The sequence below is a fragment of the Pelobates fuscus genome, chromosome 9 (assembly GCF_036172605.1).
Source record: "Pelobates fuscus isolate aPelFus1 chromosome 9, aPelFus1.pri, whole genome shotgun sequence".
NCBI lineage: Eukaryota > Metazoa > Chordata > Amphibia > Anura > Pelobatidae > Pelobates > Pelobates fuscus.
The window spans coordinates 132,972,101-133,116,279 of NC_086325.1; the positions used below are offsets into that span (position 1 = coordinate 132,972,101).

Here is a 144,179-nt window from a genome sequence, read left to right on the forward strand (position 1 = left end):
TAGCGTGTGCATAATATGTCCAGCTTAGAAAAAGTAATTCAAAACAAATTAATTTATTATTATGTTATTATGTTAATATTTATATAGAGCTAACAAATTCTTCATTGCGTTACAGTAAGTGGACGAACAAACATGTAGTCGTAACCAGACAAGTTGAACCCACATGAACAGAGGGGTTGAGGGCCCTCAATGAGCTTACATGCTAGAGGGAGTGGGGTAAAGTGACACAAAAGGTAAGGATAGTATTAGACTAATGACAGTTGCAAGAGAGGAATCAGTCGGGAGCTATTAACAGTTTAATTGATACGCTTTTATGAAGAAGTGGGTTTTTAATGATTTTTTGAAGGAGTGGAGACTGGGTGAGCATCTAACGGAGGAGGGAAGTGAGTTCCACAGGAACGGTGCAGCCCTCGAGAAGTCTTGAAGGCATGCATCAGAGGTGGGAGTATGGACAGAAGATAGACGTAAGTCGTCTGCAGAGCGTAAGGGCCTAGACGGGACATACTTGTGTATTAGGGAGGATGGATAGGTGGGAGCAGCATTATGTAGAGATTTGAAAGCAAGAAACAGAATTTTAAATTGAGCCCTATATCTTACAGCCAATGTAGGAACTGACAGAAGGGTGAGGCGTGGGAGGTGCGGGCGTACAGGAACGTGTCCGCCCTAATTTCTAATTCCTACCCTAATTTAATCTGTACATCTAGGCAATATCTACATACAGTGTTTTGGACCAAGTCTGAAGAATAAGGAAAAAAAAAAAAAAAATCTTAAAGACTCAACATTGATCCGGAAGATCTACCACTGTATATTTGCTTTGTTATTAGTCCAGGGGAACCATAGAGGTTTGAATTCCGGCACTGGAGATAAAATTGTGTTCCATTTTTTATATTGGAATTCCATTTGGGCCATAATCTCCTGCCATGAAATAGGAGATGGACTTTTCCAAGCCCTTGCTATACAGATTTTGATTGCAAAAAATATATGCGTGAGAAAATATATTTTAGACTCCTATCTTGGAATGGAAAATCTATATTAAAAAAACAAAAACAATTGGGGGCAAATTTCTTTTATTTCCAGAAATAAAGAACTTATAAAAATATGCATTTGAGTTTTGATATTCTTTAGCCCTGTACAATCACACCAAACGTAGTACATAGATCCATCCTCCATCCCACATCTCCAGCATATGTTGTATTCAGATGAGATTTTATGGAGTCTTGCTGGGACCATGTAACACCTATAAATAATTTTCAAATGTAGTTCTTACAGTGATACGCTATGGATAAAACGCTTCACTAGTAGTGTAGCTTTGGTCCAATCTGAAAGAAGGAAAGTCTTCCCAGAGATCACGTTCCCATTTCATAAATGGGGCTATTTGGGACTCTTGTTCCATAGATTCTAATAGTTTAGTGGATCTAGAGATACCTCCCTTCTTTCTAAGTAAAGTTATAAATAGACATGTGCAATTCGTTTCGGTCCGAATATGAATTTTGACGAATTTCGGGCAATTCGGACATTCGGGTACTTCCGAATGTCCAAATTGCCGAAGTGCCAAATTGCCGAGGTCCCGAAGTTCCGAAATTACTGAATTTCCGAAGTGTTGAAGTGCCAAAGTTCCGAAGTGCTGAAGTGCCGAAGTTCCGAAGCACATTATTGCCTAAGTACTAATATACTTACCCAGTGAAAGAAGACAAATGTTACATTGTATACAAATCAGTCTGCACGGAGCCCTCCATGGGTGAAGATGGATTTATTTATTTTGCGCTTGTTTTGTTTTTTTTTGCGTTGGTTATTATGGTTTTTTATTTGGCCTTTTTTGGGGCTGAAAAAAGATTTTGGAAGAAAGAAAACATCGAATGGTAAGTTTTTTTTTTGTTTTTTTTACAGGTTCTTAGTTAAAGGTCCCCCCACATTATTTTTAGGGTGAGGGGGGTAGGTAGGCGGTATAGCGAGTAGGAGCAAAATTTACTAATACTAAGTAATTTTTACTTAGTATTAGTAAATTTGTCTGAAAGACCAATTTAGGTCTTTCAGCCTTTTGGTAGCTAACTCTCTAATACCGCGGGAATTAGGGAGTTATCTACTAAGCGGCTGCAATAGAAGTCCCGAAATGCAGAAGTTCCGAAATTCCAAAGTTCCAAAGTTCCAAAGTTCCGAAGTGTCGAAGTGCCAAAGTTGCAGAAGTTGCAGAAGTTGCCGAATTTCCGAAGTGCTGAAATGCCGAAGTTCCCGAAGTTCCGAAGTTGCCGAAGACCCGAATTGTGAAAATCCTGAATTTCGGAATGCCGAATCAAACCGAAAATTTTCCCCATGCACATGCCTAGTTATAAAAGAGTCTAAAGTATGATTATACGATATTGTTGTAGACATAAAGCTTTTAATCCCTAGATTATGAAAATGATCTTTAGATGCAAGCATATACTTTATTTGCATTTGGGCAAATGGAGTGAGATTAGCCCTGTTACATAGGTCTGAGATCTTCGACTGAGCATTAATTTTTTCTATTACATATTGTAGAAATTCTAAGGGTACACTATACATTAATCTATCCTGTAGCCTAAATTTTTTGCTAAAGATTTTAGAAGTATTAATCATATCGATAAGAATTTTATTCGAAATTAAGCCGTTATCAATTGTCCCCAATTTTAAAATACCAATCCAAAATAAAATGTACAATTTATATCTAGGGCTATCCACCTGTTCTAGAATGGACCACGTGTATTTCCCATTTCCCATATTTACCATAAAGATAAATGTGATAGCATACTGGCTTCATGGAGTTTAAAGATACATGGGAAAGATATGCCCCCTGTTAGGTAGTTTTTCCAAAGGATCTCATAAGAAATCCTAGGCTGTTTATCACGCCAGATAAATTTAGAAAATAAATTCTGGAACTGACCTAAGAATCCTGTTCCCACTCTATAGGGATAACGCCCTAAAATAATATAGTAGCTTTGGTATAAGAAAGGCTTTAATCATATTTACTCTACCTATCCAAGAGGCCTCTAGCTTTTTCCAGTTATCTACATATAATTGGAATTGTTTTAATAAATATCATAATTGGTTTGTATCAAATTTTCAATATAAAAAGAGATTTTAATTCTCAAGTAATCAATATTATTTTCCTTCCCAAAAAAGTGGAATCGTGACATTAAACGTTCTTCTTGAGCCATTGATAAAAAAAGCTTTTTAATGCTTTTTAAAAAAAAAAACTTTTTTTAACGTTAACCCCTAGCTAGTCTAACACCAAATTCCCCACTAACTTCCACCCACCCCAGCTAGATGAATATATAATTTAAAAATATTTAAATTAATTAATAAAAAAAACTTAACCCTCAGGGGGTTAAAAAAAAATATCAGATCACAGTAAAATGCAGTCCCTGACAATTGATCACTGTAGTCAGTGATCATTTGGCAGGGAAGGGGTTAATTTAATTAAAGTAGGTGAAAGAAGGGGTGGGATTTAACTTTAATTTATTTTATTTTTTTACAGAGGATCATCACTGATCCGTCTCCCTGCACTTCACACTGATGCAGAAGAGCAGGTAGGCGGATCATAAGTCCCTGTAGCACATCTGCTCGCTCTGACAGCCTGTTAGAGCGATCACAGCTGCAGGGACAGCGCGATCGGGTGCTCCCGGTCTGCCTCGAATTGCGAGGCAGACCAGAGGAGAGTTAACCCTGTGATCGCTGCGATTGCGGCGATCTGGGGTTAATTTTAGAGCATGACGGACCCAGTCTGTCATGCGTTGTTAAGGGACCACTATAGTGCCAGGATAAAAAACTCGTTTTCCTGGCATTAAAGGGTCTTTAGGCCCACCCTCAGGGTCCCCCTCCCACTGGGCTGAAGGGGGCTAAGTGGGGTTTAACACTTACCTTTCTCCAGTGCCGGGCTCCCTCTGCTGACATTAGCGCCAAATGCGCATGCACGGCAAGAGCCTCGTGCGCATTCAAACAGTCCATAGGAAAGCATTTCTCATTGCTTTCCTATGGACAAATACAAAAAGAGAAGTCCTGCGCTTAGTCCCATTACTGCTGGGCCAGCAGAAAGGACTACAATACACATCAGCCCCAATATATAGTAAAAACCAAAGAAAAGAAAATGTTACCTGCGCTTTCTCCTTAATCCCTATGTATATTTAGACAAATGGAGGTCATTTAGTTGCTCCAATGGCCATTGGAGGGAATGCCCGCCTGCCAACGTCGAGGCAGACCCCCCTAAGCGGGTCCTAACACTGACCCTTCAGCCTGCTTCCTTGAGCTTCTGGCAAAGATATCTCTAATGAGACAGAAAGGGGTATTTTTTTATATACACCCCTATACTTATTAACCCTTAATAGGGAACACATGGGATGGGCAGCAGCATTGTAAGGGGGGCTGATGTGTATTGTAGTCCTTGCTGCTGGCCCAGCAGTAATGGGACTAAGCGCAGGACTTCTCTTTTTGTATTTGTATTTACTTTGTATCACACAGCCTGGTTACAATGCTGCTGCCCATCCCATGTGTTCCCTATTAAGGGTTAATAAGTATAGGGGTGTATATAAAAAAAATACCCCTTTCTGTCTCATTAGAGATATCTTTGCCAGAAGCTCAAGGAAGCAGGCTGAAGGGTCAGTGTTAGGGCCCGCTTAGGGGGGTCTGCCTTGACGTTGGCAGGCGGGCATTCCCTCCAATGGCCATTGGAGCAACTAAATGACCTCCATTTGTCTAAATATACATAGGGATTAAGGAGAAAGCGCAGGTAACATTTTCTTTTCTTTGGCTTTCCTATGGACGTCCAGCGTCTTCTCACTGTGATTTTCACAGTGAGAAGTGCGGAAGCGCCTCTAGAGGCTGTCACTAGAGGCTGGATTAACCCTAGTGTAAACATAGCAGTTTCTCTAAAACTGCTATGTTTACAGCTGCAGGGTTAACACTAGGTCCCTCATGCATCCTTAAGGGGTTAAAGGGACACTAAAGTCACCAAAACAACTTCAGCTTAATGAAGAAGTTTTGGTGTATAGATTATGCCCCTGCAGTCTCACTGCTCAAGTCTCTGCTATTTAGGAGTTAAATCACTTTGTTTATGCAGCCCTTGTCACACCTGTTTAACATGCACAGCCTTCTTAAACACTTCCTATAAAGTAAGCGCTAATCTTTACACTTCCTTTACTGCTAAAGCTGTTTAATTTAGAATTCCTTATCTCCTGCACGGTTAATAGCTTGCTCGACCTTGCAGAAGCCTTCTGTGTGTGATTAATTTACAGAGCCAGATATAAAAAAAAACTCTAAAGCAAGTTAACCCATTGTACGGTGCTACGGAATTTGATGGGTCTAGATAAATAATAATAAAAAATAATAAAATTTGATTGAAAATAAAACCACTTTATTTATACACGCTGTGTCAGTCACAGCCAGGGGAGGTGTGGCTAGGTTGCATAAACTGAAACAACAGCAATTTAACTGCTAAATGGCAGGGAATTTAGTAGTATGACTGCAGGGGCATGATCTATACACTAAAACTGCTGTATTAAGCTAAAGTTGTTTCGGTGCATATAGTGTCCCTTTAAGGTTGCCATATTTACCATGGTTTTAAAGACAACAAATGATGAACAACAAATGAAAAATGCTGTCCTGTTATGTGCAATGCTTTCCAAGTGCTGCCAGGCAATATACATAAATGTTGTGTGACCAGAAAAGTATGGCGGATTTGGCACTATATTTGTTCAGGAGTCAGAGATGAAAACTTTATTGCAAGTAAAACGTAATACCAAACAACAGCCCAAATTTGAATGTACTTACTTAACAACATACGATGTACACTATGTAGGACCAACATCAGCATTGTGGTGAATGGTAAATCTGTAAGCAGGGCTGGATTTCCCATTATGCAGAGGAGGTACCTGTCTACTGGTACATGCCTGATAGGGGGCTTTTTAACGGGCAGAATAGGCCCTCCAACCTACCTCCTGCCCGGCATCTGATGTTTGCTGACTGAAACAGAGCCTGCTGTTCTATGGGATCACTGTATTCAGTCTAATGGAACCTGATCTGTGCATGGCCCCGCCACCAGACTGAACACAATGATCTGTGCATGGTCCGCCCCCTCAGTCTACACACAGCTATCTTTGGCATGGCCCCACTCCCTCAGTCTATAAACAGGCATGTGACGAAAGCACCTTTTTTAGTAACCACTTAGTCACAAACACTGGCCAAAATTAGCGTTCAATTTAGTTTTTTACTTTTTTCACACACAAACAAATATGAACGCTAACTTTGGCCAGTGTTTGCGACTAACTGGCTACTAAAAAAGTCTGGACATACCCCATATTGAATACCCTGGGTTGTCTACTTTAAAAAAAATATGTACATGTGGGGTGTTATTCAGCGATTTATGACAGATAATAGTGTTACAATGTCACTATTGATACATTTTAAAAATGTATGTTTTGAAACCGCAATATCCTACTTGTACTTATAGCCCTATAACATGCAAAAAATAGCAAAAAGCATGTAAACACTGGGTATTTTTAAACTCAGGACAAAATTTAGAATCTATTTAGCAGTTTTTGTCATTCGCTTTTGTAGATGAGTAAAAGATTTTTCACATAAAAGTAAAAAAACATTTTTTTAAATTTTTCATCATATTTTTTCATTTTTGAAAAATTAAATTACATGAGATTATATAAATAATGGTATGTAAAGAAAGCCCCTTTTGTCCTGAAAAAAACAATATATAATTTGTATGGGAAAAGTAAATGAGAGAGCGGAAAATTACAGCTAAACACAAACACCACAAAAGTGTAAAAAGATGCCTGGTCGCAAATGTACAACATTGCAAAAACAGTCCGGTCCTTAAGGGGTTAAAAACACTATTTGGGCATATTGGGATTTGAGGCAATGCCCCTTTAAACTTTCAAAGTGGTCGAAGGGGAATTTCAAACCACCGAACAGCCGGACCACACACAAGTGGAGTGTGCAGCTCATTTACCTCCCAGGTTGGGAGTTAACCGCAGCCAAATTGACGAACTGTTGGGTGGCCGTTTGTATAGTTGAACACATGGCGGCGGCCATCTTGTTTAGTCAAACACATTCAGCGGTGAACTTAGCTTCTCTGGAACTTCGACTCTTCGACGGGAGTCGAATGGTGTTCGACAATACGAACGACACTTTAACTTTGACTAGGTGCACGAACGGTTGCTGTTGGCTATTTGAATTGAACTTAGACATTGAAAATAGACCGACCCTGAGAGCTAAAAGCCATGGAACTAATTATGGACAGATTTCTGCCGAACGGTCGGTGAAAACTCTTTAACTCCATGGCGATTCAACTATGCTCGTGGGATCTGAGCGCTGTTCGGATATATTGAGCGCTCAGATCCACGCTTTCTGGGGATATGTCAAATGTATGTGAAATGTAAGTTATGTATTTTTTTTTTCCATATATAATCTTTATTCCGCCAACAGCATGAAAAATCGTACATTACATTCAGTTGTTTATGTCAGGTATACATGTCATTGCAATAAGGGTACAGCTGCCATTATTTTGTTTCATTGTATTCAGTATTTCCAATTTTCAACATTTATTGTATCTTGTTACATACAAATATGGGCTAGCTATTCGCACCTGGGCTATGTTGGCTTCGCACCGTGGTGTGACCTGTGTGCATTAGATAATGTGTTGGCATTTTGTGGGTGCAACAGGAACACGCGGGGGGGGGACTATAACTTGGGAGTGGAGACTTAGAGTCCCCAGCCTTGCTACCCAGCGTCTTTACGTTCAGGCTAGAGTTCTTGTGATTGTCAATTTTCTTCCCTTAGTTGCTATTTCTACAGTCAGACAGGTCTACTCTGTGGTCGGTAGTGTCTGAATCATGGGGTACTCTACTAGGTGCGGGAGCTCATGGCCTAAGGTTCCAGCTTGTCCATTCTTTGTCGTGCTTATTCCCCTGACCCTGGACCCTGCTAGCCATTCGCTCATAGGAGCTTATGACATCCATCCTGTCTGTGATTGTCGCTATGGCGGGTACTGTTTTGCTTTTCCAGTTTTGGGCTAGTAGGATCTTTGCTACTATGTTTATTAGTACTTTCTTGTGGGGGTGCAGTGAGAGCCCAGGTATCATGTGTAGCAGGTAATATTCTGGTCGCAACTGAATAAGGAGGCCGGTGTCAGGGCTCCGCGGGCAGCGGTGAGGGGAGGCTGCAAGCCGCTCGCAGCACTCACCCTCGGTCCATCGCTGCCCGCGGTCCCCCCTCCTCTTACTGTTCGGCGAGCGGCGTCCTCTCCTCTTGACACGCCGCTTGCGTCCTCTCCTCCTCCTTCCCCCAGCGGCAGCATGTCTAACGCTGCACGCTGGGAGCCGGCACCCATATCAGTACGCCGGGGTCACTCACGTGACCCGGCGTTAAAGCGACAGTACAAAAATCACAGTGGGGGGTATAGATACCCCCCACGTGTGTTTGTTAATTCTGATTGGAAGCTATCCAATCAGAATTAAGGCTAGGATATTTATACTTACCTTTCCTGCCTCTCAGTGCCCTGTTGTGGTCTTTGCTTTATAGTATTGATACTGAACGTGTGCTTTCTGGTTACGTACTCTCTGGCTTGTTATACTGACTTTGTGACTTTCTCCTACCCTTTGACCTCGGCTTGTTTATCGTTATTCTGTTTTCTGGTTCCCCTTACTCAGCTTATCTCCTGACTATTCTGTGTGTGCTTAGCCCGGCCACTCTAAGGTCCGGTACTGCACACTTTCTGTGTGTGTGTCTGGGTGTGTTAGCGTGTTGGGTTTCCCGGAATCGTGACAGCCGGTAGTTCTCGAAATGAGGCCTTGTACCTGTGTCCAGAACGCTCCCAATAACTGACAGTCCCAAAACATGTGTAGCATGGTACCCGCTCCACCCTCACAGCGCCAGCAGAGCTCAGATGAACCCTTGTAAATTTTTGCCAGTCTATGTGGGACCAGGTACCACCTCATGGCTATTTTGCAGTATGCTTCCCATAGCGAGAGGCTCTTGGATGCGCTCTTTGTATTTGCCATTGCCTCGTACCATTGCGCCAAAGTCAGTTGGTGGCCTAGCTCTCCCTCCCATTGTTTCATATAGGATCTTTCCTCACACGATTGGCCCTCCAGGAGGGCATTGTAGCACATGGACAGAGGTTTCCCAAGTTTAGTAGTGAGGACCTGATTGAGTAGCAGAGGTGGGTCTTTGGGCACTTCTCTTGTTCTGCGTGTGTGAGGTAGTAATATATTTTTTGTTCTGAGATAAAGGTACATATCCCTTTGGGGTAGAGAAATTGTTTGCTGGAGGTCAGGGAACGTTTGGATCTTGTTTCCCTCCAGTAGGTCCTTTACTTTATGTATGCCCCTGGCTATCCAACCCGCTAAGGGCAGGTCTGGAGAGAATATGGTCAGGGTCTCTAGTGGTGCTTCTCTGAAGAGCAAGTTCGGGTCCATAATCAGGTGGCTCCATGTCCACCATGAGCTCAGCAGGAACCGGGAGCAGTGTAGTAGGTACGCCCCTTCAGGTTTGGCGGGGGCACTCGCCCACAGTGTGTGGGACGTGTTTTGTAGATGCAGGTAGGCATCTTCAAATGTCAGCCACAGTGGCTTTTGGGAACTGTCCTTAAGTCTCAGTATATGTACTCCCTGTGCTAGAGTTGAGGCCCTGTAGTATGTTTTGATGTCAGGTAGGCCCAGGCCCCCTTTGGTGAAGGTAAAGCCTAGGTTGCGCTGGGTCACTCTTGGAGGCTTTCGCTTCCAGACATGCGCATTTATGACCAATTGCATTAATTTGATCAGTTTGTTAGGTAGCGATATTGGTATCATGCGGAAGAGGTATAGGATGTGGGGCAGAGTCATCATTTTAATCGTATTCACCCGGCGCAACCAGGAGATCTCTAGGTTCTCCCATTGTTCTAGGGTTGTTTTTAGTTTGTGCACTACGGGGTAATGGTTCTCTTTAAGAATGGTTTGGTAGGTTTTCGTCAGTTTGATCCCCAGGTATGTAAGGGATGATTTTCACCAGTCAAAAGTGTATTCGGAGGTTAGCTGTGTTTGCGTTTGGTGTGGTAAATTGGTCGGTAGTGCTTGTGTCTTGGCAAATAAAGCCAACTTCTGTATGCCGAATCAGTGTGTTATCATTTATGAGTCGCGTCAGGGCGTCAGGGGTTCAAGGCATAGGATAAAGATGAGTGACGACAGTGGGCAGCCCTGGCGTGTGCCATTGTGTATAGTAAAGGGTGCTGACAGGAAGCCGGTACTGAAGACCTTTGCCGATGGGCGATGATAAAGGGCCATGATACTTTTTAGGAAGGCCTGTGGAAGACCCATTTTAGCCAGGGTTTGATCCATGTATCCCCAGTGCAAGCGGTCGAACGCCTTTTCGGAGTCCAACGCCAGTACCAGGCCCTGTTGAGAGGAGTGGTTTGCCCAGTCAATGAGGTCTAAGAAGTGGCGAGTGTTTTCCCCCACCTGCCTACCCGGTATGAACCCCGCCTGTTCAGCGGAGATGAGCGTGGGAAAGAGCGCTTTGACCCTTGTAGCTAATATTTTGGCGTACAGTTTAGTATCCGAGTTGAGGAGTGATATTGGTCTCAGGTTGGCGCAATGAGTAGGAGGTTTGTTAGGTTTTGGTAATGTGACAATAAAAGCTTCCAGCATTTCTTGAGGCATTTTTCCAGTCTGCTTAATGTCATTGAACAGTCGTAGGAGGTGGGGGGCTAACTGGTCTGTAAATTTGATGTAGTAGTAATTAGAGAGGCCATCAGGGCCCGGGGATTTGCGCTTAGAGAGTGATTTGATGGCTTCCCTGAGTTCTTTGTCAGTAAAGGGACTGGTTAGGTATGTGCTAAGGTCCCGGGATATGCAGGGAAGGGGGGCTCTTTCCAGGAAAGAGTCTATTTCAGCCTTGGAATGTTGGTGTGTTTCTGGGTCTGTGTGTAGTTGGTAAAGTGATGCATAGTATTCCGCTAGTGTGCTCACTATGTCCTGGGGGTTGTAAAGCTTGTCTCCTCGTTTGGAAACTATGTAGGGAATCTTGGACTGGAGGTATTTTTGTTTCAAGCGGCCAGCTAAAAGCTTGCCAGCTTTGTTCCCTAGCGTGTAGTGAGTTTGTTTCAGGTATCGCATATGTTTCTCTGTTGCTTGTAGTTGCAGATCGCGTAGTTTGGTCTTGAGTGTAGTCGTTTATGGTTTTGCTTGGATGGTTTTGATTTGTGGCTAGATTCAGTTTCAGCTATTTCCTGAGTGAGTTTGGTTTGTTCTGTGCACGCTGCTCTTTTGGTGTTGGCTCCCAGCTTGATAAATTCTCCCCTCATAACTACCTTGTGGGCAGCCCATTGTGTAGCTAATGTGGTTTCGCAGTGTGCGTGAGCTTCAAAGTATGCGCATCACGCATTCGCGCAAAATGGTGCGGGTTCTCTAGTAGGGCCTCGTTTAGGCGCCAAGAGCCTCTCCCTCTCGCTGGGTGCGGTATTTTCATTGTTATTACCAGAGCGGCATGGTCCGACCATGTGATAGGACCAATGTGCATGCCTATGGCATGTGGTAACGTGCTTTTGTCAAGGAGGCATAGATCTATCCTGGAGTATGTCATGTGGACTGGGGAGTAAAATGTATAGTCTTTCACGCCCAGGTATAAATGACGCCATACATCGTAATGTTCAGAAGAGTTTAGTAAGTTTGCCAAGTGTCGGCTCAGAGAGAGTGAGGATTGCTTAGGTGGTCGGTTTTGAACCCTCTGTATGTTCATGTATGACGCCTTAGTCTGAAAATCCTTCTGTGTGTCATTTGGGGCGTACAGGGAGGCAACCGTCAGTTGGAGGCCATTTAGTGAGCCCACTAATATAAGCAGCCTGCCATCTTTGCTGATGTATTGTTTGGTGGGCGTGAAAACCCAGTCTCTGTGAAAATAAATTAAAACCCCTTTGGATTTAGTGTTCGACATGGCATGATAGACCTGTGCAAATTGTTTGACCCTGAAGGTTTGCGTATGTTAAAGTGAGTCTCCTGTAGACACACTATTGCCGCCTTGGATTTGGCCATTTCCTGGGCTGTCAACCTGCGTTTATGTGGGCTGTTGAGACCCTTGACATTCATGGAAAGAATTTTTAAGGTGTTATCCATACTGTGTGGGTAGTGGCGTGCTAAATTGTGAGAAGCGTGTTTGTTCTGATGGTGATATAGCGCGGCTTGGGGGGGGGGGTATGACAGGGGAACATAGGAGCAATAATGGGGATAACATAAGTAACCTTTCCTTAACATAACTGAAGTATAGAACAGCATTCCGTGCCAGTGTCTACACTCATCCTTGGGGTGCGCTCGGTGTTAGGAGCGGGGTGTGGATGACTTACATGCTAATTGGAATTACACAGCCCTTGCATAGTTAACATCGCTTTGCCCACATATACATTATAACATTATAACACTCCCAGGATCTCCCCCTCCTCCTGCCATTGCTTCACTTATTCAGTTACAACACATGGCCCAGTATTACGTGATCCATGTACATTTCCCCCATATCGTGTGTGTCGGATTGCGTATCTCATAGTTACGTGAGGTTGGTTGGCATAGCATTTATCAGGTAAAGGAAAGAGTCCCAAGAGCATAGTCTTTTATGCTTTAGTCGGCGATCCTGCCATCTGCCATTCTCCTTGCAGTCTTTGTTGTGGTGCAGTAGCGACAGCTACCGTCGTTTGAGTTGGGAACAATCCCCATTCTCATATTAGGCGCATGCCTACCTCCGGTTCATTCACCGTGTGGTTCTTGCCGTTTCTCCATACGAGTACTTTCGTCTGGTATCCCCATCTGTATTGAATGTTGTGGTTCCTCAGCATTTTCGTCACTGTAATGAACTCCCTTCTCCGGGCCAATGTCAGAGCCGATAGGTCAGCGTAAATATTGATGGTAGTGTATGGTTCGGGTAGTTTGTCAAGTTTGCGTGACGCTGTTAACAGAGTGTTTTTGGAGGTGAAATAATGAAATCTAACAACCACGCCGCGAGGTGTATCTTGTGCCAACCTCGGTGGTCGTGGTAGTCGGTGAGCACGGTCTAGTAGCCATGCTCCGTCAACTATGTCAGGCTGTAAGGTTGTGCAAAGCCCTTTGATAAATGAGGTGAGTTCCTCTATGCCCACGTTTTCAGGTATCCCGCGGAATCTGACATTGTTCCTTCGGGACCGATCCTCCAAATCAGCCAGCTTGCGTTTGAGCTGTTGTTGTTCCTCCGCTAAGTGCTGTACTGTGTTTGCCAGCGCATTCTGCTCAGTGCAGATGTCTTCTGTGCGGGCTTCTAGCTGATTTGTGCGTTCACCCAGGTCAGAGATCTCTCTCTTGATTTCAATAGTTGCTCTTTTGAGGTCAGCTTGAAGAGTGACCCTAAAGTCCTGTAGCATAAGGTACAGCCGTTTCTCCGTTACTGGAGCGTCAGTGTATGGGCAGGAGTCCCCTTCTGGCTCGAGCGTGCCTTCAGCGAGCTGCGAGCAGGTTTGTCCGTCGTCGCCATCTTGTGTAGGCCGCACGCGGTCTTTTCTCACGGGTCGGATTTGATCCGTCAATTTAGTTTGCTTGGCGGGTGCCATCGTGGGAGCTGAGTTCCTAAGCTTGGTAGTCGCTGGTGGGGCTGTGTGTGATGAGAGTGGTGAGCTTTCAAGTCATCCAAAGCACGGAGCTCTCACTCCATGCGACCGCTCACTTCGTCAGTTGGCCACGCCCCCAAGTTATGTATTTTAATGTGTTTTGTTGCAAGAGATCATCTTGTACCTTCATGAGGTTTCGGCTCATGTTTGGGGAATTGGAGAACTACATACACTCTGGGGATAGCTATAATCACTATACTCCCCAGGGTATAATCACTAAGCTCTGGTAAGAGCTTGTTCCTGTTCCTGCTCTCTGGATTTAAGAGAGGCTACCTACTGAAAGTGGGACCCTGGTCTTGGGTCCAGAGTGGGTGGAAGACGGCGAGACCCCAACCAAGTGGCAGCGGTTTGTGGGGTCTGCGGTGGTTATGGTGTCTGGTGGAGTGCTTGGAGCCCTCGGAAAGTACTAGGAGCATCTGTAAAACGGAGGTACCCAGTCAGGGTGCCGGACGATCCGTTACAAGGGATAACCATAAATGACTTGTACACATACAACTAGAAAATATGTCTACCCATACTGTATACAGACACACTCTCTGCAAACCAAGCATTTCAAACTCAAAGGGTAACACAGGCCAAATAAACAAGGTTTAAGTTCCTCTGGGCCGCAAAAAAAAAAAAAAAACGTCAGTTTTCATAGAAACTTAGGTTTCTTTACAAAAGTACAGTATAAATACAGTTGCCTAACTGACACTGTACGTCCTCACTCTCGTAGGGCTTCAAAGAGTGAATTTATTTTAACCCCTTAAGGACCAAACTTCTGGAATAAAGGGGAATCATGACATGTCATGTGTCTGTGCATTTGCATGTAACCAAGGTTTCAGTCCGACTACCTTGACATATTAAGAAAAGTTTGGCAATGGGACTGAAATGGTCAATGTATGCTTTTGCACAGCTGTAACAAACAAATGACGTAGTCTTGTTGATTTTGAAGTCCTATGAGTGTTTTCCTCACTTTGGCTGAGATGATAAAACTTGATGATCTCAGCCAATCCAATTCTTTCCCATAGGAAAGCATTGGGAGGCTGTTGTCCATGTGTTGCAAAAAACTGCGCGGCCAATCAGCATCTCCATGAGGAGCTTTCAGCAGCCTCCATGCAGACCCAATCTAGTACACTGTGCACAAGTTCAGTACATTGCTCCCAAATCCAATACACTGCCCCTACTCCCGCCACTCTGATTTAATACACTGCCCTCTATCCCCCCAATTTAATACACTGCCCCCTCCCTCCCATGGGCCGCAAATATATTCATTGTGGGTCGCATGTGGCTCATGGGACGTTAGTTTTACATGCTTGCTATAAACATACACTATTACACACGCTGCTACACATATTTCTACACCCACACTACAACATATGTTGCTACCCACACTGTACACATATACTGCTACACACATACATATAGACATGCTCTCAGACTTATACACTTCATACAGCTACATGTATGCACACATTATACAAGGAGCAAGGATGGGATCCACTTGAGAATTCTATGCCTACAGGTGCTTGTGATGTATAAGACGCCCCCATGTATAAGATGACTCCTATTTTTTGAGCCCAAAACTAAGAAATCAATATTTTAAACATCAAATAGAACTACTTTTTGGGGACTCCTGAGGAGCACAACTTCTGATTCTCATGCCTCCCACGTGCTACGGTACTCTGTGAAGTTAATGACTCTATAGTGCATTCTGGGAGACTACAGCTCCCACAATACAGCAGGCGGTGTGAGGGTCAAAGTAATATTCCCTCTGCTCCTTGATCCCCATTTCCGCCCCCATAAATATAAATCAGAAAGCAAGACCTACCTGAGGTGGCGCAAACCTTAAAGGATCACTATAGGGTCAGGAACACAAACATGTATTCCTGACTTTATAGTGTTAAAGGGACACTATAGTCACCAGAACAACTACAGCTTATTGAATTTGTTCTGGTGAGTAGAATCATTAACTTCAGGCTTTTTGCTGTAAACACTGTCTTTTCAGAGAAAATGCAGTGTTTACATTACAGCTTAGTGATAACTTCACTGGCCACTCCTCAGATTGCTGTTAGAGATCCTTCCTGGGTCATGGCTGCCTAAAATGCATCCGAACATTCAGTGTCTCCTCCCTCTGCATGCAGATACTGAACTTTCCTTATAGAGATTCATTGATTCAATTCATCTCTATGAGGAGATGCTGATTGGCCAGGGCTGTGTTTGAATTGTGCTGGCTCTGCGCCTGATCTGCCTCTTTGTCAGTCTCAGACAATCCTATGGAGAAGCATTGTGATTGGATCAGGCCATCACTTCTGATTATGTCAGCAGACAGCTTGTTTTTCTGAGGCAAAAAGCATGCAGAGTTACAGCTTTAGGCTTGAATACAAGTAAGATTGTGCTATATTTATGGAGGCATGAGGGGCCCAGGGGGGCTAGATGGTGGTGTTAACACTATAGGGTCAGGAATACATGTTTGTGTTCCTTACCCTATAATGTTCCTTTAACACCACCATCTATCCCCCCTGGGCCCCTCATGCCTCCATAAATATAGCAAACTCTTACTGTATTCAAGCCTGAAGCTGTAACTCTACATGGTGTTAGACTCAGAAAACAAGCAGTCTGCTGACATAATTAGAAGTGGTGGCCTGATCCAGTCACGTGATGTATTAATCCTGAGGAAAGCCACAGATGGGGGATGAAACGTCGATCAGTTTTTAATGAACATGCAATAAAAGGAGCTTTTTTTCTACTTCAAAAACGTGAGTGCAAGCCTCTTACTATTTATATTATATGCTTTGGCATTTGGCTTCAAGAATGCTCCCGGTGACATAATTATTTAAGTTTGTGTGCAAGGACTATTGAAGTTTTATATATATACATATATATATATATATATATATATATATATATATATACATACATGGAAAAATACGGTAAATCCATCCCTGTGTGTAAGGTTCTGACACAGCAGAGTTTTAATTGGAGCCTTGGGGTTGAACACCATGTCGGGGTTGAGTGCAGTGTTTCATTGGACATTTGACTTTTCAAGTCACTTTCAACTGGAGGTTGAGATCCTGGACTAATAGTGATCTGAGGGACTTTGCTAGTAACAGACACACCAACCATGTTTGGAAAGGCATCAAAATAGTGTCTGCTATACAGTTACAGAAGGCAGTAACTGGCATGGCTGGACTGGCAAAGTCTGAGGTGGTTCAGGCAGACAGCAATCAAAGAGAAAAGTAGAATCAGGAACCATCCAGAGCAGTAACGGGACACCTGAATAGTGTACTGAGAAACATAGCGTAGCAATAACCAGGAGACTGTTTCAGAAACAGGCTAATTTGGCAAAAAAGGATACAGAAACCAAGCACACTAACACGTGTCAGCAGACAACACATACATGTTAAACATTTCCTGTCTCCCAGAGCCCTTTAATTCATCATTATCTAGTTCAAATATTGGTACAGGTTAACAGGATTTGGATCTGCCCATTTAATTGCCATTATCTCATTGGCCATTATTGACTGACACCTCCTGTGTTTCTCAAAATGCTTAAAAATGGCATAAAAAGAAAATAACTTGCAGAAGGAGTGGCATATCTCCAAATATAGAGAGTGTGATGTAATTCCAGTAAAATACAAGTTTAGCAGGCTAAGATTGCCACAAGGCATATGTATGTATATGTGTTTGTAGTATCAGTTAGTTAATTACACGTAGCTAAGATACTGTTATCACTGTACTGACCAGGTGCAGGAATGTAAGAACTGGAATTACGCGTCCCTCTCCTTTGTATCAGATGAGCCACGTGGTTAGACCGGATGGATGAGTTTAGACTCTATTTATTAAATAGGTTAAGGGTATGTGTGGGTGTAGGTAATTGTGGGAGGAGCTACAGTGCTATATAAGGAATGTACTCTATGTATTCAGTACTCAGACTTTGCTGTATTTTGGTGACGCTAGTCCCTCTGAGTCCCGATCGGTGATCCAATAAAGAATCTCTTCCTTCCTGAAGAAACCTGTGTCCATCTCTCTGTGCTTGGCTTCCGTCAGTTTCTCCGGTATCATTTGGTGCATTGGCCGGGAAGCTCATCGTTCAACGGTAGCTGAGAGGCAGAGGCGTGAGACGGTCTATCTTTGCCCACGTTCTCTACGGCTGCACCCCTGAACTTCTGCGTGGACCTCCCTTCGTCTCGGCGCCACTGGTCTGTTGTCCAGGAGATCATCGGCCTCTACGTGAGAAGTGCTGGGGTGTCCCCGTCGATGAGTGTGAACTCAGGTTCAGGAACGAGGAGGTAAGACAACTGCTGTTTTAGACGGCAGGACCCACTAGGGGTATACCGATTGTGCGGTAGGCCCAAAGGGGTTTTGAATCTGTGTATCTGCCCCCTCTGTCGGAGGGAAGGAGCGAAGGCGCACCGCTCGATCGAACGCTCTTTAGTCAGACCGTTTGATTTGGTTAGTCAGGCGGGGTCCTGGTGTAAATAGCCCTAGCCGGACACCGGTGTCTTGTCTAGACTAGCGTTCTAGGGTGTATATTACGTTCGCTAGGTCGGAGGGACCGGGAGACTAAGCGGCGCCTGTGTAAATTCGGTTCGCTAGTTCTCATCCTATCTGGGCTAAGTGGGAAGGCGTGTAAATTTGGAACCCACTAGACTTTTGATAGTGCGACTAAGAGGCGCCTGTGTAAATTCGGTTCTCTAGCTCGCTATATATGTGGTGATTGGGCAGTGTGGCTAACCAAAACGGGTGTATATAGTTTTAGGTAGTCCATTCAAGGTACTGGCCAATAGTTTAGTTGGGAATTGTAAATGTGTTAACGATTGTTTTAGTAAAGTGTATATCTTGTTAGATAGCGCGAGCTCAGCCGTCTAGCGAGAGTGTTAATAGTGTGTTGCTGTATTATAGTGCACGGTACCATAACCCTGTATATTTACTGACATTATATAATAAGTACTAATCATTGTCGTCCATTGCATGTTTAACACCATAACCACTAATAATTGTATTGTGACCTTAACTTGTGCTTTGACCTATGCTAACCGTACTGTAACCGCTATTTGTAAAAGACGATGTTACTGGGGTGTGTTATAGACGGGTAATTCGTATATAGAGAATTATAGCGTGGGTGACTGTATAGTTACGCCAAAGGGCATAATATTGATTATATAGTGACTGGTGTAACAGCTGTGTGTGTACGGGAATTCCCTGAGTGTTTATTGTTATTGTGTACGTTTCACTTGGTAACCGTACCACGTGGTGCTGTTGCCAGAGGAAACGGGTGTGACTGTTGAATAGTACGCGTGTATAGTATTCGTTGTCGACGACGTTCCATTGTTAAGTATGGGTGCGTCGCAGTCAACGATTCCGGATCCCTTAGGATGTATGGTTAAGAATTTTAAAAAGGGATTCAAAGTTTGTGATTTTGGGGTAAAGATGTCTCCTGTACGTTTGGTCACTTTGTGTACTAGGGAGTGGCCTACTTTGGTTGCGGCATGGCCGCCACGTGGCAGTTTGGATCCAACTCTGGTACAGCGCTTACACGTGGCTGTATCGGGTAGGCCTGAACTTTACGGCCAGTTTCCTTATATTGACTGTTGGAGACAGGCCGTAAATGACTCGCCAAAATGGCTCCAGACATGCCACGAGGAGCAGTGTCGCCTCATGGTAGCTAGGACTTGCTCGTCCACTAGGACTGGTGTTAGGCCCATTTTGGACACGCCCCCTGAGTCCGAGATCCCTTTGCCGCCCCCTTACTTTCCGTTAAGAAGAAGTGACGCAAACGCAGGAAGTCCTGCACCCCTCCCCTCATTACCCTCATCCACTTCCGCTTCCTCCTCCAGTACAGGATCCACCCCCCCTCGTACTAAATCTCCCCTTCCGGAACCAGAATCCACCCCCATTAGAAACGAATATCCTGATTTGGCGCCACTTCAGACTTCCGGTCAAGCTTCATCTAGCTCGGCTCGAAGTGTTTTATTTACGACCTTTTCCCAAAACCGACCTCCCACATCCCCATACCCTATCTCTCCCCGACCGGAACCCATGACTGACGCCTCTCTACGTAGCCCCATCCAAACCCGACAGTTGACTGGTGCCCAACAATTAAAGCACTATCAGATGCCTCTTCGTCTGAATCCCGGGTCAGCTTATATCGATGCCGCAGGTCAAATGGCACACGCTGACCCAGTCTTCGTATATGTCCCATTTACCACAACCGATCTTTTAAACTGGAAGACCCATAATTCCTCGTATACTGAGAAACCACAAGCTATGACTGATCTGTTCACCTCAATAGTACAGACGCATAATCCGACATGGGCTGATTGCCAGCAGTTACTAATGACTTTATTTAACAATGAGGAAAGGACAAGAATAAATCAAGCAGCCATTAAAGCATTAGAGGATAGAGCCCGTGCTTTGAACCAAGCCAATCCAGCAGCATGGGCCGCGACACACTATCCCAACACCGATCCCGATTGGAACGTAAATGGTGCTGATATGGTTCAACTCAGAGCCTATAGAGACGCTATAATTGCTGGCATGAAAGCCGGAGGAAAGAAAGCCATTAACATGTCGAAGACAGTTGAGGTGATCCAGAAAAGCGATGAAGCGCCCAGTGTCTTTTATGACCGATTATTGGAGGCATACCGCTTGTATACCCCCTTTAATCCGGAAGACGCAGACAATTCCCGAATGGTTAACTCCGCCTTTGTCAGCCAAGCATACGGAGATATTAAGCGCAAGCTACAAAAGTTAGAAGGGTTTGCAGGTATGTCCATCACCCAACTAATGGAGGTAGCAAATAAGGTCTATATGAACAGGGATACAGAAAGTAAGAAAGAGGAAGAGCGCAAGATGCGTAAAAAGGCTGATATGCTAGCGGTAGCGATCGCAGGCGTAGATAAACGGGGCCCAGATAGAGGCAATAATAGATGGAGTAGGGAGCCTTTGAGTAGGGATCAATGCGCGTATTGCAAGGAAGAAGGGCATTGGAGGAACGAATGTCCGCAAAGAGAGCAGTACGAGAGAGACCAACCCAGGGCAGGCTACGGAAACTTTAGAGGTAGAGCGAGAGGTAGAGGAGGCCCCGGAGGGAGTAATGGTTATAGAGGGAGTAATGGGAACAGAGGAAGTGTTAGGGAAGACAGGTATATTCCAGCAGCGCAAAGGTCCCGCGATAGAGAAGGTAGGGACTTTGTAGGATTGGCTGACACTGTCATGGAGGACTATTGATACCGACCGGGCTCCATCCCCCTTGGTCGAGCGGAGCCTATGGTCGATGTATCAATAGGGGGGAAAAGGAGTGCGTTCATGATCGACACTGGTGCTGAACATTCAGTGGTGACTAATCTAGTTGCTCCTCCATCTGGAAGGACTATTACTGTGATAGGAGCAACTGGAAGAAGTGCTGAAAAACCGGTTCTTAAAAGTCGACTCTGTACATTGGGAGGCCACGTAGTAAAACACCAATTCCTTTATATGCCTGAATGTCCAGTCCAATTGCTGGGACGTGATATGCTATCAAAATTACAAGCGCAGATTACGTTCCTACCAAATGAAACAACATCCTTAAAGTTTAATGGACCTTCAGGTATTATGACTTTATCCGTACCAAAGGAAGAAGAGTGGCGACTTTATACAGTGTTGACTAGCCAAAACCCTAGGAGTGATGAGACATTGTTTAACATACCAGGAGTTTGGGCAGAGAACAACCCACCAGGACTGGCCCGCAATATTCCACCAATAAAAATTGAACTGAAACATGGGGTTTATCCAGTGAGCCTAAGACAATATCACATTCCGCAGAAGGCTAAGAAGAACATCCAATCCTATCTGGATAAGTTCATACGGTATGGTATCCTAAAATTCTGTACTTCCCCCTGGAACACCCCATTGCTGCCTGTTCAAAAGCCCGGTACAGATGAGTATCGACCTGTACAGGACTTAAGAGCAGTCAATGATGCGGTTGTTAGCATACATCCAGTTGTACCCAATCCATATAACCTGCTTGCTTTAATTCCGGGCGGGGCTACTTACTTCACAGTCTTAGATCTCAAAGATGCCTTCTTTTGCCTCCGAATTGCCGCAGAAAGCCAATGTATTTTCGCTTTCCAATGGGAGAACGCTGTAACGGGCTCAAAACGCCAAATGACTTGGACAAGACTGCCCCAAGGGTTTAAAAATTCACCTACCCTATTTGGTTCAGCTCTAAGTCAAGATCTACTGGATTTCGAGTCTATCCCAGGAGAATGTGTATTGTTACAATATGTAGATGACTTGTTGATAGCAGCAGTTACAAAAGAAAAATGTCAGCAAGCAACGCACGATCTACTACATATTCTCTGGAAGGCAGGATACAAGGTGTCCAGGAAGAAGGCTCAGTTGTGTTTGCCAACTGTCAAGTATCTGGGATTCCATATCTCTGAAGGTCAAAGGATTATGGGGCCAGAGAGAAAAGAAGCTGTCTGCCAAATACCAATACCCAAGAATAGAAGACAAGTGCGAGAATTCTTGGGGGCAGCAGGCTTCTGTAGGATATGGATTCCCAGCTATGCGATACTGGCAAAACCTCTGTACGCAGCCATCAAAGGTACAGAGCACGACCCCTTCTTATGGACCCAAGAACAGCAAACGGCATTTGAAGATGTGAAGAAGGCTTTGATGAGTGCCCCAGCATTAGGTCTACCTGATCACACACGACCATTCTACTTATATGTACACGAGCAAAGAAGAATGGCTGTGGGAGTATTGACACAGTACTTGGGATCATGGCAAAGACCTGTTGCCTACATGTCTAAGCAACTGGATGCAGTGGCCAGCGGACTTCCACCTTGTCTAAGAGCCGTAGCTGCAGCCGCCCTGCTAGTAGCTGAAGCCGATAAACTCACTCTGGGTCAAGAACTTTATGTACGAGTCCCACATGCAGTACAGACGTTGTTGGATTACAAAGGAAATCATTGGTTTAGTAACAGCCGTATGACCAAGTATCAAGCAATGTTGTGTGAAAACCCAAGAGTGCATTTAGAGACTGTAAACACCTTAAATCCAGCTACCCTTTTGCCGCAACCTACTGAAAGTCAACATGATTGTTTGGAAGTAATGGATGAAGTATTTTCAAGTAGACCAGATCTTCGTGATTTTCCCATCCAGAACCCCGATGTTCAATATTACACCGACGGCAGTAGTTATGTGAAAGAAGGGATCCGCTATGCAGGATATGCAGTGACAACAATAGACAAGGTGATAGAAGCTCGGCCACTGGCGAAAGGAACATCAGCACAAAAGGCAGAATTAATAGCACTAACACGAGCGTTACAATTGGCTGAAGGTTTAAGAGTAAATATCTATACGGACTCTAAGTATGCGTTTTTAACCACTCATGCCCACGGAGCTTTGTATAAAGAAAGAGGACTACTGAATTCAGAAGGCAAAGAAATCAAGTACGCAGCTGAAATCCTACAACTATTGGAAGCAGTGTGGGAGCCGAAAGAAGTCGGTATCATACATTGTCGAGCGCATCTGAGAGGAGATGGTGATGTAACCAAGGGAAATCGGATGGCAGATAGTGCAGCTAAGCGTGCTGCTGAATCAGGAAGACAGGAGTATGTGGGGCATATAGCTGCTCTTATACCAACTCCACTGTCCCAATGGACTCCAGTTTATACAGCTCAAGAAGAGGAGTGGTTAAAGACTGAACCGGGAAAGTATTTGGAGAACAAGTGGTATCAGCTAGAAGATGGAAGAATAGTCATACCAGCATCACTAGCGGTAGAAATTGTCCAAAATTATCACAACGGGACACATTCTGGGAGAGACAGTACTGAAGAATCTCTCAGGAAACATTTCTACATACCAAGATTGTCCAACTTGACTCAGGCCATTGTACGCAGATGTGTAACGTGTGCTAAGAATAATGCAAGACAAGGACCAGTAAAGCCACCAGGAGTCCAGTTTATGGGGGGACTCCCCATGTCCGATCTACAAATAGACTTTACAGTAATGCCTAAATCGGGTGGACATCGTTACCTGTTGGTAATTGTGTGCACCTATTCAGGCTGGGTAGAAGCATGTCCTACTCGTACAGAGAAAGCAGGAGAAGTTGTAAGATTCCTGCTACGAGAAATAATACCCCGATATGGACTACCCTGTTCTATAGGATCGGACAATGGTCCAGCTTTTGTTCATCAGTGCCTACAACAACTGACTCATATGCTTGGTATAAAGTGGAGGCTTCATACTGCATATAGACCCCAGAGTTCTGGTAAGGTAGAGAGAATGAATAGAACTATAAAGAACCAGTTGGCTAAAATGTGTCAGGAAACCCAACTTAAGTGGAACGTTCTCTTACCCATAGCTTTATTGCGAATCCGCAGTACCCCTACCAGAAGGATGGGCCTCTCTCCTTTTGAAATCATGTATGGGCGACCACCTCCCGTACTTGGTAACTTAAGGGGGGACTTGAGTCAGTTGGGAGAAGGAATTACCCGGCAGCAGGTTGTAGAGTTGGGTAAGACTATGGAGGAGGTACAGAAATGGGTACAAGATAGATTACCTGTGAATATTTATCCCCCTGTTCATAGTTATCATCCAGGAGACCAAGTGTGGATTAAAGAGTGGAATAATGTACCGTTAGGGCCCAAGTGGAGAGGTCCTTATGTTGTTCTTTTGTCTACCCCTACAGCGATAAAAGTAGCCGAAGTAACTCCGTGGATACATCACTCCAGGGTTAAACCAGCAGCAGTCGATTCTTGGCAAATTACAGCAGATCCAGAGAATCCCTGCAAGATCCGGTTGAAACGCACTACTCAGTCGGAGTAACGAGGAATTATTGTGGATTACAAATTTTATTGTTACAGGTGTGAGTGAGAAGGCCATAATAAAGCCTGTCCGCTTACCAACACATAGTGTATAAGCCAGGAAAGTCTCGAAGGGACACCTGTGAAGACGAGCAGAACTCCATTCCCTGCAGCCCTCACATCCTGGAAGCTGAGGTTCCATCGCACGGACGAAGACTGAGGATGACGGCGAAAGATGTGCTTTTGATTGTGTTTATTTATATGTGTTTTTATATTCAGGAAGGTAGAGGTACCGACACTCCTAGCTGTGAGGTATGCATTAAGACTACGAGAACAGGTAACCATATTTCCCAAACCCTAATTTGGCATTCACAATACGAATGTAAAGGAGAGGTATCAAGATGTAGATACCTAAATATAGACTATAGTGTGTGCCATTTAGGAGTAGGAGAACCTAAGTGCTTCAGTCCAGAGTATCAACCTCGTACAATTTGGTTGACTCTCAGGAATGGAGATCCTCAGGGGACCCTAATTAATAAGACGGTGTTAGAATCCGTACATTCTTCGGGTGTTCTGCTATTTGATGCATGTAAGGCGATATCAAGTGGTAGAAAACCGTGGAATGTATGTGGGGATCTTAGATGGGAGAGGACGTATGGGTCTAATGATAAATATATTTGTCCCAGTAGTAAAAATAAATATGTGAGTCCTAGATGCCCAAATAAAGACTATAACTTTTGTCCATATTGGTCTTGTGTGGGGTGGGCGACTTGGGGACAGACAGTAGATAAAGACATGATAGTGACTAAGTTGCCGACTAGCCCTTATTGTAAGTCTATGGAATGCAACCCAGTCCATATACTTATTAATAACCCCGACAAGTTCCTAGATAAGTATGGAAATTTATTTGGGTTTCAGATATACGGGACGGGTTTAGATCCTGGGACATTATTGTTTATAGGAATAGAGACTGATACGGTATCCTCCCAGACTCATCAAGTATACCATTCCTTTTATGAAGAGATGAGTATAGATAATAAGATCCCCCATAACGCTAAAAACCTGTTCATTGACCTAGCTGAAAGTATTGCCGGTAGTCTTAATGTTACCAACTGCTATGTGTGTGGAGGTACTAACATGGGAGACCAATGGCCTTGGGAAGCAAAGGAGGTAATGTCCGGTTCTGAGGCAGTTGACCAACTAATATCTACACAAGCCGATTATCATTTGAGTGTTAGAGGTAAATCTGAGTGGAGATTAAAGACCTCCATCATAGGTTATGTTTGCATAGCAAGGAAAGGAATAATGTATAATACTTCTGTAGGAGAATTAACTTGTCTAGGGCAAAAAGCTTATGATGATGATACTAAAAATACAACTTGGTGGTCGGCTTCAAATGTCTCAGAACCATCTAACCCGTTTGCTTGATATGCCAGTTTAAAGGATGTGTGGTTTGATTTATCCATCACATCTACCTGGAGAGCCCCAGCAAATTTGTACTGGATCTGTGGTAAGAAAGCCTATTCGGAGTTGCCACAGGACTGGGAAGGGGCATGTGTGTTGGGTATGCTCAAACCATCCTTCTTCTTGTTACCGATTGAAACAGGTGAGACTTTAGGTGTTAAAGTGTATGATGTGAATCATAGGAAGAAAAGGGGACCCTTAGAGATAGGCACCTGGGAAGATAATGAATGGCCTCCCCAGCGTATCATAGATTATTATGGGCCAGCCACGTGGGCAGAAGATGGTACCTTTGGTTATAGAACCCCAATTTATATGCTCAACCGTATTATAAGATTACAGGCGGTGGTTGAGATTATTACTAATGAGACCTCACAAGCACTCAATCTTCTAGCGAAGCATAATACCAGGATGAGGACAGCAGTGTACCAAAATAGATTAGCCTTGGATTACCTTTTGGCAGTAGAGGGAGGTGTATGTGGGAAGTTTAACCTGAGCAATTGCTGTCTTCAAATAGATGACGAAGGGCAAGCAATAGCTGAGCTTACTAGCCATATGGTTAATCTAGTGCATGTGCCTACTCAGGTATGGAAAGGGTACAATCCAAGTAGTTGGTTTGGTAGCTGGTATGAGTGGTTTGGAGGGCTTAAGGCAGTGGTAGGTGGAGTCCTACTGATTTTACTGTTGTGTCTACTCCTACCGTGTCTTATACCCTTAGTAGTTAGGTCTGTGCAAAGCCTGATAGGAAGTATAGCAGAGAGGAAGGCTGCTGCACAGATAATGGCGATATATAAGTATAAGGCTCTAGATCAAGGAGAACCAATGCAGGAAGATGAGTGTTAAAAGATTCACATCATAAGATAAGTCTGGTCTGGTTCATGGTAACCTGAGGTATATGCAAACCAAGGTTAAGTGATGCCTCAAGTAATTGTGAAATATCAGAGGCATCAAAGGGGGGAATGTGATGTAATTCCAGTAAAATACAAGTTTAGCAGGCTAAGATTGCCACAAGGCATATGTATGTATATGTGTTTGTAGTATCAGTTAGTTAATTACACGTAGCTAAGATACTGTTATCACTGTACTGACCAGGTGCAGGAATGTAAGAACTGGAATTACGCGTCCCTCTCCTTTGTATCAGATGAGCCACGTGGTTAGACCGGATGGATGAGTTTAGACTCTATTTATTAAATAGGTTAAGGGTATGTGTGGGTGTAGTTAATTGTGGGAGGAGCTACAGTGCTATATAAGGAATGTACTCTATGTATTCAGTACTCAGACTTTGCTGTATTTTGGTGACGCTAGTCCCTCTGAGTCCCGATCGGTGATCCAATAAAGAATCTCTTCCTTCCTGAAGAAACCTGTGTCCATCTCTCTGTGCTTGGCTTCCGTCAGTTTCTCCGGTATCAAGAGGTGTGTAAATTGTGATTTGGGGGATGGGCCTAATGGGGGTTACAAAGTGACCCAATGTGCATCAAGAAAAGCATACAAAAGGGTTGGCTCACCCACGTAAGGGCATGAAAGCATGGCATAACTGTATGCCAAGTTGACTGCCAATCATTGCTGCAGGCCCACTAAAGGCGCCATTAGCATAGTGCGAGTGTGTATAATGATGCGCTCAAACTATGGCGCTTGGTGTGTCTGTTAAGCATTATGCTAATACAGAGTTATTCATGAAAATGGGGCTGTTGGGAATTAGGGAACAAATTTCACATTTTAGGCCGAAATAGCCATATTGAAAAAGCTTATTTATTTTCGTTTTATCGTAAATTCACATAGTAGTGTAGGAGTGATAACATATCAATTCCAACATATCAATGTTAACCTTATGTTTCTGCATGGCGTAACACCAAACTTATACACATATCAAACATTCTCTAGCAGGTTTTCTCAAACAGTAGTCTAGTAGCTTTCGGGTTGTGCAGAGGTTGTGAGAACCTAGGACAGATTTCGGGTCCTGAGGTTCCACTAGACTAAATTGTGCTTGTTACAGTTGATGTGCTATGTCCTTTTTGGGGCTTCACGTGTTAAGCGGCACCTTATCTAGTTACCTCGGTGGTGTTTGTCCCAGTTGCGGGCTGGCCGCCGTTAGTATGTTTTAAATATACAAAATTTTAGCTTTATTGGAAATTTTCCATGTCAGCTGTTATAGCCTAATTATTGCTATTTAGATTTCAATGCCATATGATGCAGAGTTTAGTGCGTAAACATCCATTATGGATAAAAAAAATAATTAAAAAGATAACACAACGAACAAAACAGAACAAACATCAAACCATGGCAAATATTACTGGTAGCTAAATCTCACATTACAATTTTTGGTTCATTTCACCTTCTTATTAGTTAATATTCTACCAGGAAAACAAAAGCATTGCGTTATAAAAACCCAAACTTCTACAAACAAAATAAAATTATCAGATGAGAACCTAAATATGGTGTCTGAATCCTACACAAATTTATCAACACATTTTTAGAAAGCTTGACTTATTTTTCAGTATCATTGTGTATAAAATAATAATAATGTTTTTTGTTTTTTTAAAGTGTTAGACTATAGTTAAAGGGACACAATAGTCACCTGAACAACTTTAGCTTAATGAAGCAGTTTTGGTGTATAGAACATGCCCCTGCAGCCTCACTGCTCAATCCTCTGCCATTTAGGAGTTAAATCCCTTTGTTTATGAACCCTAGTCACACCTCCCTGTATGTGACTTGCACAGCCTTCCATAAACACTTCCTGTAAAGAGAGCCCTATTTAGGCTTTCTTTATTGCAAGTTCTGTTTAATTAAAATTTTCTTATCCCCTGCTATAATAATAGCTTGCTAGACCCTGCAAGAGCCTCCTGTATGTGATTAAAGTTCAATTTAGAGATTGAGATACAGTTATTTAAGGTAAATTACATCTGTTTGAAAGTGAACCCAGTTTTTTTTTTGTTTTTTTATGCAGGCTCTGTCAATCATAGCCAGGGGAGGTGTGGCTAGGGCTGCATAAACAGAAACAAAGTGATTTAACTCCTAAATGACAGTGAATTGAGCAGTGAAATTGCAGGGGAATGATCTATACACTAAAACTGCTTTATTTAGCTAAAGTAATTTAGGTGACTATAGTGTTCCTTTAACCCACTTATGCAGACTCCTGAGGTAACACCTATGCCAGACTGGTACACGTGGCACAGATGAAGATCCGCTTATGTACAGAAACCAGTGAGAGATGGGAAGAGTAAATGGTCTGAAACCGATGATAAGGATGTTTTAGATGTTCTTTGACTTTAAACCATTGGGATATTGTGTTCCAGGCTGCCAGGTGATGAGAAACAAAGCTCGCAGACACGCTTAAAAACACTTTCCCCCTCTTTTTTCGTGCCTTGAATAGCAAAGCATTTGCCTCTCACATGTTTGCGCCGACTACTTCCGGTGCAGCTCCAGCCTCGCTCTGGCATTGCCGTGACGTCATTGCGAAAGCCGTCTATCTCCTCCCTGTATAGGCCCGAAGCGTGGGGTCTTGGGAGCCCCTTTCCGGCGGAAGTAGTTCGCGTTGAGGCACCGAGTTTCCGTTTCTGGGTCCCGGGTGCAGTGAGTGAGGTCGGTGTAGCGGCGGCCTCCTCCTGTGGGCGGCAGGTGCCATGGCGGAGTTGGTGCAGGGACAGAACGCGGTTCCCGTGGGGATAAAGCCGGAGGGATTCGCCGACGCGCTGCACCGGGTCCGGCAGGTGAGGCCGGCGGGGGTCGGGCAGGGCAGGTGGGGGAGGGAGGGTAGGCCGCAGCCCGGGTTAGAGGGTGAGTGTGTGGGATTGGGCTCGGGGAGCGGCCCGGCGGCTCTGGGGACGCGGCGAGGCGGCCGGACACGCTCTGCTCGGCCGGTGTGAGGGCCCGATGGCTCCTCCTGGTAACCAGGCCTGACTGCGCCGGGCCCTCCCAGCAACCTCCAGGCCGGGGCTAACCCTCCCAGCGGGCTCCTACACCGGCACACAGCCGCAAATAACGGCTCGGCTTCAACACTAACAGCAAGTTACCACTAATATCCACTTAATAAACCGAGTGAGACACTATAACGCCCACAATCCGGCTATAGCGCCCATTATAACCCCAATATCAAACTAACAGCAAGTTATCACTAATATCCACTTAATAAACCGAGTGAGACACTATAACACCCACAATCCGGCTATAGCGCCCATTATAACCCCAATATCAAACTAACAGCAAGTTATCACTAATATCCACTTAATAAACCGAGTGAGACACTATAGCGCCCAGAATCCGGCTATAGCGCCCATTATAACCCCAATATCAAACTAACAGCAAGTTATCACTAATATCCACTTAATAAACCGAGTGAGACACTATAACACCCACAATCCGGCTATAGCGCCCATTATAACCCCAATATCAAACTAACAGCAAGTTATCACTAATATCCACTTAATAAACCGAGTGAGACACTATAGCGCCCAGAATCCGGCTATAGCGCCCAGAATCCGGCTATAGCGCCCATTATAACCCAATATCAAACTAACAGCAAGTTATCATTAATGTCCACTTAATAAACCGAGTGTGACACTATAACACCCAGAATCAGACTATAGCGCCCACAATCCAGCTGTAACACGTATTATAACCCCAATGTCAAACTAACAGCAAGTTATCACTAATATCAACTTAATAAACAGTGTGAAACTATATCACCCAGAATCCAGCTATAACACCCCAAATCCAACTATAGCACGTATTATAACTCCAATATCAAACTAACAGCAAGTTATCACTAATATCCACTTAATAAACCGAATGTGAAATTTTAGCACCCAGGATCCCACTATAACACATGTTATTACTATAACACTAATATCAACTTAATAAACAGTGTGAAACTATAGCACGTAGTATAACCCAAACATCAAACTAAAAGCAAATTATCACTAATATCCACTTAATACCGTATGTGACCCTATAACCTCTAGAATCCAACTATAGCACCCAGGATCACAATATAACGCATGCATTAAATCATAACTCCAATTTCAAACACGATTAGCAAGTTCTCACCATTCGCTTAATAAACGAAGTGTGAAACCAAAACACCCAGAACCCAGCCATAGTACCCAGTATCATAACCCCAATATCAAACTAACAGCAAGTTATCACTAATCTGTTTAATAAACAAATGGCTCCCAGTATGACACTATAGCTCCCAGTGTCAACTATAACACATGCATTAAATTACAACTGGAATATCTAACAGGAGTAACAAGCTATCACCAATATCAGCGTAATAAACCCTGTATCAAATTATAACACAAGTTTTATAAATAATTATTCCCAATATCAAACAAACTGGAAAATGTCACGAATTTCAAATTAATAAACAAAGTATCAAACTATAACGCATGTATTAAATTATAACTCCAAAATCATACTGCAAGCTATCACTAATCCCAGTTTAAAAAAAAAAGTATTAAACTATAGCACCGAGTATAGTTTAACTATAACACATGATATAAATTATAACCTTAATTTCAAACACGAGTAACAGGTTATCACTGATCTCCGTATAATAAACAAAGTATATTATAGCACCCAGTATCAAACTATAACATGCATTCAGTTATAACCCCAACATCAAATACAAGCAGCCAGCTATTCCTAATCTCAGATTAATAAACCCAGTGTCAAAATGTAGGACGCAGTTTTCAACTATTACTTTATTTATATAGCGCCATCAGACTCCGTAGTGCTGTACAGTGGGTGGACTAACAGACATGTAATTGTAACCAGACAACTGGATGTACAGGAACAGAGGGGGGAGGGCCCTGCTCCATTAGCTTACATTCTAGACTATAACACATGCATTAAATTCTAACCCTATTATCAAACAGCAAGTTATCACTAATATCCGTTTAATAAACAAAATCTAAAACTATAGCGCCTAGTATCAAACTACCGTATTTACTTAACCCCTTCAGGACGGAGTCAATAGTGCACGTTCTGATCAAAACAAAACGTAAACAAAAACTGGAATTTGCGCTATATGTCTGTTCAACCGTAGTTCCCCTCTTTCAAATTATTTGCACCCACACTTATTATATATCATTTTGTTCAGGAGAAACAGGGCTTTAATCTATCATTAACTATTCATATATGGAACATAATTTATTATGAATAAAATAAAAAAAAAGGTGAGAAAATAAGATTTTTTTTTAAATTTGTATTTCCGTCTGCCATTTTAGCTGTGAATGTCATAATACTGTTAGGTTTTACTGCAAAAAAATGCACATATTTGTAATCAGCGATGTCTCACGAGTACAACAGTACCCCCCATTAACAGGTTTTATGGTGTTTTGGAAAGTTACAGGGTCAAATATAGAACGTTCCATTTTCAAATTGAAATTTTCCAGATTAGTAATGTTACCTTTGAGACGGTGTGGTAGCCCAGGAAAGAGAATTACCCCCATAATGGCATACCATTTGAAAAATTAGACAAGCCAAGGTATTGAAAGTGGGGTATGTTTAGTCTTTTTTAGTAGCCACTTAGTCACAAACACTTAGTCACAATTTACCAGTTTGAAACACTAATATTTGAGTTCAGTGAAGTCTCCTGAGTAAAACAGTACCCCCTATGTACAGGTTTTATGGTGTCTTGGAGAGTTACAGGGTCAAATATAGTGCTTGCGAATTAAATTCTCTGCACTTTCTCCCTGTGTTGTCAGGCATGTCAATCAAATTTTAATTAATCAAATCACATAATTACGTTAAAAGATTATTTAAATATACACGTAGAATTTTAATATATATGCATTTATAGGTATTTAAATTCTACGTGTATACTAATGTAATCTTTTATGTAATTATATGTATTTATCTATATATATATATTTGCGGTTATTTGTATTTTATACATAGATAGATATATATAGAATGTCATTCTAAGTGTATTTTGTTACCGATATATATATATATATTAATAACAAAATACAGTTAGAATGAAATTACATATGCATATATAATTTATATTAAATTTTGTTTCAATATTTTAATTTATTTTATTATTTTATTTATTTATTATTTTAATTATACGTATTTATATATAATATATATATGTACATCTATTATATATATATATAATATATATACATATTATATATATGTAACGTCATTCTAAGTGTATTTTAATATTAATTTATATACTTATATTAATATTAAAATACACTTTGCATGACGTTACATATATATAATATGTATATATATTATCTATATAATATATATACATATTATATATATATTAAAATATATTTAATTTATTTTTAAACATGTTTATTTTATTTTTTTTACACCTCCTACCAGCAGGGGGACTGTCTGATATTTCAAACAGTCCCCCTGCTGGCAGATCCACAGCCAGCTATAGAGGGCCATGTGATCGCTCTTTGAGAGCGATCACATGGCCCCCGGGGGCCTCATTTGCCGGAGGGGGGCTGCCTGGGCTCTCAGGCAGCCCCCCAGAAGAGGATCGCGGCGGAGGTGAGTAGTTGCTGGCTCCTGGGGGCTTAAACCGTTACGGCGTTCCATGCCGCCGCAACGGCTTTAAAGCCCATTTAAAGCGCGACGGCATGGAACGCCGTAACGGCGTTAAGGGGTTAAATTGAATGCACACCTTTATTGCCAAATTAAGTCTCCAAAATGTGAATGCGAGTTAGATTCAAGTGCAAACAACGAATTAGGTATGACGGGCATACAACGCAAATTTGTCGGGGCGACATTCGCAACACTGCAACATGGATGCAAGACTTTGTTTCTGTGTACGGTAAAGATTGTGTCTTTGTTGCAATGCGAATTATCGCCCCAAAATCAAACATGAGCACTAATCTCAGTTTTATAAACTAGGCATGAAAGTGCAGCAAACTAAAACACATTTACTAAATTATAACCCCAGTATCAAATATGCTACCATCCTACTGGTTATTAATTTCAGTTTAATAAGCCCATCAACTGTAGACTTCAGTATCAAATTATAACCTAGTAGATTGTAAGCTTGTTTGAGCAGGACCATCAACACCCTTTGTTCCTTTGTCCAATTTGCTGGAAATACTTGTCTGTTAGTCCACCTATGGTACCTAGCTGCAGAATTGGTTTGCGCCTTATAAATAAAAATCACCCCAATATCAAACGTGACCCTCCCACTGACAATAAGTTCAGTTTTAATAACCCAGGTATCAAGCTAAAATCTCAATTTTAAACAAACACCCATCTGTCCCTTATTTTGTTTAATACCCCCCCATATCAGGTTATAACCCTATTATCCACCTAGAGAATCCAGTGTCAACTTGACCAGCTAGCTGTGTATTGTTCTCAGGATGATAATAATAGGCTTGTGCTAAAGTTTGTTTGGAGTGGTTCATGCAAACCTAATTCCTTTTCATCCACATCCGACCAAATCTATCCCTCCTGGATATACCTGTGGAGTCTTATTCAATGAATAAGATCTTCCAAAGGTAAATCCCAAACTCCTTGATCCAATCGGGTAGGGATCCAATGGAATTTAGTTTAGAACAGCTTCAAATTTTTGCACAGGTTTTTTTTTGTTTTTGTTTTTTTATAACTCCAATATTAATCTATAAGGGAAGTATGAAAATAGGTAGCTAGAATTAAACTATGACCTCCAGGTTTAAACTAGATCAGCTAATATGATACTAATAACTATAGTACCAAATTTAAGCCTCAAACTGGACCACGCCCACCCCATCTTTTTTTTTTTTTTTTTTTTGGTCTGGGCTACAAGTAATCCTATAGGCTCTGTCCACGTGCCTTATTTGTTTACAACTCTGAGACGGTGCCTGCTGATGTCTTCCACTTTCTATTCCAATGTTATGCTTCTTGTAGAGAAGCATTGAGAAGGAGATGCACATGTGAGAAGCATTGATTGAATAATAGTCTGGCTCAGTTATTTTAGCTCAAGTGGCTATCAGGAAAACAACCACTAAAAGTGTGTTAAAAAAAGGATTACTCTAACCCCTTCTCTGTGCCTGTTTTTTTTTCTTTTTTTTTCCCTCCTTCTTCTTGTTTTATAATACCGTACTGGTACTGTACTAATTTACCATCTTATCAAGCTAAATACAAAGGGTCAAACTTAGCTGGAATCGCTGCCCTCCACACTGGGTCTAAAATCAGCGGCGTTGGATCATGGTTTAACCAAATGCTTCTCAAAGAGAGCTGGGAAGGGTAGATGGAGAGGGGATTTAAAAAAAACAAACAATGTTGGGGGTTGGATGGACTGCTCAGTCAGAGCGAGGGGAAAGCTGGAAGAACAAGCGGGTTTAACTTGCCCTGGTACAAAAGTGAAAATATCTGCTTGAAATACTGCACATGCTCTTGCCACCATGACCACTTCTAAAAGCAGAAGTGATCATGATGTTTGGAATAACCCTTTAACCCAGGAAAGAAAATATTGCAGTTTCTACAGAAGAGCAGTATTTTACAATGCATGATTACAATGACTCTGAGATGAGTTTATCTGAGTGCCTATCGTGTCACTTGTAATAACTCCAGTATGACAGTATAATCCCAGTATCAGACTAAACCAGCCAACTGCGCTAATCTATGTTTAATAATCACAATGCCAAAATATAACCTCAATATGACACTATATCTATGTTTGGCCAGCAGCTCTCACTCTGATTTATGACCCCAGTATTAAACTATAACCCCTCAATCACTCTGTATCAAACTATACCAGCCATCTGTCGCCAGTCTGCTTAATAACCCTCAGTATCAAGCTAGGTCAACTAGCTGTCACTGATCTGTTTTCAAATTCTAGTGTCAAACTAAAACCCCAATTTCAAACTTTTTGAAATGACGTCAGTGATATCCAGCTGTAAGACAAACTTCTGTTCGCCATTGACGAGTGCAAATTCAGACTTGGCAAATGTGCTCTGGACCCTCTCACAGCCTGAATTCTTGGGGTTTGTTTTGAAACCGCAACTTCTTAAGTGTCTGCGGTCGTCAAGAATGATATTTAAATATCATATAAAATAGAACAGAATTTTAAGCAATGTAGAAATAATAAAAAAAAATAGGCCCTTCAACCACAAGCTCTAACCCAGCTTGGACACCATGCAGCTAGTATTTCAAATGCTGCAACAAAAATGTTGTCCAGACACATTTATATGGGGCAGTGTTAACAAATCCGTTCCTATCTCCTCTACATATAAAGCAGACACAATTTAGTTTCTTTTGTTTTGTGTTTTGTTTCCGTAACAGGAAATATATTGTTTCCATTACTTTAATTGTAATTTAGCTTTTAAATCAGGCCAACTTGCAGATGAGCCACTACAGATGCTGCTACCCAGGCCTTTCCCAGAGATCACATGATAGGAGGAGCTTTGCAGTAGTAAGACACTTTTAGATACCATAGTTCTACCAATAGACAGCCATGATATCTAGCAGGTATATCGGTTAATTACTACAAATGTCTGTCTAGAAATTACAGTAACTTTTAACCAGCCAGGTACAACTAATCTTGCTTTAGCATTTCCAGTATCAAACCATACCAACAGAGCATCAATAGTGACATATTCTACCCTGTTATCTACTGTCAAGCAGCATTATGTGATTAACACATTTATTAACCTGGCAGTCCATTTAACAAACCATAACAGCCTAATGCTAGTCCTAGAACAAACCAAATGCTGCCTTTTTTTTGCTTGTTTTTAAATCTTCTACTAGTTGAGTACCACGAGGGGCAGAAAACTAGACCCACTAATCTCAACCTAAAAAGGTCTGATCTAAAAGTATACCAGTTAAATGCTGCTAGTACTACACTGTAGAGATTAAGGTATAGCTGTATCTTATTATGGCCTTGATTTGAATATTTTTGGATAAACTGTTAAATATAAAAAAAAATTCTATATTGGACATCACATTTTCTGATATTTATATATAAAAAAAGTAATTTTTTTCCCCAAATACCAAAAAAGTTAATGTATATTAAAATCTGACTATTAAATAATTGTAATAGTTTATTCAAAATATTAAAATTGAGGACTATGTGTTTCTTATTATACGGTCAGCATTGTAACACTATTATCAAAATGTCAGAGTACTAGTAATAACACTTTTCTGCCCTTGACATCCTACTACTACACAAGCCAAATACCACGATTGTCAAATTAGTAGATCAAAGGGAACCTATACAATCCATTGGGTTTAAGTATTTTATCATTTATGAGCAGTCCATATTAGTATCCATAATACTAGCATTTACCGATGCCCCTAAAAGCAATTTATTTTTTTCCTTTTTAAAAACTATTAACTGCATATTGATATGTGCACCATTAAAAGTCCTTCAGTTGGGATGAACTAAATATATTGAAATTAAATTAATCAGCCATCAGCATATACCACCTATAAACAAACACAGAAGAAGACATTTAAAGATGTCACAGATCTTAAACTCAAAGGGACAATAGTCACCAAAACAACTTTAGCTTAATTAAGCAGTTTTGGTGTATAGAACACGCTCCTGCAGTTTCACTGCTCAATTCTCTGCCATTTAAGAGTTAAATAATTTTGTTTATGCAGCCCTAGTCACACATACTTGCAAATAAAATGCACAACCATCCTAAGCACTTCCTGTAAAATTAGATCTAATGTTTACACTTCCTTTATTGCAATGTCCCGTTTAATTTTTAATTGCTTACATCCTGCACTGTTAACAAACTTTTCTAATGGCAACTTTGTTGGCAAAATAAGAAAATTAAGTGTGTTACAAAAAGTTATTGGACCCCCATCATCCTGCTTCACAAAAAAGTACAACTTATATTTATATATTGTCCCCAGGAAAGCAAAATGTGTTGGTTTGCACAGATGACAATGCATTTAGGTCAGGGCTCAAAATGTCTTATCTCCACTAGCCATTGGTATGTGAAAATGTAGCCCTAGTAAGTGTGCCATGGACTCTCCAGGATTGCAGTAACTTGTAATCCTGGTTAGTAACATCAGGCTAGGATTTTTGAAACCTGATTAAGTTTTATATATTTTGGGTTTGATAACTAATTAGTCGTGTAAGGGCAATCTTGCGCTCAGCATCACTGATTTTGTGTCTGCTCCCAGTATGAGTCAGAAAAAAAGTTTCTGAAAAGCCCCTGGTGAGGTCTCCTTGCATGCCCCTCTGGTCAGTGATCGGTGCTTGGCTTTGCTCTCTGCCTAGTGCTGGCCAAAGTTTAAGGAGCAGCATCTTTAGAGGGGATCTCCCTCTCATGCTGCAATCACCCAATAGGTGAGATTTAGGGGCTGTATAGGAGCAGGGTTATCCGTTGGATTACGGGAAAAAGTATACATGTTGGGGTATCATTGTACTCCAGAACAGTGGGAAAATAGAAATATGGGGTGTGGGACATGAATGGTCTGTGAATTTCCCCCAAAAACCCAACAAATTGTAACCAAGCTTTGTGATAAAATGGTTAATCGAAAAGTGTCAGAATGCTCTTAATTGAATAGCCTAGGTGGGTGTACTTTCTACAAATATATACTTGTGTATTCTTTTCTGATTCTGTGACTACTATAAAAGTTGTAATCTAAGCATCCGATTTATAACATTTATCGGTGCACTTAAACAGGGTTTAATTGTGGCAAAAGTGCCAAAAAGGTTTTAATCCCAAACCTGTTGCTTTTTAAAAAAAGCCTTGATCCTTAAGAGGCAGAGGGCATTGTAAACCTCAATTTGGCAGTTCATGTAAAAACCCTACTGGTGTCACATGGCCTAAACAAACGTTAGTCTGGATTATTATGCTTCCGAGCACAATATATAATGTATATTTCAATTTAACTCCTGAAAGTAGTACTTTTACTTGATTGCTCTCTGTATTTATCGTTCATTTTGCAAAGAGCAGCTTCATGAAACCTTCTGCATTACAAATGCTGTGGGCACATTACCCATAATGCTCTTACAGTCATAATGCTGGCAAGGCATCATGGGAGATGTATTCCACATCTGCTGGAGGGTGACGTCCTTTTCAAAGGTGGCGCACGCACAGGGAGATAAGAGATTGTAGATGCAGTTACCTAAACCTCTGTAACTAGTGGTGTTTTTAATGCATACAAGTACAAAACTGGGCTAAAGAAGTCTGAGTCTCTAAATGTACTTACTCCCTGCATATTATGGCTGTAATCAATGAATGCAAACACCCTGACGATGACAGTGTGTGGCTGGGTACATGTTTATAGACTAATACCTGAACATTTCAATGGGTCCTTTGGTTTGTAGGAAATAAAGAGCTCCTTCAATGAACTGTGGGACCTTGATCATACTTTGTCAGCATATCACGCTTGAACTGTATGTGCTGCTTTAAAGGCAGCCAGTGTTTCACAAAACAAAATTGCCCTTGTGAGTTTGTAGAGACAGAACTTGCCGAACTGTCACTAATAATGTTATGCAACTCTTTCGTTTTCTGTTATCTATTGCCTAGCTCGCCATGCTTGCACTCTGTTTAGAGGCCCTTTTTATTTTTCTTCTAGAAGATTTTGGGTTTTGTTTTTTGTCCTTCTTTTTCTATTTGACTGTAACCTGGAAGAAAAGGATGGGGGTTATGGTGCAACAAAATATGAGGTCCTACTGTTTCACTTTGTTTATTTTATGTCCGAGCTCTTCATTGAAATATTGTGAACGTTGTAGTTCTTGTCATTGCAACCCAAATCTATGCGGGGTGTTTTTGTAGTGAAACTTTTGCAATAGCTCGGCAACAGCAAATATACTGGAATTTGAGTGCTAGAAAATCTCAAAGAGTTTGGCAAAAATCATTAGGAGTGCATGCATTGACTCCTTGCACCAAATCAACTGCAGTAAGCACGCAAACTGCAAGTAGCTGGACAGTTTGAACTTTTCGAGCGGCTTTATTTATAGCTATTATAAACTAGATAAGTCAGGGATATCTCAGCTATTCCTATTCCAGGAATGACCAGCTAGCTAAACGGACTGATTTTACCCATTTTGCATTACACTGGGATCACCCAGCATACATGCATCTCCGGTATTGCCAACAAAAGCTGTGCCCGATGTTTTTAAAAGTTTTGGGTAATGCTTCAAAACTTTAATGGTCACACGTTCCTCTTTAGCATGAATATAATTTCTGTGCTGTTTATGCCGATATTGTGGAGAGCAGGGAGACTTGCCGTAAACGACTGCAAACACCATAGTGCAGTATGATCGTTGATTTGCCTTATTTAGACTCACTGAAGGGGGGGGGGGGGTTCTCTTTGAACCTTTGGCCCAGGTCTGGACTGTAGCAGCTGTTTGGTGTCTCAAACAGCTCGAACGTGAGTAGCCTTATTTAGTGCCAGTGTGTGTGAAGTTTTGTCAAACAGAATATAACCCCCCCACAGCTCACCATGGGACAGGAAGTAGCAGCACAGAACAGGGTTTGTCTGCAAAACTACAACCGAAACAGCTGTCAGAAGTGGTAAATGTGTGTGTATATTGAATAGCACGACCATTTATTACAGAAAGGGGGAGAAAAGATTACTTCCTCTTGATCTCTGCCTGTAAGGTTCTTTTTGAAGCGGCATTTGCCTCCAAAAAAAAAACTGATTCACTTCTTCGCCTTGCAGCAAGATGGGCTGGCTAAATGTGTGAAATTCCTTTCCCAAGCTTTCTTGAAGCGGATTAGTTGCTCTGTATAATGTACATTCGAACTGGATTCACAGCTACCTCTGACAGTTATGGGCGTATCACAACTTCACCATGTTTTCACACACAGCACACGCATGATATTCGTTCCTGTGTCACTCTTTAGTAATGTAGACTCCATATACATCATAAGGGAAATCTAAATGAAACTGCTTTTAGTAGTGGTTATGATGCAAGCAGGCCTCAAGTGTAGTCGATCTAGTTTTTGTCAGTTTTCCCCGGTTCCTAAAGCCCAAAGGTTCCTAAATCCCACACCAAACCTTACAACATTCTGTTCTGGGCTGTCCCGTGTCAGGGTGTTTTTTTTTTTTTTTTTTTTTAAACTTCTCATGAAGAATAGAACTTACTACCTGGGTGCCGGGAACCCCCTGTGTGTTTTTTAAATTTTGTTTGGAAGTTTTGTTTCGATAATATACTTGACTCACTATTAAGAAAGAGATATTGTAAAAAATAATCTCGCATTTTTAATACTTGTGCAAATCCATTATAGTGGCTTCTCTAACTTAATTTGGTGAATTTGGTGAATTCTTTTTTTTTTTTTTTTTTTTTTTTTAGTTTTTGTCTAGCAGTCTATGAAGACATCATTCCCAACTTGCCAGTCACTTAAAAGCTACAGGGTTGTCACTCTAAGGGGTAATGTGTTTTCCTGTAAATCGTGGGAGCAATGCCTCTCTCTCTGATAGCCAGTAACTCTGCCCTAAGGAAGGAGAGCTATTGGAGCTTCTGACTTTACATGAAGGCAATGATGGCGCAAGTGGACCTTTTTTAAGTTGAATTGTTGGCAAATTACTTGCATGAGGAGGGGGACGAAGACGACTCTCTAGTAGTTATGGAAGTTGAAGTGTTCCTTTATTTAATCATGTTAGGAGCACCCCCTATTTATTTTTTTATTTTTTGGTCTGCTGATGCTGCATATGATTTGTTTATGAAAGGAAATTTTGTATAAGTGCTGCAGCATGTTGAGTGAAACCTATGCTTTTGTTATTTTTATTGCATACTAGTTGAGGTTAAAAATAAGCTTTGGATTTTAATTGTACAAAGACATTTGTAGAGAAAAGAAGCAAGGCTGTTGATTAAAGTCAATGATTGCTTACAGTTTCTTAAACTGCTTGCATTGTTCTCATGAGCGACAGTTGCAAGTATCTCTCAAGGTCACTCAACGAGATTAACTCTGAGAGATGAGCTAGCGCAGCTAAGATCTCCTCGTGTCACGTTGACGTTTACCTACCTGTCAGTGAACATTTTGCTTGGCCCAGCTACACTCACAATTGGCAAGATACTACTTCCAGTTAAAATGCTCCATCCAAAATGTCAGTCTGTTTGTCCACTTCCTCTTTGCATCCATCCTGCCTATTCAAAGCTGTGAAATTAACAGCTGATCCTCTGAAACAATGCAAGCAGGCACGGCTCCAAGATCTGTAGTGAAAACATCATCTGGTAGTTTGCAACTACATTCATTTGATTCATGCTGGGAGATGTGCTGGAAACTGACCTTCTGCACCATAGCTATTTAGCCTGTGTCTGGTCTCTACCACCAGATATTTTCTAAATAAGAGAGCTATTTGTATCATGCAGCTCATTTTATAGTCTACATGTTCAGTGGCTTCAAACCACAGTTGCTAAATGTCTGTAGAACTGTCAGCCAGTCTCATTGAAGTTGTAACCTGGAACCTGTACCACACATTTCTAATGCCACATAACAAGTCTTGTGACCATTATTTAGGAGTTTTGGATTGTTATATTCTTCCTTTGTTACTTCCATTTTTGCATTTTAGCTCTACAGCGCTAATTTTTTCCCACATACTTTCTCTTACAGATGGCTGCTAAAATTGAAATACCACACTTGAATAATTCCGGATCTCTGGTGGACCCATCCGTGTATGGTTATGGAGTCCAAAAAAGACCCCTTGATGATGGAGGTAAGTTGACACTTCAGACCTTTATTTTTTTTTTTTTTAAGGGTTGTGGCAATTATTTAATTATTCCATACATTTTTTGTGTTTTTATTTTGTCTGTCAGAAGGATACCTAGAAAGTCCCTCCCCCTGCTAGGAATCAAAAATTATTGATTTAAAAAAAAAAAAAAAAATTATTCTTAAAGGGACTCTCCAGTGCCAGGAAAGCATACCGTTTTCTTGGCACTGCAGAATCCTGCAGTGCCCCCCTCCCTACTGCTCCATCCCATGTTGCTGAAGGGGTTAAAACTCCTTCAGTGACATACCTGAATCCAGTGCCGATGTCCCTCGGCGCTGGGTCAGGCTCTGCCCACGCTCCTCCCCCGCCGAGGTCAGCTGGCGGGGGAGATCTCATGCGCAGCAATGTCCGCGCGTGCGCATTAGACCTCGCTATAGGAAAGCATTATTCAGTGCTTTCCTATGGGGATTCTGTTGACACTGGAGGTCCTCATGCATAGCATGATGACGTCCAGCGCTGTTTAAAACACTTTTCGTGTTCGAAGAACCCGGAAGTCCCTCTAGTGGCTGTCTAATAGACAGCCACTAGAGGAGGACTTAGCCCAGCAAGGTTTATAAAAATGGCAATAATTACACTTGCAGGGTTAAGGGTGATGGGAGTTGGCACCCAGACAACTCCAATGGGCAGAAGTGGTCTGGGTGCCTGGAGTGTCCCTTTAATACATGCAGTTCCAAGAAATCATTTGGGATGCTGATTCCACCTTTAGGAAGAGGTGACTTGTGTATGTTTTCAAAATTGAACAGTACAATGTGTTTCCCTCCATTTTTGAAGAAGTGGTAGGGCGTAACTTTTCTTCACAAGGGACGGTGTGGGTATACTGCTTTAACTCTACAAAATACGCTATACATAGAGTGATAGCATTATGATATCAAGTAAAGGCAAGCTCATATGCATTCTCAGGATATGGAAGATATCCATTCAGTGGGGTACAGCTATAACACTAATAAAAAATGTATTTTCAAAGCAACAAATGATTTGAAAAATATGGGACAATACATTTCTAACTGTTGTAAGAGCTTCTTCAGGAACCAAATCTGCGTAATTATACACATATCAAGGCATATAAACAATGCCATAAACTCCCTGCATAAGTTCCCGTTTAAATAGCCCTAGGCCTCTCCTCTCATTGGTATTTACAGTGGGCGGATAATCTTTTATACGGATTAGTCCAGCAATGATATACTTTATCTCTACTTGAGCAATACATTCTTATATCTGAATAAGTTAGCTGTGTCATGTTGTCCATGATAAGATTTTTACAGGAGTTGGTGGAATGTAAAGCACACGTGTGGAACCCATCACAGGCCCTTTTATATAGTAGTTCATCTCTGTTTGTATGTAGGTATGGCTAAATATTTCCATGACCAGCATGTCCTTGGGTGTCTTGCCAGTGGCAATGGTGGGTTTGTTTGAATTTTAGTTTTAATTGAGATCTTGGCTGGCTGGACAAGGGTGGAATAGCATGAAGCTCTCTGAATATTTGCTGGCCGTATTTTCGTCAACAATAAGATTTTCTTTTAATTCTTTTTAAATTTTATTTTATAGAAATGTTTTTCACAATAATCGCTGCAAGTGGATGCAGTGCATGTGGGATGGAATGAGTTAGCAAGGCAATAATACAAACAATGAAATTTGTAATATAGTTTTTCTTTAAAAAAAAAAAAAAAAAAATACAGGACCACGAAAGCTATTTAGCTTATGTCTTCTTGTTTTATTTTTTTTCTTTACATAAAGTACCGCCTTTAAAAAATACTTCTAGAAATTGACCTTTTTACACATCCCTGGCTGGCAGACAATTGGTCTTGTTACTTCCTGGTTTGGTTAGCTGTGTGGAAACTGAAGAGGCAACAATTGCCTAGAGCTGCAGCCCTGTCAAGACTTTGTCATTTTAAAGAGAAATGGTCACTAATTTAGTTGTTTCCATTTTAACATGCCACTGCAAATTCTACTGGAGCATTTACTTTAAAGTGTGAAGCAGAGAATAGTACTGATGTCCACATGGCATTCTAGCACCCAGTATTTTATGCTTTCTCTTTTCCTGTCCTGTTTATTCACTGAACCTGACGACATCAGAGGAAGCCCTTGAAGTTTTGCTCAGAATTGTATATCCCTGGGTAGAAAATGTTATGGCTCCCACCAACCCAGTTATTTCTGTGTTGAGACAGACTTTTGTGCCCTTTATGTATATCAGAGGTGAATAAAAACAGTGATATTTATTGAATTGTTGGTAATGCTTCTCTGTCTAGCTTTAAAGAATTTATGGGCAATTTATTAAATCTATTGGATTTTTTTTTTTTTTTATCCCATCTACTTTTATTTATTTATTTTTGCATTGTATCTGCCATTTTTAAATATTAAAGATTGGTTTCTAGTACTTATAGTAATTATTGTCCAGATGTGAAAGGTGGCTTGAACAGCCCAGACCAGAGCCTGCCCTATCTGGTCGCTGATGTATAGTAGAAAGGATTTAATTAGGGTGCAGCACCTTGATGGGGTCCTCAGGTCCAAGTGGATCTAAAAAAGGATAAAACGGAGGCAGTATATTGTATTCAGTAGATCCTTCTAGTGTGGCAATAAAAGGGAGGAAACATACCTAGTGTTTTTGGAGCTAGAGCTTAGCACCAGACAGCGTTTGGGCAGTACAATCCCCACATGTGGATATAAGTCTATAGTCTTGGTCCAATAGGGTCCAATATATATATTTTACACATTTAACGGATCCTCCTAATGACTCCTTACATAGGGCTTGGAGTGGAATGATCCCACTCTAAGCATTTGTGTGCAGTCTTTTTTTTTTTTTTTTTTTTTTTTTTTAAGAAGTTTCAAATTGAAGAGAAAAAATAAGCATAAACTTTATTAAATAGTAATAAAAACCATGAATTGGCACACCAACGCGTTTCACCCAACAATTAGGCTTTCAAATGATTTTTAAATATTGGACTTTTTTTGTTGCCTGCACAACGGATTGATGAATTATCTCCACATTTCTAGCAGAAAAGTGTCGAATTTTTCCTTCACTTTGAATTTTACAATCTGCTGAAATGGAAATTTCTGTATATACGTTTGCAAGAAGCAAAACAATGACGGAATATAGGCACCACTTTTTTCAGTTTGTCAAAACACTTTTGAAAGGAATAAAGGAGTGCACCAGTTGTAGTTACATGAGCTGCAGCCTTAGAATGTTTGTGTCCAACTCAATATATGATGCATTTCTCTTGTGCAGGGAGCAGGGGTAACTCTATTTCTTAAAAACTATTATTACCAATAGTCGTATTCCTCCTCCATCTTTAAGATGGTGGCATGAAATGTACTCTTTATCCTTGTCCCCAAATGGTATACACAGCAACCTTGTCTCTTGTATAGAATGTAAAATACATAATGTTTTAGCTATGCGTAAGTTAGCTATTTGGCTTGCATAGTCCATAGATTATGTGTTAGTCTATACAAAGGGATGAAAGAAGCACGTTAACCCCTTAAAGAAAACATAAACTTTTTTGGAACATCCTTAAATACCTTACAGTGGAATGTCCTTATTTTTAAGTTTTAGCAGCTCTGTGCTGCTGTGCAATCATTTATTTAGTACATTATTCCACTTTAACTGAGGATCCTTAAATAGCACTTTTATGAATGCACCATAAATTATCATTGGTTCTTCGTGGGTATACTGAATGGCCATATTTGTTTAATAATATCTGTTTTAGGATTTATTAAACAAGATGGGGGAAACCTTTTTGTCGAATCTGTTAAGCTATCAACAGCTGTCAGGTAAGGGATGTATTCCCTTGAATGTATCCTTAGCACCATTTCTACCCTAAGGTAGGATATTTCAAACCCTTACTAAGCTGGCTCAAGGTCCTTTTTTATCTATTTTTAATTTTGTATTTGTACTCCAAAAACGAGTTGCTTTGAACTGGCACTGTACTCGGGATACCAACCAAACTTTGCTGGCAATATTAAGATTGTATCCTTAATAAATAATTGGCCAGCTATATTCTTTTTCAGTTTGCTAGGCAGTTACATGGTTTTGTCGAATGTGTTGCATATATAATATTTGTAATTTATTTATTTTTTTAATTGTAATCTTTTTTTTCCTTCCCTGATGTGTACTTTTATTCTCTTGGCCTGCCAGCCTTCTGTTTACTCACCTTTAGCCTGGAGCGACTGAGTGCTAAATGTATATGTAACAGCTGCTGTGTCATTCGATCGGATTATATTTTTGCAGAGTTTAGTTCTGCGTTTACACAGCCGTGCAATGCTGTCAAAATCTCAGGGAGTGCGAGCTTAAACATTGCACTTATAAGGGGTTGCTGAACAGCTGTTACCCACTGTAATTATAAATACAGCGTTTATCGGAAGAAATGATTGCTCTTTAAATCTAAATATTTTTTACATTTACCCTTTTGCTGAATATGGGCTACAAAACACAGGAAATATTAACAACTAAATTGCATGGGGCAAGAATTAATCTTGGCTGTAAAATAGTACGGGGGAGGGGGTCATATTAATCTTCCGTTAGCAAAGGCTGCTTGCCAGGTTCCTAAATATATGATGAACCTCCTTCTAATTGCATCATATTCATAACTGTCAAAATATTTTGAAATGCTAAGATTTATTTTATAAGGTCCTTAAACCCCTTAAGGACCAAACTTCTGGAATAAAAGGGAATCCTGACATGTCACACATGTCATGTGTCCTTAAGGGGTTAAATATATTTTTATTTCTGCAAAGCTTTAATCAATCTACTCCAATTTGTTAGTGAATTTAACACGTAATTTATTTTTTACTTTAAGACTCCTACTATTTTTATCAATAAAGTTTAGGGTCCTTTAATTCTCAGCTGTTGGGGTTGAAGCTCGTTTGAGCAGGGTCCTCTTCAACATATCGTTTCTGTAAGTTTTCTTGTAATTGTCCTATTTATAGTTAAATCCCCCCTCTTATAATATTGTAAAGCGCTACGGAATCTGTTGGCGCTATATAAATGGCAATAATAATAAAAGAGGGTGCTTTGCCTACAAACCAAACAAATATATAGATTCCTTCTCATCTGGACAAACTACTAAATAGCAGGATACAGCTATGCCGAATTGCTGCTGAGCCCTTCAGTGTTGCCCATATGAGCTTGGTTCTTCTTTTCCTCGCAATTAAACAGTTTCACCTTCATGGCAAAGATGGAGGACAGAGGCCTTTTCGGATACAGCCTCCTATTGTTGGGTTTTCCCCTCTCCAAACTGCAATACATTTTTTTGACAGAATCTGGCCAGCATTCACGGGGATACCCTAAAGAAATGTAACAAGTACTTTAGGTTCAGACCCGTAGATATCAAGGCATACTTGGTAATGGTTATGTCTGTCTATAGTTTAGAGCACGGTGTGTGGTGCGGCGCTTGAGACGATAACAATAGTTGGCCCAGGCTGTCCTTTGCTATAGGTCTCCATGGAGCAGAGCTGCTTTATTCCTGTCCTAGGGGGTCTCTAATACATAGTCACACAGATCAATATATTGATCTTAAAACGGCCTGAAATCCTTTGTGGTCCACAGCCGTGAAGTCTTGCAAATCATTTTTGAAAACATTCTTTGAAATCGTATTATAATAGTAAAATGTTTTCTAGGTCTTGTCTGAGCTCAGTAGTTTGAAAAGAAAATGCAACATAGCTGCACTTGTAAAGCATAATAGTGTCTGCATGTAAATGTAAAAAGCTGTATCTGGGTATTTTTTTCTTCCATGTAGGGATCTTTAATATCAGAGTAGTTGTGCGCTTTTTTTTTTTCCTTCCTTCAGAAATTTTTTTTTTTTACTATATATATATAATTTTTTTATTTTTTTTTTACAAGCTCTCTTTGAAAGGCTCGAAGCATAGGTTTCTTTATTTTAAAGTGTTATTTGGAAGAATCCAAAGAACTAGGGTGTGATCCGATAAAGTTTGAGTTTTTATTATTTTTTACATGTAGATCTACAATTTTGTTACATTTTAGTCTTGGCTTTTGCCATATTTACCCAGAAGTTTGTTTTTTTTTGTTTTTTTATATTTTTGTTTTCTCCCCCCCCCCCCCCTCTTTCTGTAACCTAACAGAATTCTCTCCTGTGTAGTCTTCCGCATGCCTCACTAATTCTCCTTAAATAAGAGCACTCTATGTTCCCTCTTTCCTCTTTATCTTCTCCACCTGGCAGACCAGCCGGATTGTAAAAAACTGGCACCCATGAATGATCGTAAGTAAAGCCCTTGCCCTTCCCAACCCGTGCAGGTATCTGCCATTCGACACCTCTGCATGTTGCACCTCCGTGGCCTGGTCTGTAGCTGGGAAGAGACTCTCCTGGTCCTGTCTTGCACAGCATATTGTTCCCTTTCTTGCACTTTTGCATGCTGTTAGCCGGTTTGTAAGTTCGTTGACTGGTTCATCAACCGCAAACAACATGGCTGGCGATGCAAGCTGACGCATGGGTTCTATAAGCAAGAAATGTTGGCTTGATAAACGCCTTGCACTCCTAAAGCTACTTACCCTCAGTCTCTCCTTAATTTGTGGCAATTGACAGGTGGATTGGTAATGGAAATACATTTTTTTTTTTTTTTATTTAAATGATTTCCCTTCTCATTGTGTCTATCTTAAAACTGGAGAATAAAATATAAAGTTTATTAAAAAAAAATTATACTATAACAATCTAGCATGTGTATAGCCACAAAGATGACGCGGTCTTTGCATGCCAGTGTTCACAATTAGAACATGGAAGACAATCCGGTCTAACTTTGGCTGCATACAGGTTACTAAATTGAACCTTTGTATCTCATTCCAAGTCTGATGCATGTTGTGAAATAAAAATACAATCAAAATTAACAGGAGAGAGGATATTTTTTGATGTAAATTTTCTGACATTTGGGAGTCCAATTGAAGCTATAAATAAAACAGTGGTTCAGATTTCCATGGGCGGCACGGTTTACATGCATATCCATTATATCCTTGAATATTCTGTTTATGCTAAAAGATAAGTGTCCAAACCAATACATCTCATGCAGCAACTAGTAAAGTGATTCTATAGTGTAAGGAATACAAATCTTCCCTGCACTATAGTCCCTACAACAAACATTCCTCCGGGGAAAATAAACCCTCTTATAAGACGTTGTATAGAGATGTGATTAGTGCATCTAACCTTGGCTGCAGGAAGTGTAACACTGGCTATCATTGCAAAGTTTGACACAGCCAGTGAAAGTGCATAGTTCTGGCTTTAGTGAGCTTTACACACAACAGGCTGACCTGGTAAAAGGTAATGGTTGGGAGAGAGAAACTTTTGTATCTTAATCCTTTTTAAATATATCCCTTTATTTCGCATTTCCACTATTTATTCAAAAGGAGACAATTGCAGGTGAACAGTGTAGTTAATTTGCCAGTAACCCCATTTGGGTTTGTTCACTAAACTGGAAATTGGGGAGAATTCTAAAATAGCCAGCACATGAAACTGTGCAAATTTTAGGCCTGTGTAGCTAACTGATAAAACAGGTCAAATTTAAGAATTTTTTCAGTTTTACCATATTGTTAACTTTGATTCATGGCAGTTAAACTTGTTTTGCCTTACCATTTCCAATTTCCTGATACATTTACAAATGTATCCAAGTTAGTAAATAACCCTGACAAATATAGAGTAATGGTGAACAGCACAATACAAAAGTGAATAAACAGTGTACCACAAGTGCACCACCTGCACCTGAGGAAGATGCAGTTAGCGTCAAAACACGTGCTTTACCTATGGACTTTCTTTGGAACCTCAACAAATGGAATGTAAGATTTTTATATTTATTATGTAATAAAATTTTACTTTTTATCTTACCATTGGTGCCTCTCTGATAGGTTTGTATAGTTGGTGATTTCTGTAAAAGCAAAAAAAATAAAAAACTTTGGCAATGTTTTTGCCACCTAAAACATGACCTAAATACTTAGTATTGGCAGAAATGTTGTACGTGTATATTTTTCTATATCTAAGAAATGAAAGAAACTAGAAATATTTTACCTTTATGGAATGGATACATCTTGCTTTCTCTTATTTTTGAAAATGTCCTGGGAATTGGTACACACTGAACACTGTAGTACTTGGTTTATCTTTCTCATAAAGCTGAAAACATTGTGAACCCTGATTTTTGAACAGGTACTTCAGCTGTTTCAAGCAACTAGCATTAGGTAATATAGGACCTACTTGCTGTGTAGATTTTTGTTAAATAGACTGTGAAGGCTCCCCCCCCCCCCCCCCCCTTTTCAGCTTCTTCATGATACAATAGGAGCAATGTAAGCAGTAATATATTCAAAGGCACCTTTTGATGTAAACTAATCTTTTTCTGGCTTTATACGATTACTTTATGAAGATTTAAATGGTGCCTGTTCATTGGTGGTTGTGTGGAGAGGAGTAAAATTGGCCTCCTTTATTACACAAGTACCCACCTGCTGCCTATGGGTAGAGGCACGGGTGGATAGTGACTTGTGTTCATTCTGTTATTTTTTTATCTCCCACTTGCAGCCATGTAACAGGGCCTTTAATGACTATGACGTCCCCGAACTGTTGAGCAGCGGGAAACAATAAGGTGCTTTCTGTCATATCTCCCCTTGTTGCTCACTGTTTAATAGATACTTCTAACCCATGGCCTGTCAAGGCTTTTATCCTCCTAAAAGTTATTAGCAGGTCAATGTCTGGCTTTTGCAGTCTGAATTCCTCTCAAGCTGTATTTTTCCAAATCCAGAGCAGCAATATTCAGACTTAAAAGAACAATATAGGGTCAGGAACACAAACTTGTATTCCTGACCCTATAGTGTTAAAACCACTATCTACCCCAGCCCCCCATGCCTCCCTAAATATAGTAAAATCTTATTTATATTAAAGTCTGCAGCTGCTGCCTATGCCCCTAATCTACATAAAATACAAACAAATTTGCACCAAAAGGTGTAAAATAATAAAATATATATTAAAGTCCAAATATCGCAATTCCAGCTGTTTCTGGATTCTTGGGGAATGTTGGTTCTTGGTTAAGGTGCTTGCAAATATATGTGGGGAGATACAAAGTTAGAAATAATAGTGCAGACTGTTTTTTTGCAGGAAAAAGGACTTACAACAGTGGTATATGAGGTAGCCCTCACATGTTATGGAGCTTAAGATAGCTCCAAGTAATATTACTTGCAGCGGTACAATCCCACTGGGGGTTATAACTTATTAGGCGAATATCTCGATATGCAGATAGGTATATGAAAGAAAAAGCAAATACCCAATAGTGCTCACTTTAAACATATGTGATGCAGTACAAAAATGTATTATACTCACATTTGATAGTGTTAAGTCGCTCAAATATCAGCGCATGGGTGGTATAATCCCCACCAGGGATATGTTGGTAAATAGTTGTCCAGATCTGAAGTTAGGTGTGCCAGGAACAAGTACAATTTAAAATTGCATAAAAAGTGTAATAAATGGTCTATCACAACCAAGTGAATTAAAACCAAATATACTTTAATGCTTGAAAGGAATCACATAAATGTTACAATATTGCACAACGCGTTTCACCAATAAAGGCTGATCTGCCTGCTTGGCTGACCTCATCAGAAGTGATTCTCTGAGCCAATCGCAATGCTTTCCTATTGGATTGGCTGAGATTGTCAAGGAGGCAGAGCCAGCAGAAGTCACACAGCCCTGGCCAATCCACATCTCCTCATATAGATGAATCCATGCCTCTATTAGAAAAGTTCAGTGTCTACATGCAGAGGGTGGAGACACTGAATGGCACACTAGGCAGCACTGCCTCTGAAAGCACCTCTAGCAGCCATCTGAGTGGTCAGTGGAGTTATCACTAGGCTGAATTGTAAACACTGCATTTTCTCTGAAAAGACTGTTTACTGCAAAAAGCATGAACAGACTGTTTATACTTACCAGAACAAATACAATAAGCTATAGTTGTTCTGATTACTATAGCGTCCCTTTAGAGAAACTCTAAACTTGTTATTCTTTAGTGGTTATGGTGGTAGGAGTGATTTTAGTCTGTACCAGATTCCTTTTAGTTGCTATTTCGGTAGCGCATCACAACTGGCACTTTTACACTTTAAAAGGCATCAGTTTCCACTTTTTTTTTTTTAAACTAATTTTTAAGAGGAAACTTTTATTTATTTATTTTTTTTGCTTACTTAACAGTGGCTTTGTCCCCTGAAAGTGTCATTATTATAAAATCCTACAGATTCTTACTTTCATCTTAGGCAATAATGTATTCAGCTGTTACCAATGGGCAGTAGGATCATTCTGACCGGCACTCAACCTCTTAAATCTTTCAAGTGTAGACTTTGTCTGGGAGTTGTGGCAACCAAGAAATGATACAGCAACCCCAGACGATCGTTTCAACCTTGTTAGGCATCATCAGTGAAGTATAACCAATATCCCTCTAGGCACTGTGAGTAAGGGGTCCACGTCTGGATTACCCTTTAAATTTAAGGAGAGCCCTCTCTTGCGACTTTTTTTTTTTTTTTTTTGCTCTCTGAGCTGCGCGCGCATTAAAAGCGTCCATAGGAAACCGTTTCTCAATGCTTTCCTATGGACGTTCTGCGTGCTTAATGCGATTTTCGCATTGAGCGTCGCAGAAGCGCCTCTAGCGGGTGTCAGGAAGACAGCCACTAGAGGCTGGATTAACGCTGCAATGTAAACAGTTTCTCTGAAACTATGTTTACATCTGAAGGGTTAAAACCTGGGAAACCTGGCACCCAGACCACTTCATTAAGCTGAAGTGGTCTGTGACTATAGTGGTCCTTTTAAAATATTTGCAAAGATAAATATTTAAGGTCTCCGCATTACAAGTGTGATAAAACTTGACATGCGTTGTTTGGGAGCATTGTTACACACTGCCTTGTAACTAATCATTTCTGAATATACTGCCATTCCCTTCCCCAATAGAACTATGCATGCCTAAATTTTATTCAGTTTTTAATTCACTGCGATTCAGAGTTAGGAAAAATAAACTGTTTTTGTTCTCTGTTAATTTCTTGGCACTTGTGATTATTAAAAAAACATTGCAAAGTGATTCACATGCTTCCCTGCCTTTGCAAAACAAGCATGCAAAAGAGATCTGGTCTGGAGCCGAAACACTACCTTTGTGAGTTTGTATACATGTTGTATATCAGTCTCCTGGCTGCTACAAACAGGAACACCTGTTGGTTTTTGTAATCTAGCATATGTAGTGTCAGGACTGCAAATCACTTTTTAAGTACTCTATATACTATAAATAGGGTTGGACTTCACGAACTGTGTGCCCAAGAATCCTTCAGTCAATCTCTTTCCAGACAGACACGATTTATCTTTTATTTTCTTTTAAGTTAATTTATTTTGCTTTTTAATAGACAAATTGTTTTTTTTTTTTTATACCTGCTTTGACTTATTGATTTTTGTTTTTTGGCAATCAGCGTAATCTCTGCATCATGTTAAATTTGATGGCCAGTAGGGAAAATGTTGAAATATGCCCCATCATTGTTTTATGTTCCCAAGTATCCTGTGGCTGTCTGGAGGGCTAGCAATATGTTTTGCCTTGTCCCCCCCCCCTTATGAAAGCATGCAATCAATTTCCATGTCCACCCAGCTGGTCCATACAGTTTATACAGTGTTGATCATGACGATGCCCCCTGCCCTTCCGTTCAATGACATATATCCCTTAATAATGTATTCATTTCAGAAACTAAGCCTAAATGTCTGTGATGGTACACCCTCCAGTGCCCTACATCCCCCCTCTCCCTCTCCTTACGCTCGTTAGACAGAGAATGCATTTTTCCATCAAGATTAAGTTGACTTATTCGAAATAATACTTTTTTTTTTTTTTCTTTTCCTCTTTCTCGTCCACAGTTGGTAACCAGTTAGGAGCGCTGGTACATCAAAGGTAAGCAGTGGGCTATGTTTTATTATTTATTGATCAGGATCTAATTGTTTATTGATCCGCCATCTGTAGTCTAGTATGAGACAAGCAGTGCGGTTTAAGACTCGAGTCGAGCGATTTAGTGCAGAATTTTTTTAAATTTTTTTTTATTTCTTTCAAATGCGGATAGTCGGGCATATGTTCTAGGTTTGCAGAAATGGGTAATGGGCCATAAACTTAAATTAATAGAGATGACAGATGAGCTCCCAGAAAGGAGGCTTGCTTTGCCAGATGATGTAATAGTTTTTCTGCCTGCAAGTCAAAATGGAGTCAAAACCTTGTGCACACTGCTTTTACTACAAACGGAAGATATATAGGTAGATATTATGAAGATATTTGCACTGTGATCCTAAAGGTGTATCACACTTGAAAGACTTCTAAATTAGCCATGCTTTTATTTTCCCGAGAATGTGATCCTGTCATATGGCCTAAACGAAGTGTGTAAACATAGCCTTAAAGAATCACTTTAGCGGTTTTCCTGACACTATAGTGCCCTGAGGGTCCCCCTCCCCTTCAGCAGCTTACCTTAATCCAGTGCCGGGTTCCCTCGGCGCTGGTGACCTCTCCTCCCCATCCGACGTCACTGAAGCCGAATGCGCGGCAAGGGCTTTCCTATGGAGGCGAAATTCACCTCCAGCTTCGCAGATGCGCCTCTAGTGTCTGTCCGGAAGACAGCCACTAGAGGCTGGATTAACCCAAACTGTAAACATAGCAGTTTCTCTGAAACTGTTATGTTTACATGTGAAGGGTTAAAACCTGAGGGACCTGGCACCCAGACCACTTCATTGAGCTGAAGTGGTCGGGGTGACTATAATGTCCCTTTAAAGGCAAATTGTGTCAAAAATATTTATCCAGTTCTGATTCTTGAACATGCATTCTGGAAAGAATAACTTCTTGTAGCAGACTGATTTTGAATCACTGTTATACAGATCAAAATAAATGAGGCAATCAGATGCTGGCCATTTAATGCCTACAATATCTGATCTTCTACAAGAGAGGAGGAGTGCCCTTATAATAAATGAATGTGTTGTGTCCACTATGTGTACAGAGACATTCATTTTGTTCACCTTCCCTTGTAATTTTGTCACCAGAAAACCTACACAGTAAAGTTGGTTTTTAATTAGGTGTTTGGCAGGGCTCTGGGAGGCATGCAATGAATATTCAGCACATTTGCATAAACTGCTTTAAATAAAGCACATTTTAGCGTTAGGCCAGATAGTTCTTGCATTTCTACTAAAGTCTCAAGTGAAAATCAAACCAGATCTCTCCAAAACATGAATGTAACTTTGTACCATGTCTCATCTTAAAGTGACTATATAGGGCTCATGCCAACTCAGATCTCTGAATAAAAAGTTTAGTTGTTCTCTGTAAGATCCTTGTGTGATTGATGAGAACACTTCTTTCTGTTGTTCTGTCTAAATGTTTGTATGTTTTGTATTTAAAGTGTTTTTTTTTCCTCAGAACTGTGATGACGGAAGAATTTAAAGTGCCTGACAAGATGGTGGGATTCAGTAAGTTCTTCTCTGATTCTCAGTGTGTAAATAAATGTGTCGTACAGTGGCAGATCCCCTAAGGTGTTTTTCCCTTTACTGGATTGGTAACGGAAAAGTAAATTATTAATATTTTAAATATTTACCTGCTACCTCCCCCATAAGGGATTAGCCTGGACCAATATGGTCCTTTCTTCAGTTCCGGTGTGCGGGGCAAATCAGGAAGTGAAGAACAATGCAGCTGGTGGGAGCAGGCACAAGTTGCTTTGTGGTAGGAGGAGCATAAAAGGTGACCATGCCCCAGCGTTCTGCCTTTTTTTTCACGTGTAAAATCTATGTAGCATGTTTCCTATTACCTGGTAATAGAGCTGTAAGTGGCACGTGAAGCACTGCTGTAAGTACTCGCTTTTATGTACCTGAAACTTATGATTCAAACTGATAAACTAGCTTACTGGAAGGCTATCTCTGGCAACCCAGACGTTGTGGACTACATATCCCCTGATGCTGTGCCAGCAGTGACTGCAAGAGCATTATGGGAGATGTAGTAAACATCTGGATTGCCGAAGATTGCCAACCCCTCTGGCACATTTATCATTGATTTCTTGCCTCTTCTGGCCTTTGGGAAAGTGCTGGCAAGTTAAAATGTTGGGTACTGCCGGGAAAATAAGCTGTATGTGAATGGACACATCTTATCTCTTTAAATCGAATAGGTTCGTAATCGCTGTCATCTCTTGCATCTGTTTGTTTTATTCCATTAGAAGTATGGGGGTTTTACCGCTATAATAGCTCCAGTTACATCCCCTGGGATTGGAGTTGTAAAACTGTCTAGACCCTTTTGTGGAAGTTTGACTAACCTTAAACCTTTGCAATTTCAGTAATATTTCATTATTATTATTGCAGTAATTGGACGGGGTGGAGAACAGATTTCACGGATCCAGACTGAATCTGGCTGCAAGATTCAGATCGCACCAGGTAAATCTCTTCCTAAATCTCACACCACCAGTTAAAAGGAGCCTGATCTCCTCAAAAAAGTGACTTGCGACATTCCCAGCTGTTTGTGTGCACATTACATGACTTGTACATTTGATTGTTTGAGTGCTAGATTGGTGATCTGTGTATTATATTTCAATGCAAGTAAGCAATTGCTTTAAAGGGGCATCATGATGTGTGCGTTTTATATGCAGTAAAAGAAAATCAATTAAGAAAAGATACCCAACTATTAATATCACTTCTCTACAAGTTATTTTAGTTGTAATCTACCTCCTGATCTTACTCTCCCTATAGTTTTCGACTGGGAAATTGTCACACTTGCATGCTTACTAAAGTGTCCAAGGGTTTAACACAGTGGCACTTGTGAGTGAGCATTGCTGTCGTTGAGTTGATTCTTCTGGGTTGAAAAATAATGGGAACACTTGCATAAGTTAATGGAAGCCACTGCTGCATTTGTGAATGGCGTGCCAATTGAAGCCGCTTTTCTCAAGTGCGAAATTCCCTGTTAATGCCTCTTGGAATCAGGGGTTCTTTTTTTTTTTTTTTTTTTATACAAAACCTGGACAGCTTTAAACATGCATATTAATCAAACTTTTTTTTTTTTTTTTTGTTTTTTACCATGAGTTTTAATCTGCATCAAAGTTGTGCAGGTGCCTTGTGTCCCTTTATCACTCACTGCCTTAATGTTTATACTTGCATCTTTTTTCTTTTTTTCTCTCTACATTCTTTAGTTTTTAGGACATGGCTTAAAATGTGAAGTCCTATGCTACAAGCCTGGCTTTAAAATTTAAGCCTAGTAATAAGTTGAAATTGTGAGCCCTGTCTATATCTTCAGAGTGCTTTTTATTGTGTACCGATATGCTGCATTTCTTAGAAGTCTGTTACAAATCTAGACTTATTTATATAGTCAGGATTCCCTATAAGAATATACTTGTGTGCTAGACACACTTCAGGGTGTGGACTGATAATTATCTGAGGGGAATCTGGCAAACGTTTGACAATTTCCCTGTCTTTGTATTCTCATATTCATATAATTCACACTGCCTTGTATTTCGTTTTTGTTTTTTGAAATGTTAAATTATTGTCTTGCAGACAGCGGTGGTATGCCGGAGAGATCATGCGTCCTAACTGGTGCTCCGGAAAGTATAGAGTAAGTTTTGTGCGGTGTTTCGGTCCCCTCTTCTTTGATATGTCCTCCTAGGTTTCATAAAAATTCGGAAAATAAATCTTCCTGGAAAAGGAGCACTTGGCAGCATGGGAGTTATCTCCATTAAAATCCTTTTGTGCAATATTTGCTGATCTGAAATAGCTATGTTTCAAAGTGTAATCTCAGTCAAGTACTCCCCCCAACACACACATTTCCAGCATGCCGCCTGCCCTCCCTCTTCCTTCCCGAAAGCTACAATCTTGCTTCCACAATTGCTGTGCTTTTTTTCGCTTGGTGAGCGAACACAAAAATGCTTAAAGGTATCACAGCAGGCAGAGGTAATGCAGTTTTATTTCCCCCCCCCCCCCCACGCTGCCCCTGTCACGTGTGCTTGGGAGAGAGCTGGCATTGGGCATCGTTGCTCCACCTTTTCTTTATTCTAAAGATACCAGATTTCGCTGCATCCCAGCTAGTCTCTGGAGTTTAAGGGCGTTTCAAAAGCCCCCTCATTTGTGCCAGGCTGCTGTGAGCACTGATCTGGAATGAGTGTTATTGGCAACTGCATATTACACAGCAAGCCATAGGGTTTCTGTTTTGTTTTTTTATATCTAACCATTACCCCGTCTCTCTTCCTTTTACAGTGAGTCACTGAGATTGTGTTTGAGCTACAAAAACATAGCTGTGACACACATCAATCTAATTTTTCGATTAATTTAACCCCATTGCAACCAGAAGGGAATGCATGTAAAAAAAAAAGTCCTGAAGGTGTTGCTATTTTTATTCACAGGGTTAATCACTAAACATGGTTTTTAGCCAAAAATAACCAAGTTGGAGAATGTTTCCAGTTTAACTGTTTTGATGTATAATTTTCAATTCCCTTGTAACTTACTACAATTTTTAGGTTTTGCGAATAATCCTGAATGTGCTTTTGGCTTGTAAATAAATGCGTCCTCACGATTTAATCTAACCGCTCACTGCCACAGGAGAGCAATTGTCCAAATACCATGTCTTGTATAACTAGTTTGCACTCAAGTTGTTTCAGAATGTATGTCTTATTGTTCAGAGAGCTTTAGATTAAGCCTTTGTCCTTGCCAGCCCTTACCTGTGCGTACATCCCATTACTGTTGACGGCACTCCAGAGCACTATTCACCGATGTGCACTTAGTTTGTTTCACGGTGTGGCTAGGTTGTTGGGCTGTTTCAGCTTTAGGAAAGGGCTCCTTAGTGGGTACTGGGAACTGCCTCGAAGCAGTTCAAGGGAATTATTAGTTTATCTAGTATTAAGATTTATTCATAATCTATCTAATTTCATTAGGAGTCATAGGCACAGTATATATAGACGTTCTGTTCATCTATCTTAGCGCTGCCGTATCGTTACTCCTTTTTCTAAGTATCCGTCTAATGATGCCATTACGGCTAAAGCGGGTTATGTGTATATCTTTTATACAACCGCAGCTATACTTACTCCCTGCCTACTAGCACATGAGTAAATTGATTACTTAATTTCAACCTCTCCTAAGCAAGAGCTCTTAAATAATACTTTGTAATAATCTTTTTGATATAGTGCAGCAATGTTGCCTAGACACAATGTCCTGTTTTCTGACACTCCTATGTGATCTAAATGTATTAACTAGTTCTTTACTGACCTTGTATCGAACAGTGGTTAATCCCCTTTTTTCTGTTGAATATCTGTTACAATATTTTCAGCCCACTAGCCACACTAGTTTGTTCACGTTTGTAGACACTTTTTTTCCCCCTTTTTAATCTTCGCTAATAAATTTCTATGTTTTTATCCTAATGAAGTGGCTTCTACCCATTTATAGTAATCTCATAGTGAAACTTCCACACTGCTGGGTTTCTCTATTTTTTTGCTTCTATACATCCCGTTGCTCCCTTTCTCTTCCTGTAGGCATGCAAAGCGTCTATTAGGGCAAATTGTGGATCGCTGTCGGAATGGACCTGGTTTTCATAATGATATGGACGGAAACAGCACGGTCCAGGAGATCCTAATCCCGGCTTCCAAAGTGGGTCTTGTTATCGGCAAAGGAGGAGAGACCATCAAACAGCTCCAGGTATTCCCCTTCCTACCATTTAACAGTGACTCAAAGATACCCTGTCTTTGTGGCACTAGAGCAACAATGGGGTTAACCGCACCTTCTCGAGTGTTGCATGGTGCAGTCTGTCATTTTCATTACCAGTGCCTTTTCCCCCATTAACGTGAATTTGCTAATAGTTTGTTCTTGCAGAAGGTATAAGAGAGTAATTATGCTCAGTGTGGTATTTGCTTTGTGGGATGTTAATTTTCAGACTAGTGTTAGCTGTTTCTAATTAGTACTTAATTCTCAGTGTTCTGTTACCTTTTTAAAACTGAGAGAATCTATTTATTTACCTTTTCAACCTTTCCAGTCCTGAGTGCAGGAGAGGGTTTCAATCACTTTCCTGAGACTAATCTTGCAACTAAAACTCTTGATCATTTTTTTTTTTTTTTTTTAAATCTAGCAAATTAAAGCACCTTCAACTTCCATTTTGTGTCTTTATTTTTCGTTGGTTTTCTATAAGGGTACTGAAACTGTCACAGCTGCCTTCTAGAAAGGCAAAGCATGACGTTTCATGCATTTCAAACAATTCCGTTCTCATCTTGGCCAATCTGCCAGAGAAATACTGAGAGGAGTCAAGGTGCAGCAGATGAGCAATTAAGTTTGTGCATTTGATAACATTTTCTGGAACGTAGGATTATGGGAAGATTACTTAGATTTGCAGATAATGTGAAAATCTGAGCTTTTCTGGAAATTTCTATTACCGGGTTTTAGTAAATTGCTTTTATTTACAATGTTGTTCGCTACTGGACAATATATATCTCCTAAATTTACTTGGATGAATACAGTATAAAACCTAAATGTCTTAGTACTTAGAAAGCAGGCAGTGGGATGATATTCACATATCTAGTGTCAGGTCTATTAGATTAGGTAATATACCAGGTTGTCAAGACAAATATGAGATTATAAAAATAAATCCTAAAAGTAATGCACATTCAGACATTTAGAGGGCTGAGTGGCAGTTGCTTCTATTACATTTTATGGAGTAAACAAGCCCATGTTGTGTTTTGTTGTGAACATGAAGCTTTTTGCATTTGCAGGAAAGGACTGGTGTTAAAATGATAATGATTCAAGATGGCCCTTTACCAACCGGGGCAGACAAGCCGCTTAGAATCACAGGAGATCCTTTCAAAGTACAGGTACGTGCATTCGTTCTTTATTATGAAATGTGGTTGTGATTTTCGGCTGCTGTGCGCATGCATATTTTAAAATGACTTTGTCCACCCCAACTGCAAGGTGTAAGGAAGATTCGCTCTATAGGAAACACTTTCTTATTCTTGGGGAAAAGTCATGCAAGACTAGAGACTCTTGAGTGTTTATCATGCCAGGATAAAGGCTAGCACAGAAGAGCACAATCGTGCTTTGGTGCTGTAAGCACATATTCACTTCTAGCAGATATCTATACAAAGATGAGAGGCTGGTACCCCAAGTGCACCAGTCTGTTGTACAACATGAGAAATGGCTACCCTTCTTAACGCAGCTCTTCACTCTATTTTATTCTATAGCAAGCAAGAGACTTGGTTCTGGAGATCATAAGAGAAAAGGACCAGATCGACTTCAGAGGTGTTCGCAGTGATTTCAGCTCCAGGATGGGGGGAGGCAGCATAGAGGTAAGAATAATCTACAGTCTGCCTTTTTGCACCTTTGCAGTATGCAATACTATTCTTGCTTGGATTTCTTTCCTTAGAATTTTACATATTAACAGGAGTGTCCCATTTTTGCAAAAAAAAAAAATAATTCCTTTCATTTCTATCAACAGCCTTTTAACTTTTTTTTGTTGTTGATGTTTTACATTACTGGAGTTTGTTCCCTTTAGGACATTGGAATCCAGATTGCCTTAAGCCACTTTAACCCAGCTTTGAATAATATCCCCAGTTATCATGTTAAAATCCTCAAATAGGGCATGGGGAGAGGTGGTCCCATTTTCACCCCTCCTAAATATTGGGAGTTCATAAAGACATGTTTCAATCCCCTCTTCTGTGTCTTCATATCAAAAGGTCTGCAGGAGGCACACTACATCTAAATAGACCCACATCCCTCTTCACCCCCCTTTAACCCCTTAAGGACACATGACATGTGTGACATGTCATGATTCCCTTTTATTCCAGAAGTTTGGTCCTTAAGGGGTTAAAGGAGAAATATCATACCACTTTAATTCAAGGCTACTGTCCATCACATTTGGTGACCCCTCCCACTCTCCAGCTAGTCGCTAATGCTTTATAACAAAGGCAGGCGTTTCCAGACTGTATCCCTTCCCCAAATGTTTAGGAATACTCCCATAATATTCTGACAGTCATATACAAACCGTTCTGGAAGTTATTGTCCAAAGCCACAGGAGCTAAAGGATGCACTGTTTAATCCACACATTACATAATCCAAAGGTGTAAATGGCACTTGATATGTACTAACTTGTTTGCTTATCAGTATGCAGGGCTATGTAGACCCAGGGTGAATGCTTGCTGTGTTATTCTCCATAGGCACTAAACCCATCTTGTGTTACCGGCCAGGTCTCCGTACCAAGGTTCGCTGTGGGAATTGTAATAGGAAGAAATGGGGAGATGATCAAAAAGATTCAGAATGATGCGGGAGTGAGAATTCAATTCAAACCAGGTTTGTGATAATTTCTGCCCTCTGTAGGGTCTGGTCTACAACACTCTACGCTGTACTGGCATTGTTAAAACATTGGGGGGTTTTGCATTAAGATAATGTGGATATAATTGATATGTATGTAAACGGGTTGTTGATCCAAGGAGAAATTGGATTACCAATATGGGTTTTAACCCCTTAAGGACACATGACATGTGTGACATGTCATGATTCCCTTTTATTCTAGAAGTTTGGTCCTTTAAGGGGTTAAAGTAGAAACTGATGGACCTATGAACTCTAACATGTGGACCAAGGTAACCCTCAGAAAATCTACCTCTAATTAACAGGTAGCCATGGTAATACACTTGCTTAAGTATTACAGCAGTACAACTTACCGAATGTGCACAAATCTTCGTTTACATTATACAGAAAAAATGGATTTAAAAAATAAATAAAAACATTTTGAAATAGTTTTTTTTTTTTTTTTTACATTTGGGGAAAATTCACCCCTTTTGGGAATATGCTTAAAAACTATTTGTACAAATATAAATGCATACAGGAATGAATGAACCACATAGATCACCCTACTTATACATTTGTATTGTATGTAATGCAAGAATTTCTCAGGAAATAAATTCTTGTAACAGCAGAATTATGTAGATTGGCTTTAAACTTTGAAAATGTCTCCATATTCCTGAAGGTTTGTTCCAAAAGACAAAAAGCAAAAGAAATTGTGTCCTTCAAATTTTTTTTTCCTTTGAATGCTATAAAGTGCTCCACAACCGTTAATGTATCAAAATCAGCAGAAATGTAGAGAAATTGGAAAAATAAAATTGGAGGGGGGGGGGGGGGGCTTGTTTTTAAATATTTATATACAGTTTATACACATTTTTGAAAAAAACGTAACCAAAAAAAGGTAAGATTAGCTGATATACATTTAGTTCACAAAAAGGGTGAATCACCTATACATTGATGGTTTGAGGGAAAAAATCACATAATCTTAATATCGAAAAGGGGGGAAAATATTGTGAAGAATTTGATATACATACTTAAGTTATATATAAAGCTTATCTATTTAGAGCAAACAGTCTTTTGAAAGGGTTAGATCTCACCCAAGGGCTGGGAACCAGGGCTGCTGGCTTGAAGGTGTGTGTTTGTGTGTTCTTTGTGCCTTGAGGGCCGCATGCTTTGGACTTGTTAGTTCCTTCAGTGGTTCTGGAGGAGCAGAAGAACATTTTAGCTTAATGTACCTTGTTACACCCCCCCCCCCCCACCCCCCCCCCCCGACTTCCAAGCGGACAACTTATCCTTTGACTTCCTGGTTGTTTATCAGTGGATAAATCTCAAGAGGCAGCAATTGCCCAGAGCACCTGCATTGCAAAGATATTTCTCAATGAGTTACATTGGCATGTCTGATTGGACAGCCACAAAAAGTCTGGGTGGGGTTAAGAGGGGGTTTGTATAGGCTTCAGACCAGATTTGAAGCTTTAGCAAGCTGTTATTAGTTACAACTCCTATGAAAACAAGAATGAATAATTAAAAAAAGCATACAAGTTTTCATTTGGGGTATATCTACTAAACCGTGATATTTGGGAAGTGGAAGGGGTGGAGTTTTGTAGGTGAAACAATAAGGACGTACATTATTAAGATAGAACAGTGTGTGGGGTGTGGGTTTTTTTTAGATTAATGGTTCCTAACCACTAATCCACGTGCTGTTTCCAATGGTTGGAACAGAAAAATGTATATTACATTGAATGGTGTTTTGCAGAATTAGCTTTGAGGTATGTACAATAACAGAATGAGTCACCATGTTAATTCCAAATGTCATTTGGGGCACTTAAAGCTGAAGTTGGAGCAGGAATTAAGGATTTAGTTGTAGTGTGTTTACGGTTTATTAAAGAGTACCTATAGTAAGATCAATGTTTTTTTTTTTTATTATTATTATTATTATTATATATTTTTTTAATAGAGTATAAAAAAAATCTGTCAATACACTGCTGGCAGATTTTCTAGAAAATGTATAGCTTGGTTTAAGAATAGTTTTTTCTCCCACCAGTCAGTCGATTCTTTGGTTAAGACTTTGTGTTAAGGAATTGAGTGATGGAGAGCAGAACACACTTCCCACCAATGGTCCTTATTCTCTCCGAGCACAGAAACCACAGCGCATGCTCTGTATTTGCTATGGCAACTCCCTAATTGACGCCGTTACCGCTGGTCAGGGAGTATAGGAATCGAGTGATGACACTTCGTTCAGACTCCAGCGTCACTTATTAGGTTTGCCCTGGTTGGGGCACTGATAAGGGAGTGTTAAATGGACAAGTGGGGACAAATAGACCACAGCTTTGCTAATGAAGCTTTTCTATTTTATTTTTTATTTTGTCTGTGGTTTTCAACACTTGCTACATAAGAGATTAGTAACTTACAGACTTCAATTTGCAACTATGAATGATATTCTTGTATTTGAACAAGAGCTTATTGCCCAGTCCTCTGCTAAATACTTGCTATATGTGCATTTAAAAGATGCGTGTGAAAGGACCGAAAGGGATACCCAATTATTCCTTGTTCTATCCACTTTGTTTACTTTACATAGTTACATAGCTGAAAAGAGACTTGCGTCCAAGTTTAGCCTTCCTCACATGCTTTCTACATACTATGTAGGTAAGGGGAAAAATCCTACTGGTTTGTTAGCAAAGCAGGCCGTTCCATGAAGAGTTCTGCTAAATCGCATTTGTATCTCGGCAGATAATCGGTTTATTGCAAGTGGCTAGGTTACTTTTTTTTAGTTATATCATTTGTACTTGCCTCCTGCAGATGATGGAATCAGCCCTGAGCGAGTGGCGCAGGTAATGGGCCTCCCTGAGCGATGTCAGCATGCTGCCCATATAATTAACGAGCTCATTATAACAGCACAGGTGAGTGATTATAGAGAAACCTGGTTATATGTTGGGATATCCCATGAATATTTACTCCAAAACACTTAATTTTTACCTATATTCCATTGTCGGCATGTGATAACATACAAGGCAGTCGTTCTCTCCATTTTCTTATACTGATCAACGTGGTTTGACCTTTTTGCTGTATCTATAAAGATGTCAAGGATGATCCCTGTTTTTCTTTCTGCCTTAAAAGGACTCTCCGGCTCTCTAAAGCAATTTAACCTGCTGTGTGAAGAGTATGTGTCCTGTTTTTGAAAAGTCTGTGATTGGACAGGCACAAAGTTTTGTCTGGGGACGAACGGGGCAAGGGCTTTAAAGCTTCAGACAAGGGAACTGCAGCTTTTGCAAGCTGTTTTTATATATTCCCCTAATGGGAAAAAATGCATGCTTTTTCATTTGGATTATATCTACTAAACCAGGTGTAGGCAACCTTCGACATTCCAGATGTGAACTACATCTCCCTTGATGCTTTGCTAGTATTGTTGGTGTTAAAGTAGTATGGTAGATCTGGAGTGCTGCATGTTACCTACCTCTGTAGTAAACCGTTTTTTATAAAACCAAAAGCAATATTTTGGCAGTGGAGTGTCCCTTTAAGGCCAACGTGGTTGTCTACTTTTAGGTCACCTTTAAGAGTTTGAGTTTTTTATGCTTGTTGATGTGCACGGCTTTGCCAAGGCAATCCTTTGCATGTCCCCTTATCACTCAACAGGTTCTATGTGTCATTCACACATGTTCTTAAAGCCTTATTGAATAACAGCCTAAAATACAAAAATAATTCCTTTCCTCTGCTGCAGGAGCGTGATGGTTTTGGAAGCCTTGCTATGGCCCGTGGAAGAGGGCGTAGTCGTGGCGATTGGAATATTGGTACACCTGGAGGAATGCAGGAGATCACGTACACTGTGCCAGCAGATAAATGTGGACTGGTGATTGGCAAAGGTAGGAAAAAAGATTTGGAAACCTAATGGCACAAACTATATTGAGACCTTGCTTTCTTAGAGTGAAAATAGTGGTATTGCTAGTTGTTGGTACCTTGACTCCTGTGGCTGGTTCTTCATGGCTGTCATCAAGAGTGGATATAGTTTCAGATTGAACAGGGTACAGCTAACATTTAATATCTAAGAGCTTAGTAGTTGTCTACCTTCCTTTTAGCTAATTTTATCTGATTCTGTTTTTTATAAATAGGGGCCTGTTTCACCTCACTTCAAAATCTCATTTTTTTATTTTTTTTTATAATTTTCCAAAATTGAAAGTTACTATTATTTATTAGCAGATTCTCACTGAAGCTTCCAATGCTAAATAATGCAGAAAATATTTGCTGGCGTAAGGACTTTTGCACCTTGGGTGCCAGGTTCTGTATCACTACCACAAGGTTTACTCACATTTAGAAGATGTTTAGCCATTTCATCATTGAATGCTCGGTTTCAGGCAGAGATGGAGCTACTCACCACCCACCATACAAGGGCTTGCAGGCAGTGATTGGCTGAAAGCATCAGCTGAGCTGTTTCAGACAGTAACTGCCTCAAACCATGATATGCATTGGTAAGGCGTGAGATAGAAGCATAGCTTTGTCACTTCATGGTTGGAGGCCAGGCTTTGGGCTGCCATAGAACAGCGAATATCTACTGAAGGGGGACTCCAAACACCATAACTACTTTGAGCTTTTGAAGTGGTTGCGATGCCTTCAGTTAAAGATTTAAATAAAGAATGCAATTAATTGGTTCACTGCAATTCAAAGCTATGTTTTAAAAGGCAGTATATAACCACTTCAACTGATTAAAGTGGTTATGGTGACTGGCGTCCACAGGTGCCAGATACTGCATCTTTGTTTAATGTTTTATTCAGTGTTTAGCAGAGATTCTTGGTTCCCTGCAGCCTGCTCCTCAATTATATTATAGAGGTGGTTTTATGCTGATACCATACCAATTTGTACCAGGGATTGCAAGTGATAAACTGATAGAGCTCTTAGCATATCGCTACCCGCTACCAGTGGTATAAAGAATCTCTATCTTTGCCATATTGTAATTGGAGGTTGGCAGCCAGGGCATAAGCATCTCTGCCAAACAGTGAGTAATTTATTTTGATGTGGGATCCAGTGTCTGCAAACTACAGGGCACCATGCTTACTCCAGCCAAAATTCTTATGGTGCCTAGTGTTTAAGTGTAAGGTGTTTCTGTATACAGACTTGCATTGTCGCTGGTTTTCTCTCTTGTGTCCTGGAACCTCTTCTAAATTGGTTGTAGGTATGGAGTAATCCCTTTAATTGCCATCCTGGACCCTTCAGAGGTCATGTTACTTGTTCACGGGAAGCATAGTTGCTGGCTAATTTTATTTTGGAGCAGATGGAATGTGTACTACATAATGTTTGGGGGTTGTGCTTTTTGTTTTCCTCTTTTTATGAGAAGGTTTCTATCACCTTCCATAGTTTGGAATGGTGCACAGTTGATTTCTTTTTTGATTTTTTTTCTGATTGAGTGTATAGTTAAACTTTCTGCCTTCATATTGTAGTGTGTGTGTGTGTGTGTGTGTGTGTGTGTGTGTGTGTGTGTGTGTGTGTGTGTGTGTGTGTGTGTGTGTGTGTGTGTGTGTGTGTGTGTGTGTGTGTGTGTGTGTGTGTGTGTGTGTGTGTGTGTGTGTGTGTGTGTGTGTGTGTGTGTGTGTGTGTGTGTGTGTGTGTGTGTGTGTGTGTGTGTGTGTGTGTGTGTGTGTGTGTGTGTGTGTGTGTGTGTGTGTGCGCGCGCACGCAGTGCAATCACTACTTTGCAGCACAGAGCTGAACATGAATGCATGTTCATAAAATGCATAAATCTATAAATAGAAGTGTTAAGCCAATAGAAAATAGGTGTAACGGTGTATTCAGAGGGTTAAACTGTGTTTGGTTGCAACATAAAACAAGTGTGCAAGCCAGTATAATTACTTTTGGTAGTTTTTGATTGTGTTTTATTTTTTTTGAGACCGCAGTGTGGGGTAGAAGAATTGTTAAATGCAAAATTTGAATTCAGAGCAGTAAAGTCTTGCTAAAATGTAAACTTCAGTGAATGTTTCTTCCTTATTTGGAACAAACATTTTGGATAAAGATAGTCAAAAATAAAAACGTATTTTAAAATTGTCACAGAAGATGTTTTACTTAACCCCATAGAAGCCAGTTTAAAGCATTCCTGCTGCGGGAACGGGCAAAACAGAAGTTCTTGGTGTTTGAGAGGTCTGCCCTACTTCTTTTCATGAATCAGTCAAATTTCCATGATAAACCCCGTCAATGACAGAAGGGACTGACAGCCCAAATCTGTCCACTCTGCCTTTTAGCTGCCATGATTAATTGCTTTACGATTTTCCATCCAGCTGGGAGGGGCTGGTCTTCGAGATCAAAAGTGGGGGCAATGCGTAGCTCCCAGCACCTATTCTCTATCCTCTGGCCAGTATGTATGAGTAGTTTGGAAGGAACTCCCAGACAGCACCACAATCTCAGGACAACCCTGCCTTGAGGTGTAAAGGAATAGTCAAGGTTATCCTGAACACAGCAAGATTCAGTTCAGAAAACTACATTGTAACACTGTTTCTAGTTGACAGTCAAGGTTTTTTTTCCTGTATTGTTATACTAAATTAAATAACCAAATAACATTTGCTAGATTTCAAGGTTGTAGATGTTTCCTAACTCAATGGTGCTACTCATCCTTCCCACTCCACTCCCCGCCATTCTTGTTTGTGAGTATCTGTGGATAGCGTATAACGTTTTTTGAAAGCTCTGGCAACTTCATGGAGAAGTTAACTTGTTTTATGTCTATGCTATACTGCCCCCGCTTCCAGCACAATAGTTTTTAAGGCCAGCGAGCCATTCCTATAAGTAGCGTGAAATTCCTGGCAGTGAACCAGCTTTTCTGGGATTTTACAGGACACTAATTACGAGGGCAGTTAACACACTGGTTCAACAAATGATAATCAATTTTTACTTTTCCTGTGAGTGCTGGCCGCTGCTGTTGGGAGTTAATTTATATTGTTGAGAGACGGGAAAAAATTGGTTACTATTGAGGCATTCTATATTAACGTGGGGCTGTAAAAAGACGACACTGTGTTTTCTGGTTATACTGTTGGCTCCTTCGTTGCCAGGACATTGCAATTTAAGTGGCTGAAATCTTTATCCGTATATTGTTAGGGCTGACAGTTCCAGACAAATGGATGTTTAACTTATAATTGACCTTACATTTGTTCAGAAGTTTAGTGCATGTGAATTGTCAGATTTGAAATAATGCAAACTTTAGACACTAGAGTCAGTGTTCTTGGAAGTACAGTGAATTTGCAGGAACAGTCTTTTGGTTTCCATGTTGATTGATAAATGTATTTCTTTTTTTTTTTAGAACTTTGCTCAAGAATCATACTGATGTGATGTCCTGATTTAAACACTGTTATTATTTTTAATCTGCCATTTGTTTGCCAACATTAACAATACTGTTATATATAAATGCTATCTTTGATTGTCAAACTTCTATCTATCTCTAACTTTGTGAAGTGTCATGTGCCATACAATGGTTTAAACACACTAGATTTTGAAGACAATCAATGCTTGTACATATAGATGTCAAATGTGCTGAGAATCCTACTCTAACAAGCTATCATTCCATGGATATAGAATTAATCTCACCTGCTGTTTGTAGTGATTGCTTTACCGCAGTGAGCTATCCCAGGCACATGGCCCTTTGCCTTGCTAGAAAACTAAAAGGACAATGTTAAAATGCAGTACCGGGTCCTGTGGCATGTTTGTCTCTGAGCTGCTGTTTCAGCTATTTAGAAATATGGAGTGCTCCGAACAGATGCCTTCAGTAGCAGTCTGGTCCCTGGTTCATTTTCCTGGGAATGGCATTTTTGAGTTTGGGTAACAATTTGTACTTGAACTAATGACTGGGCCATTCAGAAGTTGCTAGTCATTAAAGTAAAGGCCTGTTTGGAAGTGTAATGACTCTTTGTGTGATGCGTGTGTCTAGCCCTGTTAGTTGGGTGTGTAACAGAAACCGTGTCATAATTGATTATTCTTGGTCTGTACTTGTTTGATGGATACATTCTCCTCCATATGGCTGTGGAGACAACCTACATTGAAGTACTTTGTGTATACCACCTCCTTTTTCTTAACCCCGTCCCAGTGCCTGGAGCATTTTTTCAGCTTTGACTGCAAATCCTTACTTCACACATTCTGTGTATGTATAAATACACATGCCCCCCCGCCCAATTTTTAGTTTTCAGGCAGACTTATCAAAATAAAAAATATATATGGTTACCGTGATTTGCAGATCATTGATCAAGTGACGATTCATCTGGTTTGATTATGTCTCTACAATGGAAGAAAATTAAGTTGAAAAACCCCTTGTTTATACTTTTTTTTTCCTCTTTGCCTGCAGGTGGTGAAAATATCAAAAGCATAAACCAGCAATCAGGGGCCCATGTCGAGCTCCAGCGAAATCCTCCTCCCAATACAGACCCAAGTGTACGGATATTCACCATCCGAGGCGTCCCACAACAGATTGAGCTGGCAAGACATCTCATTGATGAGAAAGTCGGGGTAGGTTACATTTGGCATTAGAGGTGTCGGTTTTTCATCTATAATTTATTTTATTTTTATCCCAAGCATGGGCACAGTTAGGAATTTAGGGATGGGGTTGAAATAAACTTGGATAAAATGCTACCAAAATAGATTGCTCTGGATTTTGTAAAAAACAGACCTGTTCCCATTTTGCGTTGCAGTTGCACAGATTGAGCAATTTCTGGAGCAGATTATTTTCAAGCATTCTGGAACGTTTCTCCAAAAATAGTCCAGCTATTGAACAGCAACTGCTCATGGGGTGGTTGTTTTTGTTTAGTTTTTTGCAGTTCTTTATTGGTACCCTGCTCAACGTCAATGGTTCTGAACAAATCTTTCAATTCCTGGCCAATTGGAAATTGGGGGAGACCATTCGCCTTATTCCCTTATAACGGCAATATCCATAGAACTTATTTCTATTGGAGGTCATTACAAAGTAATGAACAAAGTAATGTTCTAGATGATGAACAGTACTGCTTGGCTGTTTACGTTCGTTAGATCTCATGTTGATTCTCCTTGGCATTCTTTGCAAACATCTAGCACCTTACTACATTTAATACTTTTTTTTTTTTTTTTGTAGGGTACAGCAATAGCTGCCACTAGCAGTTTCGGCCAGAGTCCTTTCAACCAGGCACATGCAACACCTCATCAAAAGTAAGTTTGTAGTGCTGTGATTCTCTGTTGAGCAAGATGTGTCCAATTGTATTTGATGAGAACAGGATACGAAGATGGTGCACATAGCTTCCACAAATCTGTTTTGTCCTTTTTCAGGTTCCACTAAAGTTCTCATAAAATTTTGAGTAGTAAAATGAACGTGTTGTGTGTTTACTTAATTTATCATGTTAGTTGGATGTATACATCCCAACTGGTGCCCAATATGTAGGGCTCTTAGTGTAAAACACGATTCTGTAGGCTTGACCGTTTATAATGGTCTAGATTTTTAGCGATAACCTCAGTTTATCATATTGACTGAGGCCTGATCATTTTATGTTCAACTCTGCTTACATCTGATTGTATTACAATCTTCATAGCAGCTTTCAATAAGAATTGATTACCTCTATGTAAATGTCGAGTTGAGATTGAATATTAATGGACTTGTGCCCTTCTTCCCCCTCCAGTGGTCCTCAGGCGTTTGTTACCCCGGGTTGGGGAAGCACTTACCAGGCATGGCAGCAGCCTGGGCAGCAACTTCCAGGTGAGTTACATACTGTAGATTTAACCTGGCAAGTCAGTGGTAATTATTTTCCATTTGGATTATGCCCTGTACTTTTAAATGAACATGACGATCTCCATGACCACTACAGTCGCAGGAGTGCCCTAGCACCCTTCTATAGTAGTAGAAGTAGTCAGTCTTGTTCAAGAACAGTTTCACTACTTACCTAGGGTTCGCCAGGTGCATGCTGCCGCCTCCTTTGATGTCGGAAGTTCATTTACTGAGCTAAACTCTGCGGTGCCCTAGTCGTTATGGTGCATTAATTGGTCCTTTATGAGCCCCCTTTACACTATACCTACTAACAAATATGCATTTCTGTCTGATTGGTTTTTGGCTGGCTGAGCATAATGGGAGCCATTCAACACTTATGTATTTAAAAAAGCAGTGATCAATTATTAGGAAGTGATGGTAGTTAATAGCGTAATTGATTAGGTACGATAGTACAGTTTTGTGCATTATACTACTTCTCTACAGAGGGATTTGGATAAATTAGGGGACTGGCTGAGCTAGTGGCAGATGATTCAAATGGAAAAATGCAAAGTAATTCATTTTGGAAAAGAAAAGCACACATTTAATGAGGGTGAGTTAGGGATCACATAAAATGAGAAGTAACTTGAGAATTATAAATTACAAGCTAGGTAACAGTAGGCAATGCCGGTCTGCCATTGCAAAGGCTTCCAAGGTGTTGTCATGTATATTAACTTGTTCAAAATAGAATTTTGCCTCTTTGTAAATGAATGGTAAAATCCCACCTTGAAGATGCGGTGCATTTTCGGGCACTAGTTTTAATAAAGGATACTGCAGAATTAGAAGTAGGTGAGCTACAACATTAAAAAGGGGGGTGGGAAACTTAAGTCATAAGGAAAGGCTAGAAAAACTGAATGTGTTTTGAAGGGCTGATCTCAATGCAATGCGTCCTATGAGAAATTTGTAAGCAAGCCTGAGCTTTCATTCACACTTGTTGTGTCCCTTTAGCCCCTTAAAGGACCACTATAGTGCTAGGGAAACAAACTCGTTTTCCTGGCACTATAGTGTTAATAGGTCCCCTCCTACCGCCGGGCTCTAGGGCAAGGAAAGGGTTAAACACTTACTTTTCTCCAGCGCCGGGCTCCCAAGCTGCGCGCGCATTCAATCAGTCAATACGAAAGCATTTCTCAATGCTTTCCTATAGACGCAAGCATCGTCTCACTGTCAATGAGCGCCACTAGAGGCTGGATTAACCCTCAGTGAAACACAGCAGTTTCTCTGAAACTGCTATGTTTACAGCTGCAGGGTTAACCCTAGATGGAACTGGCACCCAGACCACTTCAATGAGCTAAAGTGGTCTAGGTGCCTATAGTGGTCCTTTAAGGACACAGCTTCAGAAATAAAAGGGAATGATGGAATATTTCCGTAATGTGTCCTTAAGGGGTTAAAGATCACATGCTCTCTGATTCTATTTACTTTAGTCTATGCCGTTTCCAAGGTAAAATGGACTGCTGTCTCTCTTCCACCTACGCAGCCATTCTCCACCTAATGGAGAGAAGTACCATTAAGTGTAGCTGCCGTTATGTCACTCAGTTGAAAGTACTGCGCCTTGTGTTCCTAAAGGAAGAGAAATTGGTGTTAATAGGTTGAGTTACAATCCTATGCATCTTGCAGGGAGATTATCACAATAGTCACTGGTGCTTTAATGACAATTCGACAACCTTTATAATCTTAGAAATGTAAAATAGAATTGTTTTGCTGGCAGGTTTCTTCAATTGCTCTCTGAAAACATGACACATTCGTCTAGGCTTTGAAAAGTTCCAGACACATTTTATCTTTTTACTTAACATCATTCTGTTGGATGTGTACCTTCTGTTGATTAGACGCTGCTTTAGTGAAATGCTAGGGTATACTTTATAGCAAACACGGTCTGCTGTCATAGGCTGACCTATTACAGGAAATCATAGCACTTTGCATCCACACAGCACCCCCGCAGTGGATCTTCCGATGCTACTTACCAGATTTTTCTTCATTTTACATTAAATAAGCGATGTACTTGACAGTTTCTTCCATTATCTGTAATGTACGGTGATCTAACGCTGTGGTTATAAATGTCATCCAAAACAGTTATTAAATTCATCTGCCTTTGTGATATAGCTATACCTATACACACAGAGATTTATTTTATGTAAAAAAAAAAAATTTTTTTATAATTTTATTTTTAGTCTCAAATGCGGCCTTTTTTTTTCTTTTTGCCTTTACTTTGCAAGTTCATTTAACGTGTAGTGAATTAAATTACTCTCCTCTCATTCGAATTCGACTTATTTAAAACTATTAAGTTGGAGAAACCTAGAAATTAGTAATTTAAGCCATATCGGACTTGTTGACTTGACCGTCCTTGCTAAAGCGAGCACTCTGATAAATTTGTGCAGTTTTTGGGCAAGGAACATCTAGCCTCTGTGTAGGTTTCTTGCACAGTCGAATCACGCTGAACACGCCGGTGGGCTAGACAGTTTTCTACTTTGGTATCCTGTATAGAATGCTGCTGGCCTGCTCTTTGTTACATCTACCTCATTGTTTGTAGCTCATCTCTTTGCAAAACCAGAGGGGAGCGTCTGTAAACCATTCATGGCCCAACTGGTGAACTAATTGAGCGAGTCCTTTCTCCTCCCACTCTTTCCTTAATAAGTGATCTAAACATTTAGGTTTTATTGCCTTTTCAGCCCCCCTCCCCCTTTACCTTCTGTATTAAATACCCAATGAGGTGATGCATGCCGGCTTGCAGTCCATTAATTGGCGTGTCCCTCAATGACTTGCTGATGAAAGCCATTCACGGGGGTCCTTTTTGTTCAAATTAGCAGGTGGACACTTTGTATGACCCTGAGCCATGCACAATGGGGACAGGGGGCTGACTTGTGGCATTGGTCATTTCTCAAACCGCCCTTTAGGGTTGCTACTCCAGAATGCTGGCTTGGGTCTTTCTTTTTCTTCGTTAAATGAGCATTCATGCAACATGTTCCTTTTTATTTGAAATACTGCAAATCTATTATAGATTGTGTTTAATGGGGAAAATAGAGAAGAAAAATATCCTAGTTCGCTATCCTCTCCCCTGTCACAATCTGTCCTGCAAGGAGACACAGTCCAAGTTAGAAAAGGCTAATTATCTGGGATTGATTGTTATAGCCTTAAGCCGTTGAACTGACCGGTAAATGTTTTGGTCTTGTAATGGAGCACTAAGACTTGTTGTACAGGAGTTTATTTGCTATGGTGGGAATTGAGGATCACTGACATGGGAATTACACATTTTAAGGCAAAATCTCACAAATAGTAACTAAATTCTTAAATTCAGCCATTTGTCCTGTTTTAGCCTAAAATGTAATGTAATTTTTTTGGGTTTCCTCCAATTCTGTGGCAAATTTAGTGCAAGTAAAACTATTGATCCCAGTCTGTGAACATGAGCAATTTGTGAAAGTGGAAATACTATATCCTACGTCTAGGTGCAGAATTGACTGCAGTAAAAGTGTAATATCAAATGTCTGAATAACACTGCTTACCAGAGACGGTATAAATCCTATTGTTCCAGGAGGGCCTGCTCCATGCATATTATCCATTGCAATCGTGAATGTCTTTTGCTTTGCTTGCTGATCTTTTTTTTTTTTTTTTTTTCCAAAGTTGTTGCTTATGTGTGTTTGAATTCTTCCTTTGGCTATATGTGAGGGGTTACCTATGACCAGTGATCTATATGCAAAATTGATGAGACTGCCTGTTTTAAGTGGGAAGCAGGAGAGCTAAAATAAGTTCCTGCTGAGGAACTTTCAGCTCTCTCGGATGGTAGTGGAGGCAGGGAGCAGCACCCAGCAGACATCTGGTAAAAAGTCAAACTGTTTAAAAACGGTTTGTCTCCTTACAATGGGGTGGCCAGAGTATTGATGGCACCATAACCACTTCAGAAAGCTTTTGTGGTTATGGTACTTGGAGCGTTCCTATGACATTTAATACTATTTCACCCAGTGGCAGTAGTGCACTCTCCATTTCCTTCTTCACATCCTTTGCAGGGCAGCTGTGTTTTGGTATGGTGGGTCATGTGACATTTGGCTGTTGATATGTAGTCGTCACCAACAGTAGTTTGACAGCTGCTAATCTACCTCGGGACGTCAGACAGTAAACTGCATTTCCCAAGATTGCTTGGCCAGCCTTAAAACTTAGTTTGTGTCTGTGCATTGGTTGCACGGCATACCAAAGAGACATTCAAAGCTCAACATTGTCACGTGTTAATGCTGCATTTTAGAGCGGTTTTAAAGATGTTCTAAAGAAATCGTGTAATTAAGTTCATCTTCCCACCTGCTCACCTCTACCATCCTTCCTGCATACAGGTCAGCAAAGCCAGCAGCAGAATGCTCAGCCAGATTATAGCAAGGCTTGGGAGGAGTATTACAAGAAGCAGAGTAAGTACACAGCCATTGACAAGTTAAGTCCTTGGTACAGTGATGGTAGTCATACAATAATTACCAGAATAGTTTTAACCCATTAAAGGGTTGCTCCAAGCCAATTTTTTTTTTGTGGAAACTTTAATTTTTCTACGTAAAATACTCTTGGGCACTATTTATTCGATCCTCACCTACATTTTGCAGTAAAGCCTGCAAAAAGAAGGCATTTAACTTGGAAACCAGCGCCATGGACAAAGCTTCTAGCGCTGCCGTCCACTCATCCAACTAATGTCAGCAGGAGCTTTGCGTTGTCCAATCAAAGTTTTCTCACAGATAAGTTTTTGGTTGGACTGGTTCATAGCGCATGCGCGAGCACTGAGCCAACGTAGGGAGCGGATTTTCAAAAAAATAAATAAAAAAAAAGAATAGTAGCTGATGTATTGAAGCTCAATACGTCTGTTGCCAGCGTGCAAGATACAGACGTATCTTTTTGCATAGAGTTGACATTTGTCAGTCCAGTCACGTGTTCTGGGGGGAACTAAACCGTGCAGCGTGTCAAGCTGCAACAGTGCACATACAGACTCCTACCACCATGACCACTTCTAAAAACGGAAGTGGTCATGGGGGATGGAGTAACCCTTTAAGCGTCGGGTAGTCAAAATAGGATCCTTCTGTGACCGTAGATCTGTGTTTTTTGTATTTTGTTTTGTTCTGCTTTGTGTTATCAGTTTTTTATCCGAAGGATCGCATAGTCCATACTGTGATGAATTGTCATTGGTTTTTAACTTCCTAGCAGTGCACGCTGATATGCTTTGGCTTCATTTTTATTGGCTTGTGTACCGCCTTACTTTCAAGATTGATTTAGTTCCCTCTTTAGTGTGGGACACTAAATTGGAAGCTTGCATGCGTGTATTTATAATATCTCATGAGTTTTTTTGGGTTTTTTTTTCCGAGATGTTTTAATTTTCTGTTTCTTCTTTTTAGATCAAGCTGCCACCGCCACCTCTCAGCCAAGCTCACAACCAGACTACACGCTTGCTTGGGCCGAGTATTATAGACAGCAGGCTGCTTATTACGGGCAGTCATTGGGGCAGACTCAAACCCATAGCCAGGTGAGTAGCACTACAAATTAAAGCTGTCTGTCCTTTTATGTTAGCCGTACGTTGTTAGTATGCTATCCAAAAGAAACTACTGCTCATTTTAAGTGCTACCTCTGTCCTTTTGCAAGAAATAGCATCTCACATCTTCATTATAGTAAAAAAATTATAGATCTGTCTGTCTCCCTCCTCTAACACTGGGGTTCACACTGTAAATAGTTCAACAGCTGAGACCTAGCTTAATCCAAACCAGAAATTAGAGCCTTAACCAGTTTAGATAGCTGGGGTGTGACAACCTTCCTCTGTGTTCAGCTATGGAATTGTATTCTGTGAGTGGTTCAAACAGGGCAGGTTTTTTGGTTTAGATTTTTTATTTTATTTGTTTTGAGCCATAATAATGATACATTGTGACTCATCCATTTTTTGTAAAAATAATCCCTCCAATGATTTTCTTTTAGTTTGGTGCTGACCCATGTATCGCCGATTTAGGTCTGGTTTTTTTTTATATGTAAATAAATGTCAGACATCTGGTATAAAAATAATTATTAAAATCAAATCTACAAAGTTGTGTAAAAAAAATCTGCATGGACCAGGACGGCTGTAGAAATAACTCTCTAAAGTTAAGTGATTTTTAACAAATGTGCAAGCTTTTTCTGGAGGGCCGGCCATCCATCCAGAACCCTACCACATTGCTAGTGCAGGCACTTATCTGAGTTACCTTACTGGGGTTTAGTCAGGAAGTCCATTACATAACGAAAAGGTGAGTTATCTGTCGTTCTATTACATCTGAACTGGCACCATTTGGTTCAGTAATATTCAAAAGAATGTGAGGGAGTAACTATCCCTTTCCGTCATCACAACTTAGATTGTATAGGCAGGTGCTCTCATATAATTGTGTTTCAGTCTAATGTAACTCCGTCTCTAATTTGTTTTTAATGCTTGTTTTCCAGGAGCAGTGAGAACAATTGTCCAATTGATGACAACATTCATTTTTAATTTTTATCCCACTTGGAATCATTGCAGAAGACAGACCTTAATTTGTAACTGGTTTCTAGATTTTCAGAAATTTTGAAGAAGACTTTCTGTTTGTAAAACACTAGTCATATAGTTTAAATCTATACTGAACTTTGCTAAGAATCAAGATTCTATAATATACTAAAGATATAAACTTGCTGGGAATTGTTTTATTTTGTTTTTTGGGGTTTTGGTTTATTTTATTTTTTGTTTGTTTGTTTTTTGGGCGGGGGGGTTGTTTTGTTTTGTTTTTGTGTTTTTGTTTTTCTTTCACTTTTTGTGTTTCCTACCCTTGAAAAAAGTGTTAACATGAATTCTTTTTGGAACCGACAAATTTAAATATATATATATATAAATATAAATATCTATTCCTTCACTGTGTAGCCTCTGCCCCCCTGTGGTGCTGATATTGAAACATATTTGTCTCATTTTTTTTTCTTTTTTTTTTTCTTTTTTTTTTTTTAAATTAAATGCATTTTCTTGGACAATACAATTTTGAAGGTCTTATCTCAAACATTTAAAAACAAAACAAAAAAGGAGAAAAAAATGTGTACACAGGTCCTAAATTTTTTTAAATGTGTATTTAAATATTCTTAACTGTAAATTCATTAAATGTTTTACGTCTAATTTTCTGATATTATGACTGTATTTGATTTTATTGCATATTTTTTTTAAAGAGCATTAATAATCCGTGTTACCTGGTTTTGAATTGTCATTCTGAATACCGAATATTTGAATCTGTTTCTTGAGACAAGTATTGTGTGTGGGGAAATTAGGGGAGGGGGGAGCAGGGTCATATTTTGTAGGATTTGTATAATACCTAGGGTTTTGAAGGGTTAATATAAAAAGATTGTTAACCCTATTCCTGTCAGATTGAACTGTGATTCATTGCAGAGCAATGGCAAGGCTTTCTGGCAGGGCAGGGGTACATTTTATAAAGCAATGTTTATCAGTTATGTTGCCTCTGTATATTGGACATCAAGCTATAACATGAAATGACCTTTTTTTCTGCTGTCAAAAATATAAATACTATTATTTTTAATATGAATAAATCAACTGTTAGAATCTCTAATGCAAAACACTGTGGAACCTTTAACAGTATGGAAAAGTTTAAAGAATCGTAATAACTATTTTTAACTCCAGGGTTCATGAATTTTTTTTGGGGTATTGTTTTTTTTTTTTTTTTGTGTTTTCTTATCTAATTGTCGAATTTACCATAGAAAATATAAATAGTATTAACCACAGTATGTGCTAAAAAATACTTTTTGATTTAATAAAAGGGATATGATTTTGAATGTTGTAGTTTTTTTCTTGTACAGATGACTGTATTTTTGTGAGCGAAAATGGAATTCATGCTAATTTTTTGTGTGCATTTAAAATTAATCTATGGGAACATTCCTTTTTTTTTTTAGTTTTTTTTTTTTGTTTGCTTTTTTTGCTTTTTTTTTAGTTTTTTTTTGGTTGTTTGGGGGGTGGGAGGGGCTTTACTTTTCCTTTTATGCCTAAAATGTTTAACTAAAAGAAAAATCATGATTGGATGTTACAGAGAGATGTCTTATTCATCTGACAATTGCATTTTACACTCTATATAATAAAAATGCCCCAAGGCTGCTTGTGGGTGAAAATGTTATATAGTCTGGATTGTGTGTGTAATTTCTTCTTAAATCTGACTGCTTTCAGTTTGGTACATTAAAGCAATAAAAGATTGCCAAGTTTACATTAACACACTTTTCTCCCTTCCACACTTTATAGAAATGTGTGTGATGCTGCAAATTCTGTCGTCCTGCTCAGCAGGACTGTATGTTCCGTAGACTGTTCCATTAAAGTTCTTTGTCCACAACAATGTTTCCTGGTCACCCACCACCTGGCAGCAACTGGAGGTATGGCTAAGGCAGAGATTACACACTTCCTTCTAAATGTACCAATTCATACCAGTAGTTGGAACTGTGATAGGTTCAAAGCAGTCAGCTGACACCCATTGCTGCTCAGGTTAATGCTTCCTCATTAGACCAAGCAGCACAGAGTGGACGAGTTGCTGAGAACTTATTTAGCACTTAACCATTAATATTGGTTCAATTGTGAATGGAAGGATGATGCATGGGCGACTCCAGAGACTATAATCAATTCTATGAAATGAACCGGTTATGGTTTCACTTGAAACCACCCCAAACAAGGCTCAAGTCTGTGAACATTGGAAATTTTATATTGACTATCTATAATCCACATTTCCTAATAAACTTGAAAACGAGAGAAATCTCAATGTATCTTTCCTGGTAAAATATTTTATAAATAAATATAGAAGAATGTAAATGCTGAAACTACGTGCTAAGCTGAGGAAATACTTTCTTAATACTGTTCCAATGTATTACACTCGATCGGACTTATGTCCATAAAGTTCATACTTTCACACATGCCTGCTTCTGATCGCAATTTAAAATCTTCCAATTGTTTAGCAAATTTTTTTTTTCTGGGGGGTGGGGCCTGTCTGCCATGCTGATAGGTTGCATCTTCTGAGAGCTCACAGAGAAAAGGGGTTACGTCAAGCTTTTTGGAAGCTTATTTTCTGCATCAGGGATCCTACAGCTTCTGAAGCTGTCCTGGAACTTTGTGGACTCAAGCATACCACAGTTCTGACTGCATCTGGTAGATTTGGCTTGGGGAGAACCAGATGCGTATTCTGTGAGTGAGAGGGAGGCGATTGATCACTCCACCTTTTGTTTCACTGACCTCTGCAACATGTCCTCAATGTTTCTTCACCCCTGCCAGTGCAGGTTACCCTGGGACATACAGCTTTACGCAAGTGATTATCGGAACACGACTAGTGACCTGCAGTATTCCAGTCTTCTCTAAAATGGCAGAATAACAAGCTGAGTCCTGTCTGGCTAAGCTGGACATGCTGTTTGTGGACTTTTGGCCCAGGTTTCAAAACAGACCGCAGGATGAGTCAGATACTTGTCTCACAGTCTTATCTAATGGTATCCTAATCCTTATAGTTGTTGCAATAAAACCGTACCCCCGTGCGCCAGTTTTACAAATTAAAAGGTGAAGTCATAGGCAAAATATATTAGATGCCCATTTTAAAGTTGTAAATTTGACAGTGATTTTATGGTCCATCACCTTTTTGTATTTATTTTTTTCCGCACACATTCCAGTTTGACGGGACATTTCATGATCCTGGTATGAGTTGGTGTAATAAAGCATCAATATATTTACTATGCATTGTCTCGCCAACAGTTTCATCCCATGTACTGTTTTCCAGGTTTATTGGCAAGTCATAAAGTATCCAATGCCCTTGTAAATATGAGAAAATTATTTTCTAGGTCATATGCCCTATTAAACTCTATGGCAGTCCAGGAAAGAAAATTACCACCATATATAGGCATTCAGGTTATACCAAATTGTGCCATTTTGAGTTGTCTGGTCTTCTTTATCACACATGTAGGCCCCATTTACTGGTCACTTTTTTTCCCTCACACGTGAACTCTGTTTTTACAGGAAATTGTATAATTCCAATATGTGTAAGTGCAATAAAGCTTATATTTTTATTTTACCATTGCCTCACAAATATAACCGTGCCCCTATGTACGTTTTTTGGGGGGGTAAATTTACCGAAAAATATATTAGAGGCACTTTTCAACAAAGTGATTTTCAAGTATTTTAGTTGTTCGGTGTAGCCACTTTAAATATGGCTGGGCTTAGTGTAAACCGGGACAAGCCAAGTTTCTCCCCCATTTGTATTTTATTGAGTACAGAAGGCAAAAGGGGAGGCTAAGTAGAGTCGATCTTAACATACGTTTATATCAGACATACAGTTTTGGATTCCATGGATTTAGGAGGGTTGTTTTACATCAGCCATTAAGGAAATCACAATAGGTTCTAGGTGCAATTTGGTTGGTTAGATGGACAAGCACGAAATGAAGACATTGTATTGACATTTCTATGCATTTAAAGGGCATTAAAAGAAGAGTTGATCTATTGGCTTCACTGGAGTATGTAAATATATGTTCTATTGGGTAGTTACTGGGTGTTATCCTGCAGTTCCCTCTAGTCGGTAAGGCTCTTTGTTTTCAACAGCAGCTTCTCATTGGGCCCATAGGCCTTCACAAGTGGCTTTTTGTTTCAGGGTGACTATAGCCATTGTTTCATACATATAGTTTAGGTAATTCTCTCCACTAGCTCTCATAGTAGGCCATTTATCACTCTTCCAGTTCAGGGCACTAAGGTGTTTTGCTGCTAGGCATAGGTGAGCTATCAGGGCTTTACTTAAAAGGAGGTCTCCTTTGGAAATAGGAGCCATAGGGATAAATCTACAGCGCGTGTGCTCAGTCAGTTCAAGCCATTGATTTCCATAGAGGATTACCTCCACCAGATATGTGATAGCACACACACCTCTGAGAGGCATCTCCAACTATATGGATTTGTGACTGGAAAAACCTTGTGGAGATGCATAGGTGGAAAATACCATCGGTATATTGGTTTGCAATGGGCTTCTTTGTGGTTGTAAAAAGTGGTTACACCGTGTAAATCATTAATTGCTTGGAGCCATTCTTCTACTGTGTGTGACTCCCATCTCCCACCCCAACATACAATGATGTTTTTCTGCAGTAAAGCAGACCTGTAACGCCAAGTAACATTTAGAGAGGAGTTTGATGTTAGTGCTATCCTGCATGTGGATCGGACTAGTTTCAACATAAAATGAAGAAATTTGTATGGCTGCTTTATGTATAGAGGACATTGGGAATTGAAAATTGCAACCTAGCTTAAATAGACAGCGATTTTCTTGTACTAGGACAGGGATAGACAACCTTCGGCACTGCAGATGTTTTGGACTACACCTCCCATGATGCTTTGCCAGAATTGTGGGAGATGTCGTCCACAACATCTGGAGTGCAGAAGGTTGCCTAACCCTGTTCTAGTTCACCAGATAAGGCTGTATACATTGATCAGCCAAGTTTATTCACCCCAAATAACTTGCTGTAGTCTACAAGTCACTTCGGTTTTTCCAGCTGCTCAGTTCTACCTCTCATAGACACTGGCACTGTGCTTTCGTCGTGCATCGTAGACAGCATGTATACATATTTCTTACCTGTAAACCAAAGGGCCATCATCTCATTCTGACGTAGAGCTGAAGAGGAGCCTCTACTGCTTCTGTCACTTGTCAGTGTTTGGGAGAAACCTCTATTTATTTTACAGACTGTGCCACATGCTAGGGTTTTGAAATACATTTTTTAAATCAATCAATACTGGTATAAAACATTTCAACCCATAGACGATAAACCTTATTTAACAAAGGAAAGATCACACCATACACAACCATGCCATTTGTGCCTGTGCCCACAGAATCAGTGCATCTTGGTGGGGCAAGATGGCTATCCTTCCCTTGATAAATCCCTTTTATAGCCTTGATACGCCTATGTATAGCAGGATTCACATAATTTATAGAATTTGATGCCATATCGTGACAGCATCGATGGGATATATTGTTTGAAAAGCTGTCTACCTTTAAAAAAAATAAATCATAATGGATTTGTCAAAATGTTTTGGTCTGGGATTTAATTTTGGAAAAACTTGTTAACCAGGAAATTAGAATTTTGTAGAGCCTGTCAAACAATGGGTTGTTTCTAGGGGGACAGAGTGTATTATCGTTAAAATAGAGGAATTGCAGCCTCTGCTCGTAGCGATCCCTGTGATACTTGGCTTTTTCTCAGTACCCATTACTAGGGTTAGTGCCGAAAATGTTTTCATTTCTGCGACATAAGTGGGGAATGTGACCCCTGGTTCACAGACCGATACTGACTGGCACACAGAAGGGTTTTTGTAAGTTGTATGAATTGGCCCCAGCAGGACCCTTGTGATGTATTGCATGTTCTGATGAGTGCAGCCCTCTTGGTGTCATACATATATACTTATAATAGTAATTTTATATATAATGGTTATTTTATATTGTGCTTATATATTTATATTGTCATGTATAATTGAAGAGACTGCAGGGGGCGTATTGAGGAAATTGGCCTTGGGTCAGCAAAGAGGGTACATCTGACCCTGGCTGCAGGTGTACTGCCTGGGTTGCCAGACATAACCCCAGATGGCGATCCACATGCTGGCCGGATGGAGTGCTAGATCGTTGCGGTATGCTATGCCACCCTAATGGCTTTAAAGTCCTCCTACTGTATGGTGGCATAGCACGACCTAATGGGGCTCTAGAACTCTGGGAGCCTGATGCACAAGACAGTGGCAGAGCAGGTATTTGTGGGTATTTTATTTCCCAGAATACTTAGCTGGCCGTGCACAATAGGAAATGCAGCTGAGATATATGAAGATCAAAAATTAGCTAGCAGAGGCCATGGGATTTAATTTATGAAATCGTGAGAGCATTAACCCGACTCATGACCATTCAGACGCTTCATCCTCTCACAAAGCCTGGACAAAAAAGAAAAAACTGGTTTCGGTTCTGCTATTTTGGCCTAAGATCAGAATTTCACGTTCAGCTCAAGACAATTTGCATTTTAGTTGCATAGCCCCGGCTGTATTCAGCTCAGCCTTAGTGTAAACAGGTCAGTATGTTACGAAGGAATTAGAAATGGCAAAGACAAACACGGACATTAAGTAGATTCATTCACAAATTACCGAATTGTAGTGAATCGCAAAAGGAATTTCAAAATTCAGACTAAAATAGCTGATTTATATACATTCATCGCTTGTCTGTTTTAGCCTGAATTTTGGGGGCTGATTTGCAATTCACTACAATTTGGTGTTTAGTGGAAAAAAAACATTCATAAGATGGCATTTTTACAAATCATCTCTTTTTGTCTAAATGTTCTAGTTTGGTTTTCAATTTGCTGCGTTTCAGTATGGACTAAATGAACCCCAGTGGGTGCTGAATATGTTAACATCTCTGGTTTGAAACCAAACTAGCATATAAATGATGGTCCAGTGAAGCATTAAAGGAACAAGTCACTTAAATATATTGAGACCAGTGATGATGTAGTTCTGGTCTCTCTGTAAACTGACTTGTTACAAATGATAGATTACTGTGTGAACTCACCATGAAATTGCCACTATTTGCAAGGTCCCAGTTTTCCAACGCTACAGAGGGCTGCCTATCTGCTACATTTAAGGGACATTCTAGTGAATTTTTGCAACTTTTTTCACTCTCAATTTTTTTATGTATTTCCTGAATTACACAATTATAATTTTAAAAAGCATTTAAAATAAACATTTAGAAAAAAAAAAAAGTACTTTTGTATGCTGCCTTCAGCAATTCACACCTGAAATATACACATTTCAGCCAAACAAAATTTTGACTGCTAAAAATGGGAGCGATCTGTCTCCTTTTCAAATACTTTAAAAATATAAGTTTAAAAAAAAATTCTAATTTTTACATTCTTTATTTTTGAAGTGCATGGAAATATAACAAGTTAGCTCGCAACGCCCAACAGCATTTGCAATTATACGAGAAAACATAGTATAACAGTTGGTCAGCATGTGAGAATACAGCACGATTTAGTATTCATGTCTAAACGATCAATAAAAAATAAACTTGTTTAGCAGGAACTTTTCGATACATGCAGAAATTAAGTAGCAGCACACCCTAGAGACCCCCAGGTCTCCTGTACCAGGCATCACATGTTTACTATTGTCCTCCGAATTAGGCTGCAGATATTTTAAATCAAATGCAAGACAAAAAACAAAGCAAAAGTTAACTTTTTGTGGAGATATGGGGGGGGGGGGGGTAAGAGTAATGCCAGCAGGAGTCCTAGTCCAGGTCAGCCTATGCCGCTTAGGGGCATATTATAGATTAAAACTACCCAGGTAGCCATCTGGAATAAAGGCCCAGCCCAGGAATAGACCACAGGAGCTTCAGGGTAGTCGCTTGAAAGGACCGCTTCAGTAGCCAATATATCTGGGAATTGCAGTCGGCTTCCTTGATGTTGCGCTTGTTTGGGCGCATCCACCCTGTTCGTGTGTGCCATGGTCTGGGCCTTCTCTGAGGGTGCAGTGGAGATCCGCGGATTAGTTGGCTTTTAAGCCCCTAGGGACATCACTTTGTTGGTGCCTACCGGCTCTGCTCTCCAGGCGCCTACAAAAGTCATTGAATAGAATGGTGAGCCGGGCTTCAAAGTCAAGCTGTGCCACTCCAAGGTCAGCAAGACACGCGGTCCCCGCCATGTTAGGTAAGTTGGAGCAGAGTCTCTCCGCCTGGATGGCCACGTCCCTCTGACCTGCTGGGGTCAGAGCTTCCTCTCGGTTGTGGACCAGGATCACCCCCATCGGTCCGAGATGGGGGGGCTCTTGCCAGAAAGGTGCTTCTCAGCACCACTGAGTCAGGAGATTGGCTGCCTCTCCTGCATGGAATGCACTAGGCCGCAGCAGCCACAATGGGTTAAACAGGCTTTTAATACGTCGCCGGTCACTTCTTGGCTTGTCAGGTAGGTCAGGATGCCAGTCTCCCTCTCAGCTCGGGTTGCTGTGAGCCAGAGAGGCCCCCAATACAGCCGTTTTTATCAGGATGGTGGAGGAGCTCTTTGGAAAAAACGTCTCTCCACCATTACAGTCAGGTGTATAAATATTTTTTATACAGTGTAGTTAAAAAAAACAAAAGCAATTGTTTTCCAAAACCTGCTATCTGCATTGTCGACTGTATTTAGAAGCTGGCTGTGTACGCTTTGACAATCATTTTTCACTCATTGAAGCCAATGCTGTAACCAATATACATTCACTTGCATATCTCCCAAATTTAGGAGTTATGAAAGCAAAAGGAGATGAGGTGGCATGCCTGTGACACATGGCAGTAAGTGAATCCAAAAATACAGCCAATCAGACGAGCACTTAGGCAGAACTGGCCTGTAACGGTCAACTAGGACCACATTGAATGAATACATCTTAATGTAGTGGTTTTATTACATAGACCCTGTCCATTTTTGCTGGGAAAGTAAATCTCTGCTATTTCCAAGAAGCAGCAGCTGGTTAAATTTTTCCAAAAACACTCCTCTACTGGCAATTCTTCTTTAGGCCTTTGAAAGTCTTCAATTAGAGAAGTATTTGATTGACAGAGCGATTGCTTATCATATGCTCGGTGAGAAGCATTGTATTGAAATAATATGACAGGCTGCTACGAGGTTAATATCTCTGTGCCATGTTAGTTATAAACTTTTCTGTTTTTTTTTTCTTTTTCTTTAAATTAGGGTCCATGAATCTAACGATAGCAAGGAACACATTTAACTATAAAAATTATTTTTTTTAAACTTTTTTGAGGACCTTCTCTGGTGTCTCCCGAAAATGGAATTGTTCCTCCAGACCTAGGGCTGTTGGAATGTGTTTAACGAATGCACCTGTGATCGATTACAAAAAAGTACTCTAAGTGCAAATTGACTATGTCCTAATATTGCTGTCTGTACTGGGTACACCACCCCTTCTGATAAACCAAACATGTTTTAGGAGAAGCAGAGAAGTAGATGGAGTAAAAGTAAAGTAAAAAACAAAATCCTGCATAAATATTTATAATATATTTTGTCTCTATTGTCATGTGCTAGTAACAACAGTGCTTCGAATGTCTCTTTAAATCTTAACGCTCTTACGGTAACAGATTTAAATGCGTACTGTGCTGCAAGCAGACACTATGAATCAATTTGAAAAACAGTACAAATACATTTACATCGAAATATCTATTTTATTTATTCGTCAGTTAGCACAATGCACGGGTTCACGTTTTGTTCCTGTAGATCGGGACTTTGTATTCTGTAGCTGGTGAAACGTTATTGAAATAAAAATGTTGTTCAGAGTAAATCTGAATTATTGTTATCAAGCATTTATAACGTAACATTATATTCCTCAGTTTAGTACAATTGGAGGAATATAGACAGAGATATTAAGAGAATTTTAAATTACGGGCCGAAGCGGACAAACTTAAAAACAGGTGACTTCCCACTAAATTGAAATACCTGGGCATCTGGCTTCCTAAAGACATGACCCAACTGTACTACCAAAACTACCATCCGCTGCTGCAAACGATACAGGCAGATTTGAGAAAATGGGCCCCTCAATATATATCTTGGTTTGGACGCACTAATGCAGTGAAAATGAACCTACTACCCAGACTGCTTTACTTATTCCAGACGGTGCCGATCGCGGTCCCCAGAGCGTTCTTTAGCTCCCTGACGACCGCCATCCGCAGATTTGTCTGGAACTCGCGCCGTACGTGCACCAAGAGAACAACACTGGAACTACCTAAATCGCGGGGGGGAACCGGCCTGCCCTCAATAGAGACTTACTACCGAGCAGCACAGCTACACAGGCTCATAGACTGGCATGCACAACATCCCACAAAACAATGGGTCACTCTGGAATTAGAACACTCGGAGGGACATATACCCCACAAACTATGGCTACACACGGCCACGTACGCAGACCTACAAACTACAAATTCCTTAATAGACGCAACCCTGAGGGTCTGGACGGCAACCCGATACCGTCTGCAACTTACCACTTCACCCAGTCCCCTGACCCCCCTCACACATAACCCGGACTTGGCAGATACGCTGACGCGCGGGGATCTAGCCGGACTTCAGCCGACGGACTGGCCATATCTACATCTACAGTGGCTCAGTACCAACGGTCTCAAAACACTTGGAGAGCTATGCCCCGACAGAACACCCTCATTTTTAGAACAGTTCAGGTACTGCCAAATAAAATCATACTACTCATCCCTGCCGGGTAGGGGGCACATATATAGACCCTTAACCGACTTCGAAACCCTATGTGTACACCGCACACACATCACCAGGGGTATCTCAACTCTTTACACGTTACTCATGGCCCGGATGACTAGAGATGTTGAGCTTAGGTTCAAAGACCACTGGGAAAGGGATGCGGGGGAGACACTCACTACACAAGACTGGGACAAGATTTTCACCCTCACGCACAAATGCTCCATTAGCTCGAAATTTCAGGAATTAAACTATAAAGTGCTAACACGCTGGTATAGAACGCCAGACACACTGCACCGCATGCACGGTTCCACATCAGACGTTTGCTGGCGATGCGGCACACAATCTGGCACTTATATCCACATGTGGTGGTCATGCCCAGTAATTGCCCCTTACTGGGAACAAATTAGAGGAGAGATCAACAACATCACAGGCGCAGATATACCCCTGGCACCCTTACCGATGCTCTTGCACCACACCCGTAGCCCACTGAAAGCATACAAAAAAATCCCTGGAGCTGCCCCTCCTCAACGCCGCCAAATCCGTCATCCCTAGGATGTGGAAACAGTCAAGTGCGCCCACCTTGAGGCAGTGGGAAGCGGCGGTGGAGGACATACACACAATGGAGACCCTGACGGCCGACCTATACGGGAGATCGGAGCAGTGTGCATTGACCTGGTATCCATGGACCACGTACGTGGCTGACAGAACAGTAACCCCCGCACCAACTTAGCTGAAACTCACAGAACACCACAACACATACCCTGCCTCTCATGGGCACAGACACCCCCTACCAATTCCACACTGACAACCGACTGTTTCCCCCACGACCAAGACTGACAACGAGACGACTTACCAACCACTTGGTCTAACTGCCCATACCACGGAGACCTGGAGCAATCCAGGACGGACAACTTGAATTAACCGGTAGCACAGTGCAGGTTTCGAGAGACGGAATCACTCGGTTCCCGGTACATAGCTAGACCCCAAAGCTCATGTGAATTGCCCCGAATACCGCGCCTGCAGTAGGTAGAAAGCTACTAAGTGAAACAGAGGCCCTCACCCGACTTTGAGTTGCACTGATGACCTCCCATAAGACTAGCACGACACTTAACACCGTAGTCAGCTGGGGGGAAGGTACACCTTAGGACAACTGACCCCAACTGGGGGGCCGAGAACCTAGATATCCTGGTCCAAGCGTAAGCAGGGCACCCCAAACAGCACAGAGCACCGAAGGGATATCCCTCGAAGGATACTGAAGAGGCCAGGACAGTGTCCCAGTGGCAACATACCAGCCACAGTCAGCTAGAATCGCAGCCTAAATCAGTTGGGGCCGGAGCGGCTACCGCCGCACAGACCTGGGACACTGGCCTGGCTTCGTAATAGGGCTGAGAAACTGCAGGCGCTGGCCTCACAAGCTCGAGGGTCCAACGGAAAGGAACCTGTAGCCAGATCTGTGTTATGGCAGGAGTTCAACCTTATACGAGTAATGTTGTATGCTCATACTAAATGTTTTTTCCCTGACTGACGAATATTACATTACCTTTTGGAAAAAAATACAAATACAAATAAATAAAGATTGTCTCAAAAAAAACAAAAAACAGGTGACTTGAAGAATTTTTCCACTGTTGACGTTTGGTCTAAAATTCGAGGTTTACTTTGGATCTACAAAATGTAACACTTTAGTGCAGGGGTGCCCCAAAGGTAGATTATCAGGTGTTTTAAAACTACAGCTTCCATGATTGTACTTTAAAGGCATCGTGTGAGTTATAGTTCTACAGCATCTGGGGATTCACCTTTTAGGCACCCCTGTTTTCGTGAATAACCCTGACTCAATACAATAAGGAAAGAGGATCCAATCTGTAAAATAATATACTAGAATTTACAGCGCAAGATATTTGCGTTGTCATGATGCCGTATTTACGTTCTTGCTGTTATGTAAATAAGCCGTGAATATTTTCTGATCTATTCGGTTAGCCAGTGTAACTTTTACCGCAATCAGCCTATTCAATAAATTGTAGTTATATGATAAAAAATCTACAACTAAAATAACGGAGATAGCTAAATCCTTATACATCTTAATTCGTTTGGGGATAGATTAACCAGTGAATTACAGAGGGGCTTCTCATAAACGCCTTTAAAGGGTTTTTACATTGCGTGATTAAAACTTACATCATAAACCGCAAAGAGCAGAGTGTCCCTATGATGTCACCTTTTTAAATTCACACTTACATATATTTAGCTTTGTATCTCGCCTCTGCCATTAATAAGTGCACTGTAGGGAGATTATTCCATTATGGATGCAAGAGTGTTTCTTGGGGCTGGTCCAAGTAATTTATGGAATGTTACCATGTATTAGAGTCTTTAAAAAAAATTCTGTTTAATTTACAACAAAATATTTTATGGCACTATTGTGTGCACCCGCGTTTTCTGGTTTTTTTTCTTATGCTCCCGCAAAACAATCACCCAAACAATTTTCATATATATGGGCCTGTTATAATTCAAATGTATATCTATCATGTCCAAGGTCAGAGTTAATTTAAAAATGCATTTTGTTTTGTTCTGTGTTTTTTTTAACTACCATAATGTTAGATATCGGAAATCCATTTAAACTCTATACTTAGGCCTCATTTTGACTCATATCTACATCCATTATTAAGAATCGCTGACTGATATTTGAATTTGAAGTGTATACAAACTGCATAGGATATAAGGTCTACAATGGACAGGTGGGGAGGGCCTGTGGGCAGCAAGAAGAATGGACACTCAGACTGACAGAGAGTGAGTTGCTGAGACAGGATTTAATGCTGAGTATCGGGATGGGAATTCAAAGTGGAGAATTACAGAAAGCATTTGCTTCTAATTCATCTTTTAAGCTCTGTGCCAGAATCACATTTGGCATGGTTCAGTAGGAGTAATTGAGCTGTAATGAACTCTGAGGTGTCCCATAATTGAAGACTGAGTATTGTAAACTGTGCCAAAAATCATAAATGCTTAAGAATTTGCGGGCGGATGCAATCTCTTAAATATATCTGTAAGTACATCTTAGCAATGTTCCCTTGTGGTATTCCCATACTATGAATTATAGAAATCCCTCATTAGGACTCATGCTTTTATCAAGAGTGGGGCGGGAGCGAAATATTAGTAAGACTCACTATGCCTTACTTTTATACTCATACAGCTATTAGAATGGCACTTGGGCGCCTAACTGGCGCGTCCATTACCTGCTATTTGCAGCCATTGTGCTGTCTGGAAGGGGAGCAGAGTCATCATAAAGGACTGACACCAATAGATCTGCAAAGTGTGGCATGCTATATAATCGTTAGAGGCTTTTTTTTCCCCCTTAATTTTCTTCTTACCGACCGTATGTTGTTTGTAATGGAGTGGAGATAAATTATGTTCTTCCCTTTCTGAATTTCTAATCAGCGAGTGGAGAAAGGCAAACGGTCGTATTTCAACAACGCCCAACATTTTCGAGATAGAGAAGAAGGTTCATGTTCATTACTGCAAGGTCCTGAGGTCACAAATTATTTTCAAGAATGTTCTTTCTCCCCATTCATAAAAGTCATCTACTCCAATCTAGTCTTTGTGGACCTCTAATAAATGAGTTGAGTTTTGTTGACCAAGGTATAAAGGTCTGAGAACAAGTATGAATTGCTCGGCTTGTTATAACCGGTAACAGTTGTAGTATCTGTGTACGACTGCATGCTGCACTGTCACCTTATTACCTATGGGGTCCAAGCTGGGTTTAATTTGACGGGTGGAAATCCTCTTGGAATCCAATTAACGGGGCGCTTGTGATCTGTGCATAGTGAAGCTCTTCCCTTAATCCAGACCATGCTGTGTTGCAGGTGCTACTTTCCTAGGGAGATTATCTTGTCCCTTCCTTTTGTCCTCTGTGTCACTCACTTGTCAGAGACTCTGCTGGACGCACCGGGATCGGCAGGGATTCTTGTTTCCCCCTTTTACTCAGGGATATTAAGCAGCTTTGCACAAGACATGTTACAAGCAGTGGCTGGGCCCTCGTAACAGTCTTCTCATCTAGACAATAAACTCAGTGTGTAAGGAATGGTACTGGAAACAAACATTGATGTAATAGGCACATCACTAGAGACGTCCAGGTAATCTCTATTCAGTTTGACCTTATATCATTACAGAACAGATTCAGTATTCGTGATGGCTGTTTAGGTACAATAAGACTGGCATTATCTGACCCTGGCTTGAATATCCACTATATCTCCAGAAAAGGACTAACATCCCACAGGGTTCTAGGTTGGATATCGATTTAGGGCCAACCATTCATTCTTCATATAAAGATAGTGAATGAGGCCAAGTAAGTTACTTGTTCTGGGATGGCTGTCTAACCCCTGGGCCATAGGCAGCTGTGTAAGGTCATCTATGGTTAATTATGCTCTGTATACCATCAAATGCCGGGAGTTCAAAGTGAATTTCAAATATTAGGTGAAAGAGCCAAACAGAAAACATATAGCTGACTTGGAGAATTGTTCCAAATTAGTTATTTCTGACAACTCATATAAAATAGAAATGCCTATCTGGGTTTGCGAAGACATTAAAACACAACACATTAGGCATCAATTAGCTGATAGAAATGGTGAATCACTGAGAGGGTTATTAACTAAAAGTGTAATACAAAGCAAATTCGAAGCAAAGTTAAAATTTTACGCCAAAGCACCTAAATTAGAAAATATATCCAAGTCAGTTATTTGTTGAGTTTGGCTATTTTTGATTAAAACTTTAAAATTCACTTTGAACTCCTGACAACTCATTCACTTTAGTAAATAGTCACTATATTTTTTTTATTTTTTTTACACCAAACCCGAATATGTTCGGTGGATTCCCATTGGTCATGATGACCTCACAGTTCTCAAGTCAATGAACAGTAGCTTTGGCATCGTTGCTTGCAGTTGCATGAGGGCAACATTTTTGTGTGTCTAAATATTAGAAACTAGATTTAAAGGGGGCGGGGCCGGACCGCCGAGCTGGACGGTCGCAGGCAAAAGGAGCTCCTGCTACACATCACCAAATATGAGAAAAAAAACCCATATCTTTCGCCAAACAGCGGACCGACAGCAACAGTGCCCACAGCAGAAGGCCTGCTGGTGCCAGGGAGAGGCTGGCTTGATACGCTGCAGTCCCCTGGAGGAGAGGACCTTGTTGTCCCAACTGGGGCCTTCTCCGGCGGTGAGTGAGGTGGACGGCTGCCGCATCACTATCCTGCCACACGGCGCCCAGCCTGGGGCTCGTACCTGAGCGGACCCGGCCCTGTCCCCCCCCCCCCGTGGACCGGGGGGTGATCCCGGTCCTCACCCGGAGGCATGGCAGCCAGAACACAGGGGCGCCACCGTCCCTCTCGAGGGCCAGACCGCACCACATAAGATGGCGGCTGCCACGTGCGCCGGAGTCAGCAGATTGGAGCGCATAACAGCGAAGACGCAGATTTATCCCTCCACCCCTTGGACCGCAGGGGGTTATCACGGTCCACCACTGCACCCTACAAGCCTGTTATCACACAAGCGGACCCTGCTGGACAGACGCAAGTGGGAAAATGCTACAACGCTCCACACATCTAAGATGGCGGCAGTCCTCAACACGACGCCTCATACAAACGAGCCGCCCCACACATCAGAGTAGGAGGAGGCTGACAGGCTCTGTGCAGCGGAAGCCAAAGAGGCCGGTGGCTATCAACCAAAAGCAGCAAGCAGTAGAGTGCCCCACGACAGCGGTAGAGAGAAGCCTTACCCACTCCCTCCAGCACTACACGCCGGCACACAGAACGCAACGGCTGCTGCATGACAACAATGCATATTGTCCTGGCCCTCTCTAGCCTCGACCCAGGACTGCATGACCCAACCACAAGGGATAACGAAGTCTCGAGTGGCATGGACTGATCCAGGGACTATACCTACCAATAGAGCGCTGAATGCTTCTTACCCAGTCGCAACCATACTGCCACACATCCCCTCTGCTCTCACCACCGGGGGTTGCCTGCTGGGAAGCTCATCCTGATCAACGGTGCTGTGACTCATAATAACCTGACACTCCAGGTTTAAGCATCCTTTACCAAGCTGGTGTACCATCTTAGTCTTAAATTCCTCTCTTTTCCTTTTTTCTTATTTTTGTGTCTAAGTTTAAGATTAAGCATGTTTGAGCCTGTGTACCAGATAACTACTCACTAACAAACCCTAGGGCACAGTCACCCATCCAAAGTTATTTCATAAATCTCTTCACTTACAGCCAAAATTGAGGTCTGCATATTAAGCTAAGATGCCAGCGTAGCTATGTGGAATTTTTTGTACTCTTAAAATCAGTGCTCTCAGTTTATGTTTTAAACCGCTATTTTGCAAGCACTGGTCTTATTTAGCATGCATACTCTTCATAACAAGCGAGATTAAGCGAGTACATTTAACTGTAATGCGTAACCGATAGTAAACTATGCTCTGTTTATGCTTTTCAAAAAAAAAAAAACTGTGCACTGTTCAAATGCCATAAATGTAACATCAATGTGAAATATCTATGCTCACGACTGCTATTGTGGCAGAGCGAGCTGTCTTGTCTAACCATGCACTCAAAAATAAAGAATTTAATAAAAAAAGAAACTAGATTTAAAGAGATTCCATAATGAAAACATTTCTACATTGAGATTTATTCACTAAAGAGCAAATTGTAGTTAATTGAAAACCAAATTGTAAAACAGAGGATTATCTAGCCAGGCCATGTTGGAGAATTTTTTTTAAATCTATTCTTTCAGGTTACATTTTGATATTTGGTGCTCAATCCACTACAATATTTAGTGAATACTCCTGTGGCCAGCAGATGGTCATTACAGGGAAATTACTGAGTTCTTAACCTATATTTAGGGCTGTAATATTCACCATGTTTCCTACACCTAGACAGTTAATACTCATACATACTATTAAATAGCACATGGTACAAGTACTGCCCTGTAATATAGAGCAGTGTTTCCCAAACCAGTCCTCATGGCCCCGCAACTATCCAGGATTTATGTATTTCCTTTTTTTATTACAATGGAGATACGGAACAAACCTGGACTGGGTCATGAGGACTGGTTTGAGAACCACTGAGATAGAGCATTCATGCACAGGGAGGAAATGCCGTTCCATTGGTATTTCTACTTGAATGATGAATTGATTTCCTTCCAGAAGTTTCCTACAGATTCCCGTGTCGCCCAATAGAATGTGAAGATCAAATAGATCAGTGGAAACATGGTGGATCTATGGAATCTTCATGAATTGTAGTTTGTCCTGTCCGTTTTTTTGCAATTAAAGATTTATTACAGTTGTCATGAAGTCAAGAAAAATTAACAAGAAATGTAACCTCAGTGGGAAAAGAAGAAAACTAGGTACAAAATGTACCGAACGTTGGAGAAGGAACAAGTAAAAAGGTCAATCTATTTTTTTATTTTTTTTTTCAATAAGATTAGCAGTTTGTATCTACTCGTAGAAGAAGTGTCCTGCCTGTTTTAAAATCAACTGTACAACTAAAATGATGTATAAATTGCATGTTTAAACATCCTAACTTCAAATTACATATCAGTTCTAATGTGTACAAATTTGGTGGTTTAGTAAGAGCAAACTTCATAAAATTATCTCGAACAGTTCATGACGGTAAACTGATGCTTTGACACGAATGCTATATTCTAATTATAAAATATTATGAAGGTGTGTGTGAAATAAAGCAACAACGAACACAAAACCTCACCTTCAATCAGGCTATATAAAGACTCTTTACATCCGAGATTATGAAATAAAGATCACTGTCATGTTCATCCGTGAATTGTCAAATTTTCAATGTGAAATGCCAGAATAGCTAGAGCACATATGGAGTTGAGTCAAATCATGCACGATCAAAACCCATGAAAGTACGGGAAACACATCATATGCGATCGAGCCAATAAGGTTCCTAGATGTTGGATTTATCTGATCCCTTGCAGTTAGATCAATCAGACCACATGTAATCATTACCAAGTCATGTCAATTGCAAGCATATAAATACCAAATATACCAAATCCAATCTGTTTTCATAGTGTCAACTCAACTGGATTACCTATCTTCAGACCAGTAACATCACCAGTCACATCAATCAGGTCACCTGCAATATAAAGTGAGAAATTCAGATCACCCAACAAGGCAATGACAAATCATGGTGTTTCCGGTTAAATAAGGAGAAGAAGAAGACAAATTGTAATACCTACACTTCCAGATATAGCCCAATCAGATTAGTTGCAACTTCAAAACTGCTGAATTCACCTTCAGACAGACAACCCAAGGTGCTCTTAGATCTAAGATCAATCAGATCAACTAATAGGACCAGAAAGAATAACTTGTTGCCCGCAATACCAAGTTCGATAAATTGTATAGTATTAAGTTGGGTATGAAAATCAGCCAGACCCACAGGACATACTTGGAAACTGCAACAAAAAAAGGGAAAACTGGCACTCCCATCGTAACGTGTGCTTATTTAAGTTTCACCTGAAGTCTTCCTCCCTAGATTCTGTTGTCATCAACTCAACTCAAACAAGCCTATGTTGTTCTAGAGGTGGGATTGTTTGTCTAACACACTTTTGAAGGTTATTGTTATTACTATTATTTGGAATTTAAAATCTCTGACGGGGAGTAGCAGAAGCAGCACCAAATTGACATCTTATATAAAAGGGTAAAAACACATTTATAGCCGAGAAAGGAACCTCTTGTGGGTAAAGTCCTGTGTGGCAGCTGCCTATTTGGCCCAATGGCAAATTCTGCCCTAAGCAGGGGGTAAGAAGGGGTGGTGGCCTTGCACCAAATCCTGCGTCGTGGCAACACTCAGCAGCTGTGAGATCGATAATTAGTCTAAATATTTAGACCTTTAGAATTTAGTTAATGATGTGTCCTCCACCCCTCCCATTCCTATTTTTTAAATGCACAATGCCAGAAACATGAATAAAGAAATACATAATATAAATCTGAGAATTAACATCCTCATCTCTACCCCTTTTCATCGATTGCTGACGGGAAGCCCATGAGTGGGTTTCTCTCTGTTAGCACCAGGTACCATTTGGGTACATTCCCATAAGCAGATTGAGCCTTCTTGCAGCCTTCTGCTTGCGAACATCATTTTAATGGCTTATGTTTGCTTTGTAGCAACATTCGGCCTCTTCAGTCCTTTTCTCATCCAGAGCCTTTAAATAGGTAAAAAAAAAAAAAAAACTATTTGTTTCCATTATTTTCCAGCAAAGCATTGTGCCAAAAAAGCACCCTTGTTATCACGCGTGCCAGTCACCTGCAGACCCCTCCCAGAGACCCTGACTCCCTATTAAGCTTTTCCCTTTCAATCTTTTTCTCTTTTGACTTTTTGCAGAAGTCCTGTTTTAGAAATGAGCTTTAGATTGGGTACAGATTGAGACTCTTTTGTCTTTCAAGGGTTGTACTAAGCTAATTAAATTTGATCCCCCTACAAATTAACCCACATCTTTCCCATTAAATTCAGCCAAGCCTTTATTGAAGGCTTTTAGAAAATCTACTTCTCATTGAGTAAATCTGTTGAAAACATTTGCAAATCTCTTTTTGTCCAGAATGTTTCAGAGCTTCCCCCTTTATAAGAGCACCCCGCCTCTCTTTATCACTTTCTCCTTTTTTTTTGTGTGCAATTGAACCCAATATTCAGCCGCACAAACTGCCACATTTGGACACGTGAGAGATAAACATTTTGCACTTCAACACGGTTTGAAAGTGATCGGGTACGCCCACGTTGGTTGAAAACACAGATACATTATTTGCAAACAGTCTGATCACTAAATCTTTTATTCCTTTAATGGATCCACATGTTGGCAAAAATATAAATAACACACAAAAATTTTAATTGAAACGACGAGTAAAAATTTAAGATTTTTTACCCGTAGTGTGGATGTCATCAAGATTATGCAATTAATTAATGTGGAATTTTACATTTCTGAATTTTTATTTTATTTATTGCTATTTTTCTTTAAAAAAAAAAAAAAATTGATTAAAAAACACAAAAGCATAAAATGCCAATGTCATAAAGAGAATGAAAAAACATTGAAAAAAAAAATGATTTAATTTTTTTGCTTCCAAAATCGCAGCAAATGTTCAATGGCAGATCAATCATCTCTTGAACAAATAACTTTGTTTTCATGTTAATTAGCATTTTAAACTTCACTCATCCCAAATCTAAGAGTTTGTTGTTATCCTGTCTTTCCTGCTGTTTTTGTGTAATATTGATCAATATCGTGTGATGGGTATGCCCGGAGAACTAATATCTTCTTAATGACTTGCTCTCTGTGCTTATAGTTTTTACCCTGAAGCCTTGGATTTTTCTAAGCAGATGTTTAAGGGAGAAGAGAGAAGGGGGGGGGGAACCCCTCTTCTTTACATGGGGTGAGGATATAAGAGACTCTTTTTTCAAGGTTCAAAGGAAGGAAGGAGAATCCATCTCAACTAAAACTGTATTTACTGGTCTTAACAAAAGGCTCCTTTCTGGCTTAAGGGGGAAGATCAGCCCTTGGACTGTTTGTGGCAGCTTTCTACGCAGCAGGTCTGGGCTACGCAATACCATTAAAAATCATTTTAAAGTCATGCTTCTTAAATCACGCTCAATAGGTTTCATTGCCATTAATTTTGGATTGCCCTCTTTCTTCTCCCCGTCCCTCGCAATCTCTTCAAAGAAACAAAAGTTAGAAACAACTCATATATGTCCTGGAAAGAACTGGACTATGCTATCAATTGCTAAATCTTTAATAAGCCAGTCTGCCATTACAAAGGCTAATATGGTGCTGTCAGGGTATAGAAAGGGCATTGATTCACGTGATCAAAATATAATTTTGCCTCTTTAAATCAATGGTAAGCCCCCACCTTGAATATAGGGTGCAATTTTTGACAACAGTTTTAAAGAAAGATATTGTAAAACTAGAGCAAATGCAGAGGCAAACTACGACAATAAGGGGCATGGAAAACATTAGTCATGAAAGAAGAAAGGCTGAAAAAACTGCATTTGTGTTTTTAGAAAAATAAGGTGTCTCAGAGGGATACTTGATAGCACTATCCAAATTTAAACGGGATCAGTACAAACCTCTAGGTCCTAACCTGTTTGATAGCAGGAATATACAACGGAAACGAGATCACCTATTGAGAAACACAAGTTCCATGTGATTTTCAGTCTTTTATTTAATTGTATGTTTACCAGCTATTCCGATCTCTTCAATCCTGACTTTGACTTGCCTCATTGTCTTTTTGTCTTTCTGTTTTTGTTTTTTTTATCTTTGCCTTTCCTTCGACCATTCTCGTTCTTGTGTTTAATATTAAGCCCATCCATCTCGAAGGACCGGTAATACGTTCTATTCTCTTTGCTTTGTGCGTTTTGACCCAATGCTAACCCTGACATTTCTATTGTTTGTTAATTTATATAGAATATATTTTATGGTGTTTGTACAGATATAAATGCTTTTATATTTTATACACTAGCAGAGTTATTCAACCTGTTATTTGTCAAAAAGTCAAAGTGAATTCAATTGTATTTTAAATTTTAGTTCACAATAAGTGAACTGGAAAACAGTCTCTAAGTCATATTCTTAGTTTGGCTATTGTGACCTAAAATTGCATTCACAATCTGGAATTACCCTGTGTCTATGTACATAGATTTTTTTTATTTAAAAAAATGATAAAAGTAGTGTATTGTACTTTGTACATATTTAAAGGTCTACAGTGGGATTCATGGATGAAGAGAGGAGATAGAGGGGGAAAAGAAAGAAAGAGTTCAACAGACTAAAGAAGGTAGAAAAATTAAGAGAATTAAGATTCATTTGCAGAAAAGGTCCAGAGTGGTGACAAAAGTGGGGGGAAAGCACACAAATGGATGAAGAGAAAACGTATATAGAGATAAAGAGAACAGAGGTATTCATCGAGAGGTAAAGAGAGCAGGTACAGAATGAAGAAGAGAGTAGAGAGATGGAGAGATCTGCTAAAGAATGAAAAAGAGAGTAGAGGGATGAAAAGAGAAGAAGGAAGTAAAATGACTAGTAGAATAAGTATAGAGGGATGACAGGAGAAGAGACATCAGGAGATCTGATATACTAAGAAGAAGGTAAGAGACCAGAGGGATGAGAAGACAGATGAAGGGATCTGGTGTAGATGGAATAGGAAGAAAGCATTAGGAGGGATGAGAACAGCGGACGGGTAGATGAAGAGGTCGATAGAACAGAAAAATCATGAGAAAATAAAAGAGGAAGAGAGCAGAAAGACAAGTCAGGCAGCTTTACGGGTATGATGAAAGGAGGTGGTGTGATGTGAAGATCAGGTATGGAGAGTAGAGGAGAGCAGTGGGAAAAGAAGATAGAACATAGGGGAGAAGATGAAGATGGACAGATCAGGTTAAGTTAAAAGAGCTGATAGAGTGATGAGGGGAGCCAAATATAGCAGATGTATATGAGGTATAGGACGATAGACAGATAAAGAGAGCAATGGGATTAGTGGTGCAGGTATAGAGGGATGAAGAATAGTAACCGTATAGATCTATTTATGTAGAAGGATAGTAATAAAATACATATAACAATGACGGGCCTCCATTAACCAAACATGATAACATTAAGTAAAAAGCAGTAGAGAAAAAGTAGAGAAAAGCAAAATAGGTGAGACAATAAAGCCAGCAACCTTCAACGTTTAACCTTTAACCAAATGTCAAAACGAAGCACGCACAACTTCAGAAACACAACTGTCGTGAAAATGATCAAAGGAAGAACAACCAAAACTGATACCTTAACATCTCTCTATTATCAAATCTTAACGTATTTTCATAGCGGGTGCTACATGAGCAGTATGATGCCAAAAAGCATCAAGAATGCGTGGGTTTCAATGTACACAAGCAGACAAATGACATACTTCTAAGCAAAAACTGCCCAGGAACGCTAGCCCTGCTAACCTAATATCAATACAAATGATGCAACACAATTGTATATATGCCAAATGAACTTGTATGTTATCCAATGTGGAACTCTCTGAACCTCCGCACCTGCGGCACCACAGTGTATGTCATACCCGTTGATTGTCTTGATATCTTGAAAAGTATGTAACTATATATATATATACATGAACTGATCAATTAAGAATTTAAAACAAAAAAAGAATGCGTGGATCATCGTTGGTAAAGCAGCCGTCAACACATCGGGATAGCAGAGAGGTGGGATGAGTACATAAAGGGATAAGAAGAAAGATGGATTAAGGAAAATAGAGGGATGAGTGCAGCAGGTATGGAGAGCTAATGAGTTTACACAGATGATAAGAGAATGTAGAAAAAAGATGAGAGTAGATAGATGAAGAAAGGATGAAGAAAGTCAGCGGAAAGATGAGAGGAGCAGAACAGGTATTGAGAGATGAATGAGGAAAGACAGAAAAAAGATTGCAGAGAGAGAGAGTGTGAAGAGCCAAGAGAAGTTAGATAAAGAGCACGGGGAGAGAGACGTAGAGAGAAGGTAGATCAATAAAGAGCACAGGGAGAGAAGAAGAGAGCAGTTAGATCAAGAATGAGCACAGAGAGAGAGAAAGAGACAAAGAGAGAAGTTAGATAAAGAATGAGCACACAGAGAGATAGACGAGGAGAGAAGTTAGATAAAGAATGAGCACAGAGAGAGAGAGAAAGAGACAAAGAGAGAAGTTAGATAAAGAATGAGCACAGAGAGAGAGAGAAAGAGACAAAGAGAGAAGTTAGATAAAGAATGAGCACACAGAGAGAGAGACGAAGAGAGAAGTTAGATAAAGAATGAGCAGAGAGAGAGAGAGAGAGACGAAGAGAGAAGTTAGATAAAGAATGAGCACAGAGAGAGAGAGAAAGAGACAAAGAGAGAAGTTAGATAAAGAATGAGCACAGAGAGAGAGAAAGAGACAAAGAGAGAAGTTAGATAAAGAATGAGCACACAGAGAGATAGACGAGGAGAGAAGTTAGATAAAGAATGAGCCCAGACAGAGAGAGAGACAAAGAGAGAAGTTAGATCAAGAATGAGCATACAGAGAGATAGACGAGGAGAGAAGTTAGATAAAGAATGAGCACAGAGAGAGAGAGAAAGAGACAAAGAGAGAAGTTAGATAAAGAATGAGCACAGAGAGAGAGAGAAAGAGACAAAGAGAGAAGTTAGATAAAGAATGAGCACACAGAGAGAGAGACGAAGAGAGAAGTTAGATAAAGAATGAGCAGAGAGAGAGAGAGAGAGACGAAGAGAGAAGTTAGATAAAGAATGAGCACAGAGAGAGAGAGAGACAAAGAGAGAAGTTAGATAAAGAATGAGCACAGAAAGAGAGAGACGAAGAGAGAAGGTAGATCAACAAAGAGCACAGGGAGAGAAGAAGAGAGCAGTTAGATCAAGAATGAGCACAGAGAGAGAGAGAGAGAGAGAGAGAGAGAGAGAGAGAGAGACGAAGAGAGAAGTTAGATAAAGAATGAGCACAGAGAGAGAGACGAAGAGAGAAGTTAGATAAAGAATGAGCACAGAAAGAGAGAGAGAGAGAGAGAGAAAGAGAGAAGTTAGATAAAGAATGAGCACAGAAAGAGAGAGAGAGAGACAAAGAGAGAAGTTAGATAAAGAATGAGCACAGAGAGAGCGAGACGAAGAGAGAAGTTAGATAAAGAATGAGCACACAGAGAGAGAGAGAGAGAGAGAGAGAGAGAGAGAGAGAGTGAGAGAGAGAGAGAGATAAATAAATAAAGAGTACAGGAGAGAAATGAAGAGAGGCTTTAGATAAATGAAGAGTACAGAATTACAGATGGAGAGAGAAGTTAGACATAAAATGAACAAAGAGGGAGATGAAAAAAGACATTAAATAAATAAAGAGTAAATGGAGAGAGACACAGAAAGCAGTAAGATGAATAAAGAGCACAGGGTGGACAATGAAAAGAGACGTTAGATAAGTAAAGAGCACTGTGAGAGAGATGAAGAGAGGAATGAAATAAAGAGAGAAGGGTGAAAGATGAGAGAAAAGTCTGATGAATAAACTGTAGAGTGAGCAGGAGACGTAAAAGAGAGGTTAAATAAAGAGCACAGGGTTAAAGATGAGAGAATTTAAAGTGCAGGGTGAGAGATAAAGAGAGATGTTAAATAAATGCCAATGATAAATCTCAGGGTGAGAGACAAGAGAGAAGTTAGATAAATAAATAGAGAGAAACCAAGAGAGCGGTTAGATAGAGAGGGATGAAGAGAGCAGTTAGATTAATAGAGAGGGATGAAGAGAGCAGTTAGATTAATAGAGAGGGATGAAGAGAGCAGTTAGATTAATAAATAGAGAGGGATGAAGAGAGCAGTTAGATAGAGAGAGATGAAGAGAGCAGTTAGATAGAGAGGGGTGAAGAGAGCAGTTAGATTAATAGAGAGGGATGAAGAGAGCAGTTAGATTAATAAATAGAGAGGGATGAAGAGAGCAGTTAGATTAATACAGAGGACCAGGTGAGAGATGACGAGAGAAGTTATAGAAGTGAAGAAAGTCTGTAATGACATAAGGAGAGATGGGGGAAGCAGGGGAACTAAAACCCTTTGAATAGAGGTAAAGAGAGCAGCGAGGAATGAAGAATGAAAAGAGCAATGTTTAGACTGGTGTTTATCATGGACGGGGATAGAGATGGCATGGAGGGAGGGATGTACCAAACAGCATGTCAAGGAAAACACAAGGGACAATTTATTTTAGCAGATAAGGAATAGAGAGTAGAAACAGGATGGTGGTGGAAGGGATGGGAACAAAGAAACAGAGCGAGTGAGTGTGCACTAGAGAAAAAAGTGAGAGAGTAAAGAGTGTGAGTGAATAATAGAGAAGGATATCGGTAAAAGATAGAGGGAGAGAGGTGGAGAGGGATGGTGTATGAATGAATGAGGGAGAAGGATGTATGTAAAGATAGAGGGAGAGAGGTGGAGAGACATGTGTGAATGAATGAGGGAGAAAGAGGAGAGAGGTGGAGAGGGATGTTGTGTGAATGAATGAGAGAGAAGGATGTAGGTAAAGATAGATAGAGAGGTGGGTAGGGATGGTGTGTGAATGAATGAGGGAGAAGGATGTAGGTAAATATAGAGGGAGAGAGGTGGAGAGGGATAATGTGTGAATGAATGAGAGAGAAGGGTGTAGGTAAATATAGATGAAGAGAAGTGGAGAGGGATGGTGTGTGAATGCATGAAGTAGAAGGATGTAGATAAAGATAGAGGAAGACAGGTGGAGAGAGATGGTGTGTGAATCAATGAGAGAGAAGGATGTAGGTAAAGATAGAGGGAGAGAGGTGGAGAGATGTGTGTGAACGAATGAGGGAGAAAGATGTAGGTAAAGATAGAGGGAGAGAGGATGAGATGGATGGTGTGTGAATGAATGAGAGAGAAGGATGTAGGTAAAGATAGATGGAGAGGTGGGTAGGGATGGTGTGTGGATGAATGAGGGAGAAGGATGTAGGTAAATATAGAGGGAGAGAGGTGGAGAGGGATAATGTGTAAATGAATGAGAGAGAAGGGTGTAGGTAAATATAGATGAAGAGAAGTGGAGAGGGATGGTGTGTGAATGCATGAAGGAGAAGGATGTAGATAAAGATAGAGGAAGAGAGGTGGAGAAAGATGGTGTGTCAATGAATGAGAGAGAAGGATGTCGGTAGAGATAGAGGGAGAGAGGTGGAGAGAGATGGTGTGTAAATGAATGAGAGAGAAGGATGTAGGTAAAGATAGAGGGAGAGAGGTGGAGAGAGATGGTGTGTGAATGAATGAGGGAAAAGGATGTAGGTAAATAAAGAGGGAGAGAGGTGGAGAGGGATAATGTGTGAATGAATGAGAGAGAAGGATGTAGGTAAAGATAGAGGTGGAGAGGTATAATGTGTGAATGAATGAGAGAGGAATGTAGGTAAAGATAGAGGGACAGAGGGATGGTGTGTGGATGAATGAGAAAGAAGGATGTAGGTAAAAGATAGAGGGAGGGAATGGGAGAGGGATGGTGTGTGAATGAATGAGAGAGGGGGGATATAAAGTATGGAAAATTAAATGTAGTGTGAAGAAAGAGAATGAGAACGATAAAGTCGGAGTGAGATGGAGAATCTAACGAGGAAACTAGAGAGATAGAAAAGGTGAATGTGAGGAATATAGAATGAGAAAGGCAAAGAGAGAGGAATGTATGAGATAGATAAAAATGTCTGTGATGAAGAGAGAAGAGAGACAGGAGAAAGAGAATGAGACATGGGAGAGCCAGAATCATTACAGAATGATGAATAGAGAGAGATAGAGGGATATTTGGAGAGAAAAAGAGAGGATTAGAGAATGATGAGAGAGGGGAGACATAAAATGAGAGAAACTGAGAAAGTGTGAATAAATGTGTGAGAGTAAATGAATATGTGAGAGTGCATGAATGTATTAGAGTAAATGAATATGTGAGTGAATGAATGTATGAGAGTAAATGGATATGTGAGAGTGAATGAATGAGTGAGAGTATATGAATGTATAATAGTGAATGAATGTGTGAGTCTTATGATTTAGTCTTCTGTGCAACATGAAATATGCAAAGTGAAGTGGCTGCAACCTGACCTTGTCTTTCTGCATGATAGAGTAAAATAATAATAAAATATTTATATTGGTGCAATAATTTCTGGATCACCTGGTGTGACCATTGGTTGGTGCATCTACCGTATCGCTTTGAATATTGTAGGGATTGGTGGGACCCCAGTGGAGAAGCACTGGTTTCCTAAAAAATCTGCATTCACATTCAGTTAATATGAGCTGTTTTACCCTTTGGAGCTCCCAGTTGATTTCTTATTTATCAAACAGAGTGTCTAAGAGATAGAAATAGTAATCCAGGTCTAGATTCTGTTCTAATTGTATCGCTACTTATTGAATAGCAATGTTCTCATCGATTTCAATGGCAGAACTTCCCTCCAGTTACCAGAACTCATCCTATCTCTTGTAATAGATTTTAGTCCATCGTGTAAAGAGAGCGTGATGGAGAATGGGAAACTAACCGAGAACTAAAAGTAACTAAGTTTAACTTTTAACTCATCCCGATGGGAGAAGGGAAATCTAGACTCCAATCCCAAGTATCCTCGCTGCTCCTGATGATGTTACACAGAGCAGGCCCCCTCATTATAACACATTACCTGCCCCAGTCACTATTTAATTCACAAAGCAGCCCCATGAAACACTCCCTTTCACACTCTGCCTTTGACAGCAATAAATGTTTAAGTGCAATAAATATAAATCAGTCTAAGGCCCTTCAAATCCTATTCATGGCGAAAATAGGCTGAAAGACCGAGAAAGGGGGACGGAGCCCCTCCCTAGATAAAAAGCAGCTGTAGCGCAGTAATCTCCTTACTTGCACTGCCATTCACAGTCTCATAGCAGATATGACTCTTTTTGTGTTGTTCATTATTCTGTCTCTTTGCCGCACTAGAGCCCATGTCTTTCCACAGACTAGGCCAGTTCTGACCATCCCCTTGTAGGCGCAGAATGAAAGGCTGGATCCCGGGATGTCAAATTGGCCTCAAAAAGACCATAGGAGATTGATTTCCTCACAATCATTGTGGTTGACACTGTGTAGGGTGCTGAATAGGGAGAGCTGACGTCTATGGGCTGCAAATAGAGACATTTTGTACAGAGGGGGTAAAAAAAAAAAAAAAAGAAATAAGAGAGGTGCTCTTTACCCTACAGTCATTGGAGAGAGAAAATTAAACTCAGAAGAATAGAGGGGTGAGAAAGAAAAGACTCAGGCCTTTGACAAACCAAGGAAAAAATACACCTCCGAACAATGGCCAATATACTGCCTCTCTATTAATTGTCATGAATATTTAAAGTCTTCAGCAATCTGAGGAAAGAGGGAGATGTTTTGGGGAGGAGGGGGGATAGTGGAGCAGACAATTCAGCAGCCCAGCACAATGGGCCTATGGACCTTTCTGCTGAAAAGGTATTAGATAGATAGATAGATAGATAGATAGATAGATAGATAGATAGATAAATAGATAGATAGATAGATAGATAGATAGATAGATAGATAGATAGATAGATAGATGGACAGACAGACAGACAGATAGATGGACAGACAGACAGACAGACAGATATATGATAGATAGATAGATAGTAGATAGACAGATAGATTGACAGATAGATAGATAAATAGATAGACAGACAGTCAGACTGACAGATACATAGATAGATAGGTAAATAGATAGATAGATAGATAGATAGATAGATAGACAGACGGACGGACGGACGGACAGACAGACAGACAGATGATAGATAGATAGATAGACAGACAGACAGATAGATGGTAGATAGACAGACAGACAGACAGATAGATAGTAGATAGACAGATAGATTGACAGATAGATAGATAAATAGACAGACAGTCAGACTGACAGATACATAGATAGGTAGATAGATAGATAGATAGATAGATAGATAGATTGATAGATAGATAGATAGATAGATAGATAGATAGATAGATAGACAGACAGACAGACAGACAGACAGACAGACAGACAGACAGACAGACAGACAGATGGATGGACAGATGGACAGGCAGGAAGAAAGATAGATTCTACCATTAAACAAATAAACTATTTCAGGTAAATTCAAAGTGAATTTCAAATTTAAGGCCAAAGCTGACTTAGAGAATGTCTCTAGTTTGGCTATTTTGAAATTCACTTTCGAATCTCATTTTAGTGAATTACCCTGATAAATAAATAGATTAATTAGACAAATCCAGAGCAGGCTCTAGACCAGTTTGTAAATCTGGAATAAGAGGCCCTGACTGGCGCGCTCACAGTGAAAGCAAGGCTTTAGTAGGGGCATGAGATAAGGCCTTAGGGCACAGGTAAGCAACCTTGTGCACTCCAGTTGTTGTGGACTACGGTTCCCATAATGCTCTTAAGGCCATAATGCTGGCACTCCATAATGCTCCACACTCTGGCACTCCAGGTGTTGCTGAACTACAGCTCCCATGATTCTCTGGCTCTTTCATTCAAAGAATTGCTGGAGTTGTAGTTCAGCAACATCTGTAGGGCCAGAGTATGGAGACACCTGATCTATTTCAATGGAAAGGTGGTGGCTGCTGGCTATATAACTCAGTGTTTGTGCAATTAAATTAACACATGAAGTAGAGATTTGAGTTGAAATTGGGGGCGATGGTCACCAAACTCCCAAGGTTCCTCTGCTTCCACACAGAATGTGATAACACGCTGTATCACTGGTAATGGCTGGCTGTTAGTTAAATAGAATGAAGAAAGCCCCTTATAGTAAGAGGGTTACTATGACACTGGACACTCCTGCCACCTGTATGTGTGAGAGGGAATCACCAGCCAGTCTGTCCCCATAGGATAGTGAGGTCTCATCTCAGCACTCCAGATGCTCTGGGACTATACTTCAATAAGGTTTAGGTTTGAGGCTGGCTCAGTGTGATGAGATGTGCAGTCCACAAACTTCAGAAGGGCAAAGGTCAGCAATCATTACTATGGGATGTGTTCTGCTATGGACCTGTTTAGGGGAAGCAAATCTCTGTATCCCCAGTAATATCCTATTAGGTCCTGCTCAGAAATCAGGTATCCCCTCCCCCTAGCAGGTAGAGCTGACAGACAGGACTGGTACCCAGGATGGAGAGGTATTGGATCAGTAAGGAGGGAGCTGAGCCATGAGTCAGGGAATTATTACATGTTAACAGGTGATTGCTGTTCAGACATCTAAGTGATGCTGGGAAATCAGTAATAAAATGTGTAGGAAGCATACATGTCCGTCCGTCCATCCATCTATCTGTCTCTTTATCAATCTATCTATCTATCTGTCTGTCTGTCTGTCTATCTATCCGTCTCTTTATCAATCAATCTGTCTGTCTGCCTGTCTGTCTATCTGTCTGTCTGTCTGTCTGTCTATCTATCTATCTGTCTGTCTGTCTGTCAATCTATCTATCTGTCTATCTGTCTGTCTATCTATCTGTCTGTCTATCTATCTATCTATCTGTCTGTCTGTCTGTCTGTCTATCTAGCTATCTTTAATATATTTTACTTGTCTCTCTCTCTCCCCCCCTCTCTCTCTCTATAGATGTAAAAACAGATCAAATTCGTATCTTGTAATACCTTATTTATATATCACTCTCTCTCTCTCTGTCTGCCTGTCTGTCAATCTTCTTGTCTCTATCTGTCTCTGTCTCTCTCTCTCTCTCGGTGTGTCTCTTTCTCTTTGCGTCTCTCTCTCTCTCTGTCTCAAATCTGTTATCCATCCCATTTCCCTGCGGCTGTCCCTGAAGACCAGAACTCCCTCTATCTGTGTGTTCTCCAGACAATGGGTTTTATATTATTAGTAAATCGTTATATTCTCCCTCCGATTCTGTTCCTAATAATTGGCATCACTTGCTCTGCTCATATTTACTAATATTTCACCTGCAATAGAGCATCACTCCAGCCTAGGGGTAACCACATCCCCAGCTCCAAACTACAGTATCCATTAACACAATAATAATAATACCTTAATATTAAACCTCCACAATATCATACCTAACCCCTATACAAAAATAGACATCAAACACTACACTACACAAGAACAGACAGACAGACAGACAATAGATACAGAGATAGATAGATAGATAGATAGATAGATAGATAGATAGATAGATAGATAGATAGATAGATAGATGATAGATAGATAGATAGATAGATAGATAGATAGATAGATAGATAGATAGATAGATAGATAGATAGATAGATAGATAGATAGAAAATAAACATTTGCAAAGGATCTATCTGTTACAAGTTAGCTATATGTTACATATGAATTTCAATACCAATCTGAAAATATCAATACAGAAAAAATCTCCCCAAAGGAGCATTTTGTATAATGGAATAATCCTACCCTTTCGTGTTTTTTTTTTTCTGTGTTATTATCATTTAATTAACCCTATTAGCTCTAGCTAAAGAAGTTCTATTTGATTGGGGTATTTGTAGATCTATGGACAGATAGCCTGTGTGTCAGGGACCATAATACAGGGGCTGACACACAACAAACACCATCTTGCAATGGCTATTAATGCAATTCTTCAAATCAGTCAGGTTACCGGCCAAAAAAAAGGGCTTGAAGTAGGGAATCCCCCACCTCCCCACTCAATGGAGCTGTTTGGTTTATTTAGTAATTATTGTTTTGGGATAAGGAATAAAGGCAAAGTACAGGAAACTACTTAACACCATTTAAACCGAAGACAATATTGTAAGTCCTGAATACACCTCAAATAAACCCCATCAAGGCTCAAACCTGCACTTTTCGTTTTACATTTATACCTTTAAACAAAAGCTTCAGAGAAAAACGGATTATTTTTGCATTATATGAGATTAGTAATTGTTTTTTTAGGGAGCGCTTTAGAGAAGTCGATTGGATTTTTTTTTTTTTTAACACCACTTCCAAATCGTAGTTTGTTTGTTTGTTTGTTGTTGTTTTTTCCGGGAAAATATTCTGTAAAGAAACCAGATTTTAAGATATTTGTTTCCCGATGACAATAAAGAATTATTAAGATTTAGTAGACGTGAAATTAAATTATTAGATTATTAAATAAAATCTTTTTTTTTTTTTTTTTACAAATATTTTCTGTTACCTTATTCTAGAGATAAAATTAAAAAAACTCTAATATAACGTTATATATATTATTAAATATATACATTACAATATATAGTAATATTATACCTAGAAATTAAACAGGCTGCGTGCAATTTAAAAAAGACTCAAACGCAGCAACATATATCTATATACATATAAAATGTACAACAAATTCAGAATTTTACTGATTTTGAGACTATTTTTTTTTAGTTATATTAAAATTGGATTTTTGTAATTCTAGATTTGAGATTGTAGCTTTTTAGTTATAAGATAACAAAAAATAAAGCCATACACAAACTCCTTTTTATCAGACCTGGGTTTCTAGTTAAAGACGAGCAAAATTGTGTGTGTGTGTTTGTGGGGTTTATTAGCGTGTGTGTGTTTTTTTGTATGTTTGTAGCAGGTGCCCTATTTATTTCCACTGGTGGGTTAATGGTGGGATGTGAGAGGCTGCTTCTCCCCCCCTCCCATCCCCTTGCCTCTCCTTTCTCTTCATGTCTCTTTATCCCAGAGGGAGGGGACCTCTCAAGGTTTGGGTTTTTTTCTCCCGTTTTTTTTTTTCAGTGGAACAAGTCTATCTTTTCAACGTCATAGAGGTCATTAATAACCAATTAGGAGAGACATCCAGTCCCATATAAAGAGGGGAGTGCTCCTGAGAAGTGGGATTCTGTTTTTTGGAAAGAGACAGACACTGCACAGTTGGGTCTCTCCACCTAAACACATCACTTCCAGTCTGCTTTTCTCTTTGTTGATAACCCAAGGTTATTCTGGAAACCCTAAGCTCCTGAGAGCAACCAGAACAAGCTAGTTACACTGTGCCAGTTGATCTAAGACCTCTCCACATGATGGGTTCTGTGCTCCCAGCAGAAGCCTTGGTGCTGAAGAGTGGACTGAAGCAATCAAGCCTGTCCCTGGCTGAAATGATCACCTCTGACATCCTTCACAGCTTCCTCTATGGTCGCTGGAGGAATGTCCTTGGGGAACAGTTGTTTGAAGAAAAGAATAACCACAGCAGCCCCAAAACTGCCTTCACAGCAGAGGTCCTGGCACAGTCCTTCTCTGGAGGTGAGTACCAAGAGCAGGCACCTAGAAGGCTCCCAAGCCAAGGGGTCCAACTCACATGGAACTTAGTGTGGGCTGGAGGAACATAAAGATACAGTAGCAAAATCCAGAACTAGGTAGAGAATCAGGAAGGCACAAATTGTGTCATTGTTACCACTTTATGTAGCTTTTATATGCTCACCTGTTGGGATAAGAATTTTTTTAAAAAAAGATATACAGTACCATTATTTATTTAGTTTTTATATGCACATCTGATGGGATAAAAATGTATAATTTTATAAATTTTATATATATTATATTATATTTATTTATTAATGCATGCAGATTTTCACACCCATGAATTTTAATATATGGTGTATTTCTTGTTGTTTGGGTGAGTTCTTTCAAACTGTTAGATTTAACTAAACTCCCATCAAATCTCATCTCACTTTAAGCTGAGTTCTCTTTTCCCCCAGTCTCTTCACCCATCTTACCCCATGTCCCCTCCCTGCCCCCCCCCCTCCTCACCTACCTCCCCAATCTGTGGCTGCTCCCCTCTGCCTTCATCCCTCTTATTCCTGCAGTTTAGCAAGGCGTGTAATAGACCCAGACTTGGGGGAAAAAAAAGAAAGAAAAAGTTTAAATTCATTTAGTTAACTTGGGCTTGACCTGAGAAATTTCCCCACTTAAACCAACTTAAAAAGAGACTAAACAAAAAAAAGGTCTCTTTTCTTTTAAGATGTCTCAAATCCTTACTGCTCATTCATCAATCTCAGGACAATAACTCTCCTTCTCTCCTGGCATCTATGGAGAAAGCATTATCCTTCCTTTTTCAAATTTGTTCTTTTCCTAATTTACCATGAAAACTAAATCCATTTGCATTCACTTTATGTCAACCATCTAATCTCACCATTTTGTTTCCCAAATTCCTTCAGCTTTTATAGCAAGTCCTCTCTACATGCTTCAGAAATGTCTAGCACTGGTATTCATAAAGGCTAATGAATTTAGAATTAGTGATTTCACTCTTGTTGGGTTTTATGAATGCCTATCACTTTAACAGTGTGACAAATTGCTAGATGGACAGATAGGGTCCATTATTTAACCCCTGTCTTTTTCAAAACAAAACCCTTTGTGTATCTTTTTCTATAACAGGTATGCTTTTAAAAATTCCTCTAGTTAAAAAAAAAAAAAAAGATCCATTTTTAAATTTAAATAACTGTTGGTTTTATCATCAGAAAAATAATAAAAGGGAATTTTATAAAAAAAGGAAATAGGAAGAGAAAAAAAACCTAAATGTTCATGGAACGAAATCAGTTTTAAAAGCGATCTGTTTATTTGACTTTTTTGTGGTTTTGTTTTTAATTTTTTGTTTTGTATCAAGCGATGAAAAAAGTTTTTTTTTTTTTTTTTTTTTTAAGCATTCTATTGGCAAAATCTCATTTTATTTCTTTATTTCTATTTTTTTTTTTAGAGGTAGGATATTGTAAGTATGTTTTTAGAAACAGTTTAAAATGTATTAATATTTTCTGAGTCAGAGGTAACAATGTCACGTTTTAATGCTCGCATTAAGTAAAGAGATTAATTAAAAATAATAAAAAAAACGAGTTAAAAGGATAAAATAGGATGTCTTAAAATCAAAGCAATTGATCGTCAATAAAATACATGAACCGCTTTTATTGCGATACTAGCTTTAAATTCTACGTACATACCATCATTAAATGCGCACAGCCAACCGCTAAGCGAATAGCTCATTCATATTCTTTATATATCAGTACTTATATATATATATACTGTATATACATTATTACATGCCTAGATAGTAAATACATAGCATTGCTTTTCAATCTGTTTGGTGTTAACTTTAAACATCTTCCATATACGCTCTACATATTATGATATATCTATATAATATATATTTAGCGCACTTGTAGTCATTATTGGTTTATGATCTAACTATCCCGCAGCGCTGTAGAATGGAATACATTAAATATAATATAATATTCCATTTAGAATTTCTAATTAAATATAGTCTTATATTACAGTCTGGCAATACTCTGTCGGGATGACAATTTGTAAGTGTCCATTGCCACCATTGCCACCCTTGGTGATGGGTACCACTGATGAGATATCTAGATACCACACTGTATAAATGCCAGGCTATGCGATGGGGAGATATTTTTGGGTCCCTTCTCAGTTGAATAGGCAAGAATATACGCCCTGCCAACCTGCTGGCACAATATCTGGGTACTTACTATCTTAGCAATAATGGTCATAAAGGGGTATTATATTATCTGCGTTTTAGGTTAGAGGTATCAGATATGGTTCTGGTTAAGTAGGGTATAGATATGCCAATTCCATTGCCAACTTTCCATACTTTGTCCTTTTTAATAAGTTTGACCGTCAGGTAAGAGGTGCCAACTGTATATCTTCTTAGTGGCAGAATGTATGCACGTGAGGTGCCTACTGATGGTATCCCAGACCGAGCACAGACCACCAGGGCGCTATAAGCAGTTCTGCCTGTGTGCTGACCCACTTGCCCTTCTTGTTTCAGAGGTCCAAAAACTCTCCAGCCTGGTGCTGCCTTCTGAAGTTATCATAGCCCAGAGCTCCATCCCTGGAGAAGGCTTGGGCATCTTCTCCAAGACCTGGATCAAAGCTGGCACCGAGATGGGACCATTCACTGGGAGGGTCATCTCACCTGAGCATGTGGACCTGTGCAAGAACAACAACCTAATGTGGGAGGTGAGGAGTCACGCTGATTACTTTGCAAGCTAATATCATCCATGTGCAGATAAAAAGAGAATTACATAATACAGACAGTGTCATGGACTTCTGTAGAGTCTGGATATATTTCGTGATGAGGAATGGAATAGTGTGTTTTGTTACTGTATTTTCTGAGGATACTTAATCCCCATTGTGATCTGTTAGGGCTTCAATTAACCCACCCAGGTAGAACACTGGTATCACTGGATCCTGAGGCATGGGGGTCTTTTTGGCAGGGTAATTTTATCTTCAGGGTATAAGGAACATATCTCCTGATCAGCAGATATGTCAGTCAGATAGGATATAAAACATTCCTCAGTCTTATCAGAGTATGTCATTCAGAGAAAGGCATTCATCCTGAGAACCTCAGGAAAATCTAGATTGCCCTTAGGTGGTAGATGGGGGTGGGAGGTTGTAGACTCATTAAAAAGATAATGATAATTAACAAGATAATCTGAAGTGCATGCACTTGTCAGACTCTTCAAGTGTCAATTCAAATGTCAGTACCCACCCATTTTCATATAGGTGTTGAAAGACTAAAGTGAACAAATCATTGTTTCATTATGTTTAATCAAGGACACATATAGATAATGCATGTCACAGCTCTTCACAGATTCTAATTTGCAGACATTAAAGGTGCACACACAGATTCGCACACAGGCAAGGATACACCAAAAACACAATATTAACATTTGTATTAATATGATCAAGTGATAATTTAGCACAGACAATATGTGGGTCTGCATTGTAATTATGAATAGGGCTGAACAGCTTTATAAAAAAAATCTTGCCATTATTATTATTATTATCACCTTTTATTATCTGTTTGAGCTTTATTAACCTGGAATAATTTTATTCCAAGCATTTGTTTTGTGAAGTGCCAATTCTGTAGACAGATGGAAGCACATACATACTGACCTATTTAAGTAGAGAGCCAAGGATGAAAGTGATAATTAACAGCACTTAAATCATTATTTGTAATCATTATTTAGTATTAGAATGTATTGGCCTATGATTAAGTACTAGTATGTGTGTGTGTGTGTATATATATATATATATATATATATATATATATATATATATATATATACATACCATAGTGTTCAAATAGAGATTGTAGCCGTATTAGTCGTATCAGTGATGTAGATGTAAAAAACAGATAGAATTCAAATTTTATCAGTTTTTACATCTATATATATAATATATATATTATTTGGTTTTTTTAATAAAAATTTAAATATATATATTTTTTGAATTTTGGTGGGCTTAAAGAGTTTCTTCCTCTCTACACGATGCTGTTGTTCTTGCTGGTTTTCATGTTGTAATTAGTTTCATACAGTGACAAAGATACACATCATGCATTTGCCTTAGACTTGAGAAAGGGAGCTTTTTCCAAAAATGTGTAATTCCAAAATTCTCTTAGTGTAATGTTAAAGATATTGCAAGACATGGCAACAACCTGTTACATCAGCCGCTTATTTCACCTTGTGGAAGCTGATCAAATTTGAAAGGCACAGATTCTTTGATTTAAGGAGGTTTATTGATCTGAAGCTGCGACCAGTAATGAGCCAATTAGATTGATAGCTTCTATTTTCTATTTTTTTTTCAATTCTTTATTTTGGTGATGACAGTTACATTGTGACAGATATGCATTGTTTGGCTTGCGCAGAAGCCCGATGGTGTCTTGGCGATAGCTTCTATTTTTATAACACCTATAAAATTAAATAAAGAGTATCACAAGACTTGATTTGATTGAGACATAGTGATACAGTAGAATTCGAGCGCCCACCTTCAAATGTGATCTAGACTAGAATACAGATGGAGCTGACTGAATCCGAAAGTGTTTATGTCCTATTTTTCTCTAAGCAAAGCTTAGAGAATGGTAATTCTTAAATTGAAGTCTTTGGGACAATTGCTATTTAATAAGCAGAGTAAATCCTTACTTTGCTATGAGAATCAAGCCTACAGTGTATAGCAAGAATGTTGAACAGGGGCCTAAACCATGGCACGAGGCAGTCAATTAAGATAATTATATGATAGTGCCTCTGGTTGGATAGGTACCTCTTTTGGTGGCCCAATAAATGTGACTATTTTGCCACATACAGTATGTCAGATGAAGCTTACCCAAGTAATTGAACTCAACCACCTCTAGTCTCTCTTTTTATTTTACTCTCTATTGGCAAGTAACTGTTTCAACAAAGAACAAAGACATTTAATTTGAGGGTTAATTTTAATTTGAGGGTTGACAATCATATCATTATGGAAATTAGATGACAATTGTAATCTCCCTTTTACTTCAGTGATTAATTATAATAATACCCATTTACACTTTTCTTTCTTTCTTTTTATATTTATTTGTATACAAGTTCATATATATAATTTAACAATCAATTAAATGCTACCAGTTTCGGATTTTTTATTTTTTACAGTTAATTACAACAATGGACCTTTGTGTACAAAAATTATATTGCTTTGTAAATTGAATTCGTGCCCAGATAGAAAGCAAAGTTAGAATGCAGAGAATATCAGTTTGAATACAATTCTTGCAGGGATATTTTGCATGATGCAACTATTTGAGAAAATCTGACAAAAAAATATGGAAAACCAACACATTTAAATATAATGTATTATTGACAATTCGTTGTATGGCACCAACAATTTAACCCCTTAAGGACACATGACATGTGTGACATGTCATGATTCCCTTTTATTCCAGAAGTTTGGTCCTTAAGGGGTTAAACATTGGTTGATACATCACTTAAAGGGCTTCGAAATATTACGAGAATATACAAGTTTAAACAACATGTGAAATTAAAAATGACGGTGTTATTCGCTAAAATAAGAATTTAAAATAATTTTCAAATTTAAGGTCAAAATAGCCAAACCAGAAAAATTCTTACTACTCCAGCCTTACATTTGAAATTCACTGTGTTCTTACTTTAGTGAGTAAGCCTGTAAGAAAATGAATTGTATTGTTGTCAGGAATTTGTCAGTGGCTAGACTGTTTCTAGAAAGTTGGCCTTCAAATTTGGGTGATCACATTCTTTGTGGACTCAAATATCTTTCCACAAGGGGCTGGCAAAGTATTAAATGAAATGTAGTTTCTCTAAAGCCTATTTGGCATAGTGAAAATTAAAAATCTTGGAGTATGATAACCCGGGATAATTAATTTTAAGGAGCCATATCATTGTGCATTTTTGTGAAAGATGGCAGTCATCAGGGAGTAACTGTTTTATCTCTATGTGTTCTTCATGCAGGTATTTAATGAAGATAGCACTGTGCGTTACTTCATTGACGCCAGCCAGGAGGACCACCGCAGTTGGATGACATACATTAAGTGTGCGCGTAATGAACAGGAGCAGAACCTGGAGGTGGTACAGATTGGGAACAGCATCTTCTACAAAGCCATAGAGGTGAGTGGTGGAGTGTACATGCAATGTGTTATATGGATGTGGCTCACCACTTCCATATATGTGGCCAGTGCAACAACCATGAAAACCAAGAAACCCCTACAAATAGCTTATTTAACAATGTTTAATTTATATTTGATTTACCATTAGAGATGTCCCGAACAGTTCGCCGGGAACTGTTCGCCGGCAAACATAGCTTGTTCGCGGTCGCCGCGGCGGGCGAACATATGCGATGTTCGGTCCGCCCCCTATTCGTACTGGAGGTGGGAGGGTCTGGGAGGGTGGGTCTGCTGCTGATTGTCTGGAATGTGTCTGCTGACTGTGAGGTACAGGGTCAAAGTTTACTCAATGATGACGAATAGGGGGCGGACCGAACATCGCATATGTTCGCCCGCCGCGGCGACCGCAAACAAGCTATGTTCGCCGGCGAATAGTTCCCGGCGAACTGTTCGGGACATCTCTATTTACCATCAAACCTACAAAATGCTGTCCAGAACATATTTTGACATATTGTAATCAAAAGTTCATTGGCTGCATCTCAATATTTCAGAATTGTAGGTCAGGGTAGTGAAAAGGCAGGCTCCATTCTTGTGGAACTGCACATTCCACTGTGCTTTGCCAGTCTTTGCATAATGGGTGCTGGAGATTTATTTGTTAGGACATCCACATGACAAGTTTTCTAAAACCAGGTGATACAGGAGAACATCAGGGATTTGCCCGTGGTAGTCTTGTGACTCAGTTGCTCAGTAAATGTCAATGACCCTGAGGTCATGTAGCGACTATGTAAAAAAACAGCTGGCCAGGGTCTCTCATGAGCTACAACGGGGCACCTTACTATTAATGCTAACAACGGGAAAGCAGCTTTTGGCTGGGACAATAGGGTCATTCACTGTTCTGGTCACACAGCAGGGGAAGTTAGTATCTCGTCTAAGAGACAAAAATCAATGTGATATCCAACAAATGGCAGGGTACAGTGAATATGTTGTCAGCAAAGCCATGATTATAGATGTCTACTTTAGACAAAGCTTGAAAAATGGACTTGACTGATCCCGGAAACTGCCTTTATAGTTAAGTTAATGAAAGCCTTATTTCTACCCAGCCATTAGTTGATTTTTCTTTCCGTATATACAAACAGTATATATATATTTGGATTGGCTCACAAACTGCCCCAGCACCTTCTGACTCTCATCCACAGGGCTGTGGAACAAAAAAGCACAGAAGGCACTAGATTGTTCCCCCCCCCTCTACCCCCCCACCGCCCATTCTGTTGGGCTCAAGGTCTGCCCTGCTTTATATTGTTTGCAGCCAGCAACACATGCAGCTAACCGGCTATATGAACCTACCATTCATTGCTTCTCTATTTTATTCCTAAGGATTGTTTGTTTAAAGGAAGCATGTAAAATAACCTTCTATTCAGCAGCGGCCTTGGTAACCAGGGAGCTGACGTTCTAGAGTCAAAGGAGGGACCCTATTTTATATCCAAGAGAAGACTCGGAATGCAAACCATTCCGTGGCTGCTATATATAAAATGATAAAAAATAAATAAAAAAGAAAATAGGTACTCTAAATGAACACACTGTACTTCTGGAGTGCAATGCCACATCAGCTTAAGATTTGACCTTTGAGATGCTATTAACACTTATGTTAAGATCTTTCATTGTAAACCTCAATCATCCAAGGAGCATACTTTCTGCTTTATAGTTATTAGCATCATTAACCTAATATTTAGATTTAAATGGGAGGAGTGTCTTTATAATCCCACTAGTCCTTAAACACAATCCGAATTCAGTGGCGTTCCATTATCATAATTATAATTAATTTATATATGTTATAATTCTTCAAGGACTATAAAATAAAGTCTCTGAATTTAAAAATATAATAAAATATATATCAAAGAATAATTCTTACCAAGGTTGACAATATCAGATGCAATGTATATATAGTTACATAGGCTGAAAAGAGACAAGCGTCCATCAAGTTCAGCCTTTCTCACGTCTGTTTTTGCTCTTGATCCAAAAGAAGGCAAAAAAAAAAAAAACAGTTTGAAAAGTTTCCCAATTTTGCAATAAACTAGAAAAAGTCCTTCTTTACCCCGGAATGGCAGTCATATATTTCCTTGGATCAAGAAGGTATTACCCCACAAATTAAAAATTATATCCCTGAATATTATGTTTTTGAAAGTATTTAACCATTTAACCAGTTGCTGTTTAAACATCTGTACAGACTCTGACAAAACCACTTCTCTTAGGCAGAGAATTCCACATCCTTATTGTTTTTAATGTAAAAAAAACATTTCCTTTGTCTTAGACTAAATCTCCTTTCTTCTAGTCTAAATGTGTGACATCATGATCTATGTATAGTCCTGTTTATGAATACATTTCCAGGCAGCAAAAATTACAAGCAATCTATTATTCAAATTAATACTTATGAGGCACCAAGATATTACTCAACAAATAAGTTGAAATATGTACAATTTAATTATTAAAGGGGGCAATGAGTTTGCCAAGAACATTAACAAAATAACTATATTAACTGTGATTCTTAACAGTCCCTAATTTTCATTTTCACAGACTATCCCGCCAGATCAGGAATTGTTGGTTTGGTATGGAAACTCTCAAAGCAGTTTTCTTGGAATCCCAGGAGTCCCAGGCATGGAAGAGGAACAGAAGAAGAATAAGCATGGTGAGTACTGGACGGATGCCGAAATTAGAGATTGGATTCTAGAATTTTCACTGTTTATGCACTGGAATCACATTCACAAATATTGGTATAACAGAGTTATTAGCCATATTGTAAGCCTCAGTTTCATTGCAGTTTGCATTTTATAGCATATTGGAAGAAGCAGTCAGTTTTTTCTAATCTGCGGATGTTCTGGTCACTGACCATCGTCTGAATTCCAGTTATATTCTGATTGGCTGAAAGCACTATGCAGCCAATTAAAATATACCTTTCATTTCAAACAGGACACATAGATATTTTACCACTTTAAACCTCGTAGAATTTGTCTGCAACAAAGGTTTCTTACAGCAGCGAATTTCACAACATTCAAAGCACAAAACTAAGAGAGGGCAAGGACTCATTTACTAGACAGTGATATGGTGTCAACTACATTTTAAAATTAAGACCAGTTGGTGAATCTTTTTCCAATGATGCCAAATCGGCCTAAACTTTACACTTTAGTTGTCAATGCACATTAATTCATTGTTTAGTGAAAAAGCCTCTAATTGATTCTTAACTCTTTACACGTTAACAAGATAATTTCTGAAGATTTTGGTTTATAGACGCAAGGAATATTTTGTCACTTATTTTAACAAAAATTATATTATACTCTAAAAGGTACTATTTCAATATCTTTTTTGGAATTCTTATTCATGTATATGACTACATACTTTTTATGTCAATTTTGTTTGCCCTGTTTTATTAAACTAAACTGGTATTTAAAAACATATTGACCAGAACAAGTGGTTTACTTTCTAACTTGGTCATCTCTTTCTTGCAGATGAGTTTGGGGGTGTGGATACTTCAGGACCAACAATGAGTGGTCGCATGCGTTGTGTGATCTGTCACCGTGGTTTCAATTCTCGCAGCAATCTTCGGTCTCACATGCGGATCCACACATTGGACAAGCCCTTCGTCTGTCGCTTCTGCAACCGCAGATTTAGTCAGTCCTCTACTCTACGTAACCATGTTCGTCTACACACAGGGGAACGTCCTTATAAGTGCCAGGTTTGCCAGAGTGCCTACTCACAACTGGCAGGACTTCGAGCTCACCAGAAGAGTGCTCGTCACCGCCCGCCCAGCAGCTCAATGCAGGCTCACTCCCCTAACTTGCCAGTCCCACACCCAGCCTCACTGGCACATCACATCCCTACTATGGTACTTTGAAGGCAGCACAATAATCACTATCCATTGGTCTCAAGGCCAGGCTTACATATGGACATTTCTGTATACCTAGGTCTGGGGCTGTGGTGGTTTAAGCTGTTGGTCTATTTTGCAGATGGGCTCTTGTACCTACAAAGTTTGACACTGCCAACCAAAACATGTCACTTATTAATATTAGACTAGACTTATTTTGCCTACTAAACATTAGGTCTGGTGTGAGAGCTACCCAGTTTCACCTTGAGGTAGTACATTCATGGTATATAAGATCATTTTCATGGGTAACTTCAAATGACTTGTTGCCCAACTGGACACATTAGACAACTGGACTTGTTGTCCAACTGGACACATTAGACAACCTTTAAGTCAAAAGTCATAGTCAAATTGACAGAGAATCCACCACTTGTGGGACATTTAGTAGGGCCAATGAAATCAAGAATTGTCCTCTTCCTAACCAATATAAAAACCATAAAACATGTGGAACCAAGAGGAGTCATAGCTCTTACTTAATCTTAGATTGCTAAGAAGGGATTTTTAGGGGGGAAAGCATCATAGGAGCCATAGTCCCCAGCAGCTGGAGTGCGGGCTCAGCCTATTCCTCCCAAGCTCTCCAAGGTTTGACACCCAATTCTTGACTCCAAAATGGTGACAAATCTTTCTGCTTACATACAGAGAGGCTTTTTTTTTTTTAAATAAAGGAAAATATAAATATATAAATAAATCTATAAATATATATATAAATAAATGCTTATCTATACATACAAAATAATTAAAAACGATATATATATATAAAACTTCTAAAGTATATGCAGCGTTTGCAGACAATGGTTCTTGGCTGAAGAATAAGGGGGGGAGAGATTGTGTAATTTGACTTTTTTGTAAATATTTGATGTAAAATCTTTGATACCACGCTCTGACGTTATATGTACAATAATTGTAATTAATTTGTATTGCTCTGTAAGTATTACATATTCCAAATAAAAAAAAAGATTTTATTATTTTTCCTGTCCTGTTTATTTTTTTCCTAAAAAAAAAGAAAAGATTGTAAACATTTTATTTTATTTTTTTTGTGACTATATTAGGTCAGATAAAAAAAATCAAGCAGTAAAATATAAACTAAGGATAGATAAACTATCAATAATATGAGCTAGTTCAGTGGTTAAGAAAGCCAGCTGTAGCACAGGTATTATTCTTGGAAGGGCCATCTCTGCATTTGTATCATTCGGAGCTTGATAAAATTAGTACAATTAGGAGGCTAATGATAACATCCAGATTCCAGGGTGCAATACCATTCCCAATATAAAATATTATAATATTATTATTAGACAAAAATATTATAATTGCATTTTTTTTTAGTACCAAAAGCTATTTTTATATTGTTTTGTTTTATTGTTTTTCACATTATTATTTTTTTTCTGAATTTGTTGAAAATCAATAAATACAATCAGGCAAGAAAAAAACAATATGCACAGAAAAACAATAAGAGCAAAATTGATCATATTTGTGTCAACGAATAGATTTGTTATAACTAGGGCATTGGATACCGGTGGTAGAACGGCAAGGTGAATTATTTTCCTGTATCCATTCAAAACTGGTTCCAAGGTCAGAAGAGGGTTTAGACCAGATCTTATCATGAAAGACAGATGTAGCAAACCAGGAAAATAAAACGTAAAGCTATTGTACAATCTAAGCATATGAGTGAATTAGCAACCCCGTGGAACAAGATGATGGAAACATTAATTATATCAAGTGGTAGCACTGGCCTCCTTTTACCATTTCGGAGCAGGTTCTCTAGTATGTGAGACATATATTCACCCAATATCTATAACAGGGCCATTACTAAAGCTTGGATTATTGAGTCATATCACAGCAAACAGTGTAGTCTTGCTACTTGCTAATGGTATTCATTTTATGATGTTTACTAGATCGATCAGTCTAAGCAATCGAATAGAACTTCCAATCACCAAAGGAAAAAGAAGCACCTCATTTTTGAACTTAACACGTTACTCGGTGACAATTCTTTAGATCATCCATTAATAATCCCTGAGTCTTTGCCATTTTCAGGGTGTCCCTATTGGTAGGAACAGGCATTTTATCAGTGTTAGGTTAGTAATCGGCCCAAAATGATGAACGAGAATTAACTGATGGCGTGTTCATAAAGTTCATTTTCATGATATCATGTTCATAATTTGGGTCCATGACAAAATTGCCTAAATTGAAGTCATCACTTCCCCATGTTTTAATATTATATTTACTTATCCACTAGATTTAATAAATATGTGTTAGTGAGGTGTGAAAAATAAAATGTAGAGATCCACACCACTGTATTTACCTCTATCCTGGGGTTGAGTGCACCCTCTTGTTTCCCTGCCAATTATTTTTATAAGATATGTCCTTTACACCTGGCAGTCAGCGCAGAGGGTGCATAAAAGAAAGAGGAAAACAGAACAAAAATATAACAATAAAAACCTAAAAACAATCAATAGATAATATCAGTGATTTTAAAGGTTTATTGAATGCTATGATATCAAGAGATGTGTCAGTTCCTCTTTGACTTATTATATATATATATTAAATACCATTCTAGCACACACAAAAATTTGAACTTTGTAGTTCCTTATAAATATAATTCTTAAAAGGTTCTGGGATTTAGTCACTAAACCAAGTAGAGAATTGTCAAGGCAAATAGAAATGTTATACCAAAATGGCCATATTGCTAAGCTCACCTATTGTCTCTGTATTGACCCTAAATGTGCAGTTCCCATGTTCTATAACTACATAAAAGGAAAACCTCCTCAAAACCCAGTGAAGGTGGCGCCATGAAAGCAATATAAAGCACAGACCTTGTCATTTAGAACACTATGAACCTCTTTAATATTTTTGCACCTGCCATCAAAACGTAGACCCAGGAGGGTATCTGAGATACTTGGTTATGGTCCAGGGTCAAACATGGTTCTTGGGTCTTTTATATCTAACAGATTTTTTCCAACAGCAATGATTAAGATGAGTACGTTTTTTTCTCTTAATAAATGTTTAATCAGTCTGGGCCTTTCTACCTTAAGATATGGATACTAAGGCAGCTAATATCTTGAATAATTTAGCCATTGAACAGAATTACAAAATTCCGTAAATGTAATGTTAGACAAAAAAAAAAAACAACATACGCATGCATACACAAATGGCAATGGTAAATGCAGTGATGCTTGCAATCACAGAATGTTTTACTTTATATAAATACAAACAATGCCATACAATAGGATTTTGACATGAGCAGTCTTTCATTGATAATTCTTTCTCTAATCCAAATTACTATACACCTGGGCTTTTCCAGACATTCCTTATATAGAGTACTAAGTTGTTCTACAATATTCCATATTACCGTAACCTACAAAAGGAATACGTGTGATTTAACCTTGTTCCTTGTTGACCTGCTAAGTATTGCAATTTATTTCCCACAAAAGTGAGTGTATATGAGGGTTTTATTAGACAATACCTTGTACTTCTCTATTCCCTATTAACCATTCCACTGGGTTATGATTGTCAATGGAATTTGAACTGTGTGTGTGACACAATATTCTCGGGTCAGCATAGAAAGTACATTAAAGGTTGTTGCATTGATGAGAGAGCTTTAATAGGAACACTCACAACACTCAATGTCAAATGCTGGAGCAGGAATTCAAACGATTTACATTGCATTCCTATTTAATACTGAATGCCTAATTAAACTATTAAAATATTGTCTTTTGTCCTATGTGTTCCTCAAGTCTACTGTCGCAGAGTATACACAGAATTTCCGACAATGAACTTAGAATATAATTTTTTTTTAATTATTATTATTATTCAAAACGACGAAACAAAATGCTGCTTTTGCTTCAGACATGATCGGAAAGAAATCTACCTGCTGTAGAGGTTTGTGTATGAGGAAAAAGGCTTTTGTTGATTCCTTGCAGTTTCTCTTAGGTTTATACTTTGCTTCTTGTTCTACTAAAAGTAGTTATTATTTCGTTATATATTTACACTATGCCATTATGCCAGTGTCTTTATAGATAGCATTTCAATATGGTAAGACTTCTCTTGAAACATTCCAAACATTGGGTTGGGCATTCCACTGTCTTGGGCAGATTGCAACAAAAGATAGTAACTGCGTGAAAGGCAGGGATGTCGACACAGGATGTTTGTTACCCTCCCATGGCATGGTAGCACAAATAGTTGTAAGACGCTTAGACATAATACAATTTCACAACCCAGTGGACATTGTGGAGCTGCCAATGGGTGTAGTGTACAGTATTGTCGTTTAAGGTGGCTTTGGGGGGTATCACCTATGTGTGGTGTGTTGTCCCTAGTAGGAGATTCTGTTGCATATCACTTAGTGCGGTGGTGGTGTGCATTATTGATCTGCTGCTTCTGGTAGTGTGGTGATTTAGCATTGCTGGTCGTTGTGATGCGAAAGGTGGTTAGTGCTTGCGTGGGTGGTGGTTTGCCTCTGGCTCCGGGTCAGTGGGTGCCTACCAGATCGTTCCCATGGTCACGTTTCTGTTGGTTAGAGGCTCCCATGTCGTGGCACGAACGAGATCACCGTCTCCGGATTCCATATTCCATTCGTGGTGCTTCCAAGCATGTTGGGGTCAGGTGCCTCTATTCCGAGAGCTGCATATAGTGCAGGCGCCTCCGTGAGTGCGCGGACTGTATGGGTAGTCCCATTCCTGTGGACGTTCCCCAGCGGTAGGGTATTCCTTTGCCTCAGAGGTGAGTAGTGATGGGGCCCATGTGTCTGCGCTACTGCAGCGTTGCCCTAGTGAGGTCTTGAAAGAGGTTTAAGGAGGAGTCCTCAAACTGCAGTGGGGTTTTACCTCGTACTGCCGCCATAATATGGCCTTTGTCATTCGCAGAGGTGCAGCGGATACTCACATCCCGGGGTTCTGAGGTGGAGGTCTTGGCCATGCTAGTGAGTCTGAAGACGCCATCTATTGTGATTTTTTTTGGCCACCGCTGGCAGGAGTATTGCTGCTAGCAGCCTCCGGATGTAATGCGGAGGTTCTTCTGCTCCGACCATCGCTAGAAGGCCTCGGATTTTTATGTTGTTCCGCCGTAGTTGATCTTCAAGGGTTGTCAGCCATTGTGACAGTGCCTGGTGGTGAGTATGAAGCTGTTGCATTGGGTTCTTTAGGTGGGGCTCCTCAGTGTGGATATCCAGGATGCCATTCTCTATGACCTTTATGCGGTCTGTGTTGGCTTGGATTTCCGTGTGGATGCGTGCAAGGTCAGCCGCCATTATTTTATGGAGGTCTGCGAGCAGAAGTTTAAGGTCACTTTTAGTAGCTTTGGGGTGGTTCATGTTGGGGTGTTTGCCCGGATTCCTTGTCTCGGCTCTCTGTCTCCGCGGGTGGCACTGCCGTGGTGTGGTCGGCCTCCACTGTTGGCGTTTTCTGGGCTGCTGGTCTCTGGAGCATTGCCACTATGTCCCTGTCTGGTTTCTGTGTTCGGCGTTTCATGTTTGGGGTGTCGGGCAGTCCGGTCTGTTCCGGGATGGTTGGGCTGTACACTCCGACGAGGGAGCCGAGGAGAGAGTCTAGGTCTTGAGGCGTCGGGTAGTGGTAGGTCCCAGATCTGCGCCTCTGTTTGTATTTCTTTGGGGTGTATTGAAAGGGCATCAGTTGATACAGTAAGGTGGCCTGTGTACACTTTTTCGTGTTTTTAAGGTTTGTTGGCGAGCTGGGAAGGCGATATTTGGTGTTTTTTGCTGGGCCTGTGAGGAGCTCAAGGAAATGGCGACCATTCAGTTTCATGCGTTAGCTCCGCCCCCGGCCTCGTGCTATTTTTGATTAGTAAAGGGACCAGAGAAACCCTCAATACGTTGGTGCTGAAACTATTTAGTCAACATTGGCAGATTAAACTTGCTGTTAATAAAAAAATTTCGGGAAACATTTAAGATACAGAAGGTGTTTTAAAGACAGCGTAGGTATCAATCATGATTTTCAGTCCTGTTTCTGATGATTTTAGTGTGGCTACCAGTATTTTGTTGGAGTCTAGCTTTAATGTTACACTATGCCAGATGTTATAGAATAGATATTCTATCAGAGTTCTAGATTCTAGAATGAAACTTCCACAGATTTGGTTTTGGCTCTGTGTACAAAAATCAAAACCAAAACACAGTCTACACATGCCACCGGAAATGAGAGAAATGATGACTGTCCAACTGTTTGGGAGACAGGTAGCCTCACAGGTAAATGTTTTTGCCCAGAACTTTCAGTTGACCCAAGATATGTGGAGAGGTCAAGAAAGGAACTAGAAAAGGGCAAAGAGATACAAAAATAATAGTCATCATAATATGTATAGCTGCAGAAAATAAAGAACGAGTGCTATCAGGAGACTGAAAACTCAAAGTTGGAAACAGAATATGCCAACACGTTGCATAGCCTCTGGCAATGCTGGTGTATGTAATTTCTGGCAGGTCTTACTCCTTTTCAGATTGCTTTGAGAGTGTCAAAGCATATTCTAATTAAAAGTCTCATAAACCATTTACTCACTCTTTAATTGTCTTATTCATTATTATTTGGAGTCTAAAGGACTATAACCACTGTGCAAGCATGATCTACATAATAACCAGATTTTGTTGTCTTTTTTTAAAAGGACAGTATTATTTCATACAACAGGAATCAACTCACCTGCTCTGTCAAACGTTATATTGAAGTCTATGGACTGTATTGCTAATTAACTTATATCAGGGTTTAAAATTTCCGTTCTTCACTAGCCATTGGCAAGTGAAAATTCAGCCCTGGTGAGTAGAAATTCAACCGTGGATTGTGTGCCCTGGACCCTTCAGGCTTACAGTGACAAGTATCTTCTAGAGACTGACTAGTAGTGCAGGACTTTAAATTTGCAAAACACTTATTGGAGTTACTTTCATAGGATCCAAGTCCCTCCTGTGTTAAATACTTAGTGTAGCTATCTTGCAACAGAAAGGTTTAATCTAAACCTTATTGAATATGGTTGTGTACTAGAAGGGGAGTCACTCTTTATATTGAAGCAATCCCTGAATAATGCACATTACAGATATGGCTGTATCGTGCTGTTGAAGCTCATATTTTTTCATGTCATCATTCATCAAGAGAATGTTTTTTTTCTAAATAGTTATTTTCCTTTAGTTAGTTTAGTGTGGAGTGTTTTAGAATTTTGTAGGTCCGGAATCATGACATCATCCATGCAATTATTGCTTGTAATGAACGAGGAATAATGCACAGTTTGCCACCATGCACAACGAGAACCCCTAATGTCAGACAGAACCACGACATGTGATGTTAAACACCTTTCCTTAATCATAACACTACCCAAACATTAAAACTAACAATAATACTATTATAAACTGAACCCTAACAACAACTATCTAACAAACACAGAATGGTAAAATGTGTATGGATTATCAGAAAGATAGGAAAGCTTCTGTAGACATTTATGATGGTGCGTGTGTATGGAAATTCAACCATAATTCTGCAAATTAGACTTGTGTATTCCGTTTCAAGCTTATTGCAAGTCGTCTGAATTTTGGGTGATCGCGGGTTATCCAAATTCCATAACTCCAATGCACCATATGGACATATCAAAAAACAAACAACATGGACAATGGATGAACATTTCTGCTTGAATCATGATTTGATGTTCCAGTTGTGGCACCTTAATAAAAGAGGTGATTGATGAGAAGATTTAGTGGAACAGCCACTATTGTTGATTTTATTCACCGTTCAAGTAAAACGTGAACAGAAGGGGAAAATGAGAAGCAGTTAAAAAACAATAATACTTTTAGATATTTAACAAATATATAATATATAAATATAAAAATATTACTGACCCCCTCCCACAAGCCTCCCTGTATTGGTTACTTCTTTTCACATATTCTGTGAATCAAATGGTAGAAAAATGCTCCTATCAATGTAATGCAAAATAGTTTTTTTCTCCTTTGGTTTAAAATGAACCTGTTTTTCCGAACCGATCGATTGGACAAAAGTCGTCCGAGCTGAAATGCCACATTTACGAAATTCGGCCCATCAAAACAAATATATATTTTTTCACATGAATTGATTCAGCCAAATAAAATGTTTCCACCGAGAACAAGTCTACTGCATATATTTATACGTACAGAAGAAAAAAAGTTTTGTTTGTTTTTTAGAAAAGTTTTGGTTTTTCGACATTCCACTAAAATATATTACAACCCAATTTTTCAGTAAAGGCCAGATAAAATATATATTTTTAAAGTGTGGTAAATTGTAGCCACTCATTAGTTATTTGTCTCCAATGAATGATTGGACCCCGGTTCCAAAACCAGAGTATGAAAACACATCAGAGCGTTGAATAGAATCAGACACGACACAGGCAGATTCCATAGTTGAAGCATCGCTGTAAGCGCCTATTACTGGAAATGAATAGAGGGCTATGTCAGACATTAGAGTGGAATCACAATCTGACAGCATTTCCAGGGTTCTTCTAGCATTCACAGCAGGGAGCCGCGTTGAAATGTTTCAAAATACAGGTAAAACAACATGATCAAAAGAGAAAGACAGAGAGAGGGGGGGGAAATATCACTCTGGCGATCATGTTGAAAGCTTCACTCCCTTTCAAACCTGGGATCTGAATGCATCTCTTAGCTGCGTTTAAGGAAATAATATTATGAAATTATAATGCTTGTCCTGTGCTTTTTTTTTTGTTGAAATTTCTATATATTTTTTTCCGTGGTTTATTCAATAAATTGTTTCCTTTTTTTCCTTTGTCTGCGATTTGAATGTGGAGTCTCTATGAGAAGGTTCATGGATAAAATTACAGGATATTCTGTATCTCAAGGTACAATTTGGGTTAACCATATACTTGCCAGAAAGGCCTGTAAGATATTTTTTTTACCTATCTGATGGAACAAACATGTATGCCAAAAAAATAACTAAAAAAAATAATACAAAAAAAAATTACAAAATAGAAAACTGACAGCAACAGGAAGATAGAGAATTAATTATTTTAATCACCACTATCATTATTAATAAACTATTATTTTTAGTAATTATAGTTACAGCCAGAATGTTAATTAAATGATTAGATAAAGACTGCTTTGCTGGGATTTAAATGTATCTTCTCGTGTATTACTGAAATGGTGCCCAGACCAGGTAACTAAAATAAATGATTTGTTTAATTTGAAAATTATTTTAAAAGGAAATATTTTATAGTTGATATATTATTCTTAAATAATTGAATCTGTGTTTGTTGTTGTTAGGACTACATGATTATGACTCTAAATATTTTACTATTGTTATTCAGTACCAGTTTAAAATATTTAGAACTTAAGGAAGCAAACCCCCCCCCCCCCACCCCCCAAAAAAAAAATAAAAAAAAATATCATGCCTATGAATCTCTGCTGGCGACATAAATAAGACTTTAAGACATTTTTAATTAAAATATTTTTTTTTTCATTTTTCTATATAACTGACAAAAAAAAATCTATTCAAAATAGAGATAAAGTGGGTTATAACATTATGTATTATTTGTGTACAAATGTTTTTTTTTTTCTGTTAGATTGCATAGTCGTGGGGCAATCTAACAATTACCAATCAGGACTTGGGAATTGTTAGAGACCAGTGGTTCCCAAACTTTCTAGATTCAAGGCACCCTTAATATTTCAATATATTTTTCCGGGGGGTGGAGTCGAGCAAGCGAGCTGGATGGTCGCACTTCACATGGGCTCCAGCTACACAAGCTGAAATATAATGTTAAACCGAGACACAGCGGCACGACTGGCAAATACCCAAGCCTGCTGTAATGACAAAAAGCTGGTGCACCCAATGACTCCATTATCGGCACCCAGCGAGCCCAGGAGGTGCCATGGCTGGCTTGGGCCTACTGAAGGAGGTGAGGGGGAAGAACGGCCGCCTATGGACCGGTGGGGGATATCCCGGTCCCCGCCAGAAGGGAGATCCCACATGCCGCAACAAGCGGCAGCTCCCGCAAGCCCCACAAGTAACGTGGCGGCGCGGGCCTCCAAAATGGCGGCACTAAGAGACCCAGAAACTCGAGACCCGCAACGAAGAGACCTCAACCCAGACTCGTACGCACATACTGGTGACCCCATCGCTATATTATTCGACCGCTTCTGGGCCAAATGGATGAAACGACTGCAAGCAGCAACAGTCTGTCCCACACTGCCTCCACAGATCAAAGTCTATGGCGGGAGGAGACTGGGGCCTATACCTCAGGGCACGAAGAAGACTCCAACGGCGACTCCTCACGATATGGGCCCTCCCGGGCTGGGAGCAACAAGGGGTAAGCCCCGACAGCACCGACCACACCGGCGGAGAGCTGCCAATCGGAAACCCACGCAAAGATGCACAGCCCACCGCTATATCCCGGCAGGGACGACACTGGGCCTCATAGGATCCCAGGTCAGTGGCAAGAAGGTGCCAGCTCCCGCACAGACCCGGGGCGGAGGAGACCACTCACCACCGCAACACCATACGACTCCAGGCATATACCGGCATCTTGACAAGAGGCACCAGATGAGAGGACAGGAGACCGGAGACGGACAAGCACGCACATGCAGGGCGCAGGGCCCACTACACACAGGGTACAAAACCGCTTTTCCGACCTGCCCCACTAACCATGCTCACCTTCCAGGCATGTTCCCCAGCAAAAGACAAGCAGCAAAGACACCTAAGCAGGACTGTATCGTACCTCAGACAGGAATTGGCTGATCGGGACACTCACCGCCACAGAGGGGAAATCAGCCCCAGATTCCCGTCTGTGACTGATTATACTCCAGTGCTACTGATGCCGCTATGCTTTACCCTTAGCTCGAACCACACCTACCATATAGGGGTGAGAAATGCCAACATACATTAGGGTTAGCTACTGAAGCATATGATTGCCTTACACGTAGTATTGGCCTCCCAGCCAACCAATGGTAATGCAGTACAACATCACATATAGACAACCTCTTGGCACCACACTTGCTTATTCTCTACATAGACCACACACTCTTGATAATACTACATTTAACCCGAGTTTGACTGTTATCAAAAATTGTGTCAAGATTGCTTAACCCCTGTTTCATCTTAACCCCTAATATCTTAAGATTGTGCATACTTAACTCGATATCCCAAATGACCTCGTGGTACTCGCTTCGAGGATGGCCTTTGGGGTACCTCGAAACTATATGTTATTACTTAATTTGCACGACTTGCTAGCACTGCCGTTGGTTTCATAGCATATATAGATAGGCTTGTTAGCTTGTTTGCCTTACTTTTCTTACTGCGGCATCACCGAGCAAAAACTGTTATATAATCCAATGTTTGAGCTAATCGAAGATGTCGTGGCAATTTATCTCTCTTATCTCTTTCTAACCAAAAAAGTGCCTAACTATCGAATACCACAATTTGTACAGAAAATGTTTATTACCCTAATTTGATGTCACTGTTGTGGCAGACCAAAGCTTATTGTTAATTTTGTGCACAACAAAAATAAAGAATTAAAAAAAATAAAAAATATTTCAATATATTTTTCCAAGGCACCCAAAGGTAAAACAATTTCCTGGGGGGCGGAGCCTGGCTGTGGAGCTGATCAGACGTGTGCAGCACGAGCTCCAGCCTGAACTCACACTTTAAGCGACATAAAACTGAATTTTACAGTATAATCTTACTCAAAAAGCAACACCCTAATAGGGGCTGCAGATTAGACCGTATAGAGACTACTCCTGTAACGCTGAGCCGCCGAGAAAGCGGGCTGCATCGTCGGGGCCTACCGCAGCGACTACAAGCCTGACTAGAGGCCTAAGAGGAGGTAAGGGCGTGGGTGAGACGGCCGATCACCCAGCCTGGGACTCCTAGAGGGCCAATACTAACTTTGTGGAGGACCACCCACAGGCCTTCCTTCCCCCCCCGCCCCCCCGCCGGTGAGGGATATCCCGGCACCAGCAGCACACCCCCCGCTGATTCACACACGAGGCACCTGAGGCCTAACCAAAATGGCCGCCCAGCAAGGACCTAGGGAAAAGACAGCGGTCGCCCGTGCCCCATGCCACCCTCTGGAGGCCCTAGACCGGCTGAGCCTGAACTTCTGCACAACGCTGTTGGACAGGGGGGTGACCTACCGGCGGGCAGCACAACTAGTGGCCTCATGGATTAGGCCAACCACCCGTCGACGCCACTATGAGATCCCATCTCTGGCCTTCCAAGCGGCCACTTGGCCACGCAGACATCGATTGCCGGCAGGGCGGACAAACGAATTGGGTGCACACACCCGCCTTCACCCACAGAGGAGTGAGACAGCCGGGCTGGCCCTCAGACCCAGGAAAGCTTGTGGCATCGTCGGTAACGAAGACCGGGAGGCAGTGAGGCTTGCTACCAGCGTGAGACGCAGGCGGGAAGCCACTCCACAGCACACGAATGGGAGGTTGCTAATCCAGGAGACCCACACAACGCGCCAACGGCCTAGCTCCTTAAGCATATTACCTCACGCTATCAGAATCACCTCACTGCAGCGGAGCTCTGACCTCGCGGTTGCAACGCCATCCTGCATCTCATGGAGCTGCAGGCTACACCACATCACTGAGCGGATCCCTACCACCAGGCAGCGGGCCTTGAGATCTGGAGTTGGTTGAGTGCCTAATATAAACTGGCTACCTGTGTCCAACAACTAGTTTACGTTTCACTGGGACACCTGTTTCTTTTAACTATACTGCTGTCATGTCTAATTGTTGTTTGCAGAGGACTCTTTACTGCAGCTGAGCATGGTTTTAATTAATTTATTTCATTTTTCATTTTGAAACTTGTTCCCAGTGGTTTAATTCACAGTAAACCTAATTTTGTGTTTAAAATACATAGCGAGGTTACTCTATGTCCAGATAGCACAGCGATGTTATCTGTATAGCTTACTTAATTTACCTGCATTAGCCTGCTTAATTAATTAGCACACTGTACTCACTTATATATTTTACCAGCGTGATGCGTTGATTGCATTCAATTTCATTATTATAGTTATGTGGACCAGCGGAAACCTAATGGCTTATATGCCCCATTCGCCCTATATGCCAAGTTTATGTTTTTGTTTCTCTCAGTTAGGCATTTATTTTAACAGCGTGCATGGATGTATATTGACATCTTAGTCCGTAAGCTGAATATGTCTGACAATGTCTTTATTAATGTGTCTTATCTACTCACAATCTTTTCCTTTTATTGTTATAAGCTAAATTGTGCACTGGTTGCATATAGGCAAAATCACATTTAGAATCATATTACCTTAAACACCTGAGTCAGTTAGGCTTGTTACCTTACTATTCTATCATATGTCAGTAAGTCAATCTGTATATACAACTGCATTTGTAATCTTCCCTGACACATCAAACTAAAGCTTAGTAAAGCATAGTTTAACATACAAACTACTTATGAGCGATGACATGCAATAGAAATGTTAACCCTAAACTACTGTTACCAAACGAAGATGTAACTCATTATGACTAATGCGAATTACCTACGTGTACCTAGCCTGCCTTATTAATATAAAAATGTGTACGTTCCATCTAAATGCTATATAACAGCTAACAAATCTGTATGTTCAAAATGTTGGAGAATGCTGTAGTGGCATTGCAGACAAGCGCTTGTTATTCTTATTCATACACAACAAAAATAAAGAATTAAAAAAAAATAAAAAAATTCCTAGGTTGTACATATGTACAGCGCAGCGGCATATACCGGGCCCCTGTTCGGCAGAAATGCTTGCCGTTCAAATACAGATCCAGAACCTAATCTTGCAAGGGGCACTGGTAGATTACTTAAAGAAACAATCCTGGCACAATAACCAATACAACACTTTGTAGTGGTTATGGTGCCAGTAGTGCCCTCCCAGAGTAAGTAGTTAAGCTGTTTAAGCACAGTTTGACAACTTACCTGGGATCTGACAAGATAGAGACTATAGTAGGGGATAGGGGCAGTAGTGTGTGTGAGGGGTGCATTATGTGTGTGTGAGAGGTGCAATGTGTGTGTGTGCGCATGCGTGTGTGGGGTGCAGTGAGTATACAGGGGTGCATTGTGTTTGTGAAGGATGCAGTATGTATGTGTAAGGGGTGCAGTGTGTGTGTGTGTATGTTGGGCAGTTTGTGTTTAAGAGGTACAGTGTGTGTGTGTGGCAGGTTGTATGAGGAGTATAGTGTGTGAGGGGTACAGTGTGTGGGGGCAGGTTGTGTGTGAGGGGCAGTGTGTGTGAAGAGTACTGTTTGTGTGTATGGAGGGGCATTGTGTGTGTATGGGGAGTAATGTGTGTATATGGTGGAGCAGTGTATATGTGTGTATGGAGAGGTAATTGTGTGTATAGAGGGAGTTATTGTGGGTCTGGGGGGTTAGGAGGGCAGATAAATATATACTTTTATTTAAAAAAAAATAAATAATTTTGATATCTCCCCCTCTCTGCTTACCTTTGCCTGAGAGGGGGGACAGTACAAGGCAATCCCTGGTGGTACGGTTGAGAAGCCCTTGTGGTCCAAGTGGTTAGAGTGAACTCCAGTAGCCTCAGGAGCTGCTAGAGTTCACTCTTGCGAGATTGTTGTTATGGTAACCGCGGCAACGCTCCAAGCTTGTGAGAGGAGAACCCGGTGGAGCTGCAGGTTAGAGCTCTGCTGGGTCATCTCTACCTCCCCTTCTGGCTCCCAGCATTACACTCCTAGCACGCCGAAGAGGGAGATCTCTGATCTCCCCTCCGGTCCTGCGGAGCCGGCAGGGGAGAGGGAGGCACGGTTCCTAGTGCTATCATCATAGCACTGGGAAAATATCTTGCGGCGCCCCGTGTGCCTGTTGCAGCGCCCCAGGGTGCCCTGGCACATAGTTTGGGAACCGCTGTTATAGACAATAAACTATGCAACAATGTGCAATGTCAATCAGCTGTCTAAGGCCAGTAAGGTATTGTCATGCATGAAAAATGGCATTAATTCTCGGGACGAGAATATCATTTTGCCTCTTTATAAATCGCTGGTAAGACCACATCTTGAATATGCTGTGCAATTTTGGGCACCTGTTCTAAAGAAAGATATCATGGCACTAGAAAAAAGTGGTTTTATCAGAGTCCATACAGATGTTTAAACAGTAACTAGATGCATACTTGCAAAAACAGAATATTCAAGGATATAATTTTTCAATGTAGGGTAAATGCTTCTTGATCAAAGGATTAATCTGACTGTCATTCTGGGGTCAATTAATCTGACTGTCATTCTTTTCTCCTAGTTTGTTGCAAAATTGGAAGTGCTTTAAACTGGTTTTTTTTTGCCTTCTTTTTGATCAACACCAAAAAACAAATGTGGGAAAGGCTGAACTTGATGGACACATGTCTCTTTTCAGCCTATGTAAATATGTAACTATGTAATATAATAGTTTTATAAATAAAAGATTTTCAAAGCTAATAAGGCATAACATTGTAATAAAATATATACACTCATGTCACTGATTTCTTGGCCTATACTGTCCTGTGAGAGTCATAATTTGATTCATTAAACAGCATCATTGCCCACAGAGTAATTAGGTTTAAATCCACTTATCCACTAGTTGTATGGACTCATACAGAGTTTATAAGCCAGTAAGCCATATATTATATTTTGGGGGGCATTTCCACTTTATGAAGTAAAAGTATCTCATTACAAATAATGTTGAAAAACAAACAAAATAAAGTCAATCAACACAAGGCTGAAAAGAGACATGAGTCCATCAAGTTCAGCTTTCATCACATACAAAAGAAAGCAAGAAACTCAGTTTGAAGCACTTCCAATTTTGCAACAAACTAGGAAAAAAAAAAATCCTTCTTGACCCCAGATTGGCAGTCCGATTTATACATGGATCAAGAAACTATTACCCTATAATTGAAAAATTATATCCTTGAATATTCTGTTTTTGCAAGTATGCATTTCGTTACTGTTTAAAATATGTACAGACTGGGGCGGAGCTACGCTACGGAACTGAACGGTCGCAAGCTCGAGGTACTCCGTGGCCAAAGGCCTAATAAACGAGTTTTTACAGACCCGAACCCCCATCAAATCGACCCAAACCGGACCCCCCGGCACCACACACGAGCATGGGTCGAAAAATCAAAAAACAGAGGCCAGACAAGCCGAAACCAGGCACCAGCATCGGCGACCTTTGGCGGCAGGCGCAGGGCGCCACGATGCCTAAGATGGCCGCTTACATGGGAGAAAGTTCCGACTTCTCGGACGATCAAAGTCTGGAACCTGTGGACATCCCCCTACCTGCTCCTCGTGAGCCGAACCGGAATCTGACACCCGCGATACTGAAACTGGACTCCGCACCGGTCACCAAGGCCGACATGCAGGAACTGCTGGCGGGCCTGCGGAGGGATATCCAATCAGATATGGCGACATTCCGAAAAGAATTGCAGGGGCTCACTGGCCGAATAAGCACAGTGGAGAGCGACTCACACAATGCAAAGGCACACATTACCCAACTGCAACAAGCGGTTCACGAGCTGCAAAGACAACAAGCCACAACAGAGCACCGGTTTGCAGCAATGGAGGACTACAGGCGCATCAATAATCTAAAAATCAGGGGAGTAGCGGAATCGGTCCCTGACGTGGAGCTACCGCACTTCATACGACGGCTGTTTGATGCAATTCTGCCCCCCAAACAGGCGAAAATGGTGATGCCACTGGATATGTACCGGATTCCAAAACCAACAAAGGCACCTGCCTCAGCCCCGCGGGATCTGATAGTCCGATTTCAATCAGGCCAGGACAAAGCTGCGGTTCTGGGAACCCTCAAAGGAAAAACCCCTTACAACTTTGAAAACCTATCGCTATCCTTTTTCATGGATTTATCAGGTAGCACATTGGCATGGCGCAAGACACTGCAACCATTTACACTGCTCCTTAGGGAAAGAGGCATAACCTATAGGCGGAAAGGTTCACGTACCTTAGCTGTCCTCCATGGTACCACCTCCCACCTTGTCCAGTCCTTTGATGAGGCAGTGGCCATAATAGAGACTTTGGGTCTCCCGCGAGACTCCTTAACCGGCAGGGAGCAAAGGACGGCGACCGTGACACATGTATGGGACCCGGCTGGCACGGTACCATTTGTACCATGAGGTCCTTCGGATAATCCCGGCAGAGCAGCCACTACCTGATCTACAGCTGCCGAACTTTGGGGGGAACCCCATGCCTATCCCCTGCTGCAATACTATAGACTCACATCGCATACAGCTGAACTTTACCAACGCTACCAAAAGGGCATGAAATCCCTCCTATACTCCCACCTCTGCTCCACCACGCGGGAATGGGGCGCGCTCCACTACACCGACAAATGGGAAACCAATCTTGGGGCACAATTAGAAGGCATAGACTGGCAGGACATATGGGAGGCAAATGCCAAAACCGCCATCTGCATCACAATGCAGGAACAGTCGTACAAAACGATGTTCAGATGGTATACCACCCCTGTTCAATTGTACCACATGAAAAAAACGCCCACAGACCTCTGCTGGCGCAACTGTGGAGAGAAGGGGACATACGCCCACATGTGGTGGCACTGCCCCAAGATTAAAATCTTCTGGAAGGCCATTCAAACACTATTAATCCAAATTATGGACAGACCAGTAACACTAGACCCATGGACGTTCCTGCTGGCCAGACCCCAGGAGGATTGGTCCAAGCCAAACCAACAACTCCTTAATAAAATAACTTTAGCGGCCAGGAGAGCAGTAGCCCAAACCTGGTTACAATAAGACACCCCCCCCCCCAGTAACAACAGTGATCAATAAGATTAAGGAATGCCACCTTATGGACAAACACACAGCCCAAGTAAGAGGCTCCACCAAAGCTTTCACTAAGACCTGGGAACCCTGGGAGACCTACAGTGACCGATAAGGACGAAATAACTGACAGGAAACGCAAAAACAAACAAATGACCGAAGTATAACCCCCCCCCCACCTTACCCCACCCCAACCACCACCGTAGGGCCGAGAAGACCGGTATCCCGGCCCGCAGTTTAGTTCTCTTTTATCTTTTTATTATTTTTATTTTTTTCTCTCTTCCTTTCTTCTGTATTAAATTGTTGTTAACATTATTACTATTTATTTTGAAACAATGACAACGGATGACAGTAGCAATGCTGTTATTATTCAATGTAACTAAAACATGTACTTTGGCATATGTATGTACTAATTTCGTTATCTGGAAAGCCATTGGGCTCTTGTCTACTCAATACCATTGCAAAAATAAAGAATTTTAAAAAAATAAATAAAATATGTACAGACTTTGATAAAACCACTTCTTCAGGCAAATAAATCCACATCCTTATTGTTCTTACTGTAAAAAAAACACCTTTGCTTTGCCTTAGACTAAATCTCCTTTCTTCCACTCTAAACGCGTGACCTGGTTTCCTATGTATAGTTCTTGTCAAATATTTTTTATTGAAAAGGTTTTAATTTTTTTTAAAAAACTGTCATTTTTATTGTAAAGTGTATACATGAAACAGTTACGGTACATAGGTACAGAGGATTGTAACATATTGATAGACATGGAGTCACACAGAATACCGGTGTTGGCTAACAGGGAACGTCTAGGCATGCAATAATACACAACTAGTTCCGGAGTTTGGAGGACATAAATAATGCTGTATGTGCATATTGTATACTCATGAGATCATCGGACTTCGAATGGGGGCCTTAAGTTCAGAGCAGCGGTTGGGACCATTGCAACCTTACATTTTTGATAGCTTGACACTATGAGGTACTTCCAAGAAGTACTGCTTAATTGTTAATTCAAAAACATTAAACATAGGAATAAAGGGGGGCACAGAATATATCATATGACTGAAAAATTTAGATGCTTGCTCTGTGAAACCATTTTGGAGTAATGCATAGCGCTAGCTCATCACACCTGTTTATTACCCTTTCCCTCATGAGGACTAATCCCGTCAAGTGGTCACACATCAGGTGGTGGGATTCTGATGTGTACTGTCGTGTAGGTAGCGTTCAGGTGTCCACCAGATTTCTATGTCCACCTGGACCAGACCCTTTCGTACTGCTCCAGGGTGCCTGCAATGGTGAGGGATACCTTTTCAAACTGTTGCGTGTGGGTCACCTTGTTGATAACCAGTGCGGGGTCGGGCCTGGTAGTTGATTTCCAAAGGGTGGCTATGCAAAGTTTAGCTGCGAGTGTCATGTGGATGGTCAGCACTACTTCGTGTTTGCAAACGTTGTGGGCAACAAATGGAGTAGATACCTCTCCGGTGCGAGGGGTAGTATCTTCCCTGTTCATTTTTCTATTAGCATTTGGAATTGTTGCCAGAAGGCTGTGCGTTCTGGACAGTGCCAGAAGATATGACTTAGGGTTCCCACGTTCTGGCAGCATCGCCAACACGTTTTATGGGCGCCTGGGTATATATGAGCTAGTTTCTGGGGGGGTAAGGTACCATCTCAACCACATTTTATAAGCTGCTTCTATGTGAGCCAAACAGTGTGTAGCTTGTTTCACTTGCGTCATGGCTTAAAGCCATCTGCTGGGCTCTATGCTACATCCAAGCTTCCCTTCCCACTGGAACATGTAGGCCATTTTTAGAGGTCTGTCCAGCTCTAGTAAATGACAGTAGCAAAGGGACAGTGGTTTCGAAAAAACTGGGTGACCCAGACACAGTGCATCAAATGCACTCAGGTGTTGAGCATCTACATTGGTCAATCCAACATCTCCCAAAATGTGTTTTTCACATAGGTATGTATAGAGCTCTCTGTTTGGTAATAGGTGGGCCTGCTGTAGATCAGGAAAATGTCGTACTTGTCCGTCATTTATTAACCGTGCCACCTTGGTGATTCCGTAGTAAGTCTTTTGTGCGATATTGTAAACTGTCTAGAGAGGCATACATGCTCAATGGGTATGTCATCAATTTGGGGGCCCATTTTAACCAAGCATTTAGCGCTACCTTTGTGGGTGCTAATAAGTTTAGCTGCCAGGGGTGTAATTGGGCAGGGATCCAGATCAGGTCCATTAGGGAGTGTGGTGCACTGACTGCTGTTTGTAGCTGATGCCACAGTGGAGTTGCTGACGTCGATATGAGTCTTGCTGTCTGAGCCAGGATTGTAGCTCAGTAATATTTAGAGATATTGGGAAAGGTTTTCATTTTTAACATAAATAATCATCGAAAAACAACAAAATATATGGAATAAAGAATAAGAATACATATAAATCAAACAAACAAACAAACAAACAAACAAACAAACAAACAAAAAACAAAAAAAAATATTCATCCATTATAAAATTGGTAACATATGCTTTATGAAAAACACTACATAGTGTCAAATAAGGTGTAAAAGCACTTTACATGTACTGGTGATAAATAGTGTACAAACAGTTGTGTATACAAACAGAACAAGAGTAAAAGGAGAGGCACAAACTACAATCCGGCAAAAATGGCATCATAAAGAGTATTTTCGTTTGACATTATCCTCCCATATGTTCCAGTGGAAAGTTAATGATTCTGCTGTGTTTGTTGGCAATCTGAGGTGCATCTCATAGCACTTATTCTCTAAGGCCAATGTTAATACCTATTTAATAGCAGGAATTACGTCAGACCTCCAATAACGTGGTATTACCATAGTGGTCGCTATCAAGACGTGGCCTACCATTATCTTATCCCCTTTGGTAAAGTTTTCAGAAAACGACTTGAATAAACATAGTTCCTATGTATAGTCGTGTTTGTGAATAACACATATACATAAAAACATGAATACAATATTTTTGGAACAGCAGAACAGGATGTGACAGACTTCTTTATTACTTTTCTTTGATATGACAGCATTTCAGAGATGTTGGTTGTGGTCCCTCCAAGAT

At 40.3% G+C, this 144,179-nt stretch overlaps 2 protein-coding genes across 5 annotated transcripts; both read left to right on the forward strand.

Moving 5' to 3' along the window:
- The first annotated feature begins 29,360 nt into the window (after nt 1-29,360).
- On the forward strand, nt 29,361-79,133 carry FUBP3 (far upstream element binding protein 3). Of its 4 annotated transcripts, none has more exons than XM_063432433.1 (18): nt 29,361-29,561; nt 42,342-42,444; nt 54,342-54,375; nt 55,873-55,922; nt 56,802-56,873; nt 57,984-58,041; nt 59,948-60,110; nt 61,175-61,273; nt 61,640-61,744; nt 62,612-62,744; nt 65,532-65,632; nt 66,451-66,592; nt 71,041-71,201; nt 71,800-71,873; nt 72,338-72,414; nt 76,773-76,844; nt 77,811-77,938; nt 78,874-79,133. In XM_063432433.1, the coding sequence occupies exons 1-18, from the start codon at nt 29,475-29,477 to the stop codon at nt 78,880-78,882; spliced, it is 1,668 nt and encodes a 555-aa protein (XP_063288503.1). In that variant the 5' UTR covers nt 29,361-29,474; the 3' UTR covers nt 78,883-79,133. The 4 variants fall into 4 exon arrangements, with proteins under 4 accessions (XP_063288503.1, XP_063288504.1, XP_063288505.1 ...); XM_063432434.1 differs by having other exon boundaries at nt 62,642-62,744; XM_063432435.1 differs by lacking the exon at nt 76,773-76,844.
- A 33,790-nt stretch (nt 79,134-112,923) lies between these two features.
- Nucleotides 112,924-123,504, forward strand: PRDM12 (PR/SET domain 12). The gene is made up of 5 exons (XM_063431295.1): nt 112,924-113,308; nt 115,836-116,026; nt 119,305-119,460; nt 122,028-122,139; nt 122,957-123,504. The coding sequence occupies exons 1-5, from the start codon at nt 113,086-113,088 to the stop codon at nt 123,340-123,342; spliced, it is 1,068 nt and encodes a 355-aa protein (XP_063287365.1). The 5' UTR covers nt 112,924-113,085; the 3' UTR covers nt 123,343-123,504.
- The last annotated feature ends 20,675 nt before the right edge of the window (nt 123,505-144,179 follow it).

What these genes read in the sequence shown, in the direction of transcription:
- FUBP3 (XM_063432433.1), top strand. Translation starts at nt 29,475, where the DNA reads ATGGCGGAGTTGGTGCAGGGACAGAACGCGGTTCCCGTGGGGATAAAG. An exon ending in AAGACCCCTTGATGATGGAG is followed by an intron (nt 42,445 to 54,341) that starts GTAAGTTGACAC and finishes TCTCGTCCACAG; the next exon opens with TTGGTAACCAGTTAGGAGCG. An exon ending in GGTGCTCCGGAAAGTATAGA is followed by an intron (nt 58,042 to 59,947) that starts GTAAGTTTTGTG and finishes CTCTTCCTGTAG; the next exon opens with GCATGCAAAGCGTCTATTAG.
- PRDM12 (XM_063431295.1), top strand. Translation starts at nt 113,086, where the DNA reads ATGATGGGTTCTGTGCTCCCAGCAGAAGCCTTGGTGCTGAAGAGTGGA. An exon ending in GGCACAGTCCTTCTCTGGAG is followed by an intron (nt 113,309 to 115,835) that starts GTGAGTACCAAG and finishes TTCTTGTTTCAG; the next exon opens with AGGTCCAAAAACTCTCCAGC. An exon ending in ACAACAACCTAATGTGGGAG is followed by an intron (nt 116,027 to 119,304) that starts GTGAGGAGTCAC and finishes TTCTTCATGCAG; the next exon opens with GTATTTAATGAAGATAGCAC.